At 46.8% G+C, this 102,874-nt stretch overlaps 2 protein-coding genes, 1 long non-coding RNA gene and 1 pseudogene across 6 annotated transcripts; 2 read left to right on the forward strand and 2 right to left on the reverse strand.

Moving 5' to 3' along the window:
* Positions 1-602: 602 nt before the first annotated feature.
* On the reverse strand, positions 603-16,268 carry LOC142563161 (PR domain zinc finger protein 14-like). Of its 2 annotated transcripts, XM_075673706.1 has the most exons (7): positions 15,862-16,268; positions 9,199-9,303; positions 6,389-6,465; positions 4,507-4,692; positions 4,001-4,244; positions 3,257-3,422; positions 607-2,076 (listed from the first exon to the last, which is right to left on the reverse strand). In XM_075673706.1, the coding sequence occupies exons 1-7, from the start codon at positions 16,001-16,003 to the stop codon at positions 1,446-1,448; spliced, it is 1,551 nt and encodes a 516-aa protein (XP_075529821.1). In that variant the 5' UTR covers positions 16,004-16,268; the 3' UTR covers positions 607-1,445. The 2 variants fall into 2 exon arrangements, with proteins under 2 accessions (XP_075529822.1, XP_075529821.1); XM_075673707.1 differs by lacking the exons at positions 6,389-6,465; positions 9,199-9,303; positions 15,862-16,268 and adding an exon at positions 6,108-6,220 and having other exon boundaries at positions 603-2,076.
* A 6,238-nt stretch (positions 16,269-22,506) lies between these two features.
* On the reverse strand, positions 22,507-101,284 carry LOC142564789 (histone-lysine N-methyltransferase PRDM7-like). 3 transcript variants are annotated; one of them, XM_075675946.1, is made up of 13 exons: positions 100,927-101,284; positions 96,889-96,982; positions 84,258-84,614; positions 40,638-40,712; positions 40,076-40,125; positions 38,080-38,227; positions 36,026-36,133; positions 34,833-34,937; positions 31,926-32,002; positions 28,931-29,116; positions 28,425-28,668; positions 24,985-25,150; positions 22,507-23,205 (listed from the first exon to the last, which is right to left on the reverse strand). In XM_075675946.1, exons 2-13 carry the CDS (start codon positions 96,956-96,958, stop codon positions 22,641-22,643), a joined length of 2,151 nt encoding a protein of 716 aa, XP_075532061.1. In that variant the 5' UTR covers positions 96,959-96,982; positions 100,927-101,284; the 3' UTR covers positions 22,507-22,640. The 3 variants fall into 3 exon arrangements, with proteins under 3 accessions (XP_075532061.1, XP_075532063.1, XP_075532064.1); XM_075675948.1 differs by lacking the exon at positions 96,889-96,982 and having other exon boundaries at positions 100,927-101,283; XM_075675949.1 differs by lacking the exons at positions 84,258-84,614; positions 96,889-96,982; positions 100,927-101,284 and adding an exon at positions 40,820-41,705.
* On the forward strand, positions 41,196-43,072 carry LOC142564790 (uncharacterized). The gene is made up of 2 exons (XR_012824676.1): positions 41,196-41,287; positions 42,852-43,072. It is a non-coding gene; the product is annotated as an uncharacterized LOC142564790 (long non-coding RNA).
* LOC142565100 (U2 spliceosomal RNA) lies at positions 99,740-99,917 on the forward strand (annotated as a pseudogene).
* Positions 101,285-102,874: the final 1,590 nt, after the last annotated feature.

The raw sequence follows: 102,874 nt of genomic DNA on the forward strand, positions 1-102,874 counted from the left end.
CAGGAAATAAGTATAATGATGTGGCACTACTTAGGGTGGGGGAGCGGTGAAAGCACGTACTAAATGTGCAGCCATAATAATGATGGAAACAATGCTGAACGACTATACAAAAGGTGCTGTGAATTACTGACATTTTAAATCCACGTTTTACATACTGTCAATTTGAATTGAAGTATCTGACTTGACAACCTGATGCTCAATCTCTTTGAACATTTGGTAATGATTGCACAAAGTTCAGGCTAAATACTGAAGCGGGACTGTATAAGAAAAAGAAGTATGCATGCTGTCGCCATCTACTGGCTTTGTCTAGTGCACAAAGTCAAGGCAGAAATATTTTCTTTTAGTAAACTCTCATCAAATACTATAGCATTAGCGAGCGGCATGAAGTGGCATTGAAGCGAAAGCCCTCGAAGCTACAGCCACCTTCTCACTAAATGATTCGCCGCCTTGTTAGGCATGCTGATACGAAGTAACAGGCGGTGCATTTTTTATTTCGTGCCATCCCTTTCTCTCTCTCTCTCTCTCTCTCTCTCACACACACACACACACACACAAAAACCAGCGGAGTTGCAAAGACTGAACACTTTATTGCAGCTGTGTGCATGATTTTCGAAACTTCTAAAGTTGGCGAAGAGTCCTTGGGGCAAGAACACTTTAGAGACATGGCTGAATTGAATTTAGATCTTTTTGGTATGTTTTATTGTTTTAGGAGTTTCTTTGCAACATAAACAGCAATTTCCGACAACACAATCAGTACAGATACTCAATAATGATTTCTTATTTTCAAGCTTGTTTTTATTCAAACATATTTCACGATTCCCTTATGCAGTCCCATTGCGATCACAATGCTCGCGAAGCCGCTTGAATGATATGTTCGTCCGTAACATATATAGTATATGCCACTTCGCGCGTCAGTGCACTTAACCGTTCCACGCTGGTTGGTATTCTCATACGTTTTTAAATAACGGAGCCCGAAGTCCAGCCTCGTCGCCCAGCTTTCCTTCGCTGTGTGATTTTCCCTTCACTGCTCGTCGTTGGTTTATTTTGTCATCGTCGGTCTGTTTGACTTCGTTGGTTCATTTGTCGTCGTCGGTTCATTTTTCGTCGTCGGTTCATTTGTCGTCGTCCGTTCATTTGTCGTCGTCCGTTCATTTGTCGTAGTCGGTTTATTTGTAGAAGTCGGTTTATTTGTCGTCGTCGGTCTATTTGTCGTCGTCGGTCTATTTCTCGTTGTCGGTCTATTTGTCCTCGTCATTTTATTTTTCGTTGTCGGTTTATTTGTCGTCGTCAGTTCATTTGCCGTCGTTGGTTTATTTGTCGCAGTCGGTCTATTTGTCGTCGTCGGTCTATTTCTCGTTATTGGTCAATTTGTCCTCGTCGTTTTATTTCTCGTTGTCGGTCGATTTGTCGTCATCGGTCTCGGTGTACTTGTCATCGTCGTCGGTCTACTTATTCGTATTCGGTCTATTTTTCGTCGTGGGTTCTTTTGTCGTAGTCTGTTTATTTTTCGTCGTCGGTCTATTTCTCGTCGTCGGTCCATTTGTCGTCGTCGTTTTATTCCTCGTCGTCGGTTCACTTGTCGTCGTCGCTCTATTGTCGTCCTCATCGTCTCGGTGACGAGCGCGCACGTGGCCTCTAAGGGCGTTCATGTTCACACACCCCTTGCCGCAGTGCGGGCAGTGCAGCGGGTACTGACGGCCGTGCACGACCAACTCGTGCCGTCTGACATGGCCGCGCTGCGCGAACCTCACGCCGCACTCGGCGCAGGCGTGCGGCTTCTCGCCCGTGTGGGTGAGCAGGTGAGTGGCGAGGGCAGCCTTCTGCGCGAATCGCTTTGCGCACTCCGGACACACGTGACAGCGCGCGCTCTCGCCCGAGTGCAGCTTCCGGTGCCGCGCCATGTTTGACGCCTGGGTGAAGCGCTGGCCGCAGTCCGGACACTCGTAGCGTCGCTCCTCCGTGTGGACCAGCAGGTGCCGGTCGAGATGTGCCCGCCGGCTGAAGCCCCGGCGGCAGATTTGGCACGCGAACGGCTTCTCGCCCGTGTGGATCCTCTCGTGATTGGTTACGTTGTGACTGCGAAGGTGTGCGACAGAAGGCAAACGGAACGGGGTATATGCGTTTTCGATGCTGGAATTGCGCTTATTCCGCCGTATTTGCACGAGATTATACGTAAGGTTTAAGAGGACAGGAACTAGACATAAACTAAATTATTTCCTGACCGTCTCACAAGCCTTCGAGGCATTCCAAGAATGTCAGTGGCGATTTTAGCTGTACATGCGAGAGAGATGCATTACGTCGCACTTCTTTGAGGTCCCGGATACGCGATTAAACCTGTTATACAAAAAAGAGGTGAGGCGTGCAGACAGGACACAAGAGTAGAGAAGTGGACAACACAAACACCGACTATCAACTGAAGGGAGCACTGAGGCGAAAAAAGAAAAAAAGACTCGCAACTCACCTGCGCTCACCCATCTGCGCTCACCCGACTGACACGTGATGATACCATTCCAGAGCTTGCGCAGATGAGCTTTGTGTCTTCTTTCTTTTTTCACCTCAGTGCTCTCTTCAGTTGATAGTCGGCGTTCGTGTTGTCCATTTCTCTACTCTTGTGTCCTGTCTGCACGCCTCACCACTTTTTTGAATAATGAATCCTTACCAACTACCTCAGTTTTCCGTCGTTCTAAAACTTGTTCGGGAGCTCATTCAACACATAGCTTGCCTTTTCGAGGAGCAAAGGGTAACTGACGGTAGTCCCGGGCAGACCCCCGCCAGTTGCATTATGTATTTTTGTGTGTTGTAGCAGCGTTCTGGTCTTGACCAACACATTCCTACAAGGCAGCAGCAAAGTTAGGATTAGCGCCGTAAATACACCTATTACAAGAAGGAAGTGCTCTCTAGGTGTTGCTAATTGAAACTTGTTTAAGCTAGGTCGATCTTGCGAAATATGCCGCTCATTTAGTTACGCTGGTGTGTTGCGGTGAAGTTGAACATTTTTTTCAAAGGGGCAATGGTCAATATTTCTGCTATATATATATATATATATATATATATATATATATTTATATAATTTCATTTTGCGTTCATGTGCCACTATACTTGATGAGGTATACCTACAATCCAAGCCTGTGTCATTTGCGCGTTTTAAACATACTATAGTGAAAGCGAAGAAATACTTATTTCACATCAGCCAGCAGATAACCGCGTTCACTACAGCATATTTCAAGGTGCGAGCAAACGCTACACCTTCGCTCACCTTTTGTTGCTGGAGTAGGGGCAGCGGGGACATTTGTGTTTTCCTTGGGGCTTCTGCCTGTGCTCGCGTCGCCGGTGGTTGTCCAGCGATTCCTTCACGGAGAACAGGTCACCGCATTCCTCGCACGAGAAGACCTCACGTGGCGCAGCAACATCCTCCTCGGCCACTTAAGACAGACGCACAACGAAAACATACGCGGTAAGTCATCACGACTGAGTTATATTTCGAAAGTTATGTATTTCTTCCTGTAGTTCGTTCGAACAAGTCTAAAGAAGACTTCAAATTTTAACATTACAGCACATAATAAGGTGGCTTCGCAGCTAAAGGCGATTCCGCAGCTCACCTGACTTGGCCCTTCGAGCCACCACATAGGCAACACAACAGTGTCGGTTTCTGGACAGCGTATTGTTCACTACCAAGTACAAATGTAGCAGAGAAAAAAATATGCAATACACTGTGCAGAAACCATTGATGCTAACTAGATGATTACCGGGGCGCGAGGGCGTGTTCCGGCGGGCTATTTATTTTTTTATATATATATTCCGGCCTTTCATTTCTCGTCCAAAGGCCACACAAGACCTATAGGGTAGTTGCTTTCAACGCTGCTATCGACCATTTCCCGACGTACGCCACAGCATTTGTAGTAACAACTTGTCGATTAGGAAAGTTAATTAGACGATAATTACCCTTAAAATGTTGTTAGGTTTTTTGAAACAACCGGTACACAAAGGAACGACTACGCACCTTTGTTCTGTGTCCCCGAGTTGCCGATGAGACCCAGCTGCTTGGCGAAGTCGTCCCCGTACCACACGAACAGCTCCTCTGCGGCGTTCACCACCTTGCATGTGCGGTAGTAGACGGCACCCTGGCGCACGAAGGCCACCAGGTTCTGTTGGCTCTGCTCGGGAGCGCAGTTGACGTAGCGCATCCAGTGGGAACGGTCCAATGGGCGGCCGTCCACCAGGAATACTCGGCCGCTGTGGCGGATCTGCAACGGGCAGCAACACACGAATGGTCTAAACCTGAGCCACGTGTTAACTGTAGTTCTCTTCAGCTGTCAACTGACTCGCTGAAGAAGAGACAGCACAAAGGGACGAGACACTCCACTGTATCATCTAGTCCTTTCATGCTGTCTTGCTGAGTGATACGAAAGAGCCAACCGTTAATCGTTACACTCGCTGCACTAGCATCTATCGGGTGCCTGTCATTGGCCGGGTGCGCTGACACGTGATATCACACATGACACGCACCTGCCAGGTGTACCCGTTTGCGGCGCTGCTGTCCACTTGGGCGCCCTCGTAGGGTCCAAAGCACAGCCTCTTGGGCAGCCGCTTCATGGTAAACACGCCGTACTGGGCCCCTTTGATCGTCGAACGGCGCACACACAACCCCTCGGGCACTGTCTTGTTTGCGCGCTGGGGGTCACCCAACGGAACCTGCAATGAATGCATATAGACACTATTTGCTTAAACAGTGGCTGCACTATACAATGAGTATTTTTTCCGGGCACAGCTGTTTTTCTGGCAGCGATTTGTTCGTTCTGCTTCACAGCGCCAATAGAGACGGCAGATCAAAGCCATATCCTTGGCAGGCACCTTTCAGGTAGCGTTAATAAGCAAGTTCGCCAACACTCAGTTATGACGAGATACAGCGGTGTAGCTCGACAACTTAGGGGCCTGCAGAGGCCATTACAATAAACGTCGTCCCGACGAGTCACGATAGCCAGCCGTCGAGCACGGTATGATTTGCAAGGACCTGCAGTGGTGAGAACAAAATGTAACGATTCCAGAAACCGCACTTTCACAGGTGGCTGCCCGGAAAGTAAGGAAAATTAAAGGCAAGATGAAGCATAGGAAACACGAAGCTCTCGCGATATCCTTGTAGTTCGCCGTAAGACAGCAGTTTACTAAAAGTTTATGTACACGTCTCCCTCAGTGAACACATGTCAAAGGCAGTGTCAACAGTTACAGCGAAATGTGCACAGGTGCTTAAGAGGTATTTCCATAATCACTGCGAAAAACGACCACGTTGCCTCAAAGTATAGCCATACGGCCTGTTCGGTGCAAATAAAAAAAAATAATTTCCTGTTGTTCGCACGGTTTGTTATCCAGGAGTGTTTTCTTTACGGCACAGACCTAAACCTGTTATGTAAAGAACAGTTACGCCCTTGCCGAAAGTGTATCTGTGTCGGAAAGGAATTTGTCGCTGAAGCTATAAGCTCGACTTGAGTTTTAAAGGATGGTGTGTGCAAAACAATAAGGATGAAGAAATTATACCGCTCTCTCCATAGCATCGCGGCAAAGAAAATAAGACTTCCGACATCCACAACTGTGAGTGGCGTCAGTGGTTGTGTCAGCAGCGGCCAACCACGGAAGAACCGTGTCGCAGCATATTGAATTATCGCATCGTATACGTCGCTTGCACCAACTTCCATTACAAGGGGAGTGGTCGTTGAAGGGAAGCGTTTCGTGACAAGGGAGAGGTATTAAGTTTTCCTATAAGCTTTCTCTTTTAGAGGCAACATGAGTGTCTGAAGTGTAAAAACTCGAGCACACGTGATTGCCGAAACAGTTGCAGTCGCGCTAATCATCAGCGCGAGCTGTAAATTGTATGCTTGGAGCCTTTACAGGAGTTCAGCACTAGCAAAAAGCTATATAACGCGCTTTCTTGCAGTCCTGGTGATTGCTATATTAATCTGGAAAATACATAATCTGGGGACACGTTTAGTCAGCCAGGAACCGTGGATCCGCCGTGGCGACGGGAAAGCGTGCTCGTCTTGATCCACGGAGGCCCGGATTCGATTCTCTCCCAGACCAAAATGTACCAAATTTTCATTTCACGAAGTCCTTACTTTCCTTTCTTTACAGGAACCTCCGTGAGAAATTCGACTCAATCCGAGCATATTTTGACGTGTTTTTACTCTTTGCGCCGTCGGCCATATTTGGTACCATTGCTCAGTCCCGCCCCCGATGACGACTGGTGGGTAGGTAGGTAGGTGGGTAGGCGGGTAGGTAGGTAGGTGGGTAGGGTGGCAGGTAGGTAGGTAAATGGATGGATGGATGGATGGAAAGGAAAAAATACGGCAGGTATCCAAAGAATGTTAACTCGTTAATATAAGTACACTTCACTTACCGCAGTGTCCTTGACTGGCGTTAAAGGTCCATGGACGGGACAGTCTCCCGGGTAGTCCATCTTACAGTCATCGCAAACTGGGAGCAGTATAATTCAGAAACATGTTGGGGTACCTCTAAGGCTAAGAAACTATGACATTTGCGTTTGCTAAATTGTTCTGTATCAGCAAAGATGCTTCCACAGTTTATAAGCATTAATTACGGCCCTGTAGGGGGCGACGGTCAAATAATGCAATATATATTTCGTGTGTGAGAGCGTGAGTCAATAGAAGAACGTTGCTTGTCTACTTGCCTGCGATAACACCTGATACAAAAATTCATGAGCTATATCACTCTGTGAAGGTAAATGACCACGAAGCTGTTCAGGCCACGACACAGATGTGACACAAAGAATTCTGAACAAAGGTACGAACATATTTGTTGTCCTGATCGGTGGCCATCGTGACAATATAGGTACGCACACACGTACGCGTATCACCTCTGTTATTATTAAATCTGTCCGTAACGTAGACAATGAATACTCATACCCCCGTAAACGCGGCCTCCCCATTACAACGACAGAAGGAAAATCTTACGCTGGAATGATGGGTAGCAACGGGGCCAGCTGTGGAAGAAGACTACGCGACGACGAACGCGCGACCAGTGGCACCAGCTCGTTCGCACGGTTTGCTCCGATAATTTTTTAGCAGCCCTTTTTGAAAAAAGTTGTGTAAAACATTTTTTTTAAACAACTGTTCTTACCCTTGTGCCTGGAACCTCTGGGTCCCAGGTGTGACAAGGATAGTTCAAGGGCGAGTTACAAGTCTCCCAGTCCACGGGGGTAAGTGCCATTGAGCTTGGAACCTTTCGCCCCCTATCACCACGATCGGCCCACATGATAGTTTCTGCACACAGACGCCACGAAACCCAAGGTTGTACTTTCTTTTTCTTTCAATAAATGTTTTTCCCCGTCCTCCTCCTTCCCGGATCTGAGTCATATACATGCAGCTTTGCTGCAAAAGAATGAACGTTAGGTAGAGGCATATGTTCTCACATCTCGTCCTTAATCCATCACTGTCAGTATAGTTCTAAAGAAATAGGATTAAACTAACCAAATGCTTATTTGCTAAAAACTCTACAACCACATTGGCAGAGAAAAATACCTTCATAACCGAAGGTATGAAAGCCAAGCTTTGCCTTTCCTAATTTCGTTTCCAGCCCGGGCACCGATGATGTCATACTGACTCCATGAGGCATTCTCCTAATGTGTGTGCTCTCTCGTCAGGAAACTCCCAAAAGCTAGCTGCCACGTAACCTTTGCTGAAATTTGAATGTTACTTTCATTTCTTTTTAATGCGTTCGCATCCTTTGGGTACATTGCGCACTTCTGGGGGGCTATCTATCTATCTATCTATCTATCTATCTATCTATCTATCTATCTATCTATCTATCTATCTATCTATCTATCTATCTATCTATCTATCTATCTATCTATCTTGGGAAGCACATCGGGCAGCTATGCTGAAGAACACGTCTTGAAGGCAACAATCGGACCGACTTGGGTCGCTGAGTATGTGTCAGCGTGTGCATACGTGCCGCTCTTCCACGAGCCTTCTTCACGCCGACATTGGTCACCGTAATATGCAAGACCGGTTAGGTACCGTCGTTCGAAGAAACGCTTCGATTACAATTTGTAACACTGGGTATGTACCACTCGGTCTGTGGTGCTCTGCAATGAACATCTTTGATTCAACCTAATTGGGACAAGAAGAAGATCCCTTAAATTCCTCGAATGCTGGGCTGAATCGATCCCACTTTAGCATTGGTTCTTCAAGGATAACAGCCCGACGCTTTAGCAAGCCGCACCACAAATGCACTGGGAATGTGCCGCTTTTCAGTGAACGGCTAACCGAGTTTAGTCACTGCGTATGTGCCACCGAATGTGCGGCTTGAGAGGGAACAATTTGTTAGCGTTCGCTCGCAGTGACGCGCTATGCCTCTAATCTCGGAGGCCATGCGCGGTCTTCGTGGCAGCACCACTAGACGACGCGGCATGTCCAGAAAAATGCGCGATAGAAGAGACCGGCAGCCGCACGGTGCGCGCGCTTCTCAGAGCACGCACCGCAGCCCCACGCATTTCGGAGGTCATGCTCACGCTTCGCGAAGTAGACACTAGAGGGTGCAGCGTGTCCATAGGGAAGCGCGAGACAGGAGTCCTGCTGCAGTACACGCCTCATACATAAGGCGTTTCGACGGTAGCAATACGGTGTGCCCCTGTGTCGTTGCAATGCTAAAGGCATTACCATCGACAGTCATCGGAAGATGGCTTCTGTCTAATTTTTGTTTATCATTGGTACGCAACTACCACCGAGCAGACGCTGTGAAAACCTGTGACGTCATGATGAGATGATGCGCTATATGAAAGTTGGCGTCGCTACCTGTTTCTTATTTTTGCTTTCTATACTCACATTGCGACCATGAACGGAAGAACACTTTCAAGCATATTGAAAGTTGGCTAACTTGCATATGTTTAAAGTTAGCCTGAAGTTAAACTAAGGCGTTGCAGCGAGTAGTTTCTAAGCCTCTATAGAGCAACTCTCAGCTGCAGTAGTCTTTATTTCTGTGGTGTCTTTCATTTCAAATAATTAAAGGCAAGCTGCAGAGAATAGTATCTTGAGAAATCACGTGCGTGTCCGTCATTATGCAACTTGGCTGCATGCACAAAGTACATTCCCGCGTGCGCGAAATACAGACAGAATATATGTGTGCGAGTGTGTGTGTGTGTTTGTGCATAGGCGTGTGTCCAAAAAAACCCGAAAAAAATTTGCTTACACAGGTACTCTTGGTCCGGTCCCTCTTCGCATTCCACGAAGTTCACCTCTTTCCGTTGCCGTCTAGGGTAGCGAAACTCTCCGGAAGAGTCGCTGCTTGTAGAGGCTGAAATGCATCGAATATTAGGCGAGTGCAAGAAGGCTTTTTGTTTTCGGTATGATAACACCCGCCAAAATTTTTCGTGCCTTCAGAAATACAAAGAGGTTGCGAGATCCCTATCCGCCTCGTGCGCCAGTACTACTAGCGCCTTCATGAGGCCTAGCAGAGTATCAGGCGCTACCAATGCGTTAACATAGGGGAGACACCATTTCAGTCACTCCGGCGCTTTCTCGGCAACGAAAAGTAGCGCCGTCGTTCAACTATATGCGCGACAATAGAGAGTTTTAGTTTAGGGGACGCAAGCGGCTTGCGTACGCAAGAACTAGGGGCCACGGTACTGCGCATGCGCAGACACCCCCGTTTGAGTTTGCGCATGCGCTGTGTCGTCGCCCCTAGTTCCGTGCGCAAGCCGCTTGCGTCCCCTAAAGTAAGACTCTTTAATAACCACTTTTCTCACAACGCTCTTGACAGTCTCGCGGCCTTCTTAGACACGCTCTCTCTCTTTTTGAATTTTTTCGGAGAGCAACGACACAACCGGCGGCAGTCTGCTCGTCGTGCGGGGCTTCGTTCGATTACATCGGAGGCTCGGACATTCTGGCCATAATTTTATGCGCACACGCTCACCTGCTGATTTGCTAGCGCAACCGATGCTTCACCTTCCGGGCGAAACTGCGACTTTTTACAGAGGCTGCGTTCCCGCCAACAAACAGTTCGGTGTTTCTGCCAACAATCACGCGATACCATAATGTTTCATGCAATAATTAATAGAGAGAATTTTGGCGCTAGTGTGTACGAGAGCTTCAAGGAAGGAAAAAAAATTGGCTGAGGTTGAACTCTTGTAAACCTAGTTATCCCGAGTGAAAGATCTGTTTGGCTTGCTTTTGAAAAGACCGTGCACACAGTGTTTCATTAAAGTTAGGCCATAGTCTTCCACAAACGTTACACACGCTGCCCGGGTAGTCCGTGAAGTCGCGATGAAACCTAGCCGTCGCACTCGAGCTTGCCACCAGCCGAAGGGTGTGGTTCGTCAAGTGTTCGCTGCGGGTGCCGTTGCCTGTATCCAAGACTTGGTCTCCTTGTTATTCGTGTTGCTGTAGCTTCGATCTTGGCACGCTTCCGCACTTCGTAAGCTTGTCTATACCGTGCTAGTCTGGCCTGCCTTCGTTCCAGTGTTTCAGCAGGCAACTTTGCCTTTGTTTGAGATTTCGCAGCCTGCCGTCTTGCTACGTCTACTGGATGATTGGATTCAGCCTGTCACTTGCGCTGAAGCGCACGCACAGACGGCCTGGCCGGCACGCCATCCATGGCGAGACAGAGACCAAGCGCCGGCGAAGCAGCCGTTAAAAGGCATCGACGTTATCGGCGCGCGGTTGAGCGTCGCTCGACGCCGGGCGCGTCAGAGCGCGTTGGTCGCGTCTAGTTACGTTGGCTGCGCCAGTGCGCCGAACCATCGGTGGAACTATAGACGCTGTCGTTCTCGCCAACGTGATGTAATGTGTACGCGCGCTCACGCAAGTCGGGTTATATTAAGGCGAAAGCCTTTAATGGCTCATACTCGCGGCGTCCTACCGTCCATCCATCCGTGCCCTGGAACAGTGCCAGCTGTGGCCTCTCCGCCTCACTCTCCCAGTAATCACGTGATGGCACAGCGGCGCATAGCAACAGTTGCGTCGCCGCAGCTGTGGCCTCTCCCCCTTACCGTCTCTCAGCAATGACGTGATCGCACAGTGGCGCGCGCGCAACGCTTCTTCAGACGTCTCGTTGCCGCAGTTAGTCGGATGGCTCCCAAGCGGCCAGGTGACGATTCCACGGCATGCGGTTCGGAGAAGCGTCCCAAGAATGTGGATTCCCCCGATACCAAACGCCAGAAGAAGAATGAGCGAGTACGCATACGACGGGCTAACACGTCATAGGGCACCGAGGTCAGGGAAGCGGAAAAAAGCCCACAGTTGGTCACACCGACGACAACAGCCACCACGTAGCGTGGCATCTGTCTTGGTCTCGTCTTCCAGACATATTCAACCACCAAAGATCTCGTGTACATATCAGTACGTTTCAGTGATCACAAGGCAGCTATCGTAGGCGTCGACCCAGCCAAGCATAAGGAATTCATGGGGCATAAAAGCAAAGACACAAAGAATTCATGAATAAACAGTCCATCATCGTTTACTTCAAACCACACTTCGTCTTAGTAAAAAAAAATTGAAGGACACTTTATAAATTCCGAAGTGTGACATGGCATAGTCAGTCGAATGAGGACAGGCTTTCGCCGAACACACTTTGGAGTTTACAAAGTGTCCTTCAATGTTTTAGCACTTGAATGCTCGCCTAGTCACGTGGTACCGCAGCGGCGAGGCTCCGAAGGAGCGCAGCTGCGACACCTCTCCGCAGCGGATCACGCGGCCTGGCGTCACACCTGCCACACTTGCGCTCCGGCGGCTCGAGGTCATTGCGACGCGATGAATGACCTTGGGAAACGCGGCGTAGCTTTCGCTCTAATGTAGGAGGGAGCATTACGTCACGCAGCTAACTTTGGCAAGCGAACGCTCCGTGAAGCCACAGTGGTCAACGTTAGTTCCATTGACAGTGGTGGCCCAACACGCGACCTCTTGCGTCGAGATGACGGAGCAAGAACCGAGACTTCGGAGGCGAGCTTCACCACTGGAAAAGCTGGCGCCGCCGTCGGCGTGACGTGGTTTGAGGCATCACGTGGACACAGGGATGGCGTCGGCAGCTTCGGAAACGCCGCAGCAAGCTGAAAACGAAATGAGTCCCTCCTTCGCTGCGGTGCTGATTAAGTGGGGAGGTTTTCCCGCGTCGGGTGTTCGCTTGACCACACTAGAATGCACTATAATAGGTAGTGGCTGCCTTTAAAGGCATCCAAGATGGTAAGCTATACGGCTCGGTGCTGCAGTACCGGACGTATGCAACGGCGCCCGGTGTCAGCTTTCCCACGTACCCACAGGACAAGAAGGAGCATGCATCACGAAACTTAGAACGGGCAAGCTGCCATCGGCTACAACTCGGGTGTGCAGCAAGCACTTCCTCAAGGAAAATTTCTGTAGCAGAAAGCGCGCAGTGGGACGCTCGCCCACGTGCTGCCTGTCAAATGTTATGAATATTTAATTTATGACGTTGTCGATGCTGCTTTCTATTCCAGTGAACTCGCACGTTCACTGGAATGGAAAGGTAACGGTAAGTAGCACATTAAGAATCGGTGCCGCAGTACTACTTAAGGCCCAAGCTGGCTCTTTAGGGTAAATAAATGAAAGAAAAAAAAGAAAAAGGGGGCGGGGGGTAAGGCATATGCTCATGTTTGTGTTAGCACCAAACAATGATTGCACTGGATTAAGAAAAAGAAGCCGTGGAAAATTGCTCGCCGAGAAGAGCGATACGTATACAGTGCGATGCAACTTGAAAAATGATAATTTCGAACAACAAAATTTCCGAACCACGCACACCCGACCACTTCTCTACTACCAAAGTTACTCATACCTTGTGTTTCATTCTTTACGAAGTTATTCCTTGGAATTTTGAGAACGGCAGCCCACAAACAAATGTAATGAAAGAAAAAACACCGACAGCGAACGTCCTTTATGTTAGCTTTTCTCAAACTGAAATATTAAAAGTGCGACACAATAACAGGAGATTGACCTACGCAAGAGGCCGCGTTTCTACTAGAAAGCTCGCCTTCGTGCATATATAGCGTTCGCAGCCACCGTTTCCCGGTAAACGTTACGGTTACATAAGCTGCAGTTGCCGGGAAGCATGAAAAGCAGGGAGGGGTCTTTGAACGCTATCGCGTTCCACTCTTAAGAGGAAGCTTTAGCTCGGGCCCAACTCCGACGCGGCCTATTCAAATACATGTAAAACGCAAAAACGTTTTTATGAGATAACCACTGGATCGATTTTGATGAAATTTGCCGCATTTGAAAGAGAAAGTTAAATTCTAGTGACTGTTGGAAGCGGAATTTCGATTTAGGGCTTGAATTTTCTTAAAACGATTTTCAAATATTTGACCGTTTGAAAAAAATAGAAGCACGAAGTTTATAAATTCATAGCTCTGCATCAAGAACAGATATCGCGGTTCTGTAAACGGCATCCATTAGATCATTCAAAGCGGACAAATTCAATATGTCATTTTACATCTTACGTGAATTTGTTACGTTGGTTACAACGGTTTTGCAAAAGTTGTATTTCTCTATGATTAAATTTTTTTATATTCATGTGTAACATATCAATTTTGTCCGCTTTAGATGTACTATTAGATGCAATTCACAGAATTGTATTATGATTTTTAGTGGTTAAGTTACAGAGTTGTAAAGTTGATAGTTTCGTTTTTTGAAAATTTTCGATTTTTGCCAATTCTTCATAAAAAATTGACGATCTAACTCAAAAATTCGAAACCAACAGTCACTAGATTTTAAGTTTGTCTTTTAAATGCAACAAACCTCGTCAAATTTGGTGTAGTGGTTGCCGAGAAAAACGAATTCTCCTTTTACATGTATTTAGATAGGAGCACTTGAGCTAAAGCTTCCTCTTAAAGGCGAAGCTTGAGCGTCCTCCCAAGCTTTTTTCCTTCCTCCATGGCACCGCGTTATCCCTCATACTACGCAATGGAGGCGCTTCCGACAGATGGCGACTCCATTAAGTCCACGCCACCGATTTTCTGACACGTTTGGTTACCTGTAGCTATGCCAGTAGCTTTTATTCGGTGCACGTTTGTTCGGCTGCCCTGTCGTGCTAAAACCAACCGCGCACTACGACTTCCGATCACCTGTTGGGCCGACAGGTTTGGCTTCAATCGCGTTGCGGTATGCTCCCTCCTCCATAGCTGCAATGGGGTGGTTCGGCCAGCATGGAAATTATGGGAACAACATGGATTTTCCTAAACGTCGTCCTTCTTGCTTGAAACAGCTTCGTGACTTTGTAGACACAACAAAGTCTGCGACACTCAACACTCAACAAAGTCTGTCAACAAAGCAATGCGTAATAAATAATTAACATTATTAAAATTTTCCGATGGTAGAATTCGAACACAGGACCGCTAGCACAGAAGCCCGATATTGAAACCATTACGTCACGGACGCATGCATCGACAAGCGACATAAAATGCCCTGATGAATTCATCGCGCTCCAGCAAGTGCATTGAGACGCTTGGTGCATTTCGATTTGTCCACCTCAGTGAGCTGAAGCGTTATAATTAGTAGCGATTGTGCGTGTTCGCAGCGTCTTCTGCACTTTGACAATTATAGATTGCGCTGAAGTTTACGACAATGAAGGCATATAAAACGCAAATAAAAAGTCAAAAGAACGCCTGAATCCAGAAGCACGAAGATGAAGACAAATCCATGTACTTCCCATCATTCCTGTAGGGTGCCTCGACGACTGTATCGCCTGAGTTACCTCCTGAAATTGTTGTAGAAAACTCCATGCACGAACCGTTATTTATTTAGGTTCACTATTAGGTGAAAAAGAAATATGCTTTTAAAGGTAGAAACCATGTCTTTGAGCGGCTGTTCATACGTTGTTTTACATCAAATTGCTTTTCATTGTTTTCTTTGTGCGTTTTTCATTTGCAGCCCATCGTCGCAGCCTTTGAGGCATACTCGCGCTTGCAAATGCCGTTGGCGCGCCAGAGAGGCTCATACAGAACGCGCCGACTGATAAATTCTCGTGACCGAACCTCTTGCGTAGAGTCTACAGCGTTGGACGCAACGGGGTATCAGGAGTGTAGGCGGGATCGAACGGAACCAAGGAACGCTAACCAGGGAATTTGTCCACAGAGGTAAACATATCCAGCAGAGCTAAATGATTCGAGGGTGTCTGATTCGAGGGTGGCAATCCCTTTCTGGTCCCTGCCGTCTCATAGTTACGTTTCAGTCTCGGAATTTGTTTAATATACCCGTAGGCGGGCAAAGTAGACGGCTAAGCATACAGCGACCATCTTAAGTTCCAAATTCACACGATGATGGCAAAGAAAGCTTTGCGAAGACAGCATCGAAGTCAAAAACTATGCAGGCTATATACTTCCCTCTCCAAACGAAGTGGCGGCTGAGCGGGACGCTTGAAAACTCGATCCCGACGAGGAGCTCGACTGCGCGCAAAAAAACGTTGACACGCGTTCCTGTGCGCTTAATGTGGGTCACGTGGTGTTTTTCGTGGGTTCACAGACGCGAAGAGTTAAAATTCAGAGATATATAGTGTATGCCTTCCTAAGATTTTTCTCGACGTCGCCGAGGAGTCTTTCATGCGTCTTCCAGACGGTTCGAGACGCGTTCCCGTTACTTGGGCTCGAAGCTGGTTCGGCTGTCTCCGTAGCCATGGCTGCTGGATTAAAATTTTTTTTTTTATCCAGCACCCCATATGCCATAACAGTCTACGTAGATTGTCTCCGTTGCTGTTTTGAATGGGAGCATACCCTCGGTCGGACCTGCAGAGTCGCTGTGTTGACGTCGTTGCCATCATAATTTCTCGCTATGTTATAGTGAAAAACACCACGATTTCCATGACTCGAACTCAAGGCGGCGTGCAATCTCTCTTGGTATGGGTCCAGGGACTTACCGTCGCTCCTCATCCCTGCCGTATTTCCTCTGCAGGATCTCTGCCAACCAGGAGACGACGGCAAGCAGCTCCAGGAGAAGGTCACGTCACCGTCGGTAATGGCCTCGCCGACTGGGTATATGTCTCGCAGTCTCTGGGCCATGTGTCCCGTCTGTGACCAGCAACTCTTGAGCTCCAGCTGCCTTGACTACTGCGAGCAACGATCCACGTGTCACCCACCACCTGTTTTACCATTCTCCTCCCCTTCTTTCGTCCTCGAATGTCGGCGTGCTTTCCTATCATTGGTCGATGGGTGCTGTTTTGGTTGTTTTTTTCTGGCGAAGTCGCGCGCGTTCGGGCCGCGGAATACAGCTCGTCTTTGTCGTCATCTAACACAACGGCTGCCGGCTGCACCACACTATAGGTGCACTTTAGAGGTTGCAGTACCATCCCTAAACCTGAACTCCAACCGCCCCCCCCTTTTCAAATAAAAGAAACGGGAAGCGGGGCCCGCTTGCTTCCTTGGAACACCACCATCCAGATGACGCTTGCGTCCGCGCATTCGCAAGAAAGCTACGATTGCCTGGAAGCTCTACAATCAGTCAGGAATCCTTGAATCCTGTCACGTTACACTCTTAAGGGGCCCCTTAGCAAGCCATATATAGCAAATTCCGGTTATACGCTGGAAGTTCCTATGGGTCCTCTAGGGGGCGTTCTACCACAAAAGTTTTTGAAATCTCTGCATTAATGGCCTAGATAGAAATATTTCTGTGCCGCCAACCCATAATTTCAGGAGGCGAGCGCCACTGCCAAGGGAGACTCTCTCCACTCGCCCCGTCTAGCCTCCGCAAGCGAAACTCTTTCCCTGCGTTCTCTCATATCGGAGCTAGAGGATCGCGTGACTCATGTACGTCACGGGCCCCGCCTTCATTTTTTTTCTCCTCGCTTTCTTGCGGCGTGACGCACTTATGCTGACGGCGTCGCGCGCGAGCTTTTCCGATTGCTTGGCGCAGCGCGCGATTTTGCGAGCTGTGCGCGAGGACACCTGACTAGCGGTGTAAGCCTGTGTTACGTAAATACTAAGGCAGGCACAAACGGATTACAGAGCATGATTGCGCGCTGGAACACGGTAGAAAATGACATAGTTTCGGTGTCTGCGCGCGCGACTGCACGACGTTGGAACAAGCAGACGAAACGGAAGTACATCTCTCTTGCTCCAGTACGCAGTAATACAAAAACACGCAGACATTCTGTTTGTGTGTTTTATTATTTCTCTACACTTTAATTCGTCTATTGAAGCAACAAATTACACAAAATAACAGATGTGGCCTTGATTAATCATCAAAGTCACGTGTCACTATGAGCGACGTGACAGCACAAACACATCAAGGGTGTGTTCCAATTCTGCCCAGCATCGGAGACAGGCTACGTAGACAGCTATTAAGATAGTCGAGACAGCTTCGAGGCCAATTAGTGGAACGCGTTTCGAGCCTTCTAAAAGACGTATGGAAGACGCTTCTGGGACGTGAGGTCACCGTGAGAAAAGCACACATTATTTCTACATTTTAGGTATTTGCGTCTGCGAACCGATGAAAAACAGATAGGACTTTCATTAAGGGCATATGAAAGCGTTACTACGCACGTTAAACGCACGTACGATTATGTACGCAATTTTTAACTGGTAGAAAGGCAAAGATCACGATAGCGGACCTAGTTTCGGAGGATATCGAGATAGGCAGCGCAGATACGCCACAGGGCTCGGTCTTATCACCGATGCTATTCAATCTGGCGCTAATCGGGCTGCCAGCCAAGCTACCAGAAATCGAGGGTATAAGTCATACCTTATGCGCAGACGATATCACCCTATGGGTGAGAAACGGAAGTGACGGGCAGATAGAACAAACGCTTCAAATAGCAGTCGAAACAATCGAAAAATATCTAGAGGGGACAGGGCTAACATGCTCGGCAGAGAAATCGGAGCTGTTATTGTACAGACCGACTCGCAGAGGTCGCAAACCGGGCAACTACAGGGAAGAGCTCACCCATAGAGAGGAGATACAGTTAAAGACGGCCGATGGGAAACCCATACCCAAGGTCGATAGGATCAGGGTATTGGGGCTCCTCATTGAAGCTAAGGGCAACAACGGAGAAACCCTCAGAAGACTGGAGGGAACTGTGGCGCAAATCATGAGGCTGATCAGAAGGATAACAAATAAACATAGCGGGATGAAAGAGGAAAACACAATCAGGTTAATACAGGCCTTCGTAATAAGTAGAAGAGTGTACGTAGCGCCGTACTTAAAATGGCAGGTCGCGGAAAAGATCAAACTAGCATGCCTCATTCGGAAAATATACAAACTAGCCATAGGACTGCCGATCAGCACCAGCACGGACAAGTTGCTTCAATTAGGCCTACACAACACTATAGACGAACTCATTGAAGCGCAATGTATGGCACAATATGAACGCCTCTTTAGGACTAGAGCAGGCAGACACATCCTAGAGAGATTAGACAAAGGTTACCACACACGGCATGGTGTCAAGGTGGACATCCCGAGAGATACGAAGGAAAAGTTGGTAATACCTCCCTTACCAAAGAACATCCACCCAGAACACAATAAGGACAGAAGAAAGAACAGAGCGAAGCAAATACAGAAGAAATTCGGCAGCGACAAGGACGCAATTTTCGTAGGCGCGGCTCGATACAGTCGCAGACGGGGGTTTACGGCAGCCGTAATCGATAGGGAGAAACGGTGCAAGACGTGCGCGACGGTACGCACCACAAGTAACGAGATAGCTGAAGAGGTAGCCATAGCGCTCGCAGCAGCTCAGACTAACGCAACCGTGATAGTCAGCGACTCTCAGACGGCAATAAGAAACTTTGCCAACGGCCGAATCTCCCCGGAGGCACTACGAATTCTTCTTGCAGGAGGCCAAAATTACAAAAGAAAGATATACATCGCCTGGACACCCGCTCACACCTTCGCGGAGGACGGCAACAACGAGGCGGCACACGACACGGCTGAAGGGCTTACGGACCGAGCCGCAGTCGCAAGTGACGCCCCGACACCCTCCGGACGTGACGGTGCAGTAAATGAGTGGGAGTGGGAGGACAGAATGACCACATATAATGACATCACGAAACATTATAGGTTGGAGAGGCGCATGCTCCCGCGACCTCACGCAAAATTGACAAAAAAGCAGTCTGTCGCATGGCGGCAGTTACAAACTAGGACGTATCCGAATCCTGCGCTCTCGCACATCATATATCCGGGTGTATATCCTACGGACAAATGCAAAACATGTGAATCCAGAGTCACTTTAGAGCATATATTATGGGAATGCCGAGAAATAAATAACAATAAAGAAAACGAGGCCTCTAGCAGCAGCCTTCGCACGCGCTGGGAAGCCGCGCTGCTCAGCCCCGCCCTCGAAGATCAACTATGGGCCGTCCAGCGGGGCGAGGATGCCGCCAGGACCCAAGAACTCCTGGCCGTCACCTAGGCGGGGCCTTTGGCCCTCCCCACCAACTCGCAGGGCACACCATAAAGTTCTTTCCTCCTCCTCCTCCTCAGACTACCTTGCTGTCGAGTTTCCAAGCGTCCTGCCCAGCCGCCATCTTGTTTGGACAGGAAAGTAGCCTGCATCGTTCTTGGCAACGAGGCTGTTTTCGCTAAGCTGTCTACTTTGACGTTTTCATGATAATTGAAACGAGTCTTAATATGGCTGCTGCCCGCTTAGCTGTCTACAGTGAGTGCTCGAACTCAGCTAGCCCAATTGGCGTTCGGTTTGAAACATGGAGGAAGGAAAATCTGACGTCGCTCTTTTTGAATCTGAAGTGACGCCGGAAGTCGGCGTTACAGCGCCATCGTGTCGGGCCAGATTCTCCTCTCTTGTTTACATTTGTCGCCTTCGGCGCGGTACCATAGGCACGACCACGCCAGGCTGCACTCCGTAGAGATCGGACCAACGGTCCAATCGCGGTGTATGCCATCGCAATATAGCCTATGGCAAGCCCGCTTCTGCAGTTTATGAGAACAAGCACGCCTGCTGGTCGTGGCTTTGTCGAAACAACATATGGGAGAGCACAATCTAGATAACACAGCGGTACAAAACACGCAGACTAACGCAATCCCGCACACACGACGCCTTTGCCATGGTACTAGACCCACGGAGCAACGCGTGTCAGCGCACACAACTATAACAAAGCCGCCATTGTGGCCCGAGAACATGGTCCCTACAGCACAAAGAAAGAAACAAGAAAATAGAAAAATAGAACGTCACTTCCTCCCGACTTTTCTCCTAGCGGGCGAAGGGTGTAGGGCCTCTCCTCAGTTTTTTCCTTCCTCCATGTTTTGAAATTTCAGCTCTTTCCGCGGCTCGTAGCGATGTAACACTTAAAGCAGACACGATCGTAATCGCGCAATGTATGTCCTCTGCGTCAATTTACGTCCTCTGCGCTTGTCAGCTCAATATGGCCAGACCTGGTGAGGGGTTAAGGGCGAAGGTTAAGCGTCCTCCAATACTTCTCGTTTTCGAGCCCGTTGTTCCATGCACTGCGCCACGGCAGCCCTGTCTAAGTCGGGGATTTTACAAACCATTCTACGATGAATCCTAAGAATAAAGTATTGCACGCTGCGAGGGTAGACAATTTGCTCATTTGTTTTACAACGTCGCCGAATCTCTGCCTTTCCTGTCAACGGTAAGGTTGAGATGTCCCATTGCGTATACCTTTAGCGCATATACAAGCAAAACCTTTATCTTCTGTCCATTATTCAAACTTAATTCGCGCTTTTTTCGTGCTGTCATATTTGGAGTTATTCGCGAAGTCGTGCATACCTACACCTGTACGCCTCTTCACGTGACAGCGCATCCACCCCCTGCGCCATATTACATATCATTCACGTCGGACTGGGTTGTCCCCATGTTATCGGCGTCGGGGGGTGCTACAGGGTAAAAATTGGAGGACGCTTAAGCTTCGCCTTCAAGAGTGGAACGCGACAGCGTTCCCGTCGACCCGCCAAGGGGTGTAAGACAATGGGCTACGGCGCAGCGACTACGCGCCCCGCATCGGACGCGGCGAGCGTCGAGCAACGCAGCGTTCGGCGCGACAACGAAATGTGCGCCTGAGCAAGCGACGCACGCCTGAGCCTTAGAAACAGCTCGTTTCTAAGGCAACACCGCGTTCACTAGAGGCGCTTTTGTACCGCTTCGAAGCATCGAACTCGTGGCTCAGTGATAAAGAAAAAAAAACTCGTGGCTCAGTGGTAACGTCTCCGTCTCACACTCCGGAGACCCTGGTTCGATTCCCACCCAGCCCATCTTGGAAGTTGCTTTTTATTTATGAAGTGCCTGCCGTGATTTATCGCTCACGGCCAACGCCGCGGACGCCGACACCGACGCCGACGACACCGACGCCGACGACACCGGCTTTTCTGCGACACGAGCTCCTTAACGCTATCGCGTTAACATACTCGTCGATACGTTATATCGGCTTTCTCCGGTTCGCGGGTCCTGTCGCGGACGCCAGAAGAAGAGATGAGGGAGAGACCCTAGAACGGCGTGGTGGCGTTCGGACGCAAGTCAGCGCTGAAGAGGTTAGCGTCCGCCGGGAGCGGACGATGAAGAGTCAGCGTCCGTCGGGCCGTGGGTCCGAGCTTCCAGACTCCTACCGGCAGAAGCTGGACTGCCTAGCCTCCGGAGCTAGGACAACGTCCCACTGCGTGACTGAAGTGAGCTTTCGGGCCACGAGCTCGAGCTTACCGATTCCCACAGGCAGAACCTGGACTGCCTAATTTCCTGAGCCAGTAGAAGGTCCCACCGCGTGACCACCTGGAGTTCGCCCAAGGAGCGACCAGTGCGTTCCGTCGACGACGACTCGGCGCTCTTCACCGACGCGACCAATCAATCAATCAATCAATCAATCTTTATTTAGCATTCATTCATTTACAAAAAATGAACACTAGGACAAGAACTAAAAGCTGCTTTTTTGCAGCTTGACAAGGTTCTTGCCCCTATCTATGACAACGGGGACAGAATAATGTTTGTACACTTTAGTGTGTGCAATGCACAAATGTATACCATGTGCCGGAACTGTTGGTGAGCCGCAGCCCGCTTTCATTCTACTGTCCTTTTGTATTCGGACACACGTGATATGTATAGGATTACAATAGCGGTGACTTTAATTAATGAGAACTGCGTTTGTTATAAGCAGTGTATAGCGCTCTTCATCCTTTTGTTTATTTTACGTCCTTCGTTTATGCATGTTTTTTTTCCACTTGCTATATGTGAATATACATTATTCTTTCACTTCTGAAATCAAGAGCTCTCGCCCTTCATTCGAATAGAAAACATGGATAGCGATATTATTTTAAATCGCTTTCCATAAACGAACCGTGACACCAAGGTGAGGCAGCGGGAGGAATTCCCACTCCATTTCAATAACGGAATAGAACTCATTCGAGGAAGGCGAGTTGTTTTGGTGGCAGTAGAGCTTAGCAGGCCAGCCAACTTGCAGAGCTGCGGATTCGGAAAAAAGAAGTTCTCTACACAAGAGTGTAGCGCGCAGCTACAATGAAACCGTTCAAGGATTTTCTCGGAAGAGAAGGATGTTAAAGAAAAATGGAATCGTCCAGATGCACTGGTGCGATTTGTTTCATACACGGCAAGGCTTAAATTTAATTTATTATTTCATTGCGAAATTTGTAGGCGTATTTGCACAGTTCTTATAATCGAGTAAAACTGCCGAAAAAAATGGTCGACCGGGTTTTATTGTTCATTTTCCTATCGCTGTGCGCCACTTAAATGTCTCGTCCAAAGGGTCCAGCTTTTATCTCTCCGTGTGCTTTTTCCTTCACGTGGTCCTCGCCGTTCTCCTTGTCATCCTCATCGTCTCGGTGACGAGCGCGCACGTGGCCTCTAAGGGCGTTCATGTTCCCACACCCCTTGCCGCAGTGCGGGCAGTGCAGCGGGTACTGACGGCCGTGCACGACCAACTCGTGCGTCCTGACCTGGCCGCGCCGCGCGAACCTCACTCCGCACTCGGGGCAGGCGTGCGGCTTCTCGCCCGTGTGCGTGAGCAGGTGATCGGCGAGGTGACTCCGCTGCGTGAACCCTTTTCCGCACTCGGGACACACGTGATGACGGCGAGCGCTTTCGGAAGAGTGCCGAATCCTCCGATGACGCGCCATGGTTGAGGCATCGCTAAAGCGCTGGCCGCAGTCTGCGCACTCGTACGGCTTCTCCTTCGTGTGGACTAGCAGGTGGCGGCTGAGACTGCTTCGGCGGTTGAAGCCCCGGTGGCAGATTTCGCACACGAACGGCCGCTCGCCCGCGTGGATTCTCTCGTGCGTGGTGACATCGTACCTGCGAAGATGGGGATGAAAAAAACAAAGGGAATAGAACAGCGTTTCGATTCTGGCAGTAGAGTTATCCTGCCACCTACGGCACCAAATCTGATACTGCGGTTTAAGATGACATAAATTAAACGAATTCCAACCGTTGCTCCAGGTTTCCTGCATTCAGAAGGAAGCGAGGAAACAAAAAGCTAGAGGAGATTATTGCGGATGGCATCTAGACAACGAATTTATATCGAACCTAACAGTTTTCTTTCGTATACATGAAGTTGTGTTACCCACCGCGGCGGCTTAGCGGCTGTGGTGTTGCGATGCTAAGCACGATGTCTCGCGGATCAAATCCCGGCTGCGGCGGCCACATTCCGATGGGGGCTAAATACAAGAACGCCCAGGTCCCGTGCATTGGGGGCACGTCATACATCCCCTGGTGGTCAAAATTACTCCTGAGTCCACCACTACGGCGTGCCCCATAATGAAGTAGTTTTTGGCACGTAAAACTCCAGAATTCTGTTCTTCTATTGTGTGAACTTGCCTCAATTCGCGTAGATGGAAAATAGCAATGCGCATAAATTCTATTTCAAGTGCACTCGAAATACATCGGATTCCGTTTAGGAAAATGCAAACTTTCACATTTACATAACTAAGCATTTCAAGTTAAAACCCAAAGCGTGCGTTCCTTGGAGCAAAATCTACAGAGCCAACAACGAGTCTGTGGTGCTGTGTGTCACCGTAAATCGTGCACGTGCCTATAGTGCTCAATTTGTGTGTTTCCTTCTGAAGTTTTAATAGCACTGATCGCACCTGTAGAGCTTACGAAAAAAATAATCAGAACCTCCAAGCGTACGAGTTTCTTGCCATTTCTTTCGGCGATCATCCTTCTTAACTTTTAATATCACTGATGGTACCTGTAGAGCTTGCGAAAAAACTAATCAGAACCTCCAAGCGTGCGAGTGTTTTTCCATTTCTTTCGGCGATCAAAGTCGCTTAGCGATAAACAAATTTAAAAAAAATAACAATAAAAAAGCTTTTTAATAGTTAACGTACGCTTGCATTTGTCTGTTTAAGTTCGAACTCGCAAAACTCGGAAATATCTCGTCTATACGATCGCCTAGTCGACTCCCACAAAACTTGATGCATCTGAAGGCACAGATAACGATGGGTCTGATAATGTGGAACAGAAATTTTATGCCTGTTTCGTGCGTGAAATCTACAGAATGTTGCGGCATGCCGTGCGAACTTGTAAACTGCCATGTTTACTTTTTTTCCTTTGTTTAGAGGGAACAAAACGTGTTTTCTTAAGTTCTAGTAGAAGTGTAACGACAGCTAAACTAGTATACAAAGCAACCGGTTTTCATACTAAAGATGTGACCCCGCAGTGTTAAATTTCGCAGTACAGATGGAAATTTTTGATTTGAGGAACGCTCTGAAAGTTAGTGCATGCTCGACTATCGCAGGTAGCTTTCTGTGTTCATGTTCAAGCCATAATATCACCATTGCTCAATATCTGTGCGCGTTGTTTCGAACCACGCTGCTGTGTAGGCTGCAATGACCGTGCGCGTTGACCAAACTTCAGGACTGATTTCACCCGGAAGCGTTTTTCTATGCTTTTAATTGCGGGAATACTTCATCAATTTTGCCTACAACCGAAGCATATATGTGAATCCTAAACATTAGAGTGAAAACAAATGAATACTTATTTTTCATCATCCCGCGAACAACCGCACCGACACCCAACACAAGAAGCACCACATCATATATCTTCAGCTATAAGTGCCACATCTTCGCTCACTTGTAATTGCTGGAGTAAGGGCAGTGGGCGCATCGGTGCTTTCCTTGGGGCCTTTGCATGTGTTTGCGTCGCCGGTGGTTCTCCAGCAGCTGCTTAACGGTGAATTGATCGCCGCATTCGTCGCAGGAGAATATCTCACGTGGTACAGCGACGTCAGCCTCGGCCGCTTAACAGAGACAAACGAAGAAACAAACATGTTAAATCACCATAACCCATGTACATTTTCAAAAGTAATGTATTTCATTTTTTTTTCATTGCTTTCTTAGAACAGCTCTCTGAAGAAAGTAAAAAAACTCAACCGTACAGTACGCAATCAGGTGGCTCCGGGGATAAAGGTGACGCTATAGTGGTCACGTGTCTGGGCCCCTCGGAGCCACCACACAGGCAACCTGACTACAACGTCAGTTTCTGGGCAGCGTACTGTTTACTAATAAATAAAAATGTTGCAGATAAATAATTACTGCAGAACTGCAGAACTCATGTCACGATGGCTGTCAACGGTAATCCGATTAGCATTCGAGCGAGGTACTATAGTGACGCACCGTATTTCTGCAGTCATGTTTATTTAACCTCTGTAGTTGTCCTTCTCAGACTTTCGTTGCTCCGGCTATGTGCGACATTCTCCGGTATCGGTCCACTTTGCTGTGGCACTCGCTTGCCAAGGTCACACGTGAGCGGGATGGTATGAAGACGACTGTATGACGACCACGCAGTGACGACAATGGAACGACGTAGAATGAATGACGTCGATGAAACGACAAAGGAAGGTATGACGGCAACCAGATTATTCTTTAACGATGCCGGTGGTGCAACAACAACAGCTTAACAGCTTGACGAGGATGACATTAGGAGAATGGGATGACGACGAGTGTATGACCATGACGACGTAACGATGGCGGTACGAAGACAGCGGAATGATGGAGCTGGAATTATAAAGATGGCACGACCATGATGGCATGGCGACGATGGTAGGCAATGAATGCATGACTGCTACTATCTGACGACAATGACATGGCAACAGCGGCATGATCCCTATTGAATGACGGCAGCATGACTACGATAGAACGGCGAAGAAGGAATGACGTCAATGCAACAACCACTACGGCTTCACGACCACGAACATATATACCTAGCGGCCAAAGCAGGCAGGCAACTTGCGCCATTGGATCGGCGTTACTGAGGTTGATGCTGCGACGCCAGCGACATGCTTTCTGCTGAACGAGTTGTTAGCTCGGAACCACTGCGGTGTGAATTGCCGACTCGTTCACGCTGAACGTGCAGGGAAAACGTGTTACCTGTGCAGGGTTTCACTATGGCAAAACACGAAGTTGCAAGTGTCGCATCTAAAGGAACATCCATCAAGTGAGGAATAGACCGGCGTGGAAGGCGGCTACCACCCTCCGCTCCCACCGGGGTGCTCTCCCGAAGCCTCCACAGGTGAGGGCGGCGCGGGGAAAGGGGTCTGCCCTTTTTAGGCTCTCCACCACAGCAGCCAAACCAGGCTTTAGACGCCACAACGCTTTAGCGCTACTACACGTGCGTCTCAAAGAGATGTAAAATTGCGCTTGGCAGGTCTTGCTACTAGGTTGCGCGAGAGCATACGGCCTTTGCTTCGGCGTCATTGTATTGGCGGTGAAAGGCCAACCAAGAAAAGTGACGAGAGAATCAAGGAAAGCTATTTGCTCTAAAAACTGTATGCGGCAATTTGTTGACATTACAAAGTCAAGGACCCAAAATGCAGTTAGCAGACCGTAATACCGACTGTCCTAACATGTTGCCAAGAATTAAATGTAACAGATGAACTTTCCGCGAACGGCACTCACGTTTTGTTGAAGGGCGTAGTTTGTGCTATAGACAGGGGTATTTCTTGTCGTTTTTCCAAAAAGATCCGGTTATAAGCTTTAGTTAGCTAACTTTTACTTGCGATATTGATAAGGCGTGAATTCAAACTTTGGAGAAAATTTCGAGAAACAGTACAAATCAAATATGCACTAAAGCCAAACATGGTCTCCTGCCGTCGTTTTTTTTCCCTACGAGAAGTGTCTTACGAAAGTTACTAGACGAAATACCTCTGGTGCTACGATTGTTCCGCTGTCATGTTATTACGTATGGCCATCGCATTTGTCTAATATTCGGGCTGATGCAGACGTTCTTGTGAAGTTATTTGTTACGCTTTTTATTTCTATATTTCCAAGCACCCTAGGTAAATATAAGTACAGCAAGGCAATTAGTCTCTTCGGGCGTATGAATAATAATTGGGAATTGTGACATTTCTGCCGGAACCTGTTGTTGCAGTGATCAATTTGCGAAGTTACAAACTCGTTTGAACCCAGAAGGACATCATTCGCATGATGTATGCGGTGCAGCATCACAATGAATCGTTGGTAGCATGCTTCAGGGCACTAATGTCGCCATGGGAAAATGACTGTCCACGTGGTACTTTTTCAAATCTCGCGCACTATCTTTGCAGACCAGAAAAATAAAACCACAGCAGCTATTACTACCAAAAAAAAAATATTCGGAAAACTTCTAATAAGCTCTTGAAATTACACATTATGTATTTTGCGTTTAAAGCAACACTTGAAAAGTTAGTTAAATAATTAATAATGATTATTCGCCTAAGGTTGCCGTAAAAATACAGGTGCTGTAAGTTGCTCACAAGGTCATTGAACAATACTAAGTGGGTTGCATTCTCGTAATGCACACGTAGATCTTGTAAGTTTTGGCACGAATCAACCGAAACACCATGCGTATAGCTGCTGTAAATTTAGCGCATCTTAAACCAAGCATGTTAAAAAGTGTTACGTATATGCTCTTTTTTTTTTGGTAAATGAGACCAATAACATTCTGTTTGTAGTCGTCCAGCTTCACTGCGCCTGATTTTTAAATGCGATTAGCAACCTTTTAGGCATTAGATTTGGGGCATAAGTCTCAGTGGAAAAGCGGTACAACCTGCTCACAAATACGCACTGAATCTAATTGCTCGGGGTTATGTCTTACGTGGCACGTTTTTTTCTTGGCTTGATTTTACTTATTTCTTGTCATTTGCTGTTCACGGCTAGCCAATCAGTATATTAACATTGAGCATAGTGCTGCTCGGATACTTTACGAATCACGTAAAGAAATAGCAAGTCGTTAAGTTATCCCGGCCGAGGTCCTAGAAGAAGCTTCACTGGATGCTATGTTAGCTTCTCTGAAACATAACCAATTAAGCCTTGTGTCCGAAAATGTATCTTTGTGAGCTTGCTTTTTTCAATTTACCTAATTAGCTAAAAAAGGCACCCTTGAAAACCCTGAGTAGCCCTCCTCCAAAAATATAATATTTTCACAACGACCAAGAACACAATTCCGTTGGCCTCATTTGTAAAAAAATCTAATTTCTGTAAAGGATTAGTTTAAGTTATATGAAACAACCGGTATACAAAGTAACGACTACGCACCTTTGTTCTGTGTCCCCGAGTTGCCGATGAGACCCAGCTGCTTGGCGAAGTCGTCCCCGTACCACACGAACAGCTCCTCTGCGGCGTTCACCACCTTGCACGTGCGGTAGTAGACGGCACCCTGGCGCACGAAGGCCACCAGGTTCTGTTGGCTCTGGTCGGGAGCGCAGTTGACGTAGCGCATCCAGTTGGAACGGTCCAGTGGGCGGCCGTCCACCAGGAATACTCGGCCGCTGTGGCGGATCTGCAACGGGCAGCAACACACGAATGGTCTAAACCTGAGCCACGTGTTAACTGTAGTTCTCTTCAGCTGTCAACTGACTCGCTGAAGAAGAGACAGCACAAAGGGACGAGACACTCCACTGTATCATCTAGTCCTTTCATGCTGTCTTGCTGAGTGATACGAAAGAGCCAACCGTTAATCGTTACACTCGCTGCACTAGCATCTATCGGGTGCCTGTCATTGGCCGGGTGCGCTGACACGTGATATCACACATGACACGCACCTGCCAGGTGTACCCGTTTGCGGCGCTGCTGTCCACTTGGGCGCCCTCGTACGGTCCAAAGCACAGCCTCTTGGGCAGCCGCTTCATGGTAAACACGCCGTACTGGGCCCCTTTGATCGTCGAACGGCGCACACACAACCCCTCGGGCACTGTCTTGTTTGCGCGCTGGGGGTCACCCAAGGGAACCTGCAATGATATGCACAGACAATATCTCCTAGGTCGTGGCTATAGTATATGCAGTAAGTATCTCGTCTGGGCACAGCTGCCTTATGACAGTGCTTTGTTGGTTCTTCTTCGCAGTGCCGATGGAGCCGCATATCCCAGCCATATAGTCTTGACAAACGTCATTCAGGTAGCGTTTCCAACTACTTTCGTCGCGCGAGCCGTGTTTATTCCAAGCAATCTCTCCCATTTTGCAAAAATGTTCAGCAAGAAGACTTTGCCTCATCAAGTCTACATCTACGGTGGTGCATCCTTTACAGGGGTATAGTACGATGGAGTTATTTTCGACTGTATTAGCGCTAATTACACCCGCATCATTAATTTACCTACTTGGCGACTAATTTACGCTTCATCTGGGTACCACTGAAGCTCCCTCCCTGACAACACTCCGTCGCGCGAGCTCTGTTTATTTCAAGAAATCCATTTTCCAATAATGTGCCGCAAAGCGGCTTTGCCACGTCATGTCTTTATCTACGGTGGTGCATCCTTTACAGGGGCATAGTACGATGGGGTTGTTTTCGAATATATGGGATGCTAATTACGCCCGTACCATTATTCTTACCTATGCTACGACTACTTCTCGCTTCTAGGCTCGCTAAATCCTACACTTTTGATACCCATTTTAACTGCCTCATAATAATAATAATAATAATAATAATAATAATAATAATAATAATAATAATAATAATAATAATAATAATAATAATCAGCCTGGTTACGCCCACTGCAGGGCAAAGGCCTCTCCCATACTTCTCCAACTACCCCGGTCATGCACTAATTGTGGCCATGTTGTCCCTGCAAACTTCTTAATCTCATCCGCCCACCTAACTTTCTGCCGCCCTCTGCTACGCTTCCCTTCCCTTGGAATCCATTCCGTTACTCTTAATGGCCATCGGTCATCTTCCCTCCTCATTACGTGTCCTGCCCATGCCCATTTCTTTTTCTTGGCTACCACGGCTATAAAGTCACAACTGACTACCACAACTGGCTACCACGCTATAAAGTCACAGAACGGCCATTTTTCCTGGAAGTGGTTACAAGATAACCAGATGCCAGATATGTCAACAACTTGTGAAGTCAACTAAGACAACATTATTTTCAATAAGGTGCGCAGAATATCGGCAAGTGGTTCCACAGTGACTAGAAAACACAGCGACGTGGCCTTCAATAAAATTATAGTTATAAGAGGCAGTGAAAGCAAAAAAAATAAAAATGTTATCCCTTGACTTTTATTCCATGTCCCGTCGCCGGAGACCTTAGCCCGGGTCGCCAAAAACCTGCCGGACAATTCAATGAAGTTTAATTGTCATTGGATTGGCCAACCAATCCCTTGACTTGTGCAGAGTGATGTCCAAGGGTGTTTGCGACATGCTCGTAAACAGGTTACTAACATGCATGGAATGCCACGGTCTTGTCGCGGGTGAATTCGTGTCTAAAACCAATTTTCCGGTGAAGCTTAAGTTCGGGCGTGACCTTATTTGTTTGATGACTTGTATAAAATAATTTCTACGAATTAGCTAAACCACGCTCCCCACCGTGTCCCGTCAGAGCAAAGTAAAACGCACTAAATCTACACACTTCAGATAGGTGGTTGTTTGAATCGCTGCAACACAGCAGCCAGCAGTGAGTAACGATGATGCGTCAGGTTGTCAGGTTGAGGGAAGCAGCAAAATATATCGAGCAACATCCCTAAAACATTGCGTGCCTTTACAGCAGCAGTGGCTCCGTGTTTGAAAGCACGTCTCTTCTATGGGGAAAGCCAGTGAGCTAAAATATATAGCTGCAGGCCACCGGCTATACACCGGTAAAGAACTTGGTACGAGACCATACGCGGCACGGTGCTTGCCTTGAAACTCCCGGCGAAACTGGTCACGTGTCGAGGAAAATGATGTCGCGATGATATGATACCCTCAATGTCAGTAAGCGTTCTCACGCGTGCTTTATCGACGTCGTAATTATGTAGTACCTTCCTACTCCCTTAACAACGGCACTTTAACATATTGTGAGACTTTTAAATGCCTAAGAGTACATACATAGAGTGACTTATGTTGGTCCCATCATATCGATCAGTTAACTCATTCTTGCAACCGATTACTTGGTTATCTATGCCGTAACTTGTCTTCAGCATCTCCCTCAGTCAAACTACTTGCATATAAAACCTTAGTCAGATCTAAACTAGAATGCACTTGTGCTATTTATGACAACCATCAGGTTAATATGATTAACACCACTGAATCGGTTCAGAACAGAGCTGCCGAATTCATTCTATCTGACTGCTATAACACATGTTTCATCCTTAAAATCCCGGTTGTGTATTCTCTCGCTCGCCTCCCGCCGCAAAAGTGCTCGTCTTTTTTTTTTTTTAGGTTCTTTCATTCACAGTTCACAGCTAACCAAATCATCAGTCCAGCCCATCGTTTCTCCCTCCACACGCATCCTAGTGCTGTGAATCTACCACGCGCCCATTCCACTACGTATCAACGTTCTTTTTTTTTTTTATACACACAGCCCGAGAATGGAATTCCCTTCCCTCTGACATGGCCCTCATCACTGACATTTCTCGTTTCAAAGCTACCATCGAAGACCGTCTTTCAAGACATACCACCTAACCTGACACGTCATTTTTCAATATGTGCCCAACCCTCATGTAATGTCCCCTTTTGGGACCATTGAGGTATAATAAATAAATAAATAAATAAATAAATAACCACACAGATGCCCAACTCTTGCGTCAAGTAACAAGATTATAATGACAGAAGGTCGTTTCACTTACCGGAGTGTCCTTTACGTGCGTTAGTGGTCCATGGACGGGACAGTCTCCCGGGTAGTCCATCTTGCAGTCATCACAAACTGGGAGCGGAAGAGTTCGCAGCTTTGTTGGGTTACAGCTATGTTTAAGAAATCATGATATCCTTGCGGGCTCTATATTAGCAAGAATGCTTCAACAGTTTATAAACATTAATTACGGCCCAGTAGGGGGCGTCGGTCAAATCACGTGGTACAGCTGAAACTCGATTTAACGAAGTGATGACCACGCTCGAATTTCCGCGTTAAATCTGGAAGTTCGTAAAATTAAAAAAAAAATTTCGTTGCTTTCAAATCTAAAAATTGTAATGTAGCGACACGCAAAAGCTACCGCGGCATTCTATTTGCCGCTAATCCATCCATCTGTCGCATAAACGATGAAATAACGAAAGCAACCACCACTGCCCCTAGCGAGGCAGTGTTGGGTCCTCTGTTCTGTGTTTGGATGCTGCGCGCAGCCCCGTCAACATAAAGCTAGGGCAGTGACCATGACGGCTAGATATTTTAAACTTCAGAGCGCACACTCGAAGAAAAACCCGTCGGTGTCAAAATTAGAACGAAATCACCACTTTTTTACTCGTTTATTTCAGTAAAAACTACGTTAAATCGAGTTCGGCCAAGGTACTTTCGTTAATTCGGGTTGATGACAACATTGAACCCAATGGGTAGCTGCCGGGGAATGGAGATTTCTTCGTTAGATCGGGAACTTCGTAAAATCGGGTTTCGCTAGATTAAGTTTTAACTGTATACATCATGTGTGTCCACGTAAGTCGCACCATGGGAGAACGTTGCTTGCCTACTTGCCTGCAATGAGACCTTATACAAAAAAATGAGTGTTGGCAAGTCATACTTGTCATTACTAATTAGTCAACAAGAATTAGGTTTAAACTAGCCGACTGATTATTAAAAACTCCAGAATCTCATAAACAGATAAAAGTGCGCTGTTAGGCGAAACAACTGGGGCCACACTTTTCCTTTTTTTTTTATTTAGCACCCAACTAGGGCACCTATGACATCACGCTGAAGTCATGATATATTATGCTAATGTAGCTGCTCTCTCGTCAGGAAACTTCCCCAGAAATGCCAGACTCAGCTTGTGCTTCCATTTGAGTGTGGCCTTCATTCCTCTTATTTTTTGTCTGTATTGTTAGACAACTACTGGCGAGCAGACGCTGTCAATGTCGGTTACGTCTTGGTGAGGAGGTGCATGACGTGCAAGGCACCGTTGCTCCCTGTTCTTCATTTTCACATTATATGCTCCTATTGCGGCCATGAACGGAAGCGCAAGAAAACGTGTCTATTCAAACTTGGTTCACCTATATCTAGTTAACGTTCGCTTGAATTTCCCTATTGCACCGGGCTTTGCAAAGAGACAATTTCGAAGTATGTATAGAGCAACTCTCCGCTTCATTACAGAGTTAAATTCGCTCGTGCATTTAGTTTGAGTTAGAATAGCTTGAGAAGCACAGAAAACTGCAAGTCGACAAAGAATGCGCGTGTCCCGCGTTCTGACACCTGGAGGCGTAGAAAAAAAAGCACTCACGCGCGAGAGAGACAATATGTGCGTCTCTCTCTCTCTCTGTCAGTGTACGCATGCGTGCGCATGCGTGTTTTCAAAAAGTTCACCAGCACCCATCTCACGATGACTGCCCATGCTTATGCGCCCAGCAGTCAATCAATATAGCGATGCAGGCTATATCCTGCCACAGTCGAAACGAGCTCCGAGAGAGGCTTGCACTGCAGCCGGGCTCCGCTTTCTCGCGCTTCTTTTTGAACTCACTGCGCCATCTAGTGACGCCGCCGTGAAGTGCGCGACCAGTCTCCGAGACGAGAAGTGTGGCACGCCGGCGAGTGCGAACGCAAAGAATCGTTCCTTCGCTTGCCACACAGCCAGTGACGCTTTACTCAGCGACCCAACTTGGCGAGAGGATCATTGCAGAGTGGCAGCAGATACCCAGTGCATTCATGGTGCAGCTCGCTAAAGCAGTGACGTGAAAGACGTTCGTCGAAAAAGCGGCATGTACCCAGTGCATCTGTGGCACAGCCGGCTAAAGCTTCGGATTGCTCTCCTCGAGGAACCCATGTAACATGGTTTGAATTCCACAGAGAAAGCAGTGGGGCCAGCTTCGGCCGCAGATCTTTTTTTTTTGTCATTGTAGAGCGGGACACAACCTATTGGCACATACCCCGGGACTCAAGATGGCATCGAAGGGTTTCATTAGGGAGCGGCACATACCCAGTCCTGCATCCACAGTAACCAGTGTCGACGTGGGAGACGTCCATTGAAGAGCGCCTCCTATGCGCACGTTGCCACATACTCAGTGGCTCAAGTTGGTTCGGCTGTTGGTTTCAGACCGTTCCCCTCAGCACAGCAGCCCGATTTTCTAAGCATTCGACCGTGGAATGCACAGGGAGCCAGGTTGGAAGATAGATAGATAGATAGATAGATAGATAGATAGATAGATAGATAGATAGATAGATAGATAGATAGATAGATAGATAGATAGATAGATAGATAGATAGATAGATAGATAGATAGATAGATAGATAGATAGATAGATAGATAGATAGATAGATAGATAGATAGATAGATAGATAGATAGATAGATAGATAGATAGATAGATAGATAGATAGATAGATAGATAGATAGATAGATAGATAGATAGATAGATAGATAGATAGATAGATAGATAGATAGATAGATAGATAGATAGATAGATAGATAGATAGATAGATAGATAGATAGATAGATAGATAGATAGATAGATAGATAGATAGATAGATAGATAGATAGATAGATAGATAATCTCCCGAGAAATCCGTGGAGTACCTTAAGAATGTCAACGCATTAAAATATGCGTTAGGCTTGCTTACACAGGTAGTCTTCGTCCGGTCCCTCTTCGCATTCCATATAGTTAACCTCCTTCCGCTGCCGTCTAGGGTAGCGGAAATCTCCGGAAGAGTCGTCGTCTGTAGAGGCTGCAATTGATCGAATATTAGAAGGGTGCAAGAAGGCTTCTTTATTTTGGTGTCATGACAACACCAAAATTTTGAGTCTTATGAAGCATTATATGGCGCATCTTACATACATGCGTGAATGAAGCATACATACGGTTCAGAGTTAAGCTCTGTTTAACTTTGCAGCTAAACAACCAGCTAAATTACGCAGGTAAACAACCAGGTTTAGCTGCGCAATTATTATAAGTTAATTAAATGCTGCAACTTAACTTTATAGTCTTAGGGTGTGTGTTGTACTCGCGCAGTTCAAACCAGTAAGTCTCGAGGGCGGTTAATTTTAGTATATAGTCAATAGTGCAGGATTCGATGCTTCCGTCACCGCGATTTATCATATATTATATTGGTGTTCTACGTACTTTTGTCTCTCAGTGAGCAAAAATGGGCATTCCGGAAAGTAATGCATAAAACGCCAATGTGTTTTGAAAAAGTATCACACATAATGCTTTTCTTTGGTTTTAGTGAAATTGAAAAGGCCTTAGAGCTGACTGACTTCAGTCGCGAACTTGTAGGGTGTATCCTAACTGTGTGAAGGTGACTTATAGCGAATTTCTTGTTAGCATAACTGCTCGTATTTTTATTTGTTGCGCACCCGGTATTTCTGTCAAGTTGTTCTTCCGGATTGACTAAATTCGCGCAGTGCCACGTACGAAACGTGGATAACATGTACAAATTAAAATATCAAAATCAAGCAGCTGGTATAACAGCTAGCTGTGTGGTGTACGCTTCTGCGCTTTTTTCTTCTTCTTTCGTTTATCCCGCACAGAATACACCAATAAGACTTCGCGGGCTGGGATACCGGCTGAAGCCGCTGCATTGCGATTAGGCCAGGGAGGCCATTACGCCAAAACATTCGTTCGCTTATAACTTTAGGCGCTCTCTAAAAAAATGCAGGTGGTCAAAATTAAATTTGCAGACTTCACAACGGTGTCCCACAAGTGTACATCGATTGGAAGCTCTGTGATACATAAAACCCAATCAATGAGTCACCCGAGCAAATGAACAATTTTATGGCGTCGAAGTGACGCCGTGACTCAACAGCACACACTCACGGAATGGCCTGTCAGTCGATTCTCCGTCGCTGTCATCGCATTCGGCGTAGTTCACCTTCTTCTGAGCACGGCTGGGGCGCTTGGAGCCCGCGCTGCTTGCGCCGACGCCTGCAACGAAGCGCACGCACACATGGAATTATTTCTGTGCGGGTAAACTGAAAGTGTTTTAGCGCGACAGTATAACAAAACTACGATACAGCCACTGTCTAGAGCATGGCCGCGCGCCTGTTTTTAGCGTGGCAGCTTAGTTGTGCCGTGACAATATACCTGTCGCAGTTCTCGCTGTGCACAAACCTGATATGTGACAGAGGCTGTATCGGTATGCTAAAACACTTTTAGATGACGTTAGTTCAGCGTAAAGTATCGCACACTATGACGTACGATGATGCAGCTGCAGATTTGATAATTTGAGGAACATGGAGATTTGAAGCAAATAAAAACGGTCGAGCAAGCGTTGCCTCAAGCTGGCTCCAACGTACGCCTTAACAAAGGGACTGGTATTGGTTGCGAAACAAAGGGGCTTAATTTTCGAGAAAGGGGGTTGTATTCATCAAGCCAGTCGTACGTAAGTGTCGCGAAAGGATTATCTTGAGATTTGAAAGTGAAAAAGCTTTCGTTAATTGGCTCTTTCCGCCATCATCATGGTCGGCCGAAATTTCTCCGCCGGTATAACGAGGAGACGCTAGCGTTGCAGGGAATTAAGAGGGACTGGCACGGAGGTGTGGACAGCGGACCGGAAGTTGGTCAATGGGTCAGAGGGGCAGGCGTCCCTGTCTCTGCACCTCTCTGGGTGGTCTGGCGTTCTGCGCCGAACTACAGCCTACTATTCAATGCGAAGCATACAGCTTCTGTCGCTAAAGAGCTTCGATGTGTCCGAAAGTCCACATCGACTACGTTGTGCTTGATGGTGGTGCTGTGTCCCGTTTCCTCGCGGCCTGTGGTCACGGTGGAGGATATTGTCTTTTGCAGGTCTCGGCGCATCCTTTGTCAAGAGGCGCTGTTTCGTCTTGTTGGTTCACCTCAGCTTTGGTTAGGTGTTTTCATGCCATCGCCGTCACGCTACCATGCCATGTACAAAAAAAAATATATGTCGGCGATAATTTATGCCGACATCATAGAACACCGCCATCACCATCAGCAGTATGGTCAATTATCGCCAATGTGTACAGAACTTTTCGTTTACGTGTGTTCTCCCGCTACGAACATTGCACGAGAAAACTCGCTAGGCGTCTGCTCATATCTCTGCCATAGATAAAATGCAGCTGCATTCACGTGAACCCGGCAGGCTTGTGGGTAGAGTGAGAGGTCAAATATGATTGCCGTGAGATCGCGCCCCATAATAAAATATTTTAATAAATCATATTTCACACTGCAGCTTCACATCATGGCTTCAGCTCACTGTGGACGTATTCTGCGACGATCGCTTCGGCGATACGATCGCCTTCACGTGACGTAGCGCTGAACCAGCCAATCAGCGCGCGCCTGACGGAGGTACTGTCGCCGGAAGTGATCGCCGCAAAATACGTACCCTCGTGGTGATGTTGATTCCTTTTCAGCTCAGGGCTTCATTTCGTGCTGTTCGTCTTCCTCTCTTGCCACCTATGCGAACATCCTTCTGTAAATCTAGCCTAAAATAACCGATCCAACCCGGCAACAATATGCTGATACACACAAGTTGTGCGAAAATCGGGTTGAAAGCATGAAATGTCGACCCTATTGGCATGCGGGTTGACCAAAGAAGACCGAACTGGTCAGTCTACAGATTAACCATTGAAGGTGCTTCGCGCATAGGGCTTGTGAAATGGCTTGTGAAATGGTTTGTGAAAGGGCTTGCGAAACAAGTTCCCGCCTCTCGGAAACGCGGTGTTGCTGGCATACGTGGTCTTGCTCGTCAATCGCCTGGTGTTTGTGTGGTTTGTGATCACCTTGTACAGTACATAGGCTCACAGACGCGCGCAGACGCACTATATAATTGCAAAGTTTTGTTAAGGCCTGCCACAAAAAGCCGTTCAGAAGTGCCGGTCTGTAAGCGCGGTGCTAAGGGGAATACTTACTCGTGTTGCCGGTTGCAGCGCCAACGGCGAGCTGTTGCTTTTCCGCGAGGACAGTACGGCCTTTGACGGGAGCCGTCCACCTCTCCTTGCGTGGAGCGAGCTTAACTCCGGCGCTGTTTTCTTTGCCCTGGGCGCCCGTTTTGGGTGTCTATTGTCGAGCACAAAGAATAACTATTGTTAATAACTGGAAGAATAAACACCTACGTTAACACAAGTATTGCATATCAACAGAAGGAGGCGCGCGATGTCTTCCGGGAAATTAACGTTAAGAATACAGGCCAGTAGGGACGCAGTGCGGCGATAATCGAAGGGGCACATCAGAGTTGCAGCGTATTCTACTACAGCTGCGACAAAACACGGCAATTTGAGATCCAAATTCACGGCATAAAGCTCGAGGTGGCACTGCGCGCCGCAGATAACAGTGTTCTCGACGTATCCGGACGAGGGCGTGACACCTCGACAGCTGCTTCTGTATACGCACTGCTTTTCGCGCTGTTTCGATCGGGCGCGGGAGAAAGATCCTGTGCGATGTGCCTCGCGGCGCTGACCGGCGTGGTTTATGGCGACGTCCAAGTAGCGAGGCTCTGGTTATAAGGACGGCTGCCAGGCGAGCATGCGCACGATGGTAATGCGCAGGACGTGCATGAGCGTCATACGCGATGGGTGTAGACTCCCTGGGCTGCAACCTACATTACAGTGTCTGACGAGCATTGAATCCACAGAACGTTATAATTCTTCGTGAGTTCATTGCATTGCATTTGTCAGATGGTCTCGTCTGATTTCCCTGTCTTATGTGTGCTCAAACCGTTGCACAATGCACGCATTTTTCGTTCCCCCTCTTGCCTCGGCGACTGACACCTGCAGTATGAATGAATGAATGAATGAATGAATGAATGAATGAATGAATGAATGAATGAATGAATGAGCTCAGCGGCCCTTCGAGTTAGGAACTCCTCGTGGACGAGCGAGCGCGTTCAGGCGCTTTGCGCTTTTTAATTTGGCCTTATATACCGAGGTGCAATTAGGACGCAAGCGAGAGCTTGCGCGGATGACAGGCTTCCGAGGGCTAGGGTGACGTGGCGTCGCGGCGACGCCCTCTCCCGCGACGGCGCACCTGGCGCTCTACTGCAGCAACAGAACGTTCCTTTTCCACCCGGCTGCTCCGCCGAGGCGCGCTCGTGGCGTGGCGCCGCAGCCAATGGGAATTTAGGTGCCGCTTCGCTGCTACAGACGCCGGCTTCTTTTTTTTCGGCGAATGAGCCATTTGAGGCTTTCGCATCGATAAATCGCAGTTTCGCCCAAAAGGCGAAGCACGGATGGCGATAGCAAATCCTTCTATAACTACACGAAATGTGGTTCGCAGGCCTGTCGGCCGTACAAATTGCAGTAAAGCTTCGCTCACTAATTGAAGTAAACAAGCACGACGTCAAGCATACTCGGGGAAACGTGAACAGACCTCACTCGACGACTGCGAACACTCGCTATCACAACGCTGACGCGATGAAGAGAACCAGTAGCGAACGATTCGGGTTGCCTATATAGCTCTCCCTTCAACGCGTCTCCAAAATATGACATTACGCGACCTCCAGCCATGACCTCGCGGGAAGGGAGCTGGCGCACGTGAAACGACCAGCCATCTCTGCGGCCACCTCTGCACCTGCCGCTGTGGTTTCTCCGAGATATGCGGGCCACGACGAGCTTAGCCACGCGGACAGCCATGCGCAGCCACGTCCGCGCTAAAGGAGGAGACGCCCGCTCGCCAGCTGCCTCCCCCCTCCTCCCCTTCGCGAGCTTCACCACGTTGCCGCGTGTGCAACTCCTCCCCTCTTGCAGCTTGCGGTGAATTCGCTTGTCACAAAATTTGAAACATCATCACTTTGTAAAAGAGACGTGCTTTACGGGGTGGCTGACCTTCCAGGTTTTTTTGCTAACAGTTCATCGCCAAACCGCCGAGCAAAAAAAAATAACAAAACGCGCTTAAGAACCGTGTCCCTACCTGTGCGGCGTTGGTTGCCTTCTTGAGCCGTTGCTTTTCACTGTGCCATTCTGGAACAAAACAACCGTTTCACGACACGGCAAAAGCACATCCGGTATTTGCGCTGCGTTTGCACTGCAAAGTGTTCCTTTTGTTAATTATATTGGTATTCACGCGCGGGAACCTGGGGATATGCCTGATTATGACAGATGTAGCCGCAATGTAAAGGAAACAAGGTTGACTCTACAAATAACTGCACAGTGAATGTCCAAAGGATATCCAATAGATGTCATTGCGGTCGGGTAGAAATAGATTTAATCAGGAGAGGAAAGATTGCTACCGTCGTGACTACATGAAGCGCGTACAGGTTAAGCCAAAATAAATAAATGTCTATAAAATCCCCGCAGCAGAAGAAAATATTTGTCGCCCTAATCAGCGTCGACAAATTTCCTAAGAACCCGCAGGCATTTTTGGGGCGTCACGCTGTAAACGCATCAGTGGCAAGCGATCATCATCTACGCGAAAGTTAACGTTGCACATTCTCATTTTAGAAGTACAGGAACATGTGAGAGAAAATACTCACGAGCGCTGTTCTTGGCCACGGGTTTTGGAGCCACCGGCTTGGCCTTCATAAATTCCGGCATGGCCGGTTTAAGATCTGAAATGTTCAACGTTACGAGTAAAAAAAAAGAAAAGACAAATGGAAAAGACCAGAAATATAAACATGGCATTCCGTGGGGAGGAAGCTCGTTACAGTTGGCTTACCCAACGCGACCATGGCATCGTAGTTTCGTTTGATGTTCCCGTATCGCTCCTTCGTCAAATCCGGCATCTCTGCCCACTCTTGGTCAGTGAAGTAGCAGCGAACTTTGGCCAAATATTCATTTTCGCACATCTTAATTGGCAGATCTGTATCAACGCACGGAACAAGAAATCCGACCACCGACGGGAAGCTTCTTGAAAGTGTCGTCTGCTCGCATGTTTGTCCGCTCGCGCTAAAAACACAACCGCCTAATCACATTTGTACTAAAAAAATTGTTATTATATTAATCACAGCTACTCTTTAATAATTAAACGTTTTAACGCTATAAGATTGTTAGCGTGAAGTGCTTCTCGTTGCAGCCGCTAGGGCAGGTAGCAGCGTTCGGAAGGTTCGGAAGCTGAAGATACAAAACGCGGCGGTTCCACGTTCCATGCTACCGCGTTCGCCTGGACGTTGCAGGGTTGCACGTGGTAAGAACATTGGGAAACGAGCTGTACTGTATAGTGTTAAAACGTTATTCACTGAAATATTTCTAGGATCTAGACAATCGCGATGTGCTAAACTAAGTGCTGGCCCAGCGTTGCATCTCATGGCAACATTTAGGAACGCGCTCGCGTAGAATGCGTCGGTCCGGGGTTCTCATATTGAAGTGCACTGTGATCGCTGTGTATTTCGCGTTTTGCTTCGTGGAATAATGTTCTTTAGTATTTGCCGCAAACAAGAATAGACGTACTGAGTCGTGGCCTAGCTACTGCGAAAGTAAAGGTGCCGATGCACCATTTCGCCTTCGCGGTTCCTCGGTCATTTATATGAATAGCCATTTATTACGGTGTCTCGTAATCAAGTAATGACTTTGGCACTTAAAGCGCAAGAATTCGATTCAGCCGTTTATTGCGAAAATATGTGAGCCGCTGAACATGATGAATACATGGTCACAAAGTTGTGATAGCGCGTTGTTTGGACACTGCTTCGCGAAATGTGGCCGTCGAGTTCCGTTGGTGGTAGGTTTCTGCGTTCCCACCTTGTTTCTGAACTGTGCAAGTGCCATGCGAAAGCAGTGCAGGAGCCATCTTTCAGAGGTGTTGCAATGTCTTCTGACAAGTTTTATTGTTGCAGAAAGCAGTGCTTTTTTTGTGATGTCAACATTTCTTACCTTAAGGGCACAGGTAAAAAACACATCACATTGGATACAAACACTGAGGGCCACAGGCGGAGTTAGTTGGCATGGTGACACATATGCAATCCAAGATGCTATCGTGTTATCGCAAATGCTGATAAGCGAGCTCATGCTCTTGTATGGTATTAGGTGCCCATAGCAAAGTGTTTCAGTAAAGAAATTGGCAAGTAGCAAGCATATAAAAAACAGAACTAACTAGAGTAAGCTAATATGGTTATGTCATTACCTTCTGCTGTTTAAATTAACTTGGAGCTGTGCCTTTGACTGCTAACAACATAGTGTGGAATAGCATTGCGATACAAGTTGATTATGCCACATCTTGCTCCCCAGCCCTGCAGATTGACATCCTCTTTAGCACTTGGGGCATGGTGACTGTACATGGAATTCCAAGAATGCACATGTGTATTAAGATTGAGTACACATTAAGAGCCATGAGCAGTCAAAATCAAAATGGAGTTCATTATAATGGCATTGGACATGTACACTTTCGTCTACTTTGCAACTTTCATAATGGAACCTGTTGAGCACACATAAAAGAATGTAGACTAGACATAATGGTGTGTTCTATTGCATCTGTCTTTGGACTCAGTGTTCAAATATTCATCATTGCCAACTGTACACTTTACATGGTCACATGGCAGTAAGTAGATATGATTCAGAATGCAGAACCACACACATGCACTGTTCTCACGTGCACACCTGGTGTTAAGGTGGAAGCTGGTGCCGAACCTTGTGTTCGTCACATTCTGTCACTGGCATGGCCAGAAATTTACTTCGAGGGCGAGGGGAGCACGTACTTGATTAGGAATAAGGAGGGTGAGGATGGGGCAAATTACATTTCTTGTCGATTATTGCAGGGGCGTAGCCAGGAGGATGGAGGGCACACTGGAAACGAGGCCTGTCCCCGTATTTCTGCGTACTGGGGACACCTGGCACGAAACGATGCACAACTACACCAGCCTGCCTCGTGCCCCACCTCCGGGCAAGTTTAGAAAAAAATTTTGGCTGAGCCACTGGATTGTTGCGTGGTTGCTGTGTTGCACTCGCTCATATTTCAGACATAAAACTTGTCATCCTGGCGGCCTTGTATCTGCTCCATCACAATTTAGAATTCTTTACTCAGTCTGAAATTTTTGTTGCCCGCTAACATATATGCAATGCGTTTTAAACATCACAATTCTCCCTGGTCTTTTGCGATTATCACATCTTGTCTCAATTGACATGATAGGCGAAGTGGCACTATATGGTCAAGCATTGCCTTTGCCTGCTATCATGATCTTCTTTTAAACATATAGGAGCATCAGTTGGCCTTGTACAAGCAATCTGTGAAACAAAGGCGAGATATGACAGAAATTGAGCTTGACCTGTGCAGAATAACCAGGGTTTGTACACCTTCTCGAAACGCTGAAAAACACCCTAAAAAGTAGGGATCATGGTAGGCACCGCCATTTCGTGTTCTTCAGTTTGGGTCAGTTTGACGTCACATACTCATTTCAACCAGACTAACCAGGCTCGCAGAGTGCAGCCTCCTAAAATCAGCTTCGTGCAATTGCAGATCTCAAAGACAGACGGACAAAAAAAAAAAACTTTTGAGAAAAGCGCCTGCCAGGCTGCCAGCCCGGGCTCAGGCCACCCGGACATTATGTGCGGTGAGGCATAGCCTTACCACCGCTGCCTGGGCCCTCTAGATTGCCCACGGTTATGTAGATCCGACCTAGTCAGAGTGCTTAGCCATCACTTCTCGAGAAGGTCCGGCTCTATGTTGGAGATCTATGTTCTGTGTTGGTTCTATGTATATTGCTCTGATCTCTATGCATTTTCATAAGACGTGTGCCATGTCTGCATGTTCATGCTTGCAGAGCTTGCAAGTTATTTCTGGGTATTGTCTGGGATTTACTCTATTTAAGTAAGCTAGATTTCAGAAGATTGTGATTTGCAACCTTATCCAATTTGTTTCTTGAGACCTGTTGAGTTGTTTTTGCATTTGTGGGTATGCTTCTCTTTGTTTCATATAGTGTGTCAGTATGTCGTGGTACATGACTAGGCTGTCCCTGTAATCTTTAATCGCTACTTTGTCATCGTCGCTTCCGCCACAATCCTCCCTCCTTCCGCGGGGGCTGCGAGGTGTTGGGCCATCACTGTACGAGCCATGGCGGGTTAGTTCTTGTGCGGCTCGGCGAGCTCAGTTGCCCTCACCGGCATTATTAGAGGAATGGAGTTAGAGTGAGCCGGTGCATCGAGTGAGATGAAGCTAAAAAAAATGGAGTTTGTCACATACAGCCAACAGGTATGGTGACTGCTGCTGGTTAAGAAGCAGGGCTGACAATAGCGTTAACGAATACAGCAGGCGCTGACAATTTGTCGGCACATCTTCCCCTAAACAGGAAATAAGAAAATCTGTTGCTCGAATATGCCAAGATGACGAAAAACGAGAAAATGAAAACCGATGGAAGAGAGAGCTTTATCAAGATGTGTTCGGTCAGGAGTAAAAGTACACATCGTAGCTTTTCAAGAGTTGAGTGAGAGAGAAACAAGACTGACTAAATAACAAATAAATGAATAAATAAACCTATTCTGTGTAACATAGTAAATTAGTAAAGCCTGGCTTCCAAAACAGATATGAAAAACAAATTATGTAAATAAATTGACAGGGGGGATATGATCGGCTCTGGTGCAACCGGGTATAACACAACAAGGAAATTTAAGGCTGCTGGTTATATTCGTGACCCAATCTTCCTTTTCTCCTCTCTCCTTTTTTCAAACAATGCTTGACTTCCAGTAATTTCGCACACCGGCTTATCTCTTCTCCCTCTCTCATTAGGTGTGGGAGAGAGTGAGCTATGCATGCATAAAAACACTGCTAAGAAAAGCAGTTTTTGCCCCGTTAAACATGGGCCCACTTGTCGAAGTGTTGACTGCAGCAGCATTCCTTGTTCGACCAACTGTTCACCACTGCAAGGCTCCATCCTCCTGTGAGCTGGTCTCTTTCTCAGGGCCAACCGTTGCTGGAAGCTTGCTACAGCGGCAGTTGTGTGTTTGGCAGAAAGTGACAAGATGAAGACAGTAGCCTACTTTCTTAAAATCCAATGCCTAAAGAATTTTGGAAGAAGCAGCAGTAAGTGTAATCTCGAGGCAACTAAGAATTAAGTATGAGATTTTTTATGTGCCAAAACCACAATCTGTTTAGCTGCCACTAGGAAACTGACAACAGGCCCGCTTCTAAGTAGGCACACAAAGGAAGGAGACACTCACAATCATCATAGAACCCGTATTTCTAGTTCATCCTGGCATACTCATGGTTGCCGCAAAGCAAGAACACCTTGTCGCTGTACTTGATTTTCAACGTCAAGAGCAAGCAAAAGGTTTCCACTGATCGACGTCCTTTGTCGACATAGTCGCCCATGAACAGGTAGGCGGTGGCAGGAGGCATCCCAAATTTTCTCAAACTTCAAATGAGGTCTTCGTGTTGTCCGTGGATGTCTCCGACAACCTTGATTCGTGGGGACACCTTCAGAAAGCTGTTCTCCTTGAGTAGAATCTTTTTTTCAGATCGGCATGTGCTCCTTATTTCTTCTTTTTTGACACATATTGGTGGTGGCGTTTTCGTTCCTGCACATAGACAAAAAAAAAAAACTTAGAAGCAGGGAGGGATCACTTATGTCACTGCTTTCCATGACAGGCAGGTCCTTTGTAGAGGTCTATGCTGTGATATTTTCAATTCCAAGTTGAGCTGATATTCGTGTGTCACTCACTGCACCTTTTGCATCGGTTCTTCATGTACTGCTCCACAGTACTGAAAACTCTTATGCAAAAGTGCGTCCCTTACCAGAATCAGTATTTGATGATGACCTAGGCAAGCTAGATGGTGTTCGTAAAAGTCATGCTGCACGAAAGACAGCACAGAGAAGGCACAAGGCATGTTGGGTGGTGGCTCACACTAATTATAAACTGTATGCAGTAACACACATATTAAGACGCATATATAATAACACACATATATAAGAGCACCACGCGAGTGCCCTTCTGGCCATTTCTGTAAGTTTTTTTTTACTGTCAAAATAATAAATAATCTTGTGTAAACAGAAAGCACATAATGGTTTAGAGACACTATCTCTTTACCGAACATGTGCAGTGAATGGCCGCTGCACATGGTCGTCTCAATGGAGTCCCTTGAACCGTGACAAGTAGGCAAATGGCTGAGAGCAAACTGTGATATATGTATGTCCTTATAGTGGGCTGTCTGTACAGTCAAATGGAGCATAACAGAATGAAGCCTTAATGCAGCAATCACATGGGTTCACAGCGACCAAATGCGCGTCTGCACGCTTGTCCGCGCACAATCTTTCGCTTTCGGTATGACAGCATTATCGCACTGTGCTGTGAGCTTTAGCACGTAGCATATAAGCATTTGACAGTACACAAGCAGCCGTTGTTGCGTGGACGCTATCAGAATTGTTCATAAATTTCATTATAGCTAGGGACTTCGATGCAGGCAGCAGCTTGTTTTGTGCCTTCGCTACGATTCAATCTTTTTTTCCTTCTAAATTCTTGGACATTTTAATATCATTATTTCTTAAGCAGCATTGCACTGTACGTTTATCGCTCTTCTCAGTGAGCACTTTTCCTCTGCTTCTTTTTCTTAATCCTGTACATTCATTGTTTGATGCTAACAAAAAAACATGAGCATATACCATGCCTTTTTTTATTGTGCTTCGTACCGTTCCCTTTCCATTCCAGTGTACTTGCCAGTACGTAGTATCAACAAGTTCATAGATAGAAGCTTCATGACTTTAGCCAGGCAGCATGCACGGGCAGGCGTCTCAGTGTGCGCTTTATGGTACTCCCTCAACATTGCATCCCCGACACCGTAGCAGAAATCTTCCTCATGGAAATGCTTGCTACACACCCGAGTTGTAGCCGATGGCTGTTTGCCAGTTCTAAGTTTCGCGATCCAAGCTTCAGGCAGCTTCTTGTGCTGCGGGTGCATGTGTGTGATGACCCACTTATGGGCAAAGATTCGTGTTCTCAATGTTTGAACGGTTCTCTTAGGCGGAGCCTCCGAGAACCCAATTGAGGACAAAGCCGTTGGTTTGAACACACACACAAAGACTTTTAATCAAAAATAAAAGGCATAAAGCAAATAGAACGAAACAGAAAGCATGCATAAAATAAACATTCAAGAAAACATTGCGATAAAGAACACACTTAGGGCTTTAACGAGGGTGCTAGTCCGGGCTTGCCACGAGGGCGGGGATGCATCGCAGTCTCGATGCGGCAACGCGGCGACAAGCTGGCAGAAGGAGTGGCGCCGGCCTCACCAAAGGTCGCGGCGTAGGTTGACCGACCGGGCGCCGGGAGCGCGCCTGCTCTGGCGAGGCGAGGTAACGCTGGCGGCTTTGTGGCAGGAGTGGGCGGCGGCGGCGTTCTGGCCGGGCAGAGAGCTCGGGCCCGTAGCCCGACTGCTCCCCTCTCGCCCACGGGCACGGAAGCTCGAACGCCGGCCTCGGGTAGCAGGCGGCACGGCAGACGGGGGTGGCGTTCTGGACGGGCAGCTGGCGTAGAACTCAGGCCCGTAGCCCGACTGTTCTCGTCCTGCCCACTGGCGCAGAAGCTCACCGGCCTTGAGGAGCCGACGGCACGCTCAGGTAGACGGGCGACGCACAGGAACAGGTTGGCAGGAGGCCCCGGGCGGGTGAAGTCCTGATGGGCTCGGGTCCGGAACCCGACGGCCCGTCTTCAACGCCCGCTCCGGTGGTTGACCTCCTCCCGCCGTCGTTTCCTGGGACTCTCCTGGCGTCTCCCCGGCGTCTCCCTGCGTGTCCTCTTGCGTGTCACCCTTGTGTGTCGCCCCCCTTCTGCCAGCGCACCACGCTTTTTCTCGTGGTCTGGCCGATTTGGCATTTACTGATTGGCTGCCCGACACCCCGTGGTCTTTCTTGATTGGTGAGGCTTTTCTTCTTTTTGTTGGCTTTCCTGCGCCGCGCGTCCACGTGCCGGGCGCTCTTCGGCGTCGTCTTTTTTCCTCCTTCCAGCTCGGCGCGCGTGCACTCAGCGTCGTCTGCTCTCGACCGTCCCGAGCCCCGCACCACGTCGCGCACCACACATCACATATAAGCCCCTTTTTTAACAAGTTTTTCTGAAGAAAAACTGCCGCTCAGTGCGCGACATAGTTCACAACAGTACAGTCATTGTCCATTCACAAGAACGCACTGTAATGTTTCAATGCACAGTTCACTGAGCACGCAGATAAGACATTAAAGGAAAACACAATTCAAAGAATGCACAACAAGTGAAAAATAAATGGTAGCGTCAAAGGCTATCATAATACCCTATTGAAGAAAAAAACCCAATAATGTCCAAGGTCACCATGTCCGGGGTCAAAAATCCGTGAAAAGCCATAAGCGAAGCATCGTCTTCTTCAGGTGACCCTTTCCCACATGAGGCGGACCAGACATCTAACTTCTCGGTCAGAGAACCCTTGCCAGTCCGTGACCATATCGCTCCAGGCATTAATGTCTGTGCATGCTGCCGACCGAGTCACTGTCAGCGCTCTAAGGTAGTCAACAATGTAATGTGTGGTTGCAGCATCAGTGCCAGCGGTCGAACCACACACGAGTGCAAAAGAACACAAAGGATATTCTGAATCCTCAAAGCCATGTGTTGATTTGCTACACAGGCCTGAGCCCTTCCATGTGCCCATAGTGTCACAAACAGTTTTTGTCTGATTCGAGGGACGCCGTAGAGACCCCTCAATACTTTTTGTGGAAACCAAACACGGTTCCACAGGAGCCCTGATATTTTCAGGTTCATCTTGCCCATGGTGCGAACACTCCGGCGTACTATATGTAGCCTGTAGGAGGTTCTCTGCTCTAACTTTCTCAACCAGGCCCATACACGGCGGCTCTGAACGCTGCACGAACCAGTCATCACCTGCGCTGTTCTCATGCGGCACTAGTTGAGGTATGGAAGCAATATGCTCCTTACCTTGTGACCATGCCTCAGTATCTTTGCCTACCATGGCATCATTACCAGGTGTCTCTCCTTGGGACACTTTTTGGTCGCCGAGGCCTGAGGCCATGTCGGAGGGAACCCTTGGGTCGCCACTGCACTGCTGTGCTGCATCCTCAACCGCGGATCTTGTCCCCTCGGAGCAAGCATCCGCGAGTGCCTTGATGCGAACGCGCACCCTGCGAAGCTCCTCCTCCAGGCATGCCCTCACAGCCGCCTGTTCTGCCAGTCGGCTTTCGCACTCCCTCCGAGCTTTCGCGCATATTAACAGCCACCTGTCTTGCACCCACCTGTGCAAGTCTTCCCCCTGCAAACCCAATCGCTGGGCTACGGTGGCTAAGTCAGACTAATTTCTGGCTGTTTCTTGCCCAGATATGCGCCTTCCGCCTCTGCGACTTTAAGCCGTAATTGTAAATTTCTCTCCTCCAGTGCAAGTTCCTCCCTCCTAGCCTTGCGTTCGGCTGCGCGCTCTTCTCGCGCACGCGCTTCCTGGTCGTCCAACCACGCCCTCAACTCCGCACCTTCCAGGCCCATGCGTTCAGCTAGGGCTAACAGATCTCGTGTGCTAGCAGCCATAGTTCCTAGCCTTTAGAAAAAAATCCAAACGAACGGCTTTGTCCTGTCGTGGACGCCAATTTGTGATGACCCACTTATGGGCAAAGGTTCGTGTTCTCAATGTTTGAACGGTTCTCTTAGGCGGAGCCTCCGAGAACCCAATTAAGGACAAAGCCGTTGGTTTGAACACACACACAAAGACTTTTAATCAAAAATAAAAGGCATAAAGCAAATAGAACGAAACAGAAAGCATGCATAAAATAAACATTCAAGAAAACATTGCGGTAAAGAACACACTTAGGGCTTTAACGAGGGTGCTAGTCCGGGCTTGCCACGAGGGCGAGGACGCGTCGCAGTCTCGACGCGGCAACGCGGCGACAAGCTGGCAGAAGGAGTGGCGCCGGCCTCACCAAAGGTTGCGGCGTAGGTTGACCGACCGGGCGCCGGGAGCGCGCCAGCTCTGGCGAGGCGAGGTAACGCTGGCGGCTTTGTGGCAGGAGTGGACGGCGGCGGCGTTCTGGCCGGGCAGAGAGCTCGGGCCCGTAGCCCGACTGCTCCCCTCTCACCCACGGGCACGGAAGCTCGAACGCCGGCCTCGGGTAGCAGGCGGCACGGCAGACAGAGGTGGCGTTCTGGCCGGGCAGCTGGCGTAGAACTCGGGCCCGTAGCCCGACTGTTCTCGTCCTGCCCACTGGCGCAGAAGCTCACCGGCCTTGAGGAGCCGACGGCACGCTCAGGTAGACGGGCGACGCACAGGAACAGGTTGGCAGGAGGCCCCGGGCGGGTGAAGTCCTGGTGGGCTCGGGTCCGGAACCCGACGGCCCGTCTTCAACGCCCGCTCCGGTGGTTGACCTCCTCCCGCCGTCGTTTCCTGGGACTCTCCTGGCGTCTCCCCGGCGTCTCCCTGCGTGTCCTCTTGCGTGTCACCCTTGCGTGTCGCCCCCCTTCTGCCAGCGCACCACGCTTTTTCTCGTGGTCTGGCCGATTTGGCATTTACTGATTGGCTGCCCGACACCCCATGGTCTTTCTTGAATGGTGAGGCTTTTCTTCTTTTTGTTGGCTTTCCTGCGCCGCGCGTCCACGTGCCGGGCGCTCTTCGGCGTCGTCGTTTTTCCTCCTTCCAGCTCGGCGCGCGTGCACTCAGCGTCGTCTGCTCTCGACCGTCCCGAGCCCCGCACCATGTCGAGCACCACACATCACAATGTGAAGGCTGACTCCATGCTCCGTTGCATTCGTCCGGCACTGTGGCACCGACAGTAGCCATGGTGTACAATTTGTGCAAGCCCTGCAGTGTTCTACTAGCCATTGACCATCATGATATCTTTTTTGTGTTCTCCTTTTTCTGCAGTTAGCGAAGGTGTCGTAGCTAGCCCACGTTTGCTCAATCCCCATCGTATGCTTGGGTAGCAGCTTGAAACTTATATGCTCTAACTATGTATAAGCCGTTGATGTTAAAGGAATGTGCTGGTTAGGCAATGGCCACAGGTACATTAGCTCATTGCTCACATGATCGGCCAGTACTATTTTTCGTATGAAGCATTTCACCCGTCATTAGCGATCTGCATTTTCGTGCACCAAGCGCAGCTGCAGATCCTTCAGTAAAGGGGCAGAAGAGAACCACCATCAGCTGAAGCAAACTTTCTGAAATCGAAGCCCATGCAAGCATTTTTATGCACGACACAAACATTTATGCGTATAAGACGTACCTGATGCCCTGCTTTTTTGTGTCTTGTCAAATGATGGCAGAACGCCTACTCATCAATGTTGACGGTGGGGGACATGATCACTGTGAGCAGGCATCCCCTAGTGATTGCTTTCGGGGTACAAGCGATTTCGCGCCTTGGCATCGAGCACGTCGGAGACCATTTGTTGTGCTGTGCAAATAAGGTGCCCAGTGCATGTCTTGTGCTGAGTCGCATAAAATTTTGCAAAGGTGATCATGTTCTCGAATGCAACTATATATTGGAGCACAACTCTTAATCGCCTGTTTCTGCAGCGAGAGTCAGCAGTGTAAGCAAATGAACGAGAACAACGGCAAAAGATGAAAGAGCGAAAGGCAGAGACTAATGAGAGCGGCCCATTCAGTGACATGCGCGCAGGAAGCTGGTTTCATGCGGACCTGCCTGACCGCTTGATGCATACTTTTACCTGGTCTCAGCCGGACCGCTCGTCTCCTGCTCTCTCTGCTCGCATCAGCTTTCGCTCACTCTTGTTTGGTTTGCTTGGTTTAGTCTCTTTCACACTTGTTTCGATTGTCATGGTTTGTGATTGTTTTGTAATCTGATTGTATGCATGACGCAAATTGTGTATTACTGTGTGGAAGCCAGGCGACACGAGTGATTACACTCGAACTTTCGAGAAGTCATGTACAAAAGTGGACGCACTTGACCTGCAGATCAGATTTTCAACTATTGCCGACTCTGCTACATGTCTCTCTCATATTCTTTGCCTCAGTATATCACGAATTGAAAACACGTATAGGGCTGCACTCAAATCTTGCATGAAGGAGTATTGTAATCATCTGGGAATTCTTTTCAAGCTGGAAATGCATAAATGGGCTGACTACGCTGAGCATGCCGGCTACTGCCATGCTGGTAGGATGTTTGTGTTTATGCCGCAGCAAGCTGTCCCAGAGTTCGATTTTGCAAACTCCGGGCAGCCTTGGGTTGTCTTGGGATCCCAGCCCACGTGTCTTCGTATCAGGGCTAGAACTAGTAGGCTGCCAGCGGGCTGCCAGAACTTTGAAGATAGAAGAAACCCATTGTCTGTTTTAAGGCACGAATAACACATGAAAGACAACCTTTAAATTTACTCACAAAAGTTATTAAAATGCATATTTCTCAGCTGCATTATTTAGCAGATAGACAAAGTGCTCAGGAGAATTAAGATATGAATTTTGTTCAGACCCATGCACCTAATTGCATATTTACTCAAGTCTAACGTGCCCTCGATTGGGACTGGCACCTGTTTTCCATGACACTACCCCCAAAAGAGGGAGAGGAGTGACTTCAAGTTCATCCATCAAATAGATGATGGGAGTAGAGGCTTTAGCCTTGATCCCCAATCACCTTCCCTAACCGTCAGGCGAGATCCCTTGGGACACGGCGGCGGTCAGGGCGAGACCGATGACTTGTCGTTGAGCATCTTCTTAGTTGAGTAGCAAGGACTCCCAGGATTCTTTACATCTATCTGGCTTGTAAAAGCTACGACAGGTCCAAACTATGTGAACTAAGTCTTCTATACCGTCACAGTGCCTACACCGAGGGCTATACACCTCGGGATTCGCTCAGCAGTTCCGAGTTCGTAAATACCTCTGTTTGCAGCTTCCTCCGCATAACTTCCTCCCTTTTATGAAGGTTCTTATCCCCTCACGGGTAGGTCTTATCCCCCTGCTTTTATAATGGTTGAGAATTTCCTAAAAAGTGCTCAGTTTGTCACCGGTCTCTAGGGGTTCCTCGCTCGAGGTGGTTGTTGAGATAGTGCTTGGATCCTGGAAAGTGAGACCTCAGGCCAATGGGTGCACCTTTTTATTTCGTCGCTAACCCTGTTGAGCCGATGTCCAGATTAGTGAAACCTGCTTCACTGGAGGCTGCCCGACAGGTAATATGTGCACAGCTGTGGCTGAGATCCTGCCCGCATCAAAATTTGATTCCAGGTTTCCAATCACTGACAATCAGCCTCACATCCTTTTGAGTCAAAGTCAGTTCTATGGCGAGTTCTTCCACCTCCATTGCTCCTAAATGCTTCATGCTGCAGCACAAGGGAGGGCCTCCATTTTCGTGCCTAATTACGGCTGCGTATCCTTCTCCATGCTCATGTTCGGCCACGTCTATGTATATCATGTCCTTCCTGCCTTCCAGTCTTTTCTGCAAAGCCTCAGCCTTGTCCCTTTGCCTGCCCTCGTGATTCACCGGGTGCATATTCTTGGGCAACGGGGGTATTAGCCTGTCCCTGACTCAACAGTGGGACTTCACTTGTCTGCTTGGAATGTGTGTGGGGCTCGAACCCCAGCAACTTCAGGATCCTTCTGCCAGCCTGACTGCACAGCAGTCTCTGATATTGCGATATTGTCGCCGCTTCAAAGAGCTCGTCTAAGGTGTTGTGGACCCCCCTAAACCCAATGTTTTGCTCGTTAATGTGCTAGAGTGAAAACAGAGAGCCGTCTTGATCCCCTTCCAAATAATGATCTCAACCTTGTCTTTCTCCGTTTTGGTGAACTTTAGGTAGGAGGCTACATATATGACCCTGCCAATCGTGAACGATTGCACTAACTTCAGAAAGTTCGCCTCCTTCATACCCACGTGTTTGTTCGCTATTCGCTTGAGTAACCGGTACATCTGGCTGGTGCTCGCTTCCAGTTGTTGGATCGTCTCGGTGCTTTTCCTGTTCGCTTGAATCTACAATCCCAAGACCCTGGTGCCGTTGACAGTGGGAATAATGTTACCATTTACCCACAGCTCGCAGCCATGTCCTGGGTCCTGCCCCTTCCCTGTCACCGCAACTGCGATGTTGGATAAAGGGCCTCCAATTTCTCTGCCGAGCACTTGAGACGAATCGGCTCCAGGTGGTTCTCGATGTTTTTCGATTGCCCTCTGTAGTGTCTGCTCGATCTGCCTATCACTGCCTCTGCTCATCCACAGTGTGAGATTGTCCATGTAGAGCATGTGGTTGTCTTTCCACGCCTGCCAACTTCCTGGATTGACCCATCATCGTGACATTAAACAGGGTGGGTGACAAAACTGATCCTTGCGGTACACCCTTGCTTCCTAGTTTAATGCCTTTCAATGACTGCCCTCCCAAACTGATGGTTGCTGTTCTGTTCGTAAGAAAATCCTTTACATAATTGTAAGTCTTCGCTCCCACATTGAGAGCTCCCAGAATCTCCAGTATGGCCGAATACTTCACATTATCAAATGATTTAGAAACATCTAATCCCATGACTACCCTGGTGTCCACCATTTTGTTGTCTAACACCGGTTCTTTGAGCTGGAGCATGACGTCGCATGCTGAGAGATGAAACATAAAACCAGTCGTGTTGGGGTACAGTCCCTGATCTTCCAGAAACCTATTTAGCCTGGTCTGAATGACATCTTCCATTAATTTTCCCAAGCACGAAATGAAATGGGCCTCAGGTGTTCAAAACTAGGTTTCTTTCCTGGCTTTGGAGTAAAGACGAGGTTGGCATCCTTCCATGCCAGCGGAAGCTGCCCTTTGTCCCAACAGTCCTACATATACGTCGCCAGGTTTCTGACAGACGCATCATCCACATTTCTAAGCATTTTATTACTTATCCTATCTGGCCCTGCAGCCATCTTCATGCTCAGACAGTTTAACTCGGCCCTCACCTCACCCACCGTGAATCGGGCTGTCAAGATCCGGGTTCTCCCAACCTGAATGCTTTGGTAGAGAGCCAGACCCTACACAGCTGACATGTCTATCCCTGACCTCGGCAGTGAGCTGATCGGTCGTCCCCTCATATTTGTAAACAGCCTTTTGTAGCTGCTGCCTAGCCTTTAGCTTGGATTTTTCTGTGTCTAGCAAGTGCCGTAGCAGATGCCAAGTCCCCGCACTACCTGCTTTGCAGTCCATTTGGTAGCAGATGCTGCCCCAATTTTGCCTGGTAAGAGTCAAAGCATATTCTTCTATTTCTTTATTCAATGCAGCAACTGCCTGAGGAGATTTCTGTCACTTCTGTGCGAGCCTCAAGTAAAGCTCATTCATTTTGCGTTAGTGGTTTATCATGTGTCTGGCAACCCCTTCCTGGCTCTCATCCACCTCGATTTCCTTAGTGGCGTCCTGGACCAATTGAACAACTCCCCTGCTCCACACCTCTGTCTTCTATGCCATCCTGGTCAGACCGACTTCCCCTTAAGGCATGCCAATTCACAACTTCTAACTTCTTCGCGCGACCTACTGCTGGAGAACCATCCTCTACCACTATCTTGATTATTCTGTGGTCGCTACTGTTATGTATTTGGGCGCAGAACGACCACCGGTATTCGACAAACGGACAACCAGCACCGAGGTATGGCGACAAATCCAGTTTATTTGTGTGAAACACACTTTTTGTGCATTTCTGAACCAATCACATTGGTGCAAGCATAAAAAGAAAAGCCACTGTCGGCATGCATGCCAATCTTATCTGTAGATGGAAGCTTGAGCAAAAGGGAAGCACTGCAGACATAACGCTACCGAGATCTTCACTTGTGTTGCACCACGTAGCCGAGATCCTTCCTCCAACCGAGCGAGGTCTGGCGTAGTGTCCGGCAAGGCACTGTTACCCTGTCTAGATGGCCTCAAGAAATCCATCAAAAGAGTCAGACCATTATGTTGTATGCTATTTCACAAATCCTTCCCTTTAACCTGCGCAAACCTGTATGCCCACTCGAGGTGATGCGCGTTGAAGTTGCCCACTACCAGGAGCAAACTGTCCTTCGCGACCATCCTGACTTTAGCGAAGAGATCGTTAAAACTGCAGTTATGCCTCTGCCTCGAGAAACTGTACACATTTAACACACAAAAAATTTTATCCTTCCGCTTTCAAAGGGCTAGCTCGATCAGTACATAATCCAGCTGCACTGACACAGTCTCTTGCTACAACACTGTGACATTCCGTTTAACCAGAGTGACGAGCAGTGTATCGTCCCCTCATCCCGCATACAATGTATAGCTAGAAGCTTCGCGTTTGTTCCACTCACTCATAACACTATGACTTCCAGCTTATCCCTGTTAGTCAGGAACGACTGAAGAATGGCTCGTTTGTGCGAGAAACCCCTGCAGTTCCACTGCCAGATTGCATTATTGTGCTGGGCCATCTTTAAACTTCTGAATTTCCTGGCACAGTCATTGCCATTGCGTGTCTTTGTTCACGGCCTCGGTCTCCATTTGCTCATGCATCTGCTGAATCATTGTCATTTGTAAGAGGCATGCGGCGCAAAAAGAAAGAAAGAGGACAATGTGCGCAGATCAATCCGAACGGCACGGGCCCTCGAGGCGCGTGACCTGAGCTGTGATGGGGAGAGAAGCGGCACTGAGCTGGCATTATCGATCTGGCTCTTGGCCAAGAAGGTTGGTGCATCAGCATCGTACTGGCGACGGGAGCTACGTAGGTTTGGTCAAGCCCGTGACGCTAGCGATTCAGGGTGTGGCCGTTGACCTCGGCGTCGTTCAAGCGAGTCTCCTTGGACCTGCTGCAGCCTCTCACGGTGGTGCCGGGCACTCCAGGAAGGATCCTTCTTCAGCGGCAGACCAGCAAGGGACGATAGTCCCTGGGACCCGGCGTTAGGCCTAGCCAGGGAGGCCAGAGTGCCACGTCACCGACAGAGTTTGGGACACCAACACCCGAGACGAATGAGCTGGCTGTCTGATACCAAGGCAGCAAAGCTTGCGGAGTCGGCGGGAGCAGACTATGACGAAGAGCTGACATGCATCGGAGATACGTGCGACGACAGAACTTTGTAAAAGCATTTCTTTTTGTCAGCATCGCAGCCATAATCTAGGGTTGCCGGACCTTCGCCTAGAAGGCGCTAGGGACCGACATGGCCGGCAATTAGAACATATTTAGTCACCGTTAAGTACGCGATAAAGGTGCCAGTGTCACTTTATGGTGTTTCATTTCTTAGGAATGTTATTTGGAGTTAACTGAGTTTTAAATGTGTTTTATTTTGGGTTTGTTCTGAGTAAAATCTGTTTGCTGTGCTCACCTGCGTCCCCCGACTCCATCACTTCCATCTGCACGCCCTTGAGATCAGTGACACGCTATACCAAAAGTGTTCGCGACAATCATGCCATGAAGCAGCTTCGTGTCGTGTTCAATTTTGTCAAAACGTTGCTCATAAGTTGAGCCCGCTTATAACGAACCTGAGCGTCGCGCAGAATTCGTTCATTGTATCAAGAAGTTCGTGATTTGTGGGCCACGCACAAAAATTGACATCAATCAAAACAAAAATTTATTGAGAAAAAAAATTGGGGATCGTTGTCTGCCTCTTCAGAGCACATTCAATGATGGCGGTTTCAAGCTTGTTGAAAGCTGCAATGTGTTCGTCACCCGAGCCCTTAAAATACACAAGATTTCTAAGTGCCTCAATATGGCTCACTGCTGTGGTGGCGCTTATGGGTGCTGGCTCTGATGGATCACTGTCGTCGTCCGATGCTTCGGTGTCGCTTGATGCCCGCACTTCCCGGATGGCGGTCTCGTCGCAAAACGACTCCGCAACTTCAGCAGCGTCTCTGCATCAACAAAATCTTGCCAATCAAGATCACAGCCGGCCAGGTTAGCATCAACAAAGCGTCGCCACAAGTCGTCGTCAGGCTCGCTTTGTTGAGTGTCTTCAATGTCTGCTTCAGGTGCGTCAGTGAAGCCGGCCTTGCGAAAACAATTCCGGATGCATTTGCATGTCACTTCCATTCATGCCGCTTTGATTATTTCAACCGCCGAGTACAGCGAGACCTGCAGAGGCACATTAGCAGCGGGGCGATCAACTGCAATCGGTATCCGCTGCACAGCACTGTGCCTGTAGGCCACTTTAAACGACCGTATTACGCCCATGTCCAGCGGTTGCACTTTTGACGTTACATTTGGCGGCAGAAAAAGCAGCTAAACTGCCGTTAAGACAGCTTGGACATAGTGGGCGGTGCAGTTGTTGAGAATCAGAAGAAGTTTGCACCCTTTCTTCGCCATGCTGCTGTCAAAATCAATTAGCCATTCCGTAAACAACTCGCGTGTCATCCACGACTTATGCCTGTACCGCACTGATACATATGTGCGGAAGCAACGTGGCCTCCTTTATTTGCCGATGACATATGGCAAGCATTGATCGCTTCCATGCATGTTGGTGCACAAAAGCACAGTTATGTGAACTTTGCTGTGCTTGCCGCCAGCACATGTGTCACGCTTCATAGCGTGTGTTTTGCCAGGCAGCATTTGATAGAATAGGGCCATTTCATCGGCCTTATATACATCCCTTTCAGCATAAATTGATACACGGGCCAAGTTTTTAGACATCCACGTGTTGATGTCTTGGTGATGCAGATTTGCCATTGATGGACTTGAAAATAATTCCGTGGCGGAGCTTGAAGCGATGGAGCCAGCCATTGCCAGGGGAAAAATCTGGGAAGTCCAGGAGGAACGCCATGTCCTTTGCTTTAGACAACATCAGCGGCCCGCTGATAGGAACATTGCGTGCTCAAGCATCAAGGAACCACTTTAGAAGCGCATCTTCAGCATCTGCATATGTAGCTTTCCGTAAGCGCTTCCTCATCGCGGAGTCCGTGGCGGCACTCTTGTAGATTTTGTCCTCATTCAGTATCGTGGATATTGTCGATTTCGACAAACCATACTTTTTTACCAGTTCGTGGTTTTTCGCACCTTGGGAAAGGTCTTTCAAAATCAAGTTTCGTGTTCAAGCCCAAAGCTTTTCGCTTCACTGTCGAAGTAGACGCTGGCGAATCCACCATCTCGGATAGCCACGGGAGCACACCAGTAGGAAACAACGCCAACAACGCTAGCACAACCAGCACAAGCACAACCACAAGCACAACTTCGCCGCTGCCCTGACGTTTATGATGGCGAGTGGGGTCCCGTGGCGAATAGGCTGTCACTTTAGGGCTTCCCTTCGACTTGCGTGTCCACGTGGCTCATGCGTGCTGGGCCAGCATTTTTTTTTTTTCGCGGCAATCCCCTCGCCGCATCGCCACTCCTCCGTACCTCCGGCGAGACGCTGCGGGAAAGCCGATTCTCGGAGCGTGCACAGCACAGGGTCGGCGGCTCTCGCCACATGGAAAGTGGTCCGCAAGACCAAGGCGTTCGCTGTAGCCGATCGGCTAGGCTCACGGGCGTTCGTTATAGCTGAGACCGAGCACCATAGCCCTAATATACATTTTGACGGTCACGCCGGACTTGTTAGTGATAAGCGAGCATTCGTCTTAAGTGGGGCCGCTATAAGTGGGCTCGACTGTAGTTGTTTCCCGCTTCCAAATCCTTCACCCGCTTCTTTTTCAGAGAAGGATCTGCATGTGGTGGTTTCCAACACCGATTGGAATACCTCTTTCTCACCCTTCTGTTTTCCTTAATCTTTGCGTTTGTTTAGCAATGTTATCTGCTCTCAGAGCTCTGTTTTGCTCCTGGTATGTTGTTGTATTGCACCTGCATGGTTCTTATCTGTTCCTACCTGAGCCTGTTCTGTTCTTTAAGAGGCTTTACCACTTGGAATCCTGAGAGCTCATGCCCACCCAACCCACCTTTCAGTTCAGCGATGCACTCTTTTGTGAGTTCTTGGTCTTTCTTGGGACGAGAAGAAGCTTCTTCTCACCTCAGCGGTGTAAGATTGGGGAATGGTGCCGAGTAATCCCTTGGGGGGGGGGGGGGGGAGGGTGTGCTTTTGGATCTCTTGCGAGCACCGTCGTGACGGCTCAATCTTTTTCCTTTTTCCTTCCTCCATGGCTGCTGAGCTGCTCTGCCTGCAGCTCTGCGCACATTTTTCTCTGAATGCTTGTTCCGCTTTGGTCATCTCCTGCAAAGAATATGTTCTGCACTTTGGGTGAGTTGTGAGAAGTTCACAATCCAATGTTAGCACACTTAGGCTACAGGTATACTTTGGCCGAAGTAAACAGACCGTTGTGAGCTATATGTATTCATCACATTTTGTACCGAGGCCTTGCCTGTGTGTACTTTTCCCTGTTATGCAAGCATTATTGATTTGCACTGTCACTGGATCATTGGCGTCTTTCACACGAGGGTTTCAATTGCATTGCGGGAGTGGAGTCATCTTTACAGGCCGAACGTGGTGGGGCCTATTGCCTCAGGTGACGCTGACTCCTGCAAGAAACGGTGGGATGCTGCGCAGAGCAACATTCCTAGACTAGGTTTGGTTTTCAACGACTCTGCCTGCTTCATTGTCACTGGTGTCTCCAGTTCTGAGGCTGCCGCCAGGTGGCACCACCACTCTATCTTGCTCCTTGCTGCGACTTTGCCCCCTTTGCTTCCTACGCTGCTTGCATGACTTGAACGTGCGCTCAAATCATGCTATGTCTGCCCTGCCTTTTATTTGGCAACAAAGTTTTGTAACAAGCTTGATTGGGACTCACCTGCATACTGTCAAGCGACAGTTGCAACAAAACAATACGCAACTGTAGGCTCAGGCCTTTGCTGACCAGCCTCCGCTGAAGCTTTTACTACTGGATCTGTGCCGTACCTGAGATAGTGGCGCACCAGAGTTTTGTCGACCGAGTTGTATGCTTTTCTTTATATATGTATTGCATTCCAGCATGCTGAATACAACAATGTTATTGGCATCAAGTAGTGCCAACAGCAACACTGTTCTCAGATTAGTTGGCATAAGCTAGAACCTTGCGTTACTTCCTATGTCAAGAAAAGGTAGTACAATTGTGATATATGGCCACTCCCTCACACGATAGTAGGTAGCCAATATATTGGGTTGACACTAAAGGTACACTAAACTGTTAGGAAGTTTATTTATTACGTTACATCTATTATATATTAATATTAGAGCAATCTGATTGTACCTGTACTCACAGGGGGGCACACAAGTGCAAATTTGATTCAGACGGCTGCAGGTTGGGAGAGGAAGCAACACTCAATGTTGCGGAGAATATTGTATGACTTCGGGCTGGCAATGCAGAGACGCAGGCAATTCATAACCCACATTCTAGCGTACCTGATGCCTTGAGGGCCTTTCGCTTTCACTTGCTGCAAGTACATTTCAAATGCCAGCTGTTGAACTTGTGGAAGTGCACTTGGTGCTTGTTTAATGCGAGGGTTCGCTCTTTTGTGAGTTGCTATTTTAGGCTCTCAATGTTTGCCATAAAGGAAACCCTTGCAGCCACAGCTGATTACCTTATTTGGCAAAGCTTTGAGTTTCTTTACATTGATTTGCATCATGTTATACCTGTGAGTGGTTTGTGCCAGCTGCTTTTTCTTTTGAGTGCGTTACAGCAGACATGTTAGCTCTCTACATAGCAGTTTACACTTGTCGGGGAAATTTGGTTCGTTTTCCTCCATAATTTCTAATCCTTGACAAACGTGAAGCATGTCTACAGTATTTATCAGCCATGCTAGGCAGCCATACCCGCCGCTTGTTCGTGTGGCGTGGATAATATTACAATGTTCGATCCGGGGTGGACCTGCAGTAAAAAGCTGTCACCTCTATCACTGCCGCAGAAAGCTCTGATCCAAGCAGATTATTGACTATAAGGCCTTTGTGTGGTCTCAGAATAGCCTTTATATCCTCCTTTGTGAGGGGCGGCAGGCCGCCGCATTTTCTACGGCGGAAACCCCGCTTAATTTGGTTCTCTCCTCCTGTGGTGGCAGAAGAGTTGCCTGGTGTTCTTTAGTTTTTCTTTTTGGTTCCCTTCTCGGGTTCTTTTTCGCTTGTTTGGTTTTTCTTTTTTTGTCTGCGTGAAAGAACGGTGTGCCAGCCATTGTCCGTCCACGCACAAGGGAGACTCGCGTCAGCATTCTCGTTGTCGAGACCTGTGGCAGCATTCCTCTTGTTGTCGATAGATGCGTCGCCCAACGCCCGCGTTTCCTTATTTAATTCCACTCGTTGCGCGACGCTACTCGCTTGGTTTGCGTGGTTCTCTGACGCCCGAGAGGGGCTGCGAAGCTCCTCGTCGACTTCCATATGGTTGAAAAGTCGTTAGGCCACTTTAGGCATGCTGTCGACTGCCACTTTCTGCTGCGCAAAGTCTACAGTTACGCTCACTCGTTTCTTGCCAAGTACGTGGGTTTTCACACACAAAAGTCCAAATGTGAGGTAAACATCACTCACCTTTGGCTTCTTTACTCGGTGAGAGAATGTCCAAAAAAGCCTGTTTTTATGGTTGTTAAAAAGTCCACGCGCACACACTCGTCGCGCACCCCACACATGCGAGTGTTCGCGCGCTGCGCCGCTGGCCGAAGCCGTTCGTAGGGTTAGCTCCGTCTGTGCAACTCGTTTCTTCTTATCTTGATAGGTCCTTGTGAAGCGGGTCCTGGTGCCAGATTTTGGTGTCCATCAAATCCTCTCAACTTCCCGAAAAAGAATATATACTTCTTAGGTGGGTTTCGGTGAAATTTCCGCATGATATCGTTTCAAGAAGCGGAGCACAATGTGATCCTATCGTCACTGCTCTGTGCTACCTGGCGCTTCCCAATATTGGGAAAAAAACTTTATGAAAGTGTCCTGTATGTTTTTTTGCATAGTTCCAGTAAGTGTATGTACTGTTTGGATAGATATCGGGACTTTGCGGTCTATGGCGGGCTAAATAAGCTACAGCACGATGCTTTTTGTGAAAATTTTATACGCAAGGAAGTGCCTCCAAAGATTACTATATTATGCAGTTGTGTAGAACGTAACTAAGGAAATATAGCAGCTACACAAAAACTAATGATATATTTGAAATCTGCATAAAACTCCGCTTTGATTGCCACAGTGGAAGAACCCTTACTCTAGCCAGTGCATCAGAATGGGGATGCACCAGCAGAGTTGCTTCAGCAGCAGCTTGCTTAGCAGGCAAAAAGGCAGCCTGAGCCCGGGGTGACCATGGTATTGTTTAAGACAGGCTTCGTGGCTCTTTCAATAGGTTGGTGATAGGCTGCAGTAAAGCTGTACAGTGTGGAATAAAACGGCGTGAAAAATCGACACAGCCCAAGAACTCGCAAAGCTGGTGAAGAGTTCTTCCTGGGCAAGTTGGTGCTTAGATTTCCTAGGTATATGTATTTACACCACAAGAAATGTATCTTGCGCGTGTGGAATAAAACGGCGTGAAAAATCGACACAGCCCAAGAACTCGCAAAGCTGGTGAAGAGTTCTTCCTGGGCAAGTTGGTGCTTAGATTTCCTAGGTATATGTATTTACACCACAAGAAATGTATCTTGCGCCACAAACTATACCTAGAAAATCTAGTAAAGAGTGTTGGGCGCCAGGAAACTCTTGACAAGCCTCGATGTGGGATGCAGAGTGCTGAAACACGATCGTTCACGAAAGCTAGCTCGGAGGTTCCAAAAACACATTTCTGTGGGTTCACGACAAGGCCATACTGTTGCAGACGTAAAAGCTTATGCAAGTGACGCTTGTGGTCTTCCGGAGTGGCGCTAGTAGTATGTCATCGATGTACGCAAAGACTGCAAGCAAACCTCGTGTCAGCTCAGTGACAAAGTGGTGGAAAGTTTGCCCAACCTTGCGCAATCCAAAAGGCTGACACACATATTCGAATAAATCTAAAGGGGTCGTGATGGCAGTTTTGGGAATGTCGTTGGGTTCAACTGGTATTTACACCTTAACCAGATTCACTTTGCTCAAGATGTTGCACTCATTCAGATTAGATGTGAAATCTTGAATATGGGGAAGTGAGTATCTGCCATGTACGGTTTGAGCATTGAGAGCATGGTAGTTTTCCGCATGGACACCAATAATTCGGATCCTTCTTTGGTACTAAATGCAGCGGCGAAGCCCAAGCACTGGGTGAATGAAGGACAATGCCGAGTTGCAGCACATGCTCAAATTCACATTTAGCGACGGCGAGCCGCTCGCCGAACAAGCAGCGTGGACAGAAAGAAACTGGGGGACCACATGTGATGGTGCGGTGAGTAATCGTGTGGTTAGGAAGTTTGTTCAAATTGCAATGTTTTGTGACTGTGGGGAGCTTGGGCAAGATTCTCTTGTAAGGACATCACAGCACAAGTGTGTGAATGCCACTGGGGCAATCAACTCTTGATAGAAGTCCAACGATCAACAGACGAGTAGTGCCGTCGATCAGCCATTGGTGCCGCATGCTTACGTCAAGGTTGTAGAAAGACAGGAAATCTGAACCGAAGATGGAATGAACAACGTCAGCGATTATGAAAATCCAGAGAAACGTGTCGTAATACGAGGTCAGTGTTAAGTGAACGAAGCCCATATGTTGCTATGGTACAGGCGTTAGCGCCGCTAAGAGGGTGTCCATAAGGCTTTGAATGATGATCATTCCTGGATGGGGACACCACACTGACCTAGGTGCCTGTGTTGATAAGGAAACACATGCCTACAACCCTTTCCATAATTGTGAGCAGACGGCCAGCTGGAGAGGAGGGGTCACATCCAACCGTCAGTGATCCCTCCTGTTTCTCGACCAGATACAAGGTGGCATCCACTTGCTAGCACGATGTGCCAAATGCAGATGGTACCAGCAGGTTGTGTAGAACTGAGGTGAGCTGAGAAGACTGTGAAGCACGCGAACTTGAAGAGCGCTGGCGTTGTCTGGGCTCATGAAGTGAAGCAACTGCCGCTTCAAGCTAATCGACCACTGAGAGCTCAGGCATAGTTGCGGCAACAGAAACCGAAGGAGCAGCACCCTCGTAGATCTTATCAGCGAGCTCAGCCAGGTGGTTTAGCATCATGTCACCACCAGCAGCGAGGCTGAGGCTAACAAGTTGGGGAAGGCACTGCAGGAAAATTTCCTCGAGCAGAGCGCTGTGGTTGTTGACGTTACCTTTGGCCAAGAGCTGCCACATCCAGTACAGCATTTGGAAGGGGGGTCTATCGCCAAGTTCGCTGGTCAAGATTTTTTTGCAGGTGAGTGTGTTTCAAAGACGCGGTAAGCGTCAGGGTCCTTGCCTTGAGGCGCTCATATAGGTTTTCACCCAAAGGCAGGGAGAGGACTTTGGTGAGGTCGTTGAGTACTTTGGGTGAAAGCCACAAGATCACTTTGTAGTGCTGTATCATCTGCGAAGTGATCCATTGCAGGTGGAATATTGCCTTGGCCTGTAGAAACCACACCTGGGAATTCTGTGTCCCAAAGGGTGGCAACTGAAATCACAACTTTTCGATATTGGGAAGGCGAGGGCTTGCCACAGGGCTTGATGTGCAGCATTGTTGCTAGGTTCGGTCATGTTTTAGTCCTAGGTCATCACTGTAGAGCACAAGAGGAAAAACAACTGACACATAAGCTGCAGAGCTGGTACTGGAGCCTATGCCCCTCTACCATCTTTATTTTCTGCATTCTTCTTGCTGTGGAGCACCCTCTGACATTGTAGCCGATGCAGGCGCTACAATGGCAATGCCAGAATGGGCCAGTGCGGACGCGGGCAGTGCTGCCAGCCGCGATCCATTAATCATGCCACTCACTGTTTGCCGTGATATGGCTATTTACGGGCCAGCTTTGCCGTGCTGCCTGGGTGGTGCTTCCGAGGTTTCTGGCCAGTTTTGCTGATGTTGCGCCATGGTTCATCCAATAGCAGCCTGGGTAGTGTCTGCACTGCAGCTGCAAGCAGGGTAGTTCAGCCAAGATGAGAATAACAAACGTGGGTTTGACTGAACTTTGTCGTTGCTTTGCAAATTGACAATTTTCATAAAATTATTGCATTATGATGGCAAGAATATGCATGAACAGTGATGTTTGCAGAGACTTTATTGCCTTCATGCATTTAGTAAAATATGATTTACTGGAATTTCAGAAGAACACAATGTAATAGATAACGCAACAAGGACGTTTCAAACAGACATTTCGATGCTGGGCACAAGTGCTCGTTCACATGTACTGGAACATGAGAATCACACGTGACATCGGCTGAAGGAAACATTTGTTTTCTTGCTTTCTGGAGGAAACTTGCATTTTTCACGACTTCAAACAGACATTTCGATGCTGGGCACAAGTGCTCGTTCACATGTACTGGAACATGAGAATCACACGTGACATCGGCTGAAGGAAACATTTGTTTTCTTGCTTTCTGGAGGAAACTTGCATTTTTCACGACGTGTAAACTGTATCATTATATTCGATGCTTGGTTTCCACCCTAGCATCGAACATGCTGACACACTTCAATGTGAATGTTCACAAGGGGTGCTCCAATGGCTGTTGCAAGTTGATTAGTTGTTTCTAGCACACTGTCATTCGGTGAGTGCGAAATGCCCTTTACCTCAGGTCACTTTTAATGAGTCTGCTCTTGTGTTCGTTAACACCATTGCAAAGAACATCACTTTCACCACTGCTATGAGTTCTAATATCTTCATAACATTTATTTAGAAGGGAAAGACTAGATTTGATATCTATGATACCCTTCCTGAGGTGTCACTCCAAACTTTGGTGCATGTCTCAGATCTTCTGTTTTATATTTACTCAAATCCTTATACATAGCTAAAGTAACAGTCATACAAGATACGATTAACTCTCAACATTTCAGTGGTTGACAGTTCCAATCTGGCAATACACTCGCAGCACAACAAATTTCTTGGCCCAGAGGCACTCTTGACAGCAACAACAGCGGCTATTAAAATAATGGCTTTTCCTGTGCTTAAGGTACTCTGAAAAGATGAACACACCTGCAAAAATTCCACATATGCTTGATTAGAGGTTGTGCTTATGCTGCTGCTGCCCCGAGTCAATGGCAGCGGCTTGCGGAATAGTGATCTTTACCAGGAAACATGCGGGGGAGTGCCACGTGCTTCGCATTGCATGGGGGTGCAGGAGTGCCTTATCATCAACCATGTGGTTCGGATGCTTCTTTTGAGCTTCTTCTTTATTGAAACAGATGTTGTTCTGTATGTTGTATGTGTGATTTGCTTCACTTTGCCGAGTGCTTGTAGCCTCTGACTTACGGTGTTATGAGCCATTGCATTTGGGAGTATGAGCCATAGATGGTGATAGTTTTCTGTGGACATTACGTCATAAAGAAAAATCCCGGGATCCTAGATATAGACAGCTTCGCTGTAATAAGGGCAAGATTTCTCTCACCTGAAATGAACAGCACAGGTCTTTGGACCGACATTATCCCCCATCATTCTCATATTCTCCACAGTAATTTGGCGCTGAAAAGATTGTTACCAGCCTCTTCTCAAACGAAAATTCATAAGCTTCCACAACCTAGGCAGTAAAAAACACAAGAAAAATAACTCCATCTTAGTTTCGCTTAGAAAATCCAACTATGATGGACTGTGCCTCATGCATGCAAACATTTAGTTATGGCTGGTGAATGTGTTCACCAGTGTAACAGTGTTGCTATTCTAACATTAAAAGCACACCCTAATAGGATTGAATGCATATTGAAAGCTGTCTAGCACGTTCCTGAGTGGAAGTCCCACCAACTGTTCTGGACTTAATTATAATGTATTATAGGTGGCACCTTGGCTGAAGTAATGGCATTTGTTTTAGCTATTGCCAGCTGCTCACCACTATTGTCCCCTGGCTGTTCCCTTGCACATTGGCACTGTGTTCATGCGGAGCACTGTATGATAATGGTTCTTAGATCCCCAGTGGTGGCATCTGAAGCGCCCAGCAGCTGTTGCTCACTTCCCGGAGAAGAGATCTCATACATGGTTTTGAAATGTTTCACAGGAGATTACGCAAAAGTGGTCCTACACGATCATGACGTCACACAAGACACGCCAAAATGGCACTTGCTATTCATGGGATGGGCATATGGGGGCAGCGAGATCAAATTGAAAGTGACCTAAAATGTATGCTGGTAGCCCAGTTTTACTGCATGTTTAACAACTCTCAGTTGTAATGGTTGTACTGAGAAGCTGCACAACCATGCCATGGCCTATTTAATCAGGAAGTTTCTGCATGGTGCACTTAGCAGTTGGCCCTGTCAACTCTCGATGCCCTAACACCATTACACCTAGTAGACCGATGAACCATCCAAATATTAGTTTTATCATCATCATTCACTTCACATGTCATCAACATAAACATATTTTTGCAATGTACTGCTTCCAAAAGTAGGCAATTATACTAGAAAAGCTGGCAAATCCCATGCCCTGTGGCAATCGATGTTATGCGAAGGGAGCCTACAGACTTGACAAAACGACCATGAGAGCACCAAGACGTAAGCGACTGTGTCATGACCTACTTGATACACAAGTCATGAGATTCATGTCATGACTTATCATTTATGTTCGCCCTGCACTCTTGTCATACTATGCCAATTTTGGTATGTACCAAGTTAACGAAACGACCATAAGAGCACCAGGGAGACACACTTTTACCCGCAAAAAGACGCCTTCAGCCTTCCCATACTCACTAAATTCTAACCCTTGTGCGCATGCGACTTCATACAAGTACCTTGGCGTATATCTCACTGTCAATCTTTGCTGGAAGACTCACATTAATAATATGACCGCCAAAGCATCGCATACTCTTGGCTATCTGAAATGTAATCTTCGAGACGCCCCTTTAACCACTCGAAAACTAGCCTATCAGACTTTTGTTCGTCCTCAACTTGAATTCGCCTCGCCCATATGGTCACCGCATCAGGCCTATCTAATACAATCACTTGAACGAATTCAGAACCGCGCGGTACGTTTTATAACCAGGATATATGACCGACAGACTAGCGTTACTAACCTGAAGTTCTCGCTATCACTCCCAACACTAGAGCTGCGAAGGAAGGCAGCTTTGCTCTGTCTCTTCCACAAAATAATTCATAGTCAGCATCCTACTACCCTGCCCCTTACCGAACCACATCGTACATTCCGTCGTCTTTGTAATAGCCACAGCTTTAGGCGCATATTTGGCCGAACCACAGCTTTTAATTCATCAGCGCTTCCACGTGCCATAAGCTACTAGAATGATCTTCCTGATCGCATCGTTGCATTTCATGACTCTGCAGCCTTTAAAGACCAAGTACTGCTCTGGTTTTCTTAACTGTTTTATTCACTGCCTTGTACTTCGTTAGTCACCCTTTTAGCCACCATTTCAATGTTTCTTCATATATTGCATATACTGTGCAATATTTTTCTGGCCTTATATTTGTAACTTTATACTTCTCATTAGTTCTTTGCGTCCTGTGAAACTGTTACCCATTGTATAATTATGCATGAGCTGCTTTTTTGTATCCTTCATTTTCTGTACATGCCCCCCTCACACAATACTCCTATTTGGAGCCTGTGAGTATTTTGAATAAAAAGAAAAAGACATAGGCGGCTAGATAGCAAGAAATGGGACAAGGAAGATAAACAAATGCAACCCTTGTCCTGTTCCTTGAGCTGTTTTTAATCTTAGCATTATGAATGAAGTAGCCCAACAGCAAACTCTTGTAGGCAGCTATCTTTTTTTTCGCAGCAATTTGTCAGTTTTTACGGTAATGGTAATTTGACAAAAATTTGGCAGCTTTGCAAAATTCTTTATTTACACATTTTAGCCACCTGTACAATTTGTACCTGTTTATTATGTCTTATGCCAGCCTACAAATGCTACATTTGGCCGTGCAACTTCCTTATCACATCAGCCATTTCAAGTGGGCATTCTAGGCTACTTTTCTTCTTTCCACTAGGGCTTGTCCAAATAAGCGATGTCTAAGCCGTGGTGGCCATAATGTGTTTCTGGCTCCACAATTACTTCTGGCGCACATAATTTGTAAAAGCATAGCCTTCGAGATTGGTTTCTGTCGCTTGGAGGAAACTGTTTGGGATTGCAGTGCCGAAAAAATGCGTAGCGCAAGACTGCAACTCCAGCTCAAAACAGAAAGTGGTCAGGCCTTCGTCTGGAGTGATTCGTACTGTGCCGGGAGCCATGTAGTTACCACCTTTCATTAGTGGCTAGCAAATTTAATGAGAAACACTGGCATTACCTTGGCTAATACTTAAAAAACATCACAGTGCTGACAAAAGTCTTCTTGCGATGTCGGCCTTCCTCACTTGCTGGTTGTGGCAATGTATGCCTGAATTCTTATACTCATTTAAGGCGCGGTAACACTGGGTCGAAACGATATCATAAGACGCCAACAAACACTGACACCAAGGACAACATAGGGGGAATTACTTGTGCGTAATAAATGAAATAAAGAAATGATAAATTAACAGAAATGAAAGGGGATGAAAAACAACTTGCCGCAGGTGGGGAACAATCCCACAACCTTCGCATTTCGCACGCGATACTCTACCAATTGAGCTACCGCGGCGACGTTTCCCCATCCACTTTCTTGGGTATTTATGTTCCCTAGTAGAGCTCTGGGAGTGTTGGCCAGCGCCACCACTCACAAACCTTGGCGGCGGATGTGGAACATCCTTTCTGCCACAGGCGTCATGTGTATGTGATATTTCGGGATGAAGGCAACCGGTCAATAAACCCACACATGCTACCTGAAGGAATCATTGTTGCCGGATTCGAGACCCTCGTTATGTAATTCACGAGAAGAAAGGAGGTTAAGCGAGGGACCTGATTTTTATTAATAGTATCAAAAGAAGCCAACAAACACTGCCACCAACGACAACATAGGGGAAAAACAATTCATAAAAAAATGAAAGTGGATGAAAAAACTTGTCACAGGTGGGGAATGATCCCACGGTTGTGTTTTCATCTTCTTTCATTTTTTCATTTATTGTTTCTTTATTTTATTTATTAAGCACAGGTAATTTCCCTTATGTAGTCCTTGGTGTCAGTGTTTGTTGGCTTCTTACGATATGATTAATAAAAATTGGACCCCTCGGTTGACCCCCTTTCTTCTGTGTCGATACGAGACCGAGAAGACGCTCACACCATCAGCACAGAGTGTCACTGAGGCCATTTGGTCATGCCAGGCTGACAGGGACACAAGTGACGAGTGCAAGTTGTCGTCAAGCTTTCTTGTTGACGGCACTGATAAAATCAGCGTTCCGACCATTGTTCGAACGAACCCAGCGCTACCAGCCATCTAACAATGCGATAGCCGTGGCGTCTTCTCTTGAATATATAATTAATCACACTCAAAATGATCCGATACATGTCTACAAAATTCAAATGCATAAGCTTCAACCCTCTCACAAGCCGTGCACATGTAGTTTAATCCCAGCGTTAATACTGTTTAGCAAAGGTTAGGCATGGCGCGGTAGCGTTTGTGTGCCTGCTACTGGCAGACCTAAACTGCAAAAGGAAGCAATTCGGACAAGGGACACTGCTCTTCACTTCTCACGGTGCGGACACAATAAGCGGCAAGCGACAACACGGCGCTTTGCCAACATCTGTACGTCGCCACTCCCGCATAAGCTGCCAGTCACATTCGCTACGTAGCTATATGGGTCTGTACTCATGCTGAAATATTTCTAAATTACAGAGATACATTGGTTGCCTCTGTGTCAAATGCAAAGCAAGAGACGACGCATTTGGTAGAGCAGCATAAAAGACCACCAAGCTCAGTTATATACAAACTGTGTTAGCGATGGCATCCACGTTTTCGCGAAAGTACAACACGACCTATCAGTGAGCACTTGTGCAAGCACAGTTCTCTAATAATGATTTATCGTAAATGCAAACTAAGTATAATGAAGTTAAGTTCAAGCGAGAATCAGTAATAAATTAACAGCCGGTATTATATGTATCTGGATCACAGATTCCGTTAATTGAGTAGCTCAGCCGCTAATATTGATTCGTCTCAGGGTGGAACAACGTGATTCAGATGCACAGATATGAATCTTTTGCTACTATGTTTTGACATTTCATATGAGCGATGCAGATTTTCTCAAATTGTAATTCTAACAACGATCTGCGGCTGTAGTCGATGCAAACAATTGTACTACTTTCGTAAATTCGACGAGGAAGGGTGCGCTTGAAAAAGTCTTGAATATGCAAAATGTCTAAATACTTTGCAAAATGAATACAAAAAAGTGAGGTGAAAGTGCCGAAATAAGTGACAATAACTTCAAGACAGCCTCGTCGGCACACGGAGCTCTGCTTACCTTTATCCGCCACACTGTTAGCACAACAGCGCACTCAGGCCTGCTCATCCAGTAGTCAATGAGTGCTACAGGGCTTCCAAGTATGATATGCTGCCTTGGAGAAGCCACTAATCATTATTTACAATCCACGAAATGCACAACGGATGCACACTCAACATGGGCGCAGGGCGCAGGCGAAAGCAGCCAGCACCCTTCCATTACATTTCCAGCGGCGTGCAGAAGAGGGAAGCACAGGAAAATTAAAAAGGTAGATTATCAACACTTTCCTTTTGGTCACGAAACTCCTGCATAACGCTATGGAAGTGCTTCATATACTGACTGCAGTGGACGTGCCACTGCGCTGGCAAAAGTACTAGAAGGGCACTGGAACAGACGCTGAACGGACGACACGGGTGTTCTGTGCACACATCCTCTTTTGCGCAATAGTTGACTGCCATTAACGGTGTGTGAATATTATCAGCACAATGTGCAAATTAATGCCTCATTTCTGAACAGCGTCAAAAAAATTTGGACGCAAACAATTTCGAAACTGCAACACGTTCCATTTCAACGTTCAGCTCCATTTGAAATTGTGGTCTAATTCATAACCAAAGATAGAAACCAGCTGCAGAGTGATTGCACGTCGCACATTAATGTAGTTACACATGAAATGCTTGCATTGCAGTTTGAAGCTGCTCACATTTCAGTTTTTGCATGGTACCTTTCTGTGTAATGACAGCGTGCTTCGTGATAGTGACGTGCCTCCACGTGGGTCCAGTTGCAAGGGTGTGTAACTAACCTAAGCGTGCTAACTGAATGTCCAAACTTATTAACTCCATAACAGATGACGAACTAAACTAAGGTAGCTAATGAACTAATTAAACTGACTGATAACGAACTCAACCAACTTAACTGAATATTAAATTATCTAACTAAACCAACTAACAAAGACAACTGAACGAATAACTGATTACCTAAGTAATACCTAAGGTAACTTGTTATCTACTTAATAACTTTAATAACCACCAACTCGGAATTTTATTTTGCATCATGTTGTACGCAAACCTGAATAGTCCTCGGACTGCAGTATATCTAAGAAAGATCAACTACACCAATTAACTTACAAAATATAACAAACTAACCAATCGACTAATTGACTAAGCTAACAAATATGAAAATAAACATAAACTAACTAAACACATCAATTGAATAAATTGTTTTCGAAGCTTATATCTAACTGAGCTGAGTAAAACAGCTAATTTAACTAACGAAACTAGTCCAACAAAACTCACTGAGCCTACACAGTACACAACCAAAACCTAAAGAACTGAAGCTAACTGAGTTAATGAACTTATAATAACTAATAATTAAGCTGATCAACTAACTAATGCATTTAATGAGCGTAACGAAATAAATAATTTGGTAACTGAACTCACTAGTCACTAACTTGACCAACTAGCTTAAGTAAACAAAATAGCCTGACTAATAACTATAGATAACAAACCAATGAAACTATATATTAACTAACTAGCAATTATAGCAGGAACCATTACACCTAAACCAACAAGACAAATTAACTAATCTAACTAGCTAACAAAGCAATTCAATTTATCGATGCTATTGATACAAATAACTATTTAAACTAAATCATTCACTAACGAAACTAATACATAATATAACTAAGCACATGACTAACTTACTAAAATATGCATAGCTAATACCAACTCACTCACGGCAGCAATAAAATAACGCGCACTTAACTAACTAAACTATCGTGTAAATAGAGACAGCTGACCGAAACTTTTGTTTTAGGAATGGCACTAAGAGTGGGGGCGGGGGGCACGCGAATCACACAATAGGGCCATGCATCATGACAAGCCAAAAAACAAAGACACCAAGGACAGAATAGGGGAAATTACTTCTACTTATTAATTGAATTAAAGAAATAACAAATTAATGGAATTGAAAGTAATGCAAAGACGTGGTATCATTCCCCACCTGTGGCAAGTTGTTTCTTCATCCACTTTCATTGCCACTAGTTTATCATTTCTTTAAGTCAATTAGTACAATTTCCCTTATGTTGTCCTTGGTGTCTGTTTGTTGGCTTCTCATGATGCCATTAATAAAAAACGGGCCCCTCGGTGAAGCCCCTTTCTTCTAATGGTGCTATCTATAACTTAAGCACAAACACATTGCACGTTTGAATACTTCGATGTAGAAATAAATGTGGGAGAGGCACCTTTCCTGGTTAAAAATTTGCGTGATTGTGAAGCCTGGCAATCTGGTCCAGAAGATTGATACCCTCTATACTTAGGCCCGTGCCTCTTGTGTCCCCTTCTGTCCCTATGTGAAACTTTTGGGGCATGACCAGAAGGAAAGTACAGAAGGTCCCTGCTGTTAATACTCACTCTGAACGAGAAAATATATTTCCGCATCCAACCTACTTTTCACATAATGCACATTACTACCCACAACATAGTTTCCTAATGCCCTTAAGCAAAATGTAGATAAGGAATAAATATAATCACCTGGTGAGCCCGGCAGACAAGTTGCAGTTTGTTTGTCTTCACAAATTTTGCCACCAAGTCGCCGCCAAAATAGAAAGAAACCTTTCTTTCTTCATTCGCCTTCCATCCTGCAAGGCCCTCCTTGGGATCTGACCAAAGAAGGTCACAAAGGAGGCCCCCCCTTGGTACATCGCATGGTCTTTCAATATCTTTTATAGACCGGAGGGCCGGGCTTAGACCTGCACAAGTAGACAATGCAAACAACTGCGCTTAGTAAACTACAACTCCTGCTCATATAAGCTAGTACGGCGGGGTTAAAGGTGCAGCCTGTTTGATCGAGTCAAGCACATCTCACAATACAGGGCCAGGAAAAAATGACGGATACAGCTAGAGCAGATAGTCTATCGTGTCTAACAAGGAAACAATGATACCCTCTCGTATTCTTCTGTGCATCTTTTTTTTTTCGTCCAGATATTTCGCAGCATGTCACAGGCGAAGAAGTAGCAAACAACGGTTTTTGCAGCAGCACAGTTACATAATAAAACTTGTTTGCTTCGATTCATTGAACATTGGCTCATTTCACCTTAATCTAATCTGATCTAATGCCCTTAAGCAAAATGTAGATAAGGAATAAATATAATCACCTAGTGAGCCCGGCAGACAAGTTGCAATTTGTTTCTCTTCAGAAATTTCGCCACCACGTTGCCGCCAAAATAGAAAGAAACCTTTCTTTCTTCATTGGTCTTCCATCCTTCAAGGCCCTCCTTGGGATCTGACCAAAGAAGGTCACAAAGGAGGCCCCCCCTCGGTACATCGCATGGTCTTTCAATATCTTTTATATCTTTTATAGACCGGAGGTCCGGGCTTAGACCTGCACAAGTAGGCAATGCAAACAACCGCGCTTAGTAAACTACAACTCCTGCTCATATAAGCTAGTACGGCGTGGTTAAAGGTGCAGCCTGTTTGATCGAGTCAAGCACATCTCGCAATACAGGGCCAGGAAAAAATGACGGATACAGCTAGAGCAGATAGTCTATCGTGTCTAACAAGGAAACAATGATACCCTCTCGTATTCTTCTGTGCATCTTTTTTTTTTTTCGTCCAGATATTTCGCAGCATGTCACAGGCGAAGAAGTAGCAAACAACGGTTTTTGCAGCAGCACAGTTACATAATAAAACTTGTTTGCTTCGATTCATTGAACAGTGGCTCATTTCACCTTAATCTAATCTGATTCAACCATGTGCAGAACACCTGAAAGGTACCTCGATGTTCTAAATACTTTGGTTAAACCAAACTCCAAAAACTATGAAACCAATTTTGCGCAATTCAAGAAGTCTTAATTTTGAAAGTTGAAGCACAATTCCTTAAGCCTTGCATTCATTGCTGCAGCTCAATAGTTGTACAATTCATTGCAGAGAAGCATTGATGGGAAATTTTAATGCTTCAAGATGTCAATTTTCGACTGCTTTGCAGCTGGGAAAAATTTAATATTTAAGACAATGAAATCAATTCATATTTTACTTTTATTCGCTTTAACAACCACAAATGTCATAGTTGTTTAACAATAAACATGGCACGAACATCCAGAACTAATGAATATCGAAGAGCGCAAAGAAACAAGTTTTCCTTTTTCTTTAGTAGGGCTGATCGACAAGTGTCTTTGTAGCTAGTGGTGTCATTCAGTGTTGTCATCAACTACACGATAAGAGGTGAAATTTCTACTGGTCCTTTGAATCTAACCTGTTACTGTACGCTGTTTCACAGGTTCACACCACAGAAATAAGTTATCATCCAGACGCCTACCTATTCTGAAGCCATACTGAAGTTCTCCCAAAATGCCATTATTCTCTGCCCATGCTTGCAGCTTTTAATTGCCTGCATCATTAACTTGTATATTACCGATATAATGGTCAATGGCTCACATGTGTAAAGTCCATCTTTCTCTCCCTTACCTTTAAAAATAATATTCACGTTACTTTGTCACCAACTCTGGTATTTGCCTATCTTTTAACCTTTTTTGTACTGCTTTCAACAGTTTCCTTACTTTTTAGATCTAATTAATTATTCAGCCTAACGGGAGCCTCATCTAGCCCTGCCTGTGGCTGTGCGCTTAGGAATTTTCTTTTCGGCCTTCTTTCAGTTGAAATTTCTCAGCACAATCTCCTCTTCCATCTAGTTCTCTTTCATGCTTTTTTTCCTCTCAAATACAGCCTCGTCATTGTCTTGGAAAGATTCGGCTGCTATTTTTCAGACGTAAATGATTGCCGCGTCTCCTTCCAGTTTGTTTCCATCTTCGTCTAGAATATGTTGTTGTATTGTGCCAGACTTCCTACCGAATAAGTTTACGTGGTTCCAAAATATTCTAAGTGTGGTGGAGGCGAGCGCCATCCGGAGCTATTGCAAGGAACCGGCCGCCCCGCTTTATGGCCTTTGATATTTGCGAAAGGGGTCTGTGTTTTGAGTTTCCGTATAACGGAATGATGTTTTCGCGTACATTCAGACTCTCTGTAGGTTATGTGTAAGCCGTACTTTACAGTTTTTTTTACATATTTTACCTCGAGAAATTCAGTTCAGTAACTTCCTTGCGCTACATGGAGGGCCTGTGTGGTTGATTATTTGTAGTTGAAAATTATTTTTACCGAAATGACAGTAGACGCTGGATGCCGACGCTGGAAATCAAACGAAACAGGATCGCTTAAGCGAGGTTATGCTATGCTTGGATTGGCACGGCTGGTTTTATCAGAATTTCGTGAGTGGGGTGGCACAGTGCTGCAATCCTCTGATACTGCAAGATGTTTGTCGTTGAACATGACCAAAAGCTTGTATGATGAAGTTAACTTTCCTGTGTACAAGGACGCCAGGATTTGAACGAGCATGTTTGCAGGAGGAAATTATGCATGCTTGGAAAGCGTCAAAGCACCGGCTAGCCAGTGTTGCAGAAGCAAACTAGAGGATGCCATGGCAGCAGAGGCAAAGGAAGAGCAAAAAAAAAAAAAAAGAAGAAAGCAACAGTGATGTGTTGGCGTGGTCGAGCATCTAAGTTTGCGAGCGAGTCTGACCAGCACCAATGCAGTACTATGCATTATAAGAACACAGAGGAAGAGTAGACATCGAGAAAAGATAAAATACATACCACCGTGGACGCAAAAAATCTTTTTTCCGACAATTGCGGCCACTGGCAGACAATTGAACACACTTGTTATCCGCATCCATGTCTTTATGCTGTATTTTCTCACACCTGCAGCAAGAAATATGTATGCAGATGCAGATTTTGTAACCAGCTGGGAAATAAAAGGGCCCTGAACAATCACACACAAATTAATACAGCCTGTATTAGCAATCAACAACCAAGCTTGCCAATTACCACACATTTTAGCACACTTCTTCAGCCATGACTTCATACGTTGGCACTAGTTTTATGTCTTTCTTAGATGCTTTAATGTTCTCTGGACACTGTTTTGTTCAGCAGTCGCATTCTCCGATTTTCACGCAGCCCTTACAATACTTTTTTTTTTGCTTCAGTAAAGTCCAAATCCTTCTATAAATCTTTGGCCACGTTGGCCTCGCTAGTGAAGAAGCTAGTATTTTCTCTGTGTGTCGCTAGGCGATTTCCCTTAGCTCGATGCAAGTGCTAGTGCTCAACCTCCATTTCACCTCCAGTAGCTATCCTCACCAAGGCTAAGAGCCTCCGTGATGAAACAGAAAACACCATGGTACAACATTTGCAGTCAACTATTCCTGTAAGGCGCAGCCTCCTAAGTAGCGGTGTGTGAATATTGGAAACTTTCAAATAAAGAACCACAGCTGGATTTGGTTTTGAATCACTCATTGACTGTCCAACTAGAGTAGCCTCTCGCGCTCATTGATCACGTGTTATCTGAGATATCATCATCGCCTTGCTCCAGGGTTATTGATACTGATATAACCGATCGTTTTCCTGTTTTTCTTACATTTAACAATGAAATACAGGAGAGCGATAATAGCTACTTTACTTCCGTATTTAGTGCAGGTACCTTTACTGAAGCCATCAGTGAAACTGATTGTTTGCCAATTAATTCTATGTCTGATCCCAAAGCAGCACTAAACAAATTCTGCACTTTATTTTTATTGGCCGTTTCTACTAAGACACGCACTGTAAAATGTGGGAAAAAGTATAAATATCCGCACAACCCATGGATGACGGATGGTCTTCTAGAAAGTTTAAGAAGGAAGGAAAACATGTACATGAAAACTAAACGTCAGCCCTTTAATAGTGGACCAGCTAGACGCTAGAGTAGGTACTGTAAATTACTGAACGTTTTACTTAAACCGGCGAAAAAAAGGTACTACGAAAATAAATTTGATCAGAATAAAAATAACCCCAAAAAACAATGGCAGTTACTGAACTCTTTTCTTAACAAGTCCTCTGTTGATGCCTCTATAACAAAAATAAATTACAATGGTGTCACTCTTTCTAAGCCCAAAGAAATTGCTAATGCTTTTTCGGACTACTGTTTTTCCGTTTACACTATAACAACCTACATGCGCAGTTGTATAATGCTTTGAGCCGTACGACACAATCATTCTTCTTGTTACCAGCTACACCAAATGAAGTGTGCTCGACGATTGCTAACCTTAAAAATACAGGGCCTGGCTTAGACAATATTTGTGTCAGGCATTTAAAACTGGTTGCGCATTTAGTTTGCGACAATCTCTGTAATATTATCAACCTTATGTTTAAAGAAGGTGCATTCCCCTCATTTGTAAAAAATGCCAAGATTATTCCTGTTTTTAAAAAAGGCGACACACACACAGTTAATATTACCGACCAATTGCAATTCTTCCCTGCCTTAGTAAACTCATTGAGGAATTACTTGCTAAACGTCTTAACTACTTAACAAAGTTTAAATTGCTAAAGAACAATCAATTTGGTTTCCGCTTTGGAAGTTCCACGAATCTAGCTGTTCTATTTCTGACTACTTAAAAAAATGTATTCATTCAGGGAAAATTAGTCGGATCTGTACTTTTAGACTTCAGTGAAGCTTATGACACGGTTAATCATCAAGTCCTGTTTAATAAACTTGACTCTTATGGTATAACCAGTCCTGCGCTAACATTCTTAAAAGATTACTTACTTGACCGGCCATACACAGTATATGCAGCAAATACTTTCTCAGTAACAAAATGTATTAACCAAGGCGTACCACAGGGATCAGTTCTGGGCCCTTTACTTTTCCTTCTATATATTAATGATCTTCCGGATTCTCTTAACTCCACCAACTACGTTCATTGCATTTTATATGCAGATGACACAACCATATCTTCATCTGACAAATCTGTTGCTACTCTTACTTCTAAGTTAAATATTGCATTAAGTAACATTATAAAATGGTGTAGCAACAATCACTTAGTTCTTAATCCTCTAAAAACTAAATTTATGTTATTCAAAAGTGGCTCAAGGGGCCTTAAATTCTATTTCTGAAGTAAAGTTTGGAATTCATTTCCCGTTAGCACCGATGTCACTTTTCTTGGCATACATCTTGACCCTAACCTTACATTTCGATCTCACTTCCAACATCTCAAGCACAAAACTGCGTTTGGTATACATGCATTAATCAAAGCTCGCCTTTTTTTTTCTCGTGAGGCTCTGCTAGCGTTGTATTAGGCGTTCATTCATAGCCACATTAATTACGGCATTGTTTCATGGGGCAACACGTACGCTTGTCACTTATCATCAATTCAACATATCCAAAATCAGTCAATACGCATTATCACTTCTAGCTCCGTGCAATCCAAGGTCTCTTTGTTACTTTGCGCATATAATATCTTGCCTATTAATAATTTGTTCCAGTTTAACATACTCGTCTTACTCCACAAGTTGCTTCATAATAATCTTACGTTTCCGTTCATTGCAGTTGACCTTTTGCAGAATTAAAATATAACCAGACTTGCGGCTAACAACAATTTCTTGTTACCCATGGTTTATACCAATTACAGCAAAAAAATATCTTCCTTCGCTGCAATTTCTCTGGAATGAATTACCATCAACTATAATATCCTGTACTTCTCTTGAAATCTTTAAAAAACACATTAAGCATCATTTCCTGCGATAACTTAACTACGATCTGGCAGTGTACCTTTGACATTTCTCTCACATGTCATTTCTTGTATTTCATCCATGCTTTTTTCAGACTTTCTTTTATAACGTGCTTTTTCGTGTTTGATTGTAAATGACATGTCTAATGATGTATTTGATCTGTAGATGTTGTTTATAGTAACGATAATTTGCTGACTATTGATATCACCATCAATGTTGTTATTATTAACCGAGGGTCCCACTACAGTTCTTTCACTTTGGGACCCTCGTCTGTATATTTGTCATGTTGTAATTACTTCTTTTGGAACCAATAAATCTGAATCTAAATACTGTCTCCTTCGATTTGGTCTTGAAATCAAAGAGTAACTATTCATAAATGTCAATATTTTTCCAATACCTTTGCGGATATTTCAAAATGTCAACTACGTCCAAATAAATATGAAATTCGAGCAGAAGTACGGTATCTTTTCACCCTCACAGGCATAGTATTGACATAAAGCATGAAAACTTGTATAGTGGAGTAGGATGCGTCACTTAGGTAGCCATGTTTTACAAGTTGTAGAGCGATCGTTCGCATTTTCTGAAGTGCCCTCTGCATGCGAAGAAACCACTTGTTTGCTCCGAATGCTTCGTTTGTGCTTTTATAACCCTTCATAACGTCCTATGTGATGGCATCAACTTGCTAACTTTAAGAATACTGGGACGTAAGCATCGTTTTATGTGAATTGTCATAACAGCTCTTTGTTATAAAAACTATTCGAAAAGTATTCAATTCATTTCTGGCACTATTCAATTCGTATTTAATTCGGTCCCAAAAAACCCCAATTCACACACCCCTACTGGTAGAAGAAACAACTACCTTGTCTTGCAGAACTCGAAATACAGACCTTTGCAAAGTAAAAGCCAGCCTGTCATGCTAGCAACAATCAACTGGCCTAAATTTACTTTTTGTTATAGGCTGTACCTTCACATCAGGAGCTACAGCTTTCATGGTTATACCATTTGCTCCTCACAATTAGCTTTACATGTATTAGGAGGAAGAGCATTCAGTCTTAAGAGGACGCTTTAGCTCGGGGCCAATTCCAATGTCGTCTATTCGCAGTGGTGTAAGCATGCAGAAATGCTTTTGCAAGACAAACTCTGGACCGATTTGAACGAAATTTATTTTTCTTTCGAAAAAATTTGCAGTGTCACCAGGAACCAGTATCTTGATTTAGGGCTTGGAATATTTTTCCTCACATTATCGAAAATTTCTTTAAAAGAAACAGAAGCACAAAGTTTGAAAATCCATTCACTGCACCTAAAGCCTATCGCAGTTCTATATAATTTATGAACTATGTGTTTGCGACGTCGGTTCCAGGAGGGACACATTATCAAGGCCGACGAGCACTTCCTCAATGAGCAGCGGGAAAAATTTATACCGTTGATATTCTGGCAGCATGCAGTAAAGTGTGCCGCAGTAGAGAATATGGCAGCCCGAAGCGCTTATATGTTATGGTAGCTTAAGTACACGTGAGATGGACCGGATGTCAAAATTTTTCGATAGTATCAACGCGAAACAAAGTGACAACACACTTGTGCTGTAGTTTAAACTAATATTTAAAATATCTACACTTCGAAGTACAGCGCACGGCACCGTGGTAGCTCAAATGGTACAGCATCGCACGCGTAACGTGAATGTTGTGGGATCGTTTTCCACCTGCGGCAAGTTGTTTTAAAGCAAAAGCTTTACTGGTCGCGAACTTGCGATTTCGCCGTGGCAGTGCTCCGAGGAGGCACATGACGTCACAACGCGCGCCTCGCCGCGGATATTTCTCTCTCTCTCTCACTCCCTAGTCACTGCTGCGCATGCACCACTAGTAGCACCGAGTCGCAGGTGTTCCGCCGCTGCGCGGCGCCGTGCCTTTCCGCTGCCGCCATTTGATATGACGTAACACCACGTTTCTCGTCGTTGCGCTCGCCTCCGCTCGCTTCGCCAGCTGCGTCGCATGCCCGATTACATGTCGGAGGATTGAAAAGGAGAGCTCGCGTGCGCCGCAACCACAGTTGAGGCGGCAGTATGGATGGCGACAATTCTGATAAGCAGGAGGAGGCTTGGAATCAACAGGGAACGAGATGAAGAGGAAAAAAATTGCCCAGGAAAGAGACGAACAGCGTGCCGAACGACAGGCTAAACGCCGCAACATGGCTAGACAACCAGACTAACCTGGATGTGCAATCAAGATTAACCAAGGCTAACCATACTACGCCTTAGCTTTCGCTACGTATATCCTGGCATAGCCGGGCTAAACCACTGCCAATTTTTTTCATCCACTTTCATTCCCATTAATTTATCGTTTCTCTATTTCATTTATTAAGCACGAGTAATTTCCCGTGTTTTCCTTTGTGTCTGTTTCTTGGCTTCTCATGATACGATTAATAAAAAGCGGGTCCCTCGGTTAACACCCTTTCTTCTCGTTACCACCAAAACTGATCAGTCGAGAAGACAGGTGTTTTTTGCACCAACAACAAAAAAGTCCATGCTAGAATGACATGATAATGTTGGATAACGTCACCAAAGCAGCAGCGTTGGTCGACAGAATACGTACCTAATAGTAAATTGATTTTTTAATGTTCTAAAGCTGTGCCTTGGCTACAGGAATGATAGTAGCATAGTTCATTGGTTTAACCTAGGTTCCTGGAGCTCTCAAACTTGTGCCAATATTCATGTATACATGGATACTTTGTCAAACGAACAATGCTGCCCCTGCCGGGAATTGAACTCATGAAATTCTGCTCTTCAGCAAAATGCTACCAAAATACTAAGGCATCATTAAATTAATCATTAAACTTATAGTGCATAACATAACAAATTAGTAAAGCTCGGTTTGCAATACATATGAAAAACAAATCTAATCCTGTAATAAATAATTGACACGGGATATGATCGGCTGTGGTGCAACCGGGTATAACACAACAAGGAAATTCAAAGCTGCTGGTTATATTCGTGACCCAAATCTTCTTTTTCTTCTCTCTCCTTTTTCAAACAATGCTTGACTTCCAGTAATTTTGCACACCGGCTTATCTCTTCTCCCTCTCTCATTAGGTGTGGGAGAGAGCGAGCTACGCATGCATAAGAACACTGCTAAGAAAAGCGGTTTCTGCCCCGTTAAACATGGGCCCACTTGACGAAACGTTGGCTGCAGTGGCATTCCTTGTTCAAGCACTGTTCAGCGCTGCAAGCCTCTATCTTCCTGTGAACTGGTCTCTTTCTCAGGGCCAACCGCTACTGGAAGCTGGCTACAGCAGCAGTTGTGTGTTTGGCAGAACGTGACGAAATGTAGACAGTAGCCTACTTTCTTAAAATTCAATGCCTAAAGAATTTTGGAAGCAGTAAGTGTTATCTCGAGGCAACTAAAAATTAAATTTGAGGTTTTTACGTGCCTAAACCACAACCTGTATAGGTGCCACTGGGAAACTGATAACAGACCCGATCCTAAGTAGGCACACAAAGGAAGGGGGCACTCACACTCATCGTAGAATCCATACTTCTGGTTCATTCTAGCGCATTCGTGGTTTCCCCGAAGTAGGTATCCGCTTTCTGGATATTTGATCTTGATTGCCAGCAGCAGACAAAATGTCTCTGTGGAACGATGGCCCCAGTCAACGTAGTCACCAAGAAACACGTATCTGGCGTGAGGTGGCATCCCGAATTTCTTCACAATTCTGACCAAGTCTCTCTGTTGGCCATGTATATCCCCAACAATGTTGACTGGTGGGGCGACCTTCAGTAAGCTCTCTTCATCCAGAAAAATTTTTTTTGCGGATCGACACAGATGTTTTATTTCCTCCTTCTCCAGATATATCGATGGTGGTTTGCTTGTACCTGCACATAAACAAAAAAGAACTTAGAAGCAGGGAGGGATCACTTGCGTCACTGCTTACCATGGCAGGCAGCTGCAGAGGTCTTATGCAGTGACACTTTCAATTCAAAGTTGAGCTGATATTCGTGTGTCACTCACTGCACCTTTTGCGTCGGTTCTTCATGTACTGCTCCACAGTACTGAAAACGTTATGCAAAAGTGCGTCCCTTACCACAATCGGTATTTGATAAGAATGATCACCTAGGCAAGCTAGATTGTGTTCGTAAAACTCGCGTTGCACGAAAGACACAGCACAGAGAACGCAAAAGACATGTTGGATGGTGGCTCGTACTAATTATAGGCTGTATGCAGTAACACACATATCCCCCTTTAGACAGTACAGAAACCAAGGACCCAAGCCAGCATCTCTTGTCTTTTCTGCCTTCTGCATCGCTCATTCCCCGTTCCATTGTGTTGGTGCCAGTGAGCAACATGCAGTTATAGATTTCTAGTAATAATGGAGCACCTGCTTTGAAGGTGCCATTCTTATACAACTGTGCATATTAGAGCAAAATTCAAAATCAGTTTTGTTCGCCTTAAGTGGAAGATTTAGCTCAAATGAACTGCAATTTTTCTTGTCAACACTATATGTAAAACACAGAAATGCTTTTATGAGACAGCTGCTTGAAAGATTTAAATGAAATACATATTGCATTTGAGAAAGCACATGTCTAGCAAACATAGCAAGCACAATTTTTATTATTGCCATAGCAGTTATATGGACGCTCCAGGCGCATTTTAGCCGTCGGCGTCACCACGATGTTCCTTAGAAAGTCCAAGGACGATAAAATTGCCACCACGCGCAGTATGTTGTATGTGCGAGTGAAACCATGCGAAGGAGAGCTGATGGTGGCTCAATCTCGTGCCCGCAAAGGCGGAAATTTGCCGCGTTTCATCAAGAGGGAAATGGACGAGAGGGAGGCGTTCTATTCCCACGGCTGTTGCATATGGCGTGGTCACATGGCTCTTATCTTGAAAGTGATCTGCTATGAGGACAGAGTTCAGGTGTGCCAACAGCTGCATTTACACGAATCAATAACTGGCGCATCGCATCACATCAACTTTTTTGCACATGGCGCCCATGTAAACAGGGCTGATGCCCTAGGAAAGTGTGTCACATTACCAGACAGAGGTGGATTGAGATGAGTAGTCAACTTTCGGAGTGCATGTGAATGCAATTGCATCACATTAGGAATTATGGGAAGGGAATTTGCTGCGGATCTGCTGCACTTGGCGAGCTCTGAAAAAGCAAGATCGGCGAGAAAGAGGCGACCTTGAAGGCGACGGCGGAAGCGCCGCTTTGGCTACAATGTGCAACATCATGTGCCGCCACCATCGCACCAGGGGTAATGCACTACTAGTAAACGCTGGCGCATCGCATTAGTCGTGATGCGCTAGGAAATGTGGTGCGCTGCTGTCGCATTCCGTCGCATTCATGCAAGGACTTATGGAGTCGCCATCTGTCGGAAGCACCTTGCATGTGTAGTATGAGGAATAACGTGGCATGCTCCTAACAGGAGTGCCCTTCTGGCCATTTCTGTAAGTTTTTTTTACTGTCAAAATAATAAATAATCTTGTGTAAACAGAAAGCACATAATGGTTTAGAGATGCTATCTCTTTACCGAACATGTGCAGTGAATGGCCACTGCACATGGTCGCCTCAATGGAGTCTTTCGAACCGTGACAAGTAGGCAAATGGCTGAGAGCAAACTATGTGATATATGTTCTTACAGAGGGCTGTCTGTACAGCCAAATGGAGCATAACAGAATGAAGCCTCAATGCAGAAATCGCATGGGTTCACGACGACCTACTGCGTGCGTCTACATGCTTGTCCGCGCACAATGTTTCACTTTCGCTACGACAGCGTTTTCGCACTGTGCCGCGAGCTTTAGCCCGTAGCATATAAGTATTTGACAATACACAAGCACCCTTTGTCACGTGGACGCTATCAGAATTGTTCACAAGTTTCATTATAACTAGGGACTTCGATGCACGCGGCAGCTTGTTTTGTGCCTTTGCGACGATTCAATTTTTTTTCTTTCCAGATTCTTGGACGTTTTAATATCATTATTTCTTAAGCTGCATTGCACTGTATGTTTATAGGTATTCTCAGTGAGCAATTTCCCTCTGCTTCTTTTTCTTAGTCCTGTACATTCATTGTTTGGTGCTAACAAAAACATCAGCATATACCTTGCCTTTTTTTACTGTGCTTCGTATTGTTCCCTTTCCATTCCAGTGTACTTGCCAGTATGTCGCATCAACAAGTTCGTAGATAGAAGCTTCAGGCCTTTAGCCAGGCAGCACGCACAGGCGAGCGTCTCAGTGTGTGCCTTATGCTAGTCCCTCAATATTGCATCCCCGACACCGTAGCAGAAATCTTCCTCATGGAAGTGCTTGCTACATACCCAAGTTGTAGCCAATGGCTGTTTGCCACTTCTAAGTTTCGTGATCCAAGCTTCGGGCACCTTCTTCTGCTGCGGGTGCTGTGAAGGCTGACACCTTGCTCTGTTGTGTACATCCGGCACTGTGGCACCGAGCAGCAGCCTACCACGCTGGACGCCTTCAAACACAGCCACTACCTATTATAGTCGTTTCAAGTTTTGTCAAGCAATGCCTGAAGCAGGAAAACCTCCTCACTTAACCAGAACCGCAGCACAGGTGGGACTTTAATGTTTCGTTTTCAGCTTGCTTTGGTTCTTCCGAAGCAGCCAACGCGGCTGCTGTGTTCACGTGATCCCTCATACTGCGTCACGCCAATGGTGGCGCCAGCTTTTCCAGTGATGGAGCTCGCCCCCAGTACTGTACTATTGGCAGGGTTCTGCCGTACTAGTGTGGGTTAATTTTTCACATCTTTATTTGCAAGTCTGTACAACAAGACCATGCATAGGTTTCACTGTTGATCGGCTGATGAGAAGATGGCGAAAAGGTGCGAGAAAACATTCTGGCACCTCAATAATGTTTGCAGTGGTGCCGCAATGTAAAGGCTGGTAGCTGAAAATGCAATTCCAGCTGAGATGCGATTCTTCGGAAGCCACACCAACTTTCCAGAGTGAAGATTACTGGCATACTGCCGACTTCATACTGTCACCGACAGTATGATGTTGGTGACAGTAGCGGCGACACTGCTGATGCTATAACAGATTGCATCACACCGATTTTTGAGCCGAGCATAATGTGATCCCGCACTCCCTGTCCAGAATGTGATGGTGCCGTGACTGCCGAAAGTTGCAGAGACTCCCTACTGTGCTGGGTGGTAGACAGTTGTTTTAATAGGAGGCCACTCACTGAACAGTTAGAATTGTTAGAACAGCATGAGGGCTTCTAGGGTTTTTCATATAATGTGAATTAGGGAGCGGCCTCCTTACAGCTTTCGCCAAAACCTGCAGCAACAAGTTTTCAAGTGTTGTCATGAGTACAGACTAGCACAATCATACATGCTGAGGCACCTAGAAAACCACCTGTCATCTTTCTCACATTGAATGTGGATGGGATTCCACCACTGGCCAAAAGCTCTAAAAAGACAACTCTGTTCAATTCATTGTGCCACTCATTACTAGTGAGCTTGCACCATTTGTAGTAGGGACATACGCACGTCTCGCGCAGCCAACTTTTGTGAATGGATTCCTGCTCCTAGGCACATTCAACAACATACTGAAAAATACTTTTGGGGAGATGCTGTTTTATGCCAATGAGTGAAAACTGATAATGAACTGTGTGCATTTGAACCTGTTATATTAATAATTGTTGACAGTGTTCACATGCCTCCATCTGCCGGGTGCTGCAACCTAAAGTACTGTATTGTTTTGCGCTCTGCCCAATTCCAGCTGCAGTGAGTTGGCTGCCGGATGGAACGACTGCTACTGTTGAGGCACGTACCATGTCATGGTTGCGGCGTACACCCAAGTGTCTCACAGCAAGACTTGAAAAAGCCTCATAAGGTCTGTACAGAACTTTTTGAAATCTAAAATGCCTTTAGAGCTTTGTATTAATCTTTTACATCTTACACAAGAAAAAAAAAATTACTACACATAGCTCTAAAGACATATCAGACAGAGAAAGAAATTACTGTGACATAGCTCTAAAGACATATCAGAGAAAGAAATTACTGTGCAGACTTTATGAGGAACTCAAGGAGGTGTGGCTAGTTGAGTGCCAAGTGATTCTCTTTTTTTTTCTGCATCAGCATTAAAGTGGTACTGACATATATATCAGCTATCCTTCTTTTGTGTTAAGGGAAGGACCTAGACCTCTAAACTAGAAAATATTGTGAGAAGCCTCATAGTGCTCTTAATATTTTATTGTAATAACTTTTCTTTAGCCAGTTTCGGTGTCTTTCCTGGAGAATACTGTGTTTGACATCATGACACGGTATGGGGTCACGTCAGCGCAGGACATTGTGACGTTTTGACACTCGCTCTGGCTTGCTTGGTCGCTTCGCATGCTGCTGCTCATTCTGAGAACTGGTGCAGCAGCATAGTGGATGGCAGAGTGAGCCAAAGCAAGTGTTGACACATCACAATGTCCTCCTTTGACGTGACCATATACTAAGTAATGATGTCACAACACAGAAGAAATGAAACAGAGACTAGCATAGAAAAGCTATTATATTAAATCATTTAAGGTGCTATGAGGTATTGCAGTATTTCTTTATGTGGTTTAGAGGTACTGCATCTTAATTTAAAGAAAGGCGACTTGAAATTATTGGGTCATTGCCTTCTCAGTTGTTCTGATACATCGACTCTATGCTGCTTGATATTTTGTCTCTCATATTTTAGTTCGACAACGAGCTAATGAGAATCTACTGCTCACTTTTTATACCCAATGAGATATATGCCATGTTAAATAAAGCACAACAGTTACATTTACTTTGTGACAGTAACAGCACCCAGTTGACAAATTCTTATATTTCTCATTTTGCCAACACATATTAGTGTCTTTAGCCAAAGTGTCTGCAATACATTATACCTCTCAAATTTCTTCTGTGACTTGTGGCTTCCTTCGCAGCCTAGTGATTCTCTTCACGTTAGCTTATATGCCAAGTCATAAACCATCCGTGCTAGCATCATGCTGTTTTCATTTCACTTATGCTAAATATAATACGTAACAACTGCAAAATGGAGCTGGTTACGTTCACAAGGGGCCTCTCATAATTTTCCAATTGGGCTCGATCCAAGTTGCAAGATCTGTGTGACTCATGTAGTTCACCAGTTGCACTGTTCAGTCACTGAGGCAAACTTGACGGTGATGCTAAAATTTCTCGATGTGCTTTGCAATGTTGATCTTGTCATAATATATGGTGCGCGGGAGTGCGAAGCCTAAACATATGAAGACAGCGCGCCGTGCGGTGGCAAAGAGGACCATCATCATCATCGACACCAATTTGGGAGCGCGGCAGTGGCGCCTCAAAAAGCGTGGCGCGAGAGTGTGGCCCGTGGCGTGAGCAGTGCGCGAGGTTCGGCGGTCGACGGAAAAACAGCTTCCTCGCTGGGCGCCTGGCCCATAGGAGCTATCGCCGCCCGCGCCAATACGCCACACCCGAAGCAACACTGTCGCCCGCTGGGAGGTTACCTCGCCCCGCTCTTCCGCTGGGCTCTGGTCCAGGAGGGCTGGCAGTCCTGAACCGGGGCGGTCGAGCGTTCCGGTGAGCGACCACAGGGCTACCCCGCCAGCTGTGGACGCGACCCGGTGACTGCGGCCGGCTACCTGAGCCCCGCGAGGCGGTCCGACCCGGCCGTCCGACCCGGCCGTCCGACCCGGCCGTCCGACCCGGCCGTCCGACCCGGCCGTCCGACCCGGCCGTCCAACCCGGCTGTCCGACCCAGCCGTCCGTCCCGGCCGTCCTACACGGCTGTCCGACCCGCCGGCCGACACTGCTGACCGACTCCGCTGGCCAGCATCAGTTCCACGAGGTCTCAGACAAGGCGACACACGCTTCCGCCGGAACTGTAGGCCAATCATAATCCACCGATCCATAGAGATAGTGCATGTCGCCTATGAGGCATTTTGGGAAATTGTCACGTGTGTGGGCCGTGATCTGTGTCGTGTACGTCAATACAAGTCCGATGTGTGTTTGTGCTTTCGCGTGCTGCATCTCCCTTTCTCTGGAGTGATCAGGCCCCAATAACATCACAGATCTCTGTACACCTTTGCATCTCTGTACCTGTCCTAACAATGTCATGTAACAAATGTGACTTTTTCATGTGTTTTATCAATTTATGTGTACCACCATGCATGCCTTAGAAGCTGTTGCCAGAGATAAATTATTTTAGTTTAAGTTGCATAGCTGCAGCAAGATATTTGTGCGTAATGCGCACTTAAGTGCTTAGCTACGAGGTCAGTCACTGAGTAGCAGGATAATTTTTATACTTTTTGCTCAAGCATATGGCATACATGAAAATATTTGTATTTTTTACCCCAAGGAAATTAACGGTTCCGGTTTTCTGAATTTATGCTGCATGATATCATGTATATATTGCATTTTGTCAGCAGTTAGCTCTATGTCAAACCATGTCATCTGTAATGACATTTAAGCGTACTTTAAATTTTCGGTTGACAATATTTTGTGATAACCTGCTTTGGTGGTGTGTAGTGGTGGTAGTGTGTTGTGTTGCTAAGCCCGAGGGTGGGGGAATCGCATCCCAGCCATGGCGGCCACATTCGTGATAGGGGTGAAATGCAAAAATGCGTACCTTGCATTGGGTGCATGTTACAGAACCTCAGGTGGCCAAAAATTATTCTGGAGTCCCCCCACTACTGTGTGCATCATAATCATATCGTGGTTTTGGCACATGAAAACCTCAGAATATTTGTCATTTTCATATATTCGTGTTGTTTAGTCAAGGTGTCTAAAATATATTATGTCACTTGTGTTTATTGTCTTATTTATGGTGTCTTTGCTGTCCAGTGATCTCCTCGAGTAAGATATGCCATGCCATACCATTCATGTTGGTATCATATTTTGTTATCTTAATTCACTACTTGCTATGAGTTCATTTATACATGTTTATTTGTGTGATTTGTGCGTGATGCGTACTTCAGTGCTTAGCAGTGAGAAAAGTCACGGAATAGCAGGATAATTTTTAAAATTTTTATCTCAAGCATATGGTATACATGCAACGCTTGTGAAGTATTGTTTTTTGCTCCGAGGAAACCAGTTTTTCAGCATTTGCATTTTTTTTTCTGAAATTGTGCCATGTGTTCAGTAACCCATTCGTAGTTTCTGTGTAGTTAAAAGTTGAACTACTGCGCATCTAGTCGCAATACACCATGTATTGAATATTTTTTGTGTTTATGAAGTTAGGCTTTATTCGGTCATTCCAGCTACTATAGGCGGCGCCACGGTAGGTCAAGATGGCTGCCGAGAAGGTGATAAGTTGATCTCGCAAGCGTGTGCATCTCAAGCAGCAAAGCATGTCAGGCCCTCTAGTTTCACTGCAAACATACTTTCTCTCTCGCTAAAGAAATGCAAAGGTGTGTAAATGAAGGCAAAGCTACGTTCAACGCCTGCGGCATCAAGTCCATTAGAGACAATTTTTGGAAAGGGGAGATCAGAAGCGTTGCGGAAAAAGGAGACGTGGACAGGAAAGAACGCTCACTTGCAACTAAACATATTTTCCGAGACAAACCACCAGGAACATTATTGTGCATGCGCTGTCATCAAAAATTGTAAAAAAATGTTTAAATATCTTATATACATAAAATTCGCCTAACAACGGGGCATGCGTCATTACATCAATAATGACAACCATAGTTTAGGTGATAGCAATAATGGCACATGCAAGTGACCTGACAAAAGCCATTCCAAATAAAAAATTTGGGGGGAGGGGGGCAGAGGAGGGGGCGTGGAACGTATATTCCTTATCCATCAGATGCACTGGCGGGGCACTAATACAAAGGTTAGCATGAGCGTGAATCTGACCAGCCTCGAGGATTTCCTTTTTGAGTCTGCCTTTGGATGTGCTTATAATTTCGGTTTTATCGAAAAGGGGTTTACAGCCACAATCCCTGCAGGGTGCAGGAAGGTGCGCAGAGTTGCTTAGGGCCTTTTAAGGTCAAGAATGTTCTCTTAGCCTGTCATTTAGACAGCGCCCCGTTTGCCCAATGTAAACTTTTCCACAGTCGAGTGGTATATTATATACCACTTCGGTGGCACAGGAGGCGAGGGGTTTTGTGTGTTTCTTTTCACACGTTTTGTTGTTCTTATGGCCGTTGTGCAAGGGCACACAACCGAGAAAGCTTGAGAGGAGCTGTGAATACAATGTCAGCGCCGTCTTTTCCCAATCCTTTTTAGGTAGTGTGAAATATTTTTGTATTTGAAAATATACTTAGTTGCAAGTGAGCGTCTTTCCTCTCCACGGCTCCTTTTCCGCAGCGCTTCTGCGCTCCCCTTTGCAAAAATAATGTCAAACCAACTAGCCCAACAGCTTACTATTCCATTAGAGACACCGAGGTCAGCGTTGAATCACTCTGCCTGCAGACGAGTGCAATCAAGGGCCTGCCGCACTCCGTTAACGCTGCAGCACGTGAAGGTACAGGCTCTGTAAAGGTCAGTATGTCGTTACTAGCCTTCAATATGCTCACGGGCATGAAGCCATATATTTGCGTTTTCACAAACACTTAGTAAACGCAAGCTCCTACCGCTAACAGACACATTAGTTGTTTTTCAAGCACTCTTGTTCTCGACAAATTAATCCTGTGCGTAAGAAACAAGCTTTCGCATTTCGAAATATAAACTAAATGAAAACGGCTGTAAAATACAACAATTTACGAAACTCGTAATGTACAGGGGTGATAACGCTCGTGTAGAGCCTCGACCAGCATACGGCGGAGCAAATGAACTAAAATTTAGCGTAGCTGTTTGACTAAGGACAAAGTACTTGTGCCTGACCGGGTTTCACCTTTTTCCACTTGCATTTCAAGTTGTTTCTTCGTAACTTGGTACCTCCCTTAAAATTTGTTTCTTCCTTTCGCAGAGCTCGGCTCAATCACTGTAGACAAGTGGGATCACCTCTGTACATGTTTCAGTGTGTCATGCAAATGTAGTACGAGCTTCGTAACTGGATCCAGTGCCTCAGATCATTACGCCTGTCTTGAAGCACATTTCAAAGATATGTTAGCAGTGAACACGGCTATGGCAAGGTTTGAGCACTTCGGCACGCTGCACATGCAATTACTATTCCCTTTTTCCTAATCGGCGCGTCTATGACCTCTGCGAGACCGAACCGCCGAAGTGCGTCGCAGATTTCCATCACCGGGCAACTGCTTCGGAGGAGGGCCGTGTGGCGCTGCCCGAGTTGCTGGAATGACCGAACTGTGTGACAATTCACCATTTGCTGTTGCTTTTGCTAATAAGAAGATGTGTACCTGTTTTAGCGTGCTAATGCCTTAATTCACTATCTAAATGGTTGTTGACATGTGCACATTCTCTTAATGGCACATGTGGAACTAAAGTTTGCACAAGCCAACGGTGCCCACATATATACCTGAAATGGGACAAGAGCTCTAGTGATAGGGTAAGCTGCACTATATATATGCAGTAAGCGCTCAGTAAATATTGAAGATAACTGCTGCCAAATTGGAAATTATTTTTGTTGTCGAAATGCAAATAATGTATGCTCTAGAAGAATACCAGTATACAGAACAGTACATGTATCACTCTTTTCATGTGAATTCTTGCCTTGGTGCACTGTCTTTTTCTGTTTATGTGTATGTAGTAATGAGCCAGTGCCTGTTCTGTACTTAATTTGCACTTTGTGTGGTGGCATCTAATTTGCAAGAGTGCATAAAACACTACAACGATGGCAAGTAAATGTTAATCTATTCATGAATGCAAATTCAAGCAACACTGAAATTTTGCCTGTCACATATTTTGCCAGTGACTTGTTCAAATGTTCGAGAAAAAAAATCTGCTTTTCTAGTGGACAAATTTGCATAAAAATTCAAGAAGATAGTGGCCACTATTTAGATTACTGCCACTGTTCTGGTGTGTATTTGTACTTGGGAAAATTAATTTCCCAGTTGGTAGCTTTGCTGTCAATTCGTTGCTGGCCATACAGGGTGCCATTTTTTTAAGAGCGGAGCTGTTTATTACCAAAAAACTCAGCCCAGCTGTGCACCGCCTCGTGTTGCCTAGCAACCACATGCGAGAGCACCGAGCCACGTAAGCTCCTCGCAGCCCACGCGCGTAGGGCGGAGTCGTGACGTCGCAGGCGAGTAAAAGCTGGGAACAGCCCGCGCGGCGGCACACCTCTCGCCTCTTCTACTCCGTGCGTACGTGTTGCTGCCATGGGAAGACCGAAGAAAGCCCGGACGCCTGAAGAAGAAGCGGCTTAGAGCGCCGTGCTGCCAAGCTAGAAGCGCCGCCAAGCTGATCCGGAACACCGCGCCGAAGCTGCGGCTAGGAAGAGGCGACGCCGAGTCGAGGATACCGAGTTTGTCTAGGGAACGCAAGAGTCTGTGCCTGAACGCACGACGTCGCCGAGAAAGCGATCCCGGCCTGCGACTGCTCGAAAACTTCCAGCGTCAAGCCCAGACACGGGGGATGCAAACGGCCGCTTCCGGCGCGAATTCCTCGGCATCGAGTTCGGGCACAGCTGCAGCGTCCGTGACCGGCTCTGGTTCGACGTGAATCTCTCCACGGTGAGCTCAGTGCGTAACTTTGAACAGAATAGCTCTGCCTTGCAAGTGCTTCGCGAAGCCTTCCCAGACACCACCGACCACGACGACGGTCTGACGTCGAGGGCCGGATCGACGATGACGACGACTGGTACTGAAGCACTGTACATAATAAATTGTGATGAACGTACTGTGGCTTGTATGCGTGTGACTTGCTGGGGCATGTGTGGCTTACCGGCCTGGCCGTGTATGACCCCGCAAAAACTTGGCGAAACTTATTATGAGCATAGCTAAGCCATGAACATAACCTCATAAGGCTTGGCAGAACATAGCAACGCTTGGTATGAGCCTAACCAAGCCATGCATAACATCGCAAAACTTAGCAACACTTAGTATGAAAAACATACCCGAGACATGTATAAACTCGTAAAACCTAGCAATGCTTAGCAAAAACCGGAAAGCTCCCAGCCTTGCACCACTAGTGCCAACCGCCCACAATTTAGCGCACAGATTTTTTTTTTTTTTCAGAAAGCTCTGGAGTGGCGAACTTGGCACATCTGTAGAGGAGTTTCCTAGGAGAAGCATACGTACTTTGCCGCTAATAGCGCGTTTCAGAACAATTAACAAATTCGTTCTAACTTACTATTTTATTAGAGCTTTGGGCGTAGTTTAAATACCAAACTTAAGGAGCCAGTCAAATTTGAATGCACCCGGTTTCCAGGCAACGTCAAAAACTAGCGCACGGGGAGCCAGAGCAAAGGGAGCCCCGCTATCAGCTCTGATAGAAACGCTCCGTAACGAAAATTGCGACGAAGTTTGACACTGAACACGCAAATACTGATGCGGCACGTTTTGCTTGGCAAACCTATGCCGCAACGTGCAGTATCATTATTTGCCTCTACATGCCACCATTCAAACTTTGTTACAGGACGTTTCTGTGTGGCCTAGCGGCGAGGCGTTCCCGGTTTCGATTTTACTTTGATTGAGCGTAACATTCGATGACATTCTTGACACAGGTTTCAAGATTTTAAAAAAATGGAAGTAGACTGCCTCCAAGTTTTCTATCTAGAGAACTGCCCCCGCAGGCACTAATAAAATAATTATTACTAATTTCGGTTTATTGTTCTGAAATACATTATCGGCGGCAGAGTACGTACGTCTAGCCTAGAACACCTCTACAAGTGTCCGCAGAAGATCTGCTACTCTGACGTCCTCAGGACGTCCCGCCCGGGACGTGCACTGGACATTCGGACAAAGCCGCACTGTCTAGGCACCCTTTCAGGGAGGGAGAGAGAGAGAAACTTTTATTGACAAACGATTTACGTGCAGTGGTCGGAGACCCTTTAGTCCAAGGCCCCGCTGGCCTTGGCCGCCAGCTTGACCTGTCTTATGAAAGAACCCGGCCGAACCGTCGTACCGTGCGTAGCATTCTTTGTAATCATTACTTATGGAGCATACCCTTGAAACTAAGGCTGCCGTATTTTAGGGGATGGAACAACTCCAAAGAATACCACACACACGATGACGATCTCCCAATAAGTTCTTTTCTTTAACGCCAACCTTGTGTTTGAGAAATTGGAAGAAATGTTTTTCTCGCCTAATTTGCCTGCCGATGCGCTCACCTGCGTTCGATAGCGTCCTCTTCAGAAGCGTCTCCCTGTTGCAGATGCAATCATCTATACTCTGTACCATGCATAGCAGTCAATGCTGTGGAAGCTGCACAAGAAGTTCAGTCAAGAAAAGTTATCTCCGCGCGTTCCGTTCGCAGCGCGCCAACATATGTCGTTCGCTCGCGCGAGCATGCCCGCGAGGCTCCTAGCGACGGGTTGCAAATAAAAATTCAGTGGCATTCCACTCTGTGAAGGTGGGTGACCAGCGAAGCTGTTTAAGTGGGCCCCTTAATGGCGAATTGTCCGTTGACGTGCGTCAAACGCCATATGCACATAAGTGGAAGGCCGAGACGCAGTGGCGTAGCTAGGTCGTCTGGCACTCGGGGCCCATAGGTCTGTCACCGCCCCTCCCCGCGGGTGTAGTCGAGGAAGGCGAGGATATCGACAATTTCCGGGTTTCAGCACCAGTACAGCCGCCTTGGATACCGCGCGCGTCCCCCTTGTCCCCCTCTCCTTCGCTTTAAGGGAAATCCTCGAATTACAACGACTAAGTCGGCGAACCAAAGCCCTTCCTCAACCGGACCTACACAGCAGGCAAGCACGGGACTGGCGCCGCCTGCAAACAAACACTTTCCCACATTTATACAGGCTACACAAGATGTACCCAGACAAATACAGTAATAAATGCCCGTGGTGCGAAGGAACACCGACATTGGAACACATAACATTCCAGTGCGCGTTACGTCCGGCGGCTGCCACCTCGCCGCTGCTAGACAACACTCTCCATAACTGGTCGTGGGAGGCCCGACTCGCGGAAGTGGAATTGGGAAGCCAGCTGGCGACCCTTGACCAGGCCCGGCGAGCCGCTGTAACCAGTGTGGCCCTGGAGGAGCGGCTTCACCCACCATAACCAAACAACCTATACTGCAATAAACGTTTACTCTCTTTCTTTCCCAGAGATCGCGAATGCAGCAGGTATACAGGCTGTTTTTTCTGCGCCAAATAGCAGGGTGCTGCACTGATAACTTGTGATAAGCGCATGTGCACATCTTCTGTCAGACTGTAAGGCTTGGCAGACAATACAAATGCGGCGTCGTGGAAAGTATGGCCCACGTCCCAATAACAAAACATGTCTTTATAAAATTTTAATTACCAATTTTAGCGGCAATATTTCATTTGCAAAATTGAAGCCCGACATTCATATCTTGCACAACAGCAACTTCACAAAAATCGTCTCGGTATATACTATATGGCGCGCAGTATTTTGGCTGTGGGCAGCCCTGAACGAAAATTAAATTGTGTGTCAGTGACGCTGATCACCCCAGCCTATTAGAAAAACGGAAAACGCCACCTGCCTCCCTGCTGCGCGGGCGCCAATGCTATGACAATTACGAGTTCTCTTCATTCTGATCAGTAAAAGCCTTGCTTTTATTTGCTGCTATACGGACAAACGTGATCATCCGAGCTGCGGTACCACCTCAAGATTGGGAACAGCATAGAGCACGCTTCGCGTCGATTCTTGGCGTCACCATAAAAAAAAAGGCCGCGATGAAGCCCGTGCCAGCGAAAGCTTGCACTACTGTTGGTCTGCATGCACTCTGCACTGCTGTCTGAAGTTTGTTCGTCTTCGCTGCGCGTTCTGAACGGAAGAGGGACCGAAGAGCCTCAACGCCCGACTGTTTAGCGACGCCTGCTCCCAGCATGAACGCACGGCACGAGCGCTCCCCACATGAAACATTCCGCTAAGGCGAGTAGTTTAGCGACCATTTTGCGAATCAAATTTTTTAGCCCATACATTCGTGCAATTATTTCGTGGGCTGTTGATAGAGCTGCAGCCGACTATTCTGCGGCGCAACGCATCGGGTACATATATGAGGTCGGGCTACTGGATACCGGAGCATTCTTTGCCATTCGCGCCCACTCAAGACGGCGGAAAGAGGTGCGTCTTCAGACGTATATGACACCCCCCCCCCCTTTGCTACGCCACTGCCGAGGTGCGATTCTACACTCGCGGACAACTTTCTGTGGCAATGAAGGGTACGGGGGCGGAGCTTCTGCACATGTGTTACTGCGCCAAGTAGTTCGCCAGCGTTTGATGCTTTTGCTTGCTTGGAACAGGCGCTGAATCGGCGCAGCTTCCAAGTGCGACGATTTCGCGTTTGCCCAGACGCTGAAGGGAAAAGCCGCAAAATAAGTAAACTTTTTACATTCAGCGGCGTGTTTTCTCCTATTTAACTGCTGTTAATAGGGTGTTTATGTTTTCTCTTCCCGAGCTCAAACTAACGTAGATGAAAACACGGAACTCATTTCAGAAGCGCTCTCTCTTGTGAGCGCTTTGCCTCCGTAGCTTTCCTCTCATTGCCACAGGAAGTTATCCGCTCCTCCACAATGTTGAGACTCGAAAAATGATGCACCGAGGGGTATACATACCCATGTACTGTTGCAAAACGCGACACGACACCCGTTACTAACGAATCCCGGCACGTAGAACAGACAAGCGCCTCGCCGCACTCCGAGGGTGCACACTGCTTCACTATGCATGGTCAAGGCGATGGTGCGTTGGACCACGTCCCGCAGTGCAGCAATGGTTGTGAGGTAACTCGAGAAACCACAAGCGCTCACACACAAGATTGGTTCCCCACAAACTCGCTCTGAAAACTGGCCGTTGTTCCGGTGAAACGTTCCAAATTTGCGGGATCGGGGCCACATATGGACGGCTCGCATTTCATTCTGCCTCGCGGTCCTGGCGAGGGAGCCCCTCAATAGGGGTTTTAGCAGCACGCTTACGGGACCGCCACTACGGGAGAGCGGAATGAGCAAGCGCTTGGAACGCCGACAAAGAGAGGGCGGGGCGAAAGTAGACATGGCCGATGTGGGTCAAAGTGCAGCATCTGTTCGTATCAGCTTAATATCCGATACAGGTTGTATTTGGACCGAAGATATTAAAATTTTTTGCGAGTTGGAGGAGTGCGTAAAGCCTGTTTCACCTCGGCTGCGGGTCGGCCCGGTATTTTACTACCTTCGGTGTCGGCCTCCGCATGGGGAGAAATTCTCGATATACACGGCTCGATAGACGCAAGCAATTTTTTTCCAGAGCCTAGCCATATACTGCTTCTTTGTTTAAAAAAAACTAAAAATAAAAACTAAAAAATGATCTAGAACAACGCATAAGCACCCGTATATACCGCAGTGCGTTTGTTTTCAAGGTTTAAAAGCTTGTTTCATTCTATACTGAGCCTACATAAAGAACAGTTGCGCACAATTGCGGTCGAAAGACGTCAAAGTGCGAACGAAGCCACTGAGAGAAGTCTCTCTAGCCGCGACAGCGTTGTCTGCTATGTATGGAACGGAGTCGCTTGCGTTTTCCGCGCGTTCCTTACCGCGCAAGCTCTCGCCTGCATGCGTTCGAACTGCGTCTCGGCAAGGACAATCGAACGAAACGCGGCGAGCGTTAATTTACGTGCCGACACGCGAGCTGAGCATGATAGTGACGATTTTTAGGCCGCAAGAGACTGCAGGTATCCACCCTGTATACAGCGGCGGGCAAGGACGACATCGAGGCACCCTGCTAGGCTCCTGAAAATTACTGTAGTCTGGCTACGCGGTCCCTTTCATGAGCGGGAGGCGACTCACAAAACGCGCGAGTTTCAACATCATCGTCAACATCGACTCGCCCAACTAGGTGTACTGACCGACTCGAGAGTTTAAGGTTACATGATACAAGCCGCGCCCAAGCGTTGGAGGTCGCAAGCCGCCGAGCGTACAAAAGAACCTAAAGCGAGTACAAAAGAGCCCGAAGTGGCCGCAGTGGAGTTGCGTCTCCCAACGCTTGGGCGCTGCTTTCGCCCGCTAACTTAAAACTCTCCAATAATACGCGGAAGGGCAACGGAAAACAGCTCCACGAGTTTTTTCTCGACTCATCCTCCATCAGACTCGCTGATCGAGCGTGCCTGGTACGAACCGGCGTGGTTTGATCGGAAATGAAACGGCGCGCTAGGGCGCCTGAAAGCGGCGTTTGCTTTCACCGCCGAGCGAACTGCTGACACTCACGCTTCGTCAGCCTGTTGAGAAGATCGTCCAGGTCACGATGTAAGCGTGGTCCAGGTCAAGCGTCTTCTGCCGCTTTGTCAATGCTGTCGCGACGTGGGGTGCACGTTAGGAAGATTTAACGAGGCGCCAGACAGGAGCGAAAAAACAGGCGGCCAGCCACTCGGGGACAACTTTCTGTAATGAAGGCACAGCTACGGGCACGGTGGCTGCTGCACGTGTGTTACGGCGCCAAGTAGTCCGGCAGCGTTGACAGTGCATTTAGTTGCTCGGAACAGACGCTGAATCGACGCAGCTTCCACGTGCAATGGTTTCGCGTTTGCCCAAACGCGGAAGGGAAAAGCCGCAAAATAAGTAAACTTTTACTTTCGGAGGTGTGTTCTTTTTTTATTTAACTGTTACTATAGGTGTTTATGTTTTCTCTTCCCCAGCCTAAACTAACGTGGATTAAAACGCCGGACTCTTTTCAGAAGCGCTTTCACTTGTGCGCGTTCGCTTCCGTAGCTTTCCCTTCATTGCCACAGAAAGTTGTCCGCGAGTATAGACGAGAACGAAAACTGTCCCTTTATTGGCCTATGCGAGTGTCAATAGGGAAGGTGGCGACACGAATAAGCCACGACTCTCGCACTTTCGCCATACCCTCCTTACCCGCTTTCCTCCTCGCGCTCTTTTCGCTATCGCTGTCTTTCATTCCCCGCTGCGCTCTTCGTCCGTTCTTTCAACCTTCGCTGTGCTCGTTCGCTCGGTTACGCTGAGAAAGAACTCCGAGGGACAACGTCCCCACGAAATGCAGGAACGGGCGTTTCTAAAAGTGAGCTGTTCGGCACGTGTTTTAGAGCGCAGCTGTAAAGGCCGCCACACATTCAGCGTTTTCTGTTGTCACCCGGTGTCGCTCGGCGTCGACGCTGAGGGTGGCGCGCTCAAGAGAAAGATCTCGCCGCCGAAAGCACTCCATAAGCGCAGACCAATCAGCGCTCGTCCGCGTTTCGCTCGTGTGGCTTGACGATCTCTCTGGCGGCGTTCATGTGACTACGCCGGGAGACGCAACGCCAGGAAACGCCTATAAACACGCTGAATGGGGGGCAGCCTTTTGGCGCCCATTCCTGCGTTGAGCGTCGGCGTCCCTCGGCGTAACCGAGCAAACGAGCACAGCGAAGGGTGAAAGATCGAACGCGGAGCACAACGGGGGAGAGAGAGAGAGAGAAGGAGATTCTTGAGTATGGGAAGGAAAGGTTGGGGTAAAGTGCAGCGCAGTAACTGTCTCTCAGCAGAGGACACCTCAACCGCGCTGCACAGCACAACGGGGGATGAAAGACGGCGACAGCGAAGCGAGCGCGAGGAGGAAAGCGGAGGAGAAGGGTGCAGTGGAACCACGAGGCTGAAAGAGGAAGGCATGGTGAAAGCGTGTGAAGAAAAGCGTAGTAGCGCGCAATACGTGTTCTGCGGCAACGATCGCTACGAGATGGCACCAGTGTAGCGCGCTTCGTGTGTTCACGAATGACGCCATCGATAAGGCCGGCGGCGAGCGCGTTCACCGATATGCCATGTACGGAAACAAAGCGCTTCATGAGCGGAGGTCTGTCTGCGGCGGCTTCTGTGAATCGCGCCCACGCGTCACCCACGCGCTGCCTCTCGCTATCTCCCAATTAGCAAGGCAGTCGCGTCACTATTTGCTCCGTTTGCAACGTGTCGCACAAAAAAAATTGTCCGCGCCAGCCAATATATCCCGAAATGAAAACGCATATAAAGCTGCGGTCAAATTTCGCATTCGTAATCATGGGTGAATTTTTCCCCTTCCCTTTTGTGCCCTCTTGAGTATACAAAACATGCTATTGGTTATTTTCAATACCATTAATAAAAGTTTATTTTTTTACTGTTTTCGCCTGCCTATTTAGAATTTACGTAGCGAAAGATAAATTTAAAGAACTGAAACCAAAGCTGCTCGTCACTT

This window comes from Dermacentor variabilis, chromosome 11 (assembly GCF_050947875.1).
Source record: "Dermacentor variabilis isolate Ectoservices chromosome 11, ASM5094787v1, whole genome shotgun sequence".
Taxonomy (NCBI): Eukaryota; Metazoa; Arthropoda; class Arachnida; order Ixodida; family Ixodidae; genus Dermacentor; species Dermacentor variabilis.

Coding starts and splice junctions, on each gene's coding strand:
- LOC142563161 (XM_075673706.1), bottom strand. CDS start 16,003: ATGGCCCAGAGACTGCGAGACATATACCCAGTCGGCGAGGCCATTACC. Junction 9,304..15,861: donor GGCAGGGATGAGGAGCGACG/GTAAGTCCCTGG, acceptor GATGCATTTCAG/CCTCTACAAGCAGCGACTCT. Junction 6,466..9,198: donor ACCGGACCAAGAGTACCTGT/GTAAGCAAATTT, acceptor TACTGCTCCCAG/TTTGCGATGACTGTAAGATG.
- LOC142564789 (XM_075675946.1), bottom strand. CDS start 96,958: ATGGTACAGAGTATAGATGATTGCATCTGCAACAGGGAGACGCTTCTG. Junction 29,117..31,925: donor CGCACGTAAAGGACACTCCG/GTAAGTGAAACG, acceptor ATATCATTGCAG/GTTCCCTTGGGTGACCCCCA. Junction 25,151..28,424: donor CTCGGGGACACAGAACAAAG/GTGCGTAGTCGT, acceptor GTCTCTGTTAAG/CGGCCGAGGCTGACGTCGCT.